This window comes from Eschscholzia californica, unplaced genomic scaffold, assembly GCF_041429995.1.
Source record: "Eschscholzia californica isolate CP2 unplaced genomic scaffold, dmEscCali1.0.p SCAF_5, whole genome shotgun sequence".
Taxonomy (NCBI): Eukaryota; Viridiplantae; Streptophyta; class Magnoliopsida; order Ranunculales; family Papaveraceae; genus Eschscholzia; species Eschscholzia californica.
The window spans coordinates 49,674,200-49,783,557 of NW_028238472.1; the positions used below are offsets into that span (position 1 = coordinate 49,674,200).

The 109,358-nt window shown below is 35.6% G+C and overlaps 11 protein-coding genes across 22 annotated transcripts; 3 read left to right on the forward strand and 8 right to left on the reverse strand.

Annotated features, from left to right (window-relative positions):
• Positions 1-7,761: 7,761 nt before the first annotated feature.
• Positions 7,762-13,531, reverse strand: LOC147540146 (endoglucanase 14-like). The gene is made up of 7 exons (XM_086643405.1): positions 13,173-13,531; positions 10,297-10,710; positions 10,048-10,134; positions 9,766-9,918; positions 9,253-9,343; positions 8,317-8,507; positions 7,762-8,215 (listed from the first exon to the last, which is right to left on the reverse strand). Exons 1-7 carry the CDS (start codon positions 13,374-13,376, stop codon positions 7,898-7,900), a joined length of 1,458 nt encoding a protein of 485 aa, XP_086499531.1. The 5' UTR covers positions 13,377-13,531; the 3' UTR covers positions 7,762-7,897.
• A 7,178-nt stretch (positions 13,532-20,709) lies between these two features.
• On the reverse strand, positions 20,710-28,090 carry LOC147540147 (endoglucanase 13-like). The gene is made up of 7 exons (XM_086640412.1): positions 27,819-28,090; positions 24,720-25,133; positions 24,465-24,551; positions 24,193-24,348; positions 23,666-23,756; positions 21,329-21,519; positions 20,710-21,161 (listed from the first exon to the last, which is right to left on the reverse strand). Exons 1-7 carry the CDS (start codon positions 28,020-28,022, stop codon positions 20,844-20,846), a joined length of 1,461 nt encoding a protein of 486 aa, XP_086496538.1. The 5' UTR covers positions 28,023-28,090; the 3' UTR covers positions 20,710-20,843.
• Positions 28,091-31,610: 3,520 nt separating this feature from the next.
• LOC147540148 (E3 ubiquitin protein ligase RIN2-like) lies at positions 31,611-40,089 on the reverse strand. Of its 2 annotated transcripts, none has more exons than XM_086640410.1 (13): positions 39,656-40,089; positions 38,860-39,249; positions 38,200-38,277; positions 37,668-37,754; positions 37,453-37,574; positions 36,394-36,490; positions 36,195-36,300; positions 34,393-34,550; positions 34,151-34,288; positions 34,003-34,070; positions 33,013-33,243; positions 32,526-32,922; positions 31,611-31,986 (listed from the first exon to the last, which is right to left on the reverse strand). In XM_086640410.1, the coding sequence occupies exons 2-13, from the start codon at positions 39,094-39,096 to the stop codon at positions 31,930-31,932; spliced, it is 1,776 nt and encodes a 591-aa protein (XP_086496536.1). In that variant the 5' UTR covers positions 39,097-39,249; positions 39,656-40,089; the 3' UTR covers positions 31,611-31,929. The 2 variants fall into 2 exon arrangements, with proteins under 2 accessions (XP_086496536.1, XP_086496537.1); XM_086640411.1 differs by having other exon boundaries at positions 38,860-39,243; positions 39,656-40,014.
• Positions 40,090-46,025: 5,936 nt separating this feature from the next.
• Positions 46,026-49,712, forward strand: LOC147540149 (uncharacterized). Its single transcript, XM_086643494.1, has one exon. The coding sequence runs from the start codon at positions 46,636-46,638 to the stop codon at positions 49,231-49,233; it is 2,598 nt and encodes an 865-aa protein (XP_086499620.1). The 5' UTR covers positions 46,026-46,635; the 3' UTR covers positions 49,234-49,712.
• Positions 49,713-62,897: 13,185 nt separating this feature from the next.
• On the reverse strand, positions 62,898-70,238 carry LOC147540150 (phosphatidate cytidylyltransferase 4, chloroplastic-like). The gene is made up of 7 exons (XM_086643501.1): positions 69,694-70,238; positions 69,142-69,446; positions 67,544-67,734; positions 65,799-65,923; positions 64,482-64,615; positions 64,129-64,244; positions 62,898-63,221 (listed from the first exon to the last, which is right to left on the reverse strand). Exons 1-7 carry the CDS (start codon positions 69,970-69,972, stop codon positions 63,130-63,132), a joined length of 1,242 nt encoding a protein of 413 aa, XP_086499627.1. The 5' UTR covers positions 69,973-70,238; the 3' UTR covers positions 62,898-63,129.
• Positions 70,239-71,149: 911 nt separating this feature from the next.
• On the reverse strand, positions 71,150-77,284 carry LOC147540151 (RNA polymerase II subunit B1 CTD phosphatase RPAP2-like protein). 6 transcript variants are annotated; one of them, XM_086643495.1, is made up of 8 exons: positions 76,640-77,284; positions 75,200-75,925; positions 74,320-74,967; positions 74,005-74,201; positions 73,636-73,899; positions 73,147-73,302; positions 72,431-72,587; positions 71,150-71,401 (listed from the first exon to the last, which is right to left on the reverse strand). In XM_086643495.1, the coding sequence occupies exons 2-7, from the start codon at positions 75,783-75,785 to the stop codon at positions 72,483-72,485; spliced, it is 1,956 nt and encodes a 651-aa protein (XP_086499621.1). In that variant the 5' UTR covers positions 75,786-75,925; positions 76,640-77,284; the 3' UTR covers positions 71,150-71,401; positions 72,431-72,482. The 6 variants fall into 6 exon arrangements, with proteins under 6 accessions (XP_086499621.1, XP_086499624.1, XP_086499622.1 ...); XM_086643498.1 differs by having other exon boundaries at positions 71,150-71,410; XM_086643496.1 differs by having other exon boundaries at positions 71,150-71,435.
• A 3,375-nt stretch (positions 77,285-80,659) lies between these two features.
• LOC147540152 (uncharacterized) lies at positions 80,660-87,412 on the forward strand. 5 transcript variants are annotated; one of them, XR_015225563.1, is made up of 16 exons: positions 80,660-80,809; positions 80,919-81,117; positions 81,791-81,842; positions 81,964-82,006; positions 82,507-82,563; positions 83,011-83,123; positions 83,211-83,288; positions 83,377-83,519; positions 83,816-83,900; positions 84,021-84,082; positions 84,753-84,857; positions 84,963-85,038; positions 85,158-85,552; positions 86,546-86,605; positions 86,696-86,815; positions 86,938-87,412. XR_015225563.1 is itself a non-coding variant. In XM_086641602.1 (16 exons), exons 1-15 carry the CDS (start codon positions 80,722-80,724, stop codon positions 86,799-86,801), a joined length of 1,395 nt encoding a protein of 464 aa, XP_086497728.1. In that variant the 5' UTR covers positions 80,660-80,721; the 3' UTR covers positions 86,802-86,815; positions 86,938-87,412. The 5 variants fall into 5 exon arrangements, 4 of the variants coding, with proteins under 4 accessions (XP_086497728.1, XP_086497729.1, XP_086497730.1 ...); XM_086641602.1 differs by having other exon boundaries at positions 84,948-85,038; positions 85,440-85,552; XM_086641603.1 differs by having other exon boundaries at positions 84,948-85,038; positions 85,440-85,552; positions 86,941-87,412.
• Positions 87,413-88,604: 1,192 nt separating this feature from the next.
• HSP101 (heat shock protein 101) lies at positions 88,605-92,966 on the forward strand. Its single transcript, XM_086643502.1, has 6 exons — positions 88,605-88,926; positions 89,572-90,749; positions 90,892-91,073; positions 91,166-92,083; positions 92,173-92,370; positions 92,484-92,966. Exons 2-6 carry the CDS (start codon positions 89,597-89,599, stop codon positions 92,787-92,789), a joined length of 2,757 nt encoding a protein of 918 aa, XP_086499628.1. The 5' UTR covers positions 88,605-88,926; positions 89,572-89,596; the 3' UTR covers positions 92,790-92,966.
• Positions 92,967-93,200: 234 nt separating this feature from the next.
• LOC147540154 (putative glycerol-3-phosphate transporter 1) lies at positions 93,201-96,808 on the reverse strand. Of its 2 annotated transcripts, none has more exons than XM_086643503.1 (4): positions 96,663-96,808; positions 96,108-96,205; positions 94,327-95,431; positions 93,201-94,044 (listed from the first exon to the last, which is right to left on the reverse strand). In XM_086643503.1, the coding sequence occupies exons 3-4, from the start codon at positions 95,336-95,338 to the stop codon at positions 93,473-93,475; spliced, it is 1,584 nt and encodes a 527-aa protein (XP_086499629.1). In that variant the 5' UTR covers positions 95,339-95,431; positions 96,108-96,205; positions 96,663-96,808; the 3' UTR covers positions 93,201-93,472. The 2 variants fall into 2 exon arrangements, with proteins under 2 accessions (XP_086499629.1, XP_086499630.1); XM_086643504.1 differs by having other exon boundaries at positions 94,327-95,428; positions 96,663-96,790.
• A 3,229-nt stretch (positions 96,809-100,037) lies between these two features.
• Positions 100,038-100,829, reverse strand: LOC147540155 (uncharacterized). Its single transcript, XM_086643201.1, has one exon. The coding sequence runs from the start codon at positions 100,827-100,829 to the stop codon at positions 100,038-100,040; it is 792 nt and encodes a 263-aa protein (XP_086499327.1).
• A 2,278-nt stretch (positions 100,830-103,107) lies between these two features.
• Positions 103,108-104,142, reverse strand: LOC147540156 (uncharacterized). Its single transcript, XM_086643202.1, has one exon. It carries the CDS (start codon positions 104,140-104,142, stop codon positions 103,108-103,110), a length of 1,035 nt encoding a protein of 344 aa, XP_086499328.1.
• Between the last annotated feature and the right edge of the window lie 5,216 nt (positions 104,143-109,358).

Here is a 109,358-nt window from a genome sequence, read left to right on the forward strand (position 1 = left end):
TCTCTCTCTTTTTTTTTTTGTTGAACTAAAGTTTTTTCTCTCTCACTTCAAAAGTTGTATTTTCAATCTCTATCTTTTATTAATTAATCGGTTTGGACTAAAAAAATAAACATTAAAATCGTCATTCGTTTTAATTTCTCTTCTTTTTTCTTTTTTTGTTGAAAGTCGTTTTAATTTCTCTCCAACAACATATTTAAATCTCTTTATTTATTTACATCCCTATTCCATTTTTTTTTTATTAGGAAAAGAAGTTTAAATATATAATATAGTTTTCTTAATCTTGAAATTCAATAGTGATGGCTAAAACTGATAGTTCAGTTGTAAGTGCATATATTCCAAAACTCTGAAATTCACAGATTCGATTCCCAAGAGAGGTGAAGTTCATGTTTTACCGAACTTGGGTAATTAAAGTTATAAATAAAGTAGTTTAGGATGGACTTTAGGCCGGTTCTGTAGGAGTTTAAAGTTTAGTAGTTATCGTGTTTATCACATTATAATTGATGTATCAATGTCATTCTAATGACAATCGTAAGCAATTTGTAACAAATAAAAGAGATTTAATAGTTTTCTCTAATTTACAAACTCCTACATAGCCACTGTTAAATTATTTTGAATTTGTTTGTTATTTTGCTTTTGAAGTACATTTTTTATCTTTGATTAGATAAGGGCCCCAATTCCAATTTAGCACCGGGCCCCCGAATTCTCAGGCACGGCCCTGTATAAACTGTTGACAACATATATAAATATTTTGTTAACAAAACCGACTATGCTTACTGTTTTTACTGGATTTCGAACTATTAATCTTTACTTGTTATAAACTGTTGACAACATATATTATAAACTGTTGACAACATATATAATTATGCCCAGACTTGTTATAAAATGTTGATAACATATATACTTATGTTGTAAACAACATATATAATGCATTAGCCACAATATTATTTGTCTATGGGTTTGTCAAATACAAAGGATAATATGCATAACAAGTTAATTTTTGTAAAAGACAAGTAACAACATGCATTAGTCTAAATGTTTATGTTGTAAGCAAAACAAAAAAAATACGGAAATCATTTCTTTCAAGACAAATCGAAAAATACTTTAGGCAAAATGTTAATGTCAGTCAATGTGTTTGTCAAATACAAAAAACAAAATGCAAAACCTAATTGTTTTCAATAGTATCAGTTTTAGGGTAGTCATTGTTTCAAGTAGTTGTTCTCATAAACATGAAGACTCATTTATGTTGTTCTCTGGTTATTAATCGATAAGTCGATTTCTCTCTGTCTTGGCTTGATTCGGACAGAGTTTCCTTTCTCTAACTTTATAGAGAGATAAACTATTAAAGAATAAAGATAAGTCAATATTCCTTCTTTCGGGCTAACCGAGATAGGTGTTTAATGTAGTCGAGGCAAGAATAAATTCTCTTTCCTTAAGACATTTTACACCCCCGTAACAGTACCAAACGTTAGGGTGAATGCCTTCGGGATACAACGACTAACCTTTCAGAATTTTAAGATGGTACTTCTATATTCTGAAAGCGGGCGAACCTTTGTCAGTATTATGAGCTCTTTGACTGATGCGGATGATCTTCTAGATTCTTTGGAAATTCAGATTTCACTCGAGACTTCTTTCTTCCTTTTCCAGATATTCTAGTCTATCCAGAACCTCTAGAAAATACTTCTTTAATTAGATATTCTAGGCTAACCAGAACCTCTAATTGTTAGAAGGGAAGAGAAGAAGAGAATGAATTGAATTGATGTTCTAGACGACCTATGAAGAACTTCTTTCTTCCTTTTCTAGATATTCTAGTCTATCCAGAACCTCTAGAAAATACTTCTTTAATTAGATATTCTAGGCTAACCAGAACCTCTAATTGTTAGAAGGGAAGAGAAGAAGAGAAGAGAATGAAATTGATTGAAAATGAAGTGAGTTTGGGTGGTATTTATAGGAATTGAATGGTTATTAGTGACTTTTGGGGTTAAAAGGCACAACTGTTCGGAACCAGGGACTCTAACTGAATACGTTAGATTTGCTTGAAATCTCGGTCAAAACGCCCACCGTTGGATGGGATTTGATCTGTCCCGAAATGTGCCCACAGATTTGGATGCGCGTGGTATTCGCTCAAACGACCCCTGATCTAACTTGTCCCGTTTGACGTTTCAGACCCTGACTTAACCGTTTTTTCACCCAAACTTCAAACTCGAATTTCTCATTCATCCGGAATCGGATTTGAGTGATTCTTGGCTCTAAATTGTAGAGCTCGACGAGACGAACGCAATGGCGCGTTCCGTTTCTGAGTTTGACGAGTCGGCTCGAGCCAAAATAGGCTCCGATTCCAACAATCCCCCACATGAATGAAAATTTGAGGTTTTATGCTATGATATATGCAGACATACTATACTGACAGACTGACACTGACAGAGCTCATAAGCGGAACTTCGCTGCATCGGAAGAAGGTAGTCTTTCGACTTTGAACCTTTCCTAGTGAATAACTACAAGGTCTACAAGGACGGCAGTGAACTTATCGTCTTGAACTGAGTCCTGGAAATTGTAAACCTGAATAGCTATCACACAGCTAATCCCTTACCGACTTAGGTTCTCGGTTGTGTTCATTTCGGCCCTGAACAATCCCGAATTCATGTGTGCTTTAGAGAAGTCGGCCTAGACGACCTTCCCACGGAACCGGCATCAATTCACACACATATAGGTTATCCGTAATAAGGTATCCTGCTATACCTCACGTTAGAATCAAGTTCTAAGTTTTCGGATTCATTAAAAGCTTAATGCTTAGCCTCTCAATGCAGGCAACACTGTTATCATCCTAGGAATGGGTAAGAGATAGAAATCTCTTACAGTGTTACTGTCGAGTCAGGATATAGCTTCAGTTGCCCTTTGAACCTAGATCGTGGGATCTCCAGTCATCTAGGTAGGGTTTCACCATGCCTTTACTCATTTACTTTAGGCGTTTTTGCCACATTCCCCTTGATGATGCAATTTCAACTCTCTTGTTCACCCTTGTTCTTTACGGATCCGCCAGGTAACGTAGGATTGAGCATAATTTTAATTTATGCATTCCTTGAGAGCAATTGCTTTACGGTGCTAGTCTATTTTATTTTGAATTCTCTAGACTTACCGTATTAGTGCCTACGCAACAACTACTTATGTTTATTGCGTGCACTGGCTTCAATCACAAACAAATATCCTCCAGGAAGTTCACCTACTTCCTTTGCTTTCTCCAAAACAATGTATCCATCAAGGCCTTTAGGATTACATTGTTGATCCAGCTATGCACGTCTGCCTCTGAGGATTTTGTGATATCGTAGCCCTTAGTGGTTTGTCATATCCACTGTTTTGTATCTGGGATTCGAGTGTTGTCCACATATCTTCGTTTTCTTTATGATATGTACAACCAATTAATACGAGTCTGCTCAGATACTTAAGAACTATTTGTTACTATGATAACTCTTTCTTGAATTTGTTCAAATTCAAGTATTTATGCTTATCGTGGTTTTTGAGCGGTTATTCTACCATTCTCTGTCTAACCATGCACTTCAGATTATCAATCATGAGTAACGATTCAATCTGGAAAAGCATCGAATCATATCTTCTTTAAACACTTTCTTATTCCTAACTAGTATTGTCTGTTCTTTTGAACAGATGATTCACGGTTGAATCTCGTTACTTAGTTTAGGATTAGGAGGAGAAGTTCTTTCCATTTGTGTTTTTCCAGATTTGTTGAGTGAATTGGAAATTCACGTCATTACTTATATTCACACACTTGATTTCCAACTCTTGTCACAACTTAGTGAATATAACCATAGTTCTTAACTCAATGAAACCTTATTGACCAAACACTCTTATTGGTTAAATCTGGTTTCCGAGGTACTCTATAATTTCCCTCTTTTTACGTCATTATGACGTTATATCTTCAGGAGAATTTGGAGTTCTATATGCCATTTTATTTCTTTATACTTGGCTTTTCGGTTCCTTCTCGGGTCCCCCCACATTTCAAGAGTATTTTCTCTTATTCGTCAACTTGGGTGGAATCTAATACTATTCCATATAGGGTACCGTTCAGATATGTAATAACATCTGCCCCCACAGTTCTAGGGTAACCATTGGATTCTCCTTTTTGACAAAACTATTTTCGTACACAATTTCTTTAGTGTAGTGTGTTTAGTTTTGTTCTATAACATGATGATTTATGATCATTAGAACCTTGAGATATAATACAAGGTGAGTTTCTCTTTTAACTCTTTCTTAAGTTATATGTCTTAATCATATATATTCCCTTGATAGATTTAAACTATCACATGATCAACAAAGTTATCATTACCTATTTTGTCCTTTATCGTCTCTAGATTTCGTTCATACTCTTGAATCGAAAATCTTACCAAGACCCTTGAATTTATTATTCGAGTCACGTCTGGACCGAATGATGTAATATTCAACTTTACGTCTTATCAACCTTAATTCTCTTGTCTATCCAAGAAGATTAGGTTGCCATGAGGATTTATAAGGACTATTCTGTAATGATACAGAACTAGGGACCTCCTTACAAAGACTTAAGGATTTATTTGTAATAACTCCTGATTTCGAGATTTTTCAGCCAAGGTCCTTCCGTTTAACACATCTGAGGATTCCTTGTAATTCTTAGACAGGCCTCAGGACCTTCTAGAGAAGTATTTACCGCCTGAATATGTTATTCGAAATAACTTACTTTCTCGAAGACAAGTTTGATTTCAGAATTTTGCATTCTTCGTCAACTTTGTATTCGAGAATGTTTCACGGAATTTTCATTATCTCAGACCGATGATTTCTGTCGAACAGTTCATCGTTTCGTAACTATTTGTAATATTCTGTCGTTGACCTTGTCTAACCGTTTAGGTTTTGATCTTTGTCTTGACATACTTCTCCGCTAACTTATGCGGTTGTCATCTTCGATTCGTTATCGAGTTGAACTTTTAGGATCATGTATTCATCATTGATCGTTCTCTGTATTCTCGATATACGGTTTCACACCCAGTATTTATGTCGATAATTGGTGGTCAAGGTGTCGTTTAGTTTTTCGATGTCTCTGTTATCGAGAAGATATTTTAAGAGTCATCAACTAAATCAACATTCCTGGTCACCATGGGTTGAACCTTATTTCTGTTCTTGGCTAATAGTAGAATTTTAGTGAAATACTTCACAAAGTTCATCGAGATTAGATTGATCATCGATTTTAATCTCCACTGATCGAGTTTTATCCCTTCTAATGTTCTGTGCTTTCATTATACCAAAAGAGTCGCCGTTTGATGAACTATGCCATTCTTGGCATATATCTTGGCGAACGGAGATTCATACTCTCCATCTCAGTCGTTTCTCAAATCCTCAATCTTTTTATAAAGTTGAGTTTCTACTTTGATTTTATAAAGCTCGAACTTTTCGATTTCTTACACTTTAGTAAGTAATATAACAGAAACAAGTGGAGTCATCGATAAAGGTAATGAATTACCTTTTTCCACCTCATGTTTGAACCGTTTTTAGGTTACAGAGTTCATTGTGAATTCAGTCTAAAGACTTGAACAACGTTTTAGTCATTTTTGACTATATACATGTTTGACATGTACGTCTTTGAGTAAATTTCGAGTTTCGGAATTTAACTCCAAGCTCATTAATTTCTTTAATGACTTATTATTCACATGTCCTAATCTTTCGTGACAAATATTGGAGGACTCAATAATATACGCATAATTATTAATTTTATTAATAATAGGTGCCTTCGGCATTACATGGGTAACATTTAATTGAAATAACCCCCCACATAAGTGGCCCTTTCCAATATACATCATTTTCTTAAATATGATAACGATATCTGACAGAAAGATTAGTCTGAACCCGTTCTCACTTAAAAGAGAACCAGAAATCAAGTTCTTTTGATTGTCTGGAGCATGGAGTACATCGGTCAAAGTCACCTCTATTTCGGAAGTGAATTTTAACACGATCTTTCCCCTTCCTTTTACTTGGGTGATCGAGCCGTTTTCCTTGAATAAGGTCTCTCCTTCGGCTACCTCTATATAGGAAGAGAATAGGCTTTTGTCACTACAAACGTGATGATTTGTCTTAGAATCGACCCACCATCTCTGGTTGTTAACCAGGTTATCTTCATGTGCCTCTGCACAGAGGTTCATTTTATGAAGTAGATCAAACGCCTTTTCGAACTCAGTAATCATTAGACGGTGATTCCGATTTTCGGTGTCTTTTGCTAATAAAGCTTGGTTATCGGCTTTTTCCCTTTGACTGTCATATGTGGAGTGACAATCTTTGGCTAGGTGGCCTCGCTTTCTACATTTGTAGCATTCGACAGGCCTTTGCCTTTTCCTCGACTTGCCTCGCTTCTGCTTCAGAGCGAAGTCAGTTCCCTTGAACATCTCTGGGTTTTCCACGTATGTGGTGTTAGGCTGAAGAACCCGTAGGGTGGTTCTTGTTCGTGCCATTTCCTTTTCTGAAACACACAGAAAGTAAGCCAAATTAATATCTTATAACCAGAGAAATAATCGTTATATAAAATGTCTTAAGATTGTTGTTCTCTGGTTATTAATCGATAAGTCGATTTCTCTCTGTCTTGGCTTGATTCGGACAGAGTTTCCTTTCTCTAACTTTATAGAGAGATAAACTATTAAAGAATAAAGATAAGTCAATATTCCTTCTTTCGGGCTAACCGAGATAGGTGTTTAATGTAGTCGAGGCAAGAATAAATTCTCTTTCCTTAAGACATTTTACACCCCCGTAACAGTACCAAACGTTAGGGTGAATGCCTTCGGGATACAACGACTAACCTTTCAGAATTTTAAGATGGTACTTCTATATTCTGAAAGCGGGCGAACCTTTGTCAGTATTATGAGCTCTTTGACTGATGCGGATGATCTTCTAGATTCTTTGGAAATTCAGATTTCACTCGAGACTTCTTTCTTCCTTTTCCAGATATTCTAGTCTATCCAGAACCTCTAGAAAATACTTCTTTAATTAGATATTCTAGGCTAACCAGAACCTCTAATTGTTAGAAGGGAAGAGAAGAAGAGAATGAATTGAATTGATGTTCTAGACGACCTATGAAGAACTTCTTTCTTCCTTTTCTAGATATTCTAGTCTATCCAGAACCTCTAGAAAATACTTCTTTAATTAGATATTCTAGGCTAACCAGAACCTCTAATTGTTAGAAGGGAAGAGAAGAAGAGAAGAGAATGAAATTGATTGAAAATGAAGTGAGTTTGGGTGGTATTTATAGGAATTGAATGGTTATTAGTGACTTTTGGGGTTAAAAGGCACAACTGTTCGGAACCAGGGACTCTAACTGAATACGTTAGATTTGCTTGAAATCTCGGTCAAAACGCCCACCGTTGGATGGGATTTGATCTGTCCCGAAATGTGCCCACAGATTTGGATGCGCGTGGTATTCGCTCAAACGACCCCTGATCTAACTTGTCCCGTTTGACGTTTCAGACCCTGACTTAACCGTTTTTTCACCCAAACTTCAAACTCGAATTTCTCATTCATCCGGAATCGGATTTGAGTGATTCTTGGCTCTAAATTGTAGAGCTCGACGAGACGAACGCAATGGCGCGTTCCGTTTCTGAGTTTGACGAGTCGGCTCGAGCCAAAATAGGCTCCGATTCCAACACCATTATTTTGTCCAGGCATTCATTTTGTCCAAATCAAAGTTTGCCCCAATCAACATAAAACTAGCCCTTTTTGTTATATAAATTTGTAAATACCAACTTTCAAACCTCTCTTTCATTCTATTGAGAAACACTAAACATTTTTCATACCATCTCATTCAAAAATGAGTTGGTCTTAAGGCCTTAATCTACCCCACCAAAAAAGAACTAGTCATGACATTGATCCCTGGGCTAGATTAAGTAGAGAGTCTTGCCAAGACTCCGACCAACGGAGCAGTAGTAACGGTAGCAGCCTGAGCTTGTAGGAAATTAGATCTGGAGTCAGTGTAGGAATCGTCGAGGTCAGGGCCTCCGACGATGGCCCCATCTATTACATTAGGGTTTGGTGAGTCCTTGTTAAACCAATCGAACCCTCCTTTGCATGTAACGGTTGTAGGGTCGTTCTTGATGGACACAATTGAAGCTCCTCTATGATGAACTTTCTTTGGATAATTTGGTCCAAATCCCACCATGTAGCTCAGTGACTTCGGATTTGATCCTAAAATATAACCAGCCTGCACCATATATGTAAAGAAGTGTACAAATACGAAGATTTTTATATTTCGAACAGGTGATATTAGAAATATGAATTGTAGAATGTATGATTAAAAATTACCTGCGAATGGACAAAAACAATTAGGTCCTCATGCTCGACATTACCATTTGGGCATGAAAGATTTTTCTGAGAGGTCGTTAAATAAGCAGAATAAGCAGTCAAGATGAGCATGGCGGAAGTGGTGTATTGGAGATTGTTAAATGGTTGCCACCATTTTAAACCACCCGGCGTCTTTTTTCCTTGAGAAGCACCTATCAAAATGATTAATATAGTAAAGATCAAACTTAAAACATATACTCTGTATCATATATGAGATACATTTTACAAAAAATAATAATTGGTTCCTCTCTATGAAGAAACATTACATATAACATGTAGGAGGTACATTCTCTAACCAACAAGTCTACATGACCCGCTTCTTTCGACTCCCACTTGAACCGTCTGTGAAAGAAATGAGGATTTCTCTCTCCATGTGACTGAACATGTGAGAGGAGAGAGAAACTCTTATTTCTCTCACGGACGATTTAAATGGGAGTCCCAAGAGGTGGGTTGAGTATACTTTTTGTTTATTTAAACAAAAATGATATGATAGTTGAAAGTGAAAGGCGAAGCTAGTCTGAAATGGTCATGGACGACCAGGATGAGAAAGTCAACTTTCGTTCTCTAACATGGACTTTCTGTATCAGTGTGCAAAATCCTAACTGTCAATGACCATTTTTTTTTGTTGAATGTCCATGACCATTTTCAATCCATGTTCAACCAACATTTTCAGCTTTTGTATCATTTTTTGTTTTATGCAACCAGTAGATACATTTTGATGAAAAATTCTATATCTTCATATAGACATATTTCAGAGATAATATATAACTACTCAAAGAATAGTAGTAACACTAGAAATAAAATTTTATTGAAAATCGTAATTTGAAAACTTATTACTTATTTGAAAAACTATTTTCAACTTTATGAAAGTAATATGTTCGAATTAAGTTGGTGTACCTTTGTCGATGATTGTACATATAAAGGCTTCTGCCTGGCTCTTGTAGTCATTCCAAATACCAGAGCTTTCGACCTGTTGCTCCAGTACAAGCTGCATTTTCATTTATAAAATATTTCTTAATCATATATGTAAACTTAAAAGTTTAATCTTTCAAGCTGCATTATTCAAATACTTCCCCAAAGATTTAGTAGGAATCCCATATGAAAAGAAAGAAAAAAGATTCTGAGACTCAAATTTCTTCCCAAGATAATTTTAATGTTTGTCTTGTATGAAAGATCTTGACATTTTTGTATATGTATCACCTAATCAAATTCTATTTTGATCTATAAGTTTTGTTCATGTTTACATCTAAATTTTGGAACTTAACTTTTCCAAAACAATACTGAGAACGGCGTAAATTTATATAATAAAATACATATTTCTACTGTACAAAATTCTAAGAAATAACAGCATGTAATAATAAGATGTAAATATTTGTACAGATAGTGAGTCATGTCTATAAGTATACATACCCTTGCAACCAATGTCTGAGCACCAACAAACTTGTCGTCCCATGAAAACATGGTTCTTATGCCACCGGTATCAGGAGTCGATGCGAGGTAGTCCAAATAAATTTTATCGTTGGTGGCTAGATGAAGCCATGCGGCTGCCCACAATAATTCATCCTAAAAACAAGTAGTTAGTTGTATTGGTAGGTAGTAGAAGTCTTGCATTTCAACAAAAAAAAAAAAAGGTAATAGAAGTTTTTGCCTTAAATGAATTTATATTGGGGATATTGTATATTAAATTATTACCTGAAATCCGCTGCTACTATAATATTTTGCAACAACTGGTATGCTGGTTTGATAGAGACCTTGATAATTTTTTGCAAACTCAAATAACTGCAGTTGTAGTTATGAGAAAAATGTAAGCTACAGACTCTAACAGACCATAGTAATGCCCCACTGATAATACTTTTTTATTTTATGCCAAACAATGTCTATAATTATCCAAGTCTTAACAGTTATTGATATTGTAATCGCTTCAGACCCTATAATTAATACCTGTTTCGCATGAATTAGAAGTTGCTTGGAGTAGTTAGGATCAGTGTCGCCGAAAGCAATGGCAGCAGCAGCAAGAGCAGCAGCGGATTCACCGGCGAGGTCAGAACCAGGATGAGCTTCGTCGATTTTAAAGGAAGGCCTTGGTGTGGTCATATCTTCCGGCCTCTGCCAGCAATCGTGATCAGAATCGGCGTCTCCTACTTCGCCGTAAAAGACATTAGGCTGTGGATGAGCTTTCATTAAGTAGTCGGTTCCCCATTTAATGGCTTCTAAGGTATGAGAAAGCTCATTTTTCATCTCGAGGTTCTTATAGAAATCGGTAGCACTCCATGCAAGCATTGTTATTGTAAATGCCATTGGAAACCCATGTTTTACGTTGTCTCCAGCATCGTAATATCCTCCAACTAGGTCAACCTGTTTCATTTATGCATATACACTAATATTTTAGACAGACAATCAAGGATGAACAACTGCAATTTAGATACTGACTCAATATATCACCATAGTCAAGCTGACATCAAATATCATAGTTGTTTAAAAAGTTATATACGTATGTTCGATATTTTGATTGATGGATTTTAAGGAATCAAAGAAATGTAAAAGAAAATAAATAAGGTGACTAAGAGGATGACCCAGGTTACGAGTGTCAACAGGTTGGTTCCAGTTTGAGTATTTCACCACTCAAAATCGAAACCCATTAAAAATTATAGTCTCGACTTCGAGTCTGATCACCTATTAAAGTCGGGTATCTGTCTATCTGATATACCCAATAAGTTGTGAAGTCTTATCAGATATAATCGGGTGATAACCGTCGGTTATTTAATCCTTATCAGATATGAAAATAATAACCCAGAACCTACATAATTTTAGTTTGCCTCTAGATAAACGGGTATTCGTTGTCATCTCTACTCTCTCTCTCTCTCTAGGTTTGGCACAATAGTTATATCTTGTTCGATTGGACCATACTTTTCTTCTCTTTCTCCCTCCGTAAATGATGAAATTTGAAAAATGAACCCCCATTAATGAAGGAAACTGAAGAAATATAGAAAGACTGGGAAAACGATATGACCGAGAGAGATGTAAGTACTTTATTTATTTTTCGTGGGTTCTCTAATATAATTGTGAATCTTTTTCTTGTTATTATTTAAACGTCTATATCGTGTAGATCATTTGGGGCCCATATCCTCCCTTATTCTCTGACGTTGCACTACCACTTCCGGAATACTCGTTTTATTCCAGATGCGTCGTGGTGAACGATATTGCGGAGCCCAATCACCCTGATATGGTGTTAAGGCAGCTTTGGTTGGTTCAAGTCATCCCTAAAGAATCCATTCAATCAAAGAAGGTGTTTAAGGGCGGAGATTTCAAAAACTCCGGTGATGCGGCTTCTTATTAGCGGTGTTGTGAAGGTCACCTACTCCACGTCAATGATAGACCGAAGGAGGTATCTTAGGCTCAGTAGGAGGCTGGCGCTATTACAACGATTGGTTCAAGAGAGTATATCTCCCACTAGTAAAAAATCCAGCTCTGTACAAATCTAACAGACCGAACCAGTACTTAGTTTCAGTGTCGTACTACGTGAGTATTTGACTTTTCATTCTTTTGTTTTCTTTTGAATTTGTAGCTATAAGTTGGCTTTATTCATTGTTGTTATTTTCAAAGAGATGGAATTGATCGTGTCATTAATTACTTCAATTCACGCGTCAGACGTTGCGTTAGGGGTTTGAAATCCTTCATAAGACGAGGGTTGAAATGTCGCTTCCAAAATGTCCTCATGAATCTCAATCAGAGCCCGACTCAATAAGATCGTCTAGAAAAGCTACAGTGAAGAAAACTAGGACATCGCAAAGGCAATGAAGTTTAAGCATTGATCATAATTTTTGAATTTCTTTTGTACAGATGGTTAGTGTACATTTTTTTAATTCATTGTTGGATCGATGTTTGAATATTGTTACTCTTGATTGAACAAGTTTTAATATATTAATTAAGAGTTTTTTAATTTGAGCGCCAAAGAGTACATTTTTTTAATTAATATTTAAAAAAGAAATTTGAAAAAAAAAAAAAATTTGGGACCCGACGGACCGAACGGATCAGGTGATCCGTCGTTCGATCCTCTATGGGTCGTGGATCCCTGAATGTTATCAGACCTACACAGATTCAGAGATCTGTGGCTTCTAACAGATGTTCTGTTAGAAAGCCAGAAATCTCTGGATCCGTGTATGGAGGCCCAGACGGATCATGAGACCCGTCCAGGCAGGCCCACATGCATTTATATTTTCCAACAAATTTTGAAACATGGCAACTTAATAGATTGAATTTTTCTGGGCAAGCGTGGAAAGTTTTATAAGACATACAATCGAAACATATTAAGATTGCTTGTTTTTCTTTTATTATCTGGACTTAATTCAAATTAATCGAAAATTAGTTCCAACCAGATATTCGGTCGAATAAGACAAAAACAAACGTTCTGAAATTTGTTTCGAATTAATTCAGAGATCTCTTTTTACATATGAGAGAGACAAAACATAACTTTGTCTATGTTTCTTATTGATGATGTTTTCAGAAGAAAGAAAAAACTATAAACTCAATTACAAAATTTGTACAAGATTCTTCTTTTATGGACACAATTTCTTTTCACCTCCTATATATTTATTGTTTTGTAATTTCCAAATTTGTAAATCTGAAGCACACAAAATGAAACACTTTATGTGGTTCTGATTGCTTTCAAAAAGTTTTGGAATTACAAAATATATCTATAAAAAAAAAAGGAATTGTTATACAACTGATGTTATTTAATTGTATGGATATTTTATTTTATTTTTATGCAGAGTGGTTCTATTGATACAACCAAGCAAATGATTAATGAGATTAATTACCTCAGCGTCGCCTCCGTCTTTTAGACCAGAGTCACCTCGCCATTGTACTCTCTGATTAGCCGGTAATTTCCCAGACCTTTGAGCTTCGAAATAGAGTAAAGACTTGGTGAGAGCATCTCCATAGTTTATTGATGAAGAAACCCCATTAAGCAAAAGTAAGAGAGAAACCCCTAGAAATAACAGAAGATGATTTCCACAAGACATGGATAAAAATGACAGAGAAAGTATTGAGCTAAGAATTGAACTAAAAATGTGAATAATATTGTAAACAATAGCAGACTTTTATAGAGTGAAAATGAGACTTAATAAGGAAATCATTACTTCTTTCTTTTCTTACAAATGGGTGGTTCAACTCTCTCAAGTGAAAATGAGACTTTATAAGTAAATCATTAATATTTCATCAAAAAAGAAAGTAAATCATTAATTCTTTCTTTTCTTCAAAAAAACAAAACGCTCCCAAGTGATTGTATTGATTTGAATTAATAAATTATGTCTTTATATGCTTAAGCCACCTGTTAGGAAATCTCACATTAATTCATTAACTTTTTATTTTCTTAGCAATTAATGGCTCAATTAATTGAATGGTTATTTAAAGTAAAAAAAAAAAAATCTTTACATGCTTCATTAGATCACATATTTGGAAAATCTCAAGTTCCACCATTCAAGAAATCAAGTCTAAAGTTAAAGACAAAATACTTTTTCCAATTATTAACAACGTTTTTGCAAGTAATTGCAATCTTTTTCCAAACCAAGTGTAACCGTTTTAGTCTCTTAGAAGCAGTTGTCAAACTCTTGCAATCAGTTACAAATTAAAAAAATATCTAGGGTGCTAAGGATCGGAAAAAATTGAGTGATTCTTTCTCACTAAAACAAAATAATATAAGAAATTTTGACCAAATGCCCACTCCAAATAAGGATTTCCCTAATATGTGTATACTAACATACTCTATATAAGGATTTTTCAAACTTTTCATATTATTTCCTAACTTTTTAATAAAGATTTCTCAAAAATTTATTTTAATCTTGCATATCTAAACATAAATGTTTTGTTTTATCCGGTTTTTCTATCATGTTTAAGGAACATATTAAGAAATATATTTCGTCTACAGTATAAATAATTATTTTAATTTGTTAGAAATAAAAAGTATTAATGACTTACTGTCTTACCATACGTCTTAGGGTAAAAAAAAATCTTCTTTTTTGACATAAAAATGTTGAGATCGGTGCATTACCCACTCTACCCCATTGAGTAACCAAAATTAAAATTCCATATTTTAATTGTGAGATTGCATCTCTAATTTTAGTGCTTAAAAAATGATAGAGGTCGCGGCGTTAGGGAATAAAGAATAATCTTCCGGAAATAAATTCTCTAGAGAATCTTTATTTCTTTGTACATTCTAGGGGACATACTTTATTTTAAGCTAAAAACTGACTTGATCAAACATTGCCCCATAGTCTTCATCTTCTTTATCACCTTCACCACCACGACTTCACACCACCACCATTGCCACCTCTTCTCTTTCCTATCTTCTCCTCTCTAACTCACGGTTACCCTTCCCTCTCTCTTGTTGCTTTCGCTTTCACTTTTTCTTCCGTTCTCATTGACTAAGTCAATTTTTAGATAAAAAAAAAACATATAATTCCTTTTGTTTCTCTTTGTCCACCTCACATCAACAATTTCCACACCACCTGCTTTCACATCAGAGTTTGCTGGAAAATGTCGCCGTAGAAGGTCATTGTCCGGCGACTTTTTTCCCCAACCTTTAAAAATAAATCATCTTCTTCCCCAACCTCCTTTCTCTCTCTATCATCTTTTTCTTCCCTTCCATCTCTTTCATCTCTCTCTCACTCTCTTCTCTTCTCTCTCACTTTTCCTCTTTCAGTGAGATTATGAGATTGAGAAATCAATTTAAGATCTTTTTCTAAATCTTCTTTGCAAAGGGGAGACACTTCTCATTCTCACACTAAAAGGGTAGATAATTATCTTATACAAAAAAAAAAAAAAAAAAAACTCTACTAATTTCAAACTCGATCGTTGTTGTTATTCCTTTCCAAGAAACCCTCTATTATTACTTTCTTCTGCCTCTCTTTTGACTGTATTTTTCTTCTTTAGGAAAATTCATCACTGTCTTCAATTCTTCTTCTTTTTCTTGAACACTACCTCGATCAGAAGTAGAAACAAAGTAAAACCAAGTAGATGTACAAACAATTGAACATAATTTCCCCCAAATATAATTATAATTTGATGATTTTGATTCGGTGTTGTTGCACTGTTTTTTATCATGATCTAATGAATTTTGATTCGGTGTTGTTGCACTGTTTTTTATCATGATGAACACGATGACGAAGATGAAGTTAAAGATGAATAGGAAGATGAAGAAGATGATGATAAAGTCAAAGTTTTTTTTTTGGATGAGATTGATAAAGTCAAAGTTGAAGATTAAAAGAGATGTGAACTTAAAATTGTTGGTTTTATCATCTTCAATTTATTTTCTTCATCTTCTTAGTTCTTTCATATTTCATTTCACCTCCATTAAATTGGAAGTCTTCTCAGTTTCTGCTGAAATATTACTATCCGAGGATCTTGACCCACTTTTCCGTTTCGTCCCTTCTTCCTAAATGAATCGATAAATAAGATGGATGTCGTCATATTTTTCAGAACACGACAAGCAGATTTCGTTCCACCAGTTTCTGTTGAAGAACAGACCAGATCACAGACCGGAACTGGTCTGTTCTTCAACAGACCAGTTCCGATCTGCTCTTCAACAGACCAGTTCCGATCTGTTCTTCAACAGACCAGTTTCGGTCTGTTGAAGAACAGACCGGAACTCCGGCGAAGGGAAACCCCTTCGCCGGAGTTTCTAGAGAGAGAGAGTGAAAAATAAAAATTCATGGTCGTCGGCAGGAAAATTTTCCGGCCGGCGACCTAATCGGAGAAGACAAAGAGGTGAGGTGGAGAGAAAGTGAGGTGAGGTGGAGAGAAAGTGAGGTGAGGTGGAGAGAGAGTGAGGTGAGGTGGAGTGTTTTTTTTATTTCCCCTTAAAATTTATTTCTCCGGAAAATTTCTAAAAGGCCAGCGCTTTGGGGAAAGCTAAATAGTTTCCGGGGTGTGAAGACTTGGTCAAAAAGTGGTCAATTTTGTTTGACAATTTTATTTAGGAGGAAAGCAAAATAGCTTCTCCACCTCAGCTCTCTCTCTCTCCACCTCACTTCTCTCCCTCCACCTCATCTTCTCTCTCTCTTCTCCGATTAGGTCGCCGGCCGGAAAATTTTCCGGCCGGCGACCATGAGCAAAAAAAAAAAATTTTTTGCTCACTCTCTCTCTCTCTCTAGAAACTCCGGCGAAGGGGTTTCCCTTCGCCGGAGTTCCGGTCTGTTGAAGAACAGACCGGATAGTGAGTAAAAAAAAAATTTTTTTTGTTCATGGTCGCCGGCCGGGAAATTTTCCGGCCGGCGACCAAATCGGAGGAGAGAGAGAGAAGATGAGGTGGAGGGAGGTGAGGGAGAGAGTTTTTTATTTTGAACCATATTCCCCATAAAATATGTTTCCCCGGAAACTTTTCAAAATTTTGCATATTCCCTTTAAAATTTCACACCCCGGAAACTATTTAGCTTTCCTCAAAGCGCTGGCCTTCAATTTCGAAAACCGATCACAGGAAGAAACTTTCTTCAATTTTGTAAAACAGTTTTCTTGTATTTCTACCGGGAAATGATAGAGTGACTCAGAAATTGGTACTTAGAGGGTGACATGTTTCCTCATTTGAAAACCAAAGTGGTTCCCACCGTAGTCAAACTTTGAAAAAATCTTATCTTTTAGTGAATTATACGTCATTATGTCACCCTTTTGGTCACCCTGTAAGTCACTTTAGCATCTCCCATTTCTACCACAACAAAATTATCATCAGTAAAATTGCCTTTCAAACCTTTCAAGAACACAAAACTATCATGAGAAATTACAGATTTCACATCATTTTGTGTCTCTGTGATGTTTAAGGAGAAAATTTCTTGCTTTTCTTGTACATTTGAGTCATGGATTCTAGTGATATCTGAATTCGTCTTGGCCCCATTTTTTGAATCACAAGAGAAAGAAATCTTACCTTTTTTAGCGATTTTTGGCTTCAAAGCATCTTATTTGTCTGGAAATCCCACACGAAGAGGACTTTGTATCTAGGATTTTCCAAACCCCAGATCTAGACGAGTTTCTGGCGAAGGAAACCCCTTCGTCGGAACTCAAAAGAAAGAAGGAGGAGAGGGGAGGGAGAGAGAAAAGGGGAGTGAGTGTGAGAGAGATGAAAGAGGTGGAAGAGAAGAGAGATGGAAGGGAAGATAGATGGAAGGGAAGAGAGAGAAGAAAGAGGTGACCTTATCCGACAACATTTTCTGGCGAAATCTGATGGAAGAAGGTGATGTGGAAATTGTTGAGGTGAAGTGGATAAAGAGAAAAAAAAGGAAGTAATTTACAAAATGACCATGAGGGTAGAATTGGGAAGTTTAGAAAATGTTTGGGGGCCAAACAGGAAGTTGGAGGCCAAATCGAACTGCCGAAAACTTATTGAGGCCAAAACGGTGAGTCGGTCACAAATTGAGGGCCAAAACGGAATTAACCTAAAAAAGTTGTCCATGAATCAATGTTTATTGACCGAACTTTTATCCCCGGAAGAATTTTCTTTATTCTTCAAAGTCGGAACCATAATAAAAGGTGGCAGCTTCAGAGAAATAAAAAGAAGAATATTTCCTTTTTGACCCCCTATTTTGTGATCAGTTTCCTTCTTGGCCCTTTTTTTAAAAAATATTGAAATATGATCCCCTTTTTTATGTAAATGCTATAACTGTCCTTCCTATAAATATTTTTTCAAAAGGAAATTAATTAAAAGAAATCTCTTTCCACCTCGCCTCTTCTCCACCTCGCCTCTTCTCCACCTCACATCTCTCTCCACCTCACCTCTCTCTTCTACGACGAAGGTCGCCGACCGAAAAATTTTCCGGCCGACGACCTTCAAACTTAAAAATATAATAATAAAAGGGTTATTTCCCTAATGGCCCCCTACTTTGTGACCAGCTTCCCGCCTGGCCCCCTACTTTACAAGAAATACCCATATGGCCCCCTTCCGTTATAACACCGTCACTTTCTCTCCTCCGTCATGTTTTCTCTCTCTGCCAACTCACGCCACATCATCTGTTACGCCACCTCATCACCTTCTCCGGCAGAGGTCGCCGGCCGGCGACTTTCAATTTTTTTTTTCTCTCTCTAAAAAAATTTTTTTTTTTTTTTTCTTCTCACATCTCTCTCTCTCTAAACTCCGGCGAAGGGGGTTTCCCTTCGTCGGAGCTGTTCGTGATGAAGAGAGAGTTTAGAGAGAGAGAGAGATGTGAGAAGAAATTAAAAAAAATAAAATAAAATTTTTTTTTTTAGAGAGAGAAAAAAAAATTGAAGGTCGCCGGCCGGAAATTTGGCCGGCCGGCGACCTCTGCCGGAGAAGGTGATGAGGTGGCGTAACAGATGATGTGGCGTGAGTTGGCAGAGAGAGAAAACATGACGGAGGAGAGAGAGTGACGGTGTTATAACGGAAGGGGGCCATATGGGTATTTCTTGTAAAGTAGGGGGCCAGGCGGGAAGCTGGTCACAAAGTAGGGGGCCATTAGGGAAATAACCCAATAATAAATGTATCTCTCTCTAAACACTCCGACGAAGGGAAACTCCGTCGTCGGAGTGTTTAGAGAGAGAGATGTGAGGTGGAGAGAGAGGTGAGGTGGAGAGAGATTTCTTTTAATTAATTTCATTTTGAAAAAATATTTGTAGGAAGGGTACTCATGCCATTTACGTTAAAAAAAAGATGTCATTGAAAAATAGAGAGCGGAGAAGAAAGTTGGTCACAAAGTAGGGGTCAAAAACAAAATAACTCGTGAAAGAATTATGGGCGGAAAAAGAACTTATTTCTCTTTTGTTTTCCTCACGCCCCATCTTCACTCAAATTTCACATCATGGGAATCTGAATAAATTTTAAATTGTAAACCCCAAACTAGTTCTGCAAGTATATATCTTAAATAACTGTTATACAATGACTGTTATACAGTAACTGTCATCTATTTGTGTGTTAATACATTTTTTTTTCGTTTACCTTGTCGTTGTGATTGTCACATGGAGTATTATCTTCAACATCTATCCATGTTTCTATGGTACATAACCAAATTTTATTTGAAAATTGGAGAAGTTACTAATGTAGTTTCAGTAACCATTGATCTTTTCTGCCCCGTATCACCGTTACATTTCTGTTATTTTTCAACATTTGATTAAGTTGTGGAGACGTGCTTTGATAAAAGTGAATAATTGCCTCTCAAAATAAATGCTCTTTCGATAATCACTAAATATCTAGAGCAAAATTTCAATCCTTAAACAATATATTTGATCTATAAAGATTTTAGAAGTGTATGGAAATTTTTATTGAATATAATTTCAAGTAATATTTTCTTTACATAGACTACAAGAAGCATTACAATGCATAGGTAGATCATGAACATACAGTACAAAGATTCATCAAGATTCATAAATATAATAAACACTATAACTGTGAAAGTCTGAAGGATTGGAAATTGCTCGAAATTGGATTTCCAATTTTGGACTCAAAATTGGCAACTATTCAAAATTGGAAGTTTCTCAAAATTGGATTGGAATCTCAAATTGAAGCCGTTGGATTGGAGTCGGTGGTGACTTTTCAATTAGAGTCGGTGAAAATACTATATATATATATATATATATATATATATATATATATATATATATATATAGGAGCTTTGGGTATTGGTAACAACACAACAACACAAACACAACAACTATTCAACATAGAGTGTGAGCAAGTGAGAGAGAAATTTTATTCATTGTTTTGGGCGGTGTTTAATTTTTCGGTCGTCGAAGATCTAGTATAGAAGGTTATTTTTTATACGGTACCAGCTTGGGACGAACTTGTGGGTTGTGTGAGTCGTCTTCATCTATCCTTCAATAAAGTTTTCTTGTTCGCCCGAGGACGTAGGCTTTAAGCCGAACCTCGTTAAATTCTGTTTACATATTTAGTTTCTTGGCTTAGCTTTTCGATTAATTTTCATAGTCGGATCAATTTCGAGGTTAGGTTCGATAGCTTCCGCGAACTTTTAATACTAACAATAACAACTTAACTTTAAGACATCATGGTCCTTTAAAAGCCATATATCAGTCCTTAAAGGTCATCCTAAGGAGTTTAAAGGCCATATAATCACCTTTATTTTGTTTGTACCCACGTTCAATAAATTGTGGATTTCCATTTTTACGGGGTTGAATCTGGGACCTCCGATTGCAGAATGGGTGTCTCCTACCACTACACTAAGAGGTGGTTGACATTTTTCAAGTAGTTGTTCTAGTAAGCTTAAAGAGTCATTTATTTTTGTCCTATAAGCATAGAGGATGACTTATTTTAGTTTGTCCCTATCAGTATGGAAGTATGGAAGTATGGAACTAACCCTTCTTAACATTTTATGTAAATATAAATTTGAGGAATACCAACTTTGAAATCTCTCTTTCATTAAATTGAGAAACACTTAACATTTTTCATACCCTCTATTTCAATAGTTAGTTGTCTTAAGGCCTTAATCTACCCCCACAAAAAGGAACTAGTAAATGACATTGATCACTAGGCTAGGTTAAGTAGAGATTCTTGCCAAGACTCCGACCAACGGAGCGGTAGTAACAGTAGCAGCCTGAGCTTGTAGGAAATTAGATCTGGAGTCAGTGTAGGAATCGTCGAGGGCTGGTCCTCCAACAACGGCCCCTTCGATTACATTAGGGTTTGGTGTGTCCTTGTTAAACCAGTCGAACCCTCCTTTGCATGTAACGGGTGTAGAGTCTTTCTTGATGGACACAATTGAAGCTCCTCTATGATGAACTTTCTTTGGATAGTTTGGTCCAAATCCCACCATGTAGCTCAGTGACTTTGGATTTGACCCTAAAATATAATCAACCTGCACCCAAATGAAAAAGATTCCCTTAAAAATTTCTAGAATTAAACTTAAACTCCAAAGTTGGTGGCTAATGTTACATGTGAAGAAGTGTACAAAATACAAAGATTTTTACATTTGAAGGAGCGATGTTGGAAATATGAAGCGTAGAAGAGATGATTAAAAATTACCTGTGAATGGACAAAAACAATTAGGTCCTCATGCTCGACATTACCATTTGGGCATGCAATATTTTTCTCAGCCTTCGCTAAAGAAGCAGAATAAGCAGTTAAGATGAACATGGCGGAGGTGGTGTATTGGAGATTGTTAAATGGTTCCCACCATTTTAAACCACCGGGCGTCTTTTTTACTTGAGAAACACCTATCAAAATGATTAAAATATAGAAAAGATCAGAAACTTAAAACATAGGGGAATTTGGCCAAAACTCCCTAAGAAATTATGTTTTTGGTTAAAAAGGATTCATCAAAGTTTTTTAGGCTTCACCTCCCTGATGGCAATTGTGTAATTTTCAATTTCAGTAAAAAGACCAACCTGACCCTAGTCTAAGAAAATACCTTGCAAACACCTTGCACTGCCTTGCAAACACTTTGCACTGCCTTGCAAAGCCTTGCAAACACCTTGCAGAGCCTTGCAAACACCTTGCAGAGCCTTGCAAACACCTTGCAGAGCCTTGCAAACACCTTGCATGGTTTTTGCAAACACCTTGGATAGCCTTGCAAACAAATTGCAGAGCCTTGCGAACACCTTGCAGAACCTTGCAAAACCTTTGCAGAGCCTTGCGAACACCTTGCATGACTTTTGCAAATACCTTGCACAACATTGCGAACACCTTGCAGAGCCTTGCAAAGCTTTGCAAATACCTTGCAGAGCCTTGCAAACACCTTGCAGAGCCTTGCAAAGCCTTGCAAACACCTTGCGGAGCCTTGCAAACACCTTGTAATGCCATGCAAATGGTTTGCAAATTAGTTTTGAATTGATTTAACATGAAATTTGTTACAAATTATTATATTTTTTCTAATATAATGTTGTATCGAAAAACTATCTAAAAACCCTACAAATTCATAATAGTAATTTTATAAGCTCTAGCACCATCATTTTACTTTTCTTCGAAAAACTTCCAAAGCTTTCATGAAATTCTCAATTTGAACATAAGTACCAATCATGATTGTCCAAGAAAAAAATATTTCTCACAAGCATTTCATCTAACAACTTTATAGCTATTTCAACCAACCTATGTCTTGTATAACCAACTAACGTTGCATTCCAAGCAACAACATCTCTTTCAAGCATTTTATCAAACACATTGCTTGCATCAACTATACTTTCACAACTTTCATATAAATCCAACAAATAAGTTTGAACATAAACATCAAAACTAACAAATTGTTATCCATCATTCACAACTCAATGAAAATAACGCAATGAAGAAGTTGGATTATACCTTGAAACACTATCAAATTCTCCTTCCATTGAAAGTATATAAAACTTTCTCTCTCTAGAATTTAGAACCAAAAACTAAATCAAACCCCTTAAAAGCCTCTTCAAACAACAAACAAATAGATTAAATCACCAAAACCTAAAAAGATCGACCTATCTTACTGCCAAAATTGAATCAAACCCTAGAAAATCTGCTCGGCTTGGACTACCCAACATTCTCGGTTCGTTGGTGAAGAAAATTGAAGTTTCAGGTATATTAGATAGGTTAATAGGTATTTCTAATTTAAGAAAGGGTATTTTTGACTTGTAAAAAGTGGGTGCCTTCAAAAATGTCCTTCAAGACTATTTTTAAAAGTTACTTGGAGCCTAGCTAGTTAAAAAGATGGGTTGTCTTTTTAACAAAAAAAAATCAAGAAATTGGGCCTTCGGCCCAATTTCCTGTAAAACATATATCATACATGAGATGCATTTTATATGAAGATTACATATAACGTGTAAAAGATACATTTTTTGTTTGTTGGAAGGTCAAAGGCGAACATAGACTGAAATGGTCATGGACGACCAGGATGAGAGTCAACTTTCTTTCTCTAACATGGACTTTCTATGCCAAAGTGTGTAAAATCCGGGGTTTATTGAAACGGCTCGGAAACGTATCTTAAAGGCTTAAAGCCGTTATAAATACTATGTATTTCTGTAGTGGACGTTGACATTTTTAATTTTTTCAGAGATAATATATAGCAAATGCTAAGATTACAACAAAAATTTTGCCGAAATGTGGCCAAGTCTCTTTCAAAGTTTGACTCAATCCTGACTATTAAAACAAAATTCGCTCATAAAGAGAACGGTTCAGATTCAGTCAAAGTTTGAAAAGAATCTTGCCACGTCATTTCAACAAAAAATTTGTCAAATTTTTTTTTTAAATCTAGCATCTCCCTAATATATAATTACTCAAAAAATAATAGTAAAACTAGAAATAAAATTTTAATGAAAATAATAATTTGAAAACATATAATTATTTTAAAACTATTTTCAATTTTGAAAATAACATGTTCAAAATAAGTTGGTGTACCTTTGTCGATGACGTTACATATAAACTCTTCCGCTAGGCTCTTGTAGTTGTTCCAAACATCCGAGCTATCGACCTTTTGCTCCAGTACAAACTGCATTTCATTTATAAAATATTTCTTAATTATATATGTAAACTACAAGTTTAATCTTTCAAGCTGCATATTACTCAATACATTCCCAAATATTTCTTAATTATCTATGTAAAACTACAAGTTCAATCTTTCAAGTTTAATCTTTCAAGCTGCATATGAAAAGGAAAAAAAAAATTGAGAATTAAATTTCTTCCCAAGATATTTTTTTGTCTTTCTTATATGAAAGATCTTGACATTTTCTTAATGTATCACCTAATCAAATTCTATTTTGTAACGTAAATTTGTAAATGGAGACATCTTAATTTTGGAACTTAACTTTTGCAAAGACAATACTGAGAATGCAGACATCTAGAGAAATGACTGCATGTAATAAATAAGATGTAAATATTTGTGCAGATATACTTTAGTGTATATGTCAAGTCGATAGTATACATACCCTTGCCACCAATGTCTGCACACCAACAAACTTGTTGTCCCATGAAAACATTGTGTTTATGCCTTCACCGGTCTCAAGAGCTGTTTCGAGGTACTCTAAATAAGTTAGATCATCGGTGGCTCGATAAAGCCATGCGGCTGCCCACGACAATTCATCCTTAAAACAAGTAATTAGTATTATTATTTTGTAGTAGAAGTTTTGCATTTCAACAAAAAAAAAAGTAATAGAAGTCTTCGAATTGAATGAAATTATATTGTATATTAAATTATTACCTCGTATCCGCTGCTACTATAATATTTTGCAACAACTGGGATGCTTGTTTGATATAGACCTTCATTATTCTTTGCAAACTCAAATAACTGCAGTTGTAGTTATGAGAAAAATGTAAGTTGTAGACTCTAACAGACCATAGTATGCCCTACTGGTAATATTTAATTTATTTTATTTTAACAATGTCTATAATCATCCAAGTCTTAGCAGTTATTGATATTGTAATTGCTTCAGACCCTCATACCAGTAATTCATACCTCTTCAGCATGAGCTAGAAGTTGCTTGGAGTAGTTAGGATCACTGTAGGCAAAAGCAATGGAAGCAGCAGCAAGAGCAGCAGCGGCTTCCCCGGCGAGGTCAGAACCAGGATGAGCTTCGTCGATTTTAAAGGAAGTCCTCGGTGTGGTCATATCTTCCGGCCTCTGCCAGCAATCATGATCGGAATCGCCATCTCCTACTTCGGCGTAAAAGACATTAGGCTCAGGATGAGCTTTCATTAAGTAGTCGGTTCCCCATTTAATGGCTTCTAAGGTATGAGAAATCTCATTTTTCATCTCGAGGTTCCTATAGAAATCGGCAGCACTCCATGCAAGCATTGTTATTGTAAATGCCATTGGAAACCCATGTTTTACGTTGTCTCCAGCATCGTAATATCCTCCAACTAGGTTAACCTGTTTCATTTATGCATATATACTAATATTTTAGATAGACGGTCAAGGATGAACAACCGCAATTTAGATACAGACTCAATATATCAGCATAAAGTCAAGCTGGCAGTCGGACAGAATATCATAGTTGTTTAAAATTTTATCTACGTTTTTTCGTTGTTTTAATTGATGGATTTTAAGGAATCGGAGTAATGTAAGAGAAAACAAATAAGGTGACTAAGAGGATAACCCAGGTTACCAGTATTGGGTAAGTGTTAATTATAATATGGTTCCCTTGCTTTTAGAGTGCCAACGGGTTGGTTCCAGTTCGAGTATTTCACTACTCACAATGGGAACCTATTAAAAATTATAGTCTCGATTTCCAGTCTAGTCACCTATTAAAGTCGGGTATCTGGTATACCCAATATCTTGTGAAGTCGTATCAGATATAATCGGGTAATAACCATCGGGTATCGGATATGAAGATGATAACCCAGAACCTACATAATTTTAGTTTGGCTCCGGATAAACGGGTATCCATTGTCATCTCTACCCACACTCTCTCTCTCTCTTTAGGTTTGGCAAAATAGTTAGATCTTGTTCGACTGGACCATATTTTTCTTCTCTCTCCCTCTGTGAATGATGAAATTTGAAAAATGAACCCCCATTAATGAAGGAAATTGAAGGAATATAGAAAGACTGTGGAAACGATATTGCCGAGAGAGAGATATTTGAGTACTTTATTTATTTTTCGTGTGTTCTCTCATATAATTTTGAATAATTTCTTGTTATTTGTTAAACGTCTATATCATGTAGATCCTTTGGGACTCACGTTGCAATATCACTTCCGGAATACTAGTTCTACATTGGATGTGTCGTGGTGAACGATATATTGTCGAGCCCAATCACCTTGATATGGTGTTAAGGCATCTTTAGTTGGTTCAAGTCATCCGTAAAGAATACATTCAACCAAAGAAGGTGTCGAAGGACGAAGATTCCAAAAACTTCGGTGATGCGGCTTCTTATTGACGGTGTTGGGAAGATCACCTACTCCACGGCAATGATAGACCGAATGAGGTATCTTTAGCTCAATGGGAGGCTAGTGTTTATTACAACGATTGGTTCAAGAGAGAATCTCACCAACTAGTAGACAACCCACTCTGTACAAATCCAACAAACCGGATCAGTACTTGGGTTCAATGTCGTACTATGTGAGTATTTGATTTATCATTCTTTTTTGCCTTTTGAATTTGTAGTTATAAGTTGGTTTTAATTCATTGTTGTTCTTTTTAGAGAGATGGAAATGATTGTGACATTGCTTCAATTCAAGTATCGAACGTTCCGTTAGGGTTTGAAAGCCTTCATAAAACGAGGGTTGAAATGCCGCTTCCAGAATGTCCTCATGAATCTCAACCAGAGTCCGACTTAAGAAGATCGTCTAGAAAAGCTACGGTGAAGAAAACTAGGACATCGCAAAGGCAATGAAGTTGAAACTCATAGGTTCTGAATTTCTTTTGTATAGATGGTTAAAGTACATTTGGATCGATGTTTGAACATTGTTACTCTTGTTTGAACAAGTTTTAATATATTAATTGGAAGTTTTTTGATTTGAACGCCAAATCTTACTTTTTTTTAATTAATATATTTAAAAAGAAATTTGAAAAAAAAAGTAAGAAATTTTGAGACCCGAATGACCGAATGGATCAGGTCATCCGTTCGACCCTCTATAGGGTTGTGGATCCCTGAATCCGTGTTATCAGACCTACACGGATCTGGTGTTCTGTTAGAAAACCACAAATCTTTGGATCCGTGTATGGAGGCCCAGACGAATCAAGAGACCCATTCAGGCAGACCCACACGGATCCAGATATTTGTGGCTTTCTAACAGAACACCTGTTAGAAGCCACGGATCTGTGAATCCTTGTAAGCCTGATAACACGGATCCGAAGTTTTCAACAAATTTTGAAACATTGGCAACTTAAAAGATTGAATTTTTCGGGGCAAGCATGGAAAGTTTTATAAGACATACAATCGAAATAGATTAAGATTGTTTGTTTTTCTTCTATTGTCTGAATTTAATTCAAATTGATCGAAAATTAATTTCAATCTTATATTCAGACGAATCAGACAAAAACAAACATTCTGAAATCTCATTCGAATTAATTTAGAAATCTGGTTTTACATTTGAGTTAGAGAAAACATACAATCGAAATAGATTAAGATTGTTTGTTTTTCTTCTATTGTCTGAATTTAATTCAAATTGATCGAAAATTAATTTCAATCTGATATTCAGACGAATCAGACAAAAACAAACATTCTGAAATCTCATTCGAATTAATTTAGAAAACTGGTTTTACATTTGAGTTAGAGAAAACATAATTTTGTCTATGTTTTTTTATTGATCATGTTTCCATAAGAAAGAAAAAACTATTCCAACTCGATTACAAAATTTGTATAACAAAATTCTTCTTTTATGGACACAATTTCTTTTCACATCCTATATATTAATTGTTTTGTAATTCCCAAATTTGTTAATCTCAACCACACAAAATGAAACACTTTATGTGGTCCAGATTGTTTTCAAAAAGTTTTGGAATCACAAAACATATCTATAAAAAAAGGAATTGTTATACATATTTTATTTTAATTTTTATTCAAAAGAGTAGTTCTATTGATGCAACCCAACAAATGATTAATGAGACTAATTACCTCAGCATCGCCTCCGTCTTTTAGACCAGAGTCACCTCGCCATTGTACTCTCTGATTAGCGGGTAATTTCCCCGACCTTTGAGCTTCGAAATAGAGTAAAGACTTGGTGAGAGCATCTCCATAGTTTATTGATGAAGAAACCCCATTAAGAAAAAGTAAGAGAGAAACCCCTAAAAATAACAGAAGATGATTTCCAGAAGACATGGATAAAAATGACAGAGAAAGTATTGAGCTAAGAATTGAACTAAAAATGTGAATAATATTGTAAACAATAGCAGACTTTTATAGAGTGAAAATGAGACTTAATAAGGAAATCATTAATTCTTTCTTTTCTTACAAAAAAAACTCTGTCAAGGGACAGTATTGATTTGAAATAATAAATTGCTCCTTGTCTTTTTAAAGCTTTAGGAAAACTCACATTAATTCATTAAGTTTTTATTTTATTTTCCTTCATCAAAAAAAAAGTTTTTATTTTATTTTCTTTGCTATTAATGGCTCAATTCATTGAATGGCTATTTTGAAGTAAAAAAAATGTGTACATGTTTCATTAGATCACATGTTGAAAAATCTCAAGTTCTACTGATTCAAGAAATCAAGTCTTTTTGGGTGCTTCTAAAGGCACCGGGCCAAAAGGCTGTTAGCATCCATCTCTGTTAGCACCATGCCCAACCGCTCTTTTCTCTAATAGCACCAACCAACTATGTAAGCACCGGTCTTTTCTCTGTTAACCCTAACCCTATCTATTACCTTCTTCAGAACAAACCCAATGTTATCACCATTTTCTTCAAATCTCTCGCCAAAATTATCCTTTACTACCTTTTTCCTAGGGTAAGGAGATTCAACTTGATGATCCACCACAATACTCAACCGTTTTTTACCCCCAATAAAACTTTTCTTAGAACCAGCTTCCTTCTCTTCCTCTATAAAACTCCCATCGGTCTTATCTCCTTCTTTCTCTCATCAACTGCTTTTGCCCTCTCCCTCCCTCTCCCTCCCTCCCTCCCTCCCTCACACAAAGAGAAAAATCAATCTTGGAAAAAGAAGAATGGCATCAAGTTAGAGTAATGGGATGTTTCAGTTGGATGGTGGGGTTGCTGTATTAGACCTTTTTTTTCATCAACTTCATCAGATGATACCTAAACAGAGAAACAACTCTAGAATGTCTGACTACTGTGAAGAAGTTGCCATTTTTTATGATGTCTCTACTAATTTTCAAGATCATCAACCCCAAATTCATCATAGGCCTAGACAGAGAAACTTGAAGTCTTACCCAAGAAGGTACTTTTATACTGAAGATGTTGCTATTATTGAAGGATTTAGGAATTTCCAACATCATCAATCCCAAATCCATCATCAGCAAAATCTTCAGAGAATCAATGGAAGAAGATAGGTAAAAACCATCAACATTAAGAAAATTATATGGCAGGGAATGTGTTTCAAGTTTTAGGTCATATGACTTCAATTATATTGGTTGGTGATGATATCAATGTATAGTGAAAGAATTAGTTCCTATTGGTCGGTGATGATATCGATTTCAGTAGTAAAAACGATTTTGGAAGGAACGAGTAGGATATGAATCACTGAAGGAGAAGGATGTCTAGTTGTAGAAGTCAAATCTCAAGAATAGATGAGATGCGTTTTGATTTGGTACAATATCCAAATCAATATGTCCGATTTTGAAGTTGGACGAACTGGTAATGTCGGTGTTATATCCTTTGGTTTCTCATCTCTCTGTCTTAATGAATCTAACACCTCTTCCAGTGAACTAGGAGAAACAGTACTGGTAGTTATCGACGGAGCCATCGTCATAATCCAAAATCAAACTCTTCTTTCTTTACAATCTTTCATTTTCCTCACTTTAAAACCTCAAAATCGTGAACTCGAACTTATTTTAGAGTTCTTCCTTGAATTCAGTTACTTGAACCTAAAAATCTAAATTTTATGAAATCTTCAAACTAGGCGAAGGAAGAAACTAGAGAGAGAAAGAGAGATGGAAGAAGGAAACGAAGGTGAACGTCACCCACATTAAAATCAGGTGCTTATAGAGACCTCGGGTCAATGGTCATTGACCCAAGTCAATAAAATTTCCGGATGCTAACAGCCTTTTGGCCCGGTGCCTTTAGAAGTACCCTAAAGTTAAATATTAGAAAAAAAATCAAATTGAAAAGACAAATTATAATTTATTTAATTAAAAATTTATTATTTTAATTTTGTATCGTTAAAAAAACCAATACCTTTTGCAATTATTAGGAACCGTTTTGCCGGTAATTGCAATTTTTTTATAAACCTATTGAAACTGTTTTAGAAGCAGTTACAAAACTCTTGCAATCAATCGCAAATTACAAAAATAATGGAAAAAATTGAATGATTTTGTTTGACTAAAACAAAATAGTATAGGAAATTTTGACCAAATGTCCCTTCCAAATAAGGATTTTCCTAATGTATGCCTATATTATCATACTCTACCTAAGATTTTTCAAACTTTCTAAATTTCCTAACTTCAACAAAAAAAGAAAAGCTTTTAATAAAGATTTCTTAAAAAATTTATTTTAATAGTGCATATCTAAACATAAATTTTTGTTTTGTTGCCTTTTTCATGTTTAAGGCAATATATTAAGAAATATATTTCTTCTATAAAATATTATTTTAATTTTTTAAAAATGAAAAGTATTTATGACTTGCAAATATATCTTAAGGTGAGATTATTTTTTTCTTTTTTTGACATAAAGATGTTGAGATTATTATTACCCACCCTACCCCATTGAGTAACCAAAACTAAAAACTCCTAGTTTTAATTATGAAGTTGCATCTCTAATCTTATATTTTTAGTGCTTAAAAAAATAATAAAAAGGTTGGAGCTTTAGAGAAATAAAAGGAATTATGAGTGGAAAAAGATTTTGCTTCTCTTTTGTTTTTCTCACACCCCATCTTCACTCAAATTTCAGGTCATCTATTTTCTCGCCCTTTTTGTTTCGGGAAATATTTTCATTTCCCCACATTCCCTACCTATGAAATGGAAACATATACGAAGGGATTTTCACTTGGGGTTGTTCTTTTGGTGAAAAGTCAAAGACTCATTTGGTAATTAGTAATTAAAAAGAGATTTTTTGAATGGGAAGTTTCTGCACATGGGCCTATAGCTCAAGTAGTTCTACATTCATCTTAGATACCGCGATAGCCAAGATTCGAGTCTCACGAGCCGTAGCTTACCTCCTTAGTCTTCCGATGTAATTTATAGAGTTCTCCGTTGCCTTGAAGCTTATATATAACAAAGTGTCGTCGCCACCACTACAACCGAGGAACACTACCCGAACCCGAATGAAGCTCTATTTGAACAACTTTTGTAAGCCGAAGCTCGATTTATGGAACTCCAAAATTGTTTTTCAACTAATTAAATATATATGGATCCACAATCTTCATAAAAAACAACTCATACGACTTGAACGATAACAACTATAACAAGTCCACCACCCATCAGTGTAGTGGTAAGACATCCCTCTTAAGTCCATGAGGTCTTAGGATCGAGTTTCAGTGGAAGCGGGCTTTAACCTCTTTGTTGTCAAACTTTAAGCCTCTTTCATTATTGGTTTAAGTTAGGCGGTTATCATGCTCATCATATCTTGATATGTATCAATGCCTTGTAACAACTAACATAGATCGTAGTCGATTTCTCAAAAAAAAAAGAACTACTAATAAAACATCAAGTCATTCGGTTTTATAATTCTTTGTATAAGAATGAAATTAAATCGAACTTTCAGACTCTGATGCTGAATGCAAATGGAAGAACAGGAAGGTCAAAATCAACTCTTTTTACGACAGTGAATATAAGAGAGTAATTTACACAAGTTTTTCTTTATTTTCAAACATTCTCTTCATAAATATGCTTCTTTATATACAAATTTAAGAGTGTCACTAATGTTTAGTACTGTGAATTTCAACGAAACAAGGTAACGATGATATAAAGGAGATGAGACATTATTTTGTGGCGTAACTCAAAAGCCTCCTTGACATATCCCTGTAGAGAATATACAGGGCTTCTCGTCTCGTCTTGTCTCCTTAGGTTTCTTAGACAAAAAAGGGAATAAGTGAAAAAGATGTATAATTATAGTACTCACATCTGTAGAAGATTATTCACAGTAGCAGCTACTGAGTTTGTACGCTGCAAATCCTGCAACATTTGGAATAAGTGTCAAATGAATTTACGTAATCTTTAATTCTTAGAATCTGAGTTTCAACTTTCACGAAACAATCCAAATAAAGATCGGAAAAAACAGATATTTGTAGCAGACTGATTTTCGACAAAAGACGGAAAGAGTATCTGGTAACATTCGTTCAGGATGTCGTCAACTGGTGACTTGGGCTCAATATAACTGTTTATAATCAGAGCAGGAGAACAATATGTAACTGAGCACCTTGCGTAATGCACAGTTTTAGTCCACACCCCAAAATTGAGCTTGATGTAAAACTCATAGTGGTTCCCGACTTCCAGTTTATTCCTAATCCAATTCAGTACTAAAATATGCGGAACCAAAACCGGCAAGATTTGTTTCAGTCCAGTTAATCATAGGGAAACCTTTCTGGCTTAGAAACTTAAGTTGTCAAACACGGTGTCTGGACCATTTACTAAAATAAAAGATGCTGATTAATACCAATTCCGGAAACTCGTCCGTGCATGAACACAACTCTGAAACTAAAACAGAATAATACCTGAAAAATTAGTTCATCCGGAATGTGTGGAAGAACTTCCCGTACAGTCTCTGCCATAGCAAGTAAACTTGCTATATTATCATTCCCAGAATGCAAAGGATTTCGGAAACGTAAGCCTCCTGTATTTCCATTGGATCTCGTAGAGGTAGATCCAGCAGCAGCTGGAGGAGGAACATTAGAACCAGAGGCAGCATGCTGATGTGTCATAGGCCAAAGTCCCCAAGCGTCATCTTCAAGGGCATTTTGGGCATAAGTTTCGCCCACAGATGTAAGATGTCTCATCATCATCTGGACCCGTCCCAATCCAATTGACCTCATTGTAGTAGCAGATGGACCAGCACCGTCAAAACCCTGACTTGGCCAAGGTTGTCCCCAATTTGAATCGAAACCACCCACTCTAAAGGAAAAAAAAATATAAAACAAAGGGGTTAATAAGAGGACTCCGTAAATAGAGAAGCTCACGACAACAAGGATAAGGTAGTAGAACCTCCACGGAATGCCATCTCTAGGAGCCTGTGTCTGGTTAGGAAGTGTGCCTATAGGCAGGCCATGGACAGGTGCATTTTGCTGATTCAGTCCGGCACTTATTTGGCGGGCAAGTTGTTCATCATTCAAGAGTTCTGCAGTTTGGGATTGAGTATTGCTTTCGCGCTGGCTCGCAAATAGTGGTCTTCGACAAGTGGGGCATGAATACATGTCACTTAGACCTTGATCTAACCTGATGCAATTAGGCTATTTTCATCATAACGTAGTAGATATCTTACATAAAATAAAATAACTCGAAGAGCAGTAACAATGCCTGCACAAATAACAAAGAGACATAATTCGTACAAAACAAAGAAACCTTGCAAGTGGGTCTCGAAACAGGTTTTGGCAAACTGTAAAACCAGATACGTGTAGCAGAAAAGGAAAGGAAGTAGCAAATATGTACAAATTAAGGTGTCTGAGCATAATACCAGGTCTGTTGCAACATTTGGTTGATCTGATGTTTAGCATCAACCCCTCAAATACACTATGGCTACTCTTGGTATTCCGTGAATTTTTTTAAATATTCAGTCTAAATCCTGCTCTAGTGTTCTCTTTTCAAGTTTGAAGACCAAATACTTAGTTCACATGAGTTTGGAAAAAAAATTGGTGCAAGGATGTGTAGCCATGTTAAAACTACAAGGAATCGCAACTTATATGCCAAATTTATCTGGCAAACTAACAATTGGTTCAGATGTTAACACTTGAATAAACACTTCGGGTAACCATGAATTGGTTCAAATGATAACAGTTACAGAAACACCAGGAAAGCACAATTCAGGATGTGAATATTTGCAAAAAATTACAGGATACAAGTCGGGAACTATGTATCAAATAATCGGCAGAACCCTTCATCCTGATGCAAGCTCTTCTGTTGGGGACTTGAAGAACACCAAAATAGCAAACTTTACATTGCAGCAAAAACATCACTAATAGAACTGAAAAAACATACCATGACCTCAGGCAGGCGAGATGGAAAAGATGATTACAGGATAGCTTTTTCGCCTTGGCCATTGGCTCCTGTTATTTTGAAATCTGTAACCTCTAGAGAACCCTTCAAAATTATACATAACAAAAGTAAATGGGAAAATCAAGCTTACCCTACAAATGGCACATTCGTCATTATAGGCTTGCAATTCTTCAGATGTCGCATCAGGAAGTGCCCCATGTAAACTACTAAGAGCTAATCTCAACTTCATGAATCCTTTGGTCCTTTTTATAACCGCACTTATTAAAGCCTATCGACGTGTACAATAAAAAAAGTTAGTAGAAATGGAACGAATGAAGATGTCATCAGTGTGCAATTTAAAGTAGACAAAAGCTGCCTGATTCAAAGATTTACGCGTATGTTAAGAAAAATGATTGCATCCACAAGATGGAACGCCATGCCATGAAGCCACCAGATATGCAAGTAATGACCAAGTGCCATCAATAAGGTCATAATGTCTAGAAAAAACCCACAATTTCGAACAAGAATGCCCTTCCACTCCAATAAAGAACCTGGAATGAGGATAATTAAAAGAAAAACAAAGTAAGCGTAGAACATAAAAGTATTTGGTAACGATCACCTCAAAAATACATCGAACCCAATACTAGAAAGATGTACAGTCAATTCCACTTTAAGCTAAAATATGAGAATTACGATGATAAAACAACACCACCGATGTCCATGCGTGACTACGGAGAGAATGAACATTCATTAGAACTCAGCAGTCTTCACTACGATGATTCCAAGATGAAAGCGATCGATTTGATTTTCTAAGCAAAACAGCTTTCATGGTTCAAATGGGATTACCCGGCCACTAGTCTAAGCCATCAAGCTCTGACCTCGATCATATGGATGGCTATCGGACCAGGCCTGGCAGTCATGAGTGCTTTGAACCTCGGTACAGCATGCAAAAATAGTATGCGCACTGAACATATCAGGTCGGTCGTGCTGGATAGTTTAAAAAGTGCTTATGGGGCTGTCCAAGCCCTTAAATTATGTCAGCCGAAATGGTCTGAGGTAGGCAGGTAGCAGGTTAGAAATACATGTTAACAATAAACATATTAAACATCTAGCAAACCGAGCATGAAAAGATTACAGATGATATCTTCAGATCAATTGCACAAGAAGATCAAATAAATTGAACTTCAAATAGATAACCTTCTAGTGGATAAAAAATCCTTACAGTGAGGATCTACAGGTCTGTTACATTGAGATTGCTTTCTTCTAAAAGGAAATCAAAATGCGACTGCCTTCTATAGATCGATATTGCAATTATCATGTGATGTAAACGCATTGGTGAAGGCTACAGAGAAGGTTTACGATCTCTAAAGTAAAGATAATTTACATTTTCTAAACTCATATTCAAACGCATAACTCTTCAAGCAAACTTACACAAAATATATATTCAAAGACACTACATTTTAGGAGGCTCCTTATAATAGATTAGGTAACTTCATCCAAAAGACTCCAAATATACTAAGACTAAAAAAACTTGTTATCTAGGATACTGGGATACCTAATACCTTAGAGCGCTTCTCAGAGTTAAATGTACCCAAAATAACAAGTTTATAAGTTATAACCCTTTACGAAACCTCATAACAGCAACTACAGAAAAACAAAAAAAAATCCAAATCTAATATGGGAACAAGTAAATACATATAAGAAAAAGCCCTCGTTCAAAAGAAATACATAAAGAAAAAGTAAATCAAGATAAAATAGGAAAATAGTCATTATTGTGGTTGAGTCCCATATACATCATCTGGTCCGTTGCATGAAGCAATTACAAAAACAAGATATTATCTACTTTTTTCTTGATCATTGAGATGGAGATGGGTTGCAACTTCATCAGCAGAAAAGCATTCTGGTTTCTGGTCTTGATAATAACAACTTCATTTTATGTTTTTAATGTTTTATTGATGTGATCAAAGACATGAATAGCCAAAGCAAGCCGCGCGAGCATATGTAAATGACATGAAAACCTTTTCGATTTCGCAATAAAACCAATCCACATCCAAACCATCTAAGTTACTAGTTAACAATATTATATAATGAAAACCACTGAGGCATGCAATGCCCCGAAAAGTAGCAACCCAACAGATGAGATACATGCACAGTGCATTCTGCAACCAATCAAAACAACGGAATTTGAAGAATACCTGCAGCTGATCTATCAAATATTTGAGATCTTTCGCAATTTGAGTTGCTCTGTTCTGTATGACGGTACCACAGCTCAAGTAGCTGAAACCCATGGACCATGATAGCCTGAAGAAAAAATACATAAGCGAAAAAGTAGCCATTAGATAAGTTTTATGCTATCAAATGTCGCAAGGAACTTTATTGTATTGATATAATTACCTGCAGAGTCTCGAAAGCAATACTGAGAGGCTCAAAGAATAGCAGCAGAAACATATTTGAGCCCAGGGATCTGTAAATGATCACACATAGCCTTATCCTGTGCGCCACCAAGCACCAGCACAAAAGAAACAGTTCAAAGTCTATATAAATTCAGTTATATGTGGATGTAACTCATATTTTGAAGATCTTTTGAGTTTTGAGTATGCAAGGCTAAAGAATACATAAATGGAGAAAAACAAATAATGGAAACCGTACTGCACCCGAGTGTAATTTTCTGTCAAAATTAAACAAGCATGCAATGATGCAAATGAATAATATAATTGGTTCTTAGGCATTTCAATGCATCCACATCATAATAATGAGTCATTATTCGAACCCACAATGGGAAATTGTAGAATTATGCTATTATTAACACTGACTCACAAGAACTTACCAACTAAATGGAAAGATTTCACTCTCTGGCCATGACATAAATGAGTCAAATGTGTCGCGAAACTGTTAACTATCGATTGACATTCTTCAAAAAATAGCCACAAATTCAACTAATGGTGTAGTCTATCTAAACCCAGAATAGTGAAACCATTCGTGCCAGATCTATCCATCATAGTTTGAGAAAGAAACAGAAATGGCATCAATAGGAATAATATATGATCTTTATAGGTACCCAGTTTTTTTATTTTTAAACAAGGACACATAGTTAAACTGATTTTTAACAGCCTCTTACATATGACATTAGACGTTTGTGGCCTATCCATGTGGGGTATATGTCGCGACCTCCTTTCTTTTTCCATTGATGACAATCTACATATGAACCTACATTACAAGGACATGACTATGATTGCTGGTTTCCAACACAGGTATGAGCCCTGAGGAGCCCGGCACAATGACTGAAACATACTCAAAACAGAGATACAACCATCTAGTTTTTAATTTGGAATTACCTACCAAGAAATTGTAGTTTGAATAAGAAAAAGTATTTGTCACATAGGGCAAACAAGACAATAAATTCCTAAAAACAACTATAAATTAAAGTTAGGCCAAGAATAAATTAAAAGATACCAGAAGATGTCGACTGATAGCACTAGAAGTAACACAGAAAAGACACGAAAATACGTCCACGGAGTTGCAGAAGGTGATGCATTCAGACGTTCAAGACGATCTCTACTCAGTGCTTGAAACATCTGTGAATCAAGTGCAGCATGTATAGGAAACAGTCACATCTTCCTAAACGGAAGTATAAACAAAGATTTGGCACATAATTATATAGTAGATACCTTTAAGGTACAAAGAACTGCTAACCAAGTTAACCACAGAGTAGCTTGAATCAATGTAGGTGGAACGATTAACGGAAGAAATGCCCCCTGTTCACATGCAGTTACATACATATATTAACAACTATTGGTGGCAGCTGAAGCAACCAAAAAATTGAAATTATATTTAGCTAGTGAAATGATTCAACTAAGCAAAATCTAGAAACATAAACTATGTGACTTGCACCCAGTCCGGATAGCGGGGAACGTACATATAACTGCACAAACAAGTAATCTCCTAATGATCCATGAAATTTGTTAGAATTAGAATATCTAAAACTACCACACTTCAGCCTCAAGCTTCTCACTTTAAGAACATTACAAGCTATGTATCAATCTACCATTACATCCATCCCACCATTGTCCCTGGTTTAGGCACCACAAAGGCAGTCTGCCTAGTTCCATATGGTACAGGTTTTATGCTTAACATGGGCCTTCTCACGTCTAGAAAAATATTGGATTGTCTGCAAAGGAATATACACGACAAAAACATTACCTTGTAAACAACATAATTAACAAGACGTTCCACCACTTTCCTTGTCTCAGATGCATGTAGCTGCACAAAAAAAATAGCCTGCATATTTGAAAGAAATATTCATTACAGCACGTTCAAGGTGTTCAGACAATTTTTTGTCACAAGACCGTGGCAGTGTTTCTGACTTCCTTCAACCATGACTACTCGGACTAATTACAATAGCTACTGCCTACTCAACCCCACTGGCTTAGCGCTAACCACGTAGAGCCTTCAGTTGCAATTAAGGAGGACCATAAATTTCTGTCACGTCAGGTTTTTATGAGAGTAATTGTACTTTTGGTAAAGAAGAAGCAATAACGCTAAATATGCTTCATTAAATAAGAGTACGCAGACAAAAGAGCAATCAAAAAGTGCGGCAGAGACATCTAAGAAATGGAACCATCAGATGAGCACATACTACCCTAGAAGGAAGACAAACCAAAATCTATTCCAAGATAGAAAATAGTTGATCCCCTCCCAAGCATGAGAAATATAAACGAAAAAAAATAGAGATCTCCTCTATGCATCTCTAGTCCAAATCTACGTATTTACGGACGTGATCCTTTTTGTGACAACTAATAAACAATAATAAGAATTCACTGAAATTCTCTAATCAGGCTGCAGATTAACTAAACTCTTTACCTTAAGACATAAAATGACTAGCACAAATACGTTGAATGCAAAATTTGCCAGCAGTGCAATTGTAACATTAGAACCCAAAATCGTTTCTAGTGCATGACCAGCATTCTCCAAATGGACAACATTCTCGTCAATTCCATCGGACTTTAGTTTCTGGAGTGAGAATTCAGTCCACCATTGTAGCCCAATTAGGCTTCCAACTGTACAGAGTGCCGAAACAGCTACGAGACTGACACCCATTCTCGATCAACAGAACCTCTTCAAGCTGCAATAGTATCCCCAAAGTCTCATAGCCAATAAGTTTGCCTATTATGCAAAGAAACTACCCATGAATTTAGAAACAATGCAAGTTGGAAATTTGGGTAGGTGTGACCATCAAAAATAAACCTGAAACTGAAAAAAGTTTCATAAATCAATCAGAGCTACCAGAAACTAGAAATTGAAAGAAGTTCTAAAATCAAGTTCATGATATCAAAGAAAACAACTTAAGGTGCCACCTAATAAAAAAAACACAGAATTATACAACTCTTACCCTAAATTAAGTTCAAACAATGAGAAATTCACTTTCTTTATGAACTTAAGATCATATACTTGTTAAAAGCGTGATCAACAATTACTAATTTCTCATTAATCACAAAATCCAATAGCAACATGATATTATCAGATTAAGAACTCAAAATTTCAGAAACTACTAAATGGATCCTCCGTTAGTTTTGATTGAATTGACTGATTTCTTCGTCAAATAACTCGAAAAAATGGAGGAACCAAAACAAAACAAAACAAAATCAAATTTGTATACCTCTTTTTGACCTCAAAAGAAGAAGCTTTAATGGATGTCGGTGAGTGTGTGTGTGTGTTTATCTGTGCTTCATCGTCTTGCAGAAGAGAGAGAGAGAGAGAGAGAGAATTAGGTCAGATTTGCGGGAACGAAGAATAATAAGAGAAGGAAAAAAAACAAGGGATGGTTATAAAGGCGCCAGATATAACTGATTTTGGCGCCCCAGTTACAGAAAAAGGATCTTCAGTTTTTTGCTTTTGAAAGAGCGCGAAATGCAATAACGAGAGGCGTATATAGAACTACCCTGGAGATGGGTACGAGAGAAAATAAATGCAGGAGAGTAACATTTCAGCTGTCTATTTTTTATCTCATTATTTGTCTCTCTCTCTCTCTTGGCAGCTTTACTCATAATATATCAGCCCATACAGATGTAGCGGTGTGGATCGAGTCGGGCTATCTCTACTCAGTACGTTAATCTGGTTTAGATAGGGCGTTATCTCTACTCAGTACGTTAATCTTGTTTAGATAGGGTGTTATCTCTACTCAGTACGTTAACCTGGTTTAGATAGGGCGTCTGGAGTTACTAATAACAATTTCATTAAATAAATGTTTACGATTATCAGTATTAGGGTTTTCTTTTGTGAGTCGCTAAAATAAAAGAGTATGTAAGAGAAACATACATCGACAAATGATAGAATTCAGGTTAAATTTTAATCATGGAATCTCTCTACTATACCTCTTTAGTGAGTTGCCAAGAAATTACATAGTTGAGATTAGACAGAAAGGAGATATCGTTATTTTCGATTTGTCGATTTGATTGTTTCGTTTGAGTCTTGCACACCCTAGTAAAACCTTATGCATCACCCACAACCTCTAGTATTCATCTCTTTTTGCCTTCGAGTCTTTTACCAATCCGAAAGAACCTATTGAGCACAACTCTAATATGTAAGATAAATTGCAATGTCTCGAAATAGCTAATTTAGATTGCTGGTGTAGAGTGCTCGTACATTCAAAAGTTGAAGGATGTGGAATGGTTGAAGGATGAGGGACGGCATTTGTAAACAACTGTGCTCACTTTTACGGTCAAATGTGGCACTTTTATGGTCAAGTGTGGCGAGGACAGTCCCAAGGCCCGACTCAGTTGACACCACAACCAACACCTCTTCTCTCATAAATGATAATTAAAACAAACACATGTGTCAATATCATATGTCCCAAACACATGGTATGTGCATTAATTTTTGTTTCCAAAGCAAACTAAATAAATGTCCTTTTATTCATTAAAGATTGTGTATGTATGTACATCAGGCCTTACCAAAGAATGCCCATGGAATGAAAAGGGGCATTTTGAATTTGCTGTTAGTTTCTTACAAAAATTTTGCTATTAGGGGAAATAGGTAACTGAAATTACCTTTTTGCTATAATTAGACATGGTCCACTAACCGTCACAAATAAATTGTAAATTTTCACTTAACTACAAATTTTTATGTCTAATTGAACTTGCTTCATTCATAATCATATTGTCATGTGCCCTTTCCTCTTTTCATACGTCATCTTTTTCGCTCTTTCCTCTTTCCATACGTCATCTTCTTCGCTCTCTCATTTAATTTATTTTATTTTTTCATTTATAGTGATGACTTACACTAATGGAGGTTATAAAGAAATTCATTCGTGTTTAGGTTCCAAAGGAAAAAAGATCCCTTCATCTGGAAACCTTAGACAAGGGGGATTCCTTCGTCTTGGGTTTCTAGATGAAGGAAACTGTTAATCTGGTCGGTGAGAGAGAGGATTGGCGGTGGTGATGATCGGTCAATCGTGGTGGTGGGAGGAGAGGACGTGGGTCGGAGTATCCAACTATTCCCCCCAAGTCTTAGGTGCCTCGGGACCATTTGTGGTTTCCCTAAGACCACCGAGTTAAATTACTAATTGCAAATGAGGGTTACTGTTACACGAAACAAGATTTTTATCCAAATCAATGGACCAAGTCAAGTGCTTAGGTTGCAACAAAAAAAATGTCAGTGTTTTGGAGTTGATTCTAAAAAGGGGGTTGCCCATATCATTTCTCTTTGGAAAAAGTTATATACACCTAAGCTAAGTCCATGACTCCATTCTCATGTTATGAAGCCCAAGTCCAAACCCACTTAGATTGTGTAGTATTTTGACATTTTCTAATTTCTATGACTGTGATGTCCATATTTATGCTAGAATTTGTACAGACTCCATTATCAACATGACCCTTTCTTCTAGGGTTAGTCATGCTCAAGCCAGATCCATAATCATGCATCTAGCATGTGAATCCATTCTAATTGATAACTCAAACATCGGATTCAATTTTTCAATTCAAAACTCATATCTTCTGCACCGGCGGAGGTTTAAATCTCTCTTTAGTACATAAAAAAACATTGAAGTTGCAAGTCTTATCCACAATTAAAAGAATGAAAACCAAAATGTATTCAATGTATATGACATTCTATACTACTACTACAACAAAATCCCATATAAGCAAAATGTAATATCGTTGTTGTTTCTGTATATGGTTTCTCAAAACATTTTTCTTATGTTATAATCAAACCAAAATCTCAAGTTTGTTATCATTGTGTCGTTGGGTAAGCTAGGCGGTAATTAATTAAACTTTAATATACATGTTCCATGTGATATCATATGAAGTATATGTATTTATTGTAATTATTTAAACATGGGTTGTCTCAATTAAACTACACAAGTACATTAATAAATTGTCAAGTAGAAGTCTCTTGTCTTAAAAATTCTTTCCTTATTTAGAGAAGTTAGAGAGAGAAAGTAATTGAAGTTTTTAGTATTGTATATGTTGCTTGAGGTGTAGGAAGTCTTGAGATAAGAGGAAAGAACATGCTAAAATCATCTTTAAGCAACAAGAGTGAATGAAAAAACAACAAAAACAAATAAAGAAAGTGAGAAGAAGAAACAAGAGGAACATAAAATAGTGTTTTTGAAAACAAAACTTAGAGAGAGAAAGTAGAAAAAATAATAAAGGAGGTTGAGTTGGACAACTTTACACTTCATATATACAATGGATGAATGGAAGGAAGTTTTGCTAGATTTAAGCCCTTTGATCACATGGGTTATGTTATAAACTAAGCTTACTTCTCTGACATGTCTAAATCATTGTTTTCATAAATTAACAAATAGTAACAAATTAAACAAGGAGGTTTAAAATTGTCTCCTTCCTCACTTACCCTTTCTCACACACTTGTCATGGCCCTACAAACTTAGTCATTTAGGGTCCAGTTGAACATTTTTCAACCCTAATTTGATTGTTTCATTCACCTTTTTTGTAGATATACTCATTAAAAGTCAAAATCAGTTCCATTAATGCATTCTAAAAGTTAGGCTTCATGCATTTTTATACTATGTGTCAAGTACAAAGCTGATACGACCCATTTTCTGTATACATGAGAGCTACTAGCACTTCTTTGTCGCAATCGTGTTCATATTATAAATCTGAAGCGAAAGTTTGACTATTGGTACTTCCACTTCTATTTCAAAATTGAAAACAAAAGTTCTAACATATCAAGCATGCGTATGCCCTCAGATGAAAATGAAAATTGTAATTTGGCTAGCTATTTGAAAGACCGACCATAAAAAAATAATTTATTTAGATAAATCACTACTATCCTGGTTTCCTAATTTGGTCGATAATGTATTGTGATTTTTTTTATCAAACGAAACGTAACTGGAGATAAGTTACCCCTTTGAAACTCTAACATCAACAATCTCTTTATTTGGAAGGATTTACAACCATGAATGAGCTACAAGCTTCTCTAGTGATGGATTAAGGAAGTAAAAGTGTAAAACTATAGTGGGATAGTTGGGTTTAGATGTGCTAGGGTTGGGTAGTAGGTAATTGTATTAAATGTACAAAGGTCATGACACCTTTGTCCTTTCATTTATATCTAAGAAAAAGACACAACAGACATCCCTTTGAAAATACAATAGTGTATGTGTTTTTCTTCAACTATGATGTGTATAAATTTATTATTATAAATGGCTATAATAACATAGAGAGAAGAACAGAGAGATATAGGTTTGATAGTGCCCACTGTCCTACCTATAATTGAAGGACTACTTGTTTGATCTTGAGGTCCACCTAAGATCTCATCCAATGGGCAGCTAGAAATACTAGTGATAATGCCCTAGTTTACTATTAGTGGAACCCTTACAAACTAACCTTTGTTAATTTAGGTTCATTTTAACATCACTACCATGTCCAATGTTGGAACCATGTTAAAATTTAAGAGAGCCTTTCATGTAGTGAGACAAGGAGATACCACTAATAGGTACAAAATACCTTGAAGACTAAAAGAGACCTAGAGTGTGTCTCACCCAAACTAAAGTGTAGATGTTAAAATTTCACCCCATTTATTGAATTGATTGATAGAAACATAAAGCCCAAAGATTTACAACTCACTTCCATTGTGTTCTTGTTATTAATTATTTGATTTCTTGTTGATTTTGTATTTTCTTGTTCTTCATTTATTCACAAAATCTAATTTTGATATTTAATTCTTGTCTCCATTTGATTTAAGGACAATAAAAATGTGAAACAGTCATTCACCACTCTTTAAGTGCATCGTGAAAAATTGTATAAGAAGGTCGTTCAGGTAATAGCGAAAAAAGTGCAAGGAGTCACCCACAAAGTAGAAGAAAGAAATCAATTTGAAGACCTTGAAATCAAATCTGACTTCGCGTATGAAATGAGAATAAGAGAAAAGCAATCACTACGTACCTTAAATTGTGGGGAAGAAGAACAACAAACATGAGATAAATATTACGCACATTTCAACTCCAATCTCTCTAATTATGTATGAAAAAGTTACAATTACGAAGCTTTAAAACCTTCATCGTTATATTTTAATACATTTGTCATCTGGGATATTGAAATAATAAGCTCTCAAAATGTTTCACTAGAAGGCCAAATATTTGTAAATCTTAAAATATCTCAATTCAATAATTCAAATATAACAATCACTCATGTTTTGTCCGATCGAGTTCCGTCCGGAGTACATGGCAGGGCCAAATCAATATCTAGTCATAAAAGTCCAACAATCCACTAACCCTCTTCAAGACCAGCTTTAATTCTTTCTCTTTGACTGAGTATTTCTAGTTTAATAGGGTTGCTAACTTTACAATACTTTTTCGGTACCTTCTCAATTATGTCTTTGAAGTTATATTGCACACGGAGAGGTGAACTAACATTTATTTCACGCTCCCAATCAAATAAATAGTCATTTTCTCCGGGCAGATAACAAATGATAAATTTTTTTTGTAAGTAACACTTCAAAATAGAGTTGGGAGGATGATTTCATGGCTCTTCGATACCCTTTATGTCCGAGTCTGTTGCAGCTCATGGACACCTAAGATTCGAATTGTACTTATTTGAGTGGCTCAACCGCTCAAGCAAAATTAATGAGCGGATCTAAGGTTTCATCATTTATACGGAGTCGACTCGAGTATACCTAGCTCATTTATACGGAGTCAACCCGAGTATACCTAGCTCTCCCACTAATATCGAGCTCTCTCAAGATATGATAACTAATGACCAAAATAGATAATTTATAACCGTTAGATCTACTGATCATTAAATTAGTGCTTTGGAAGATCCCCATCATCGAGACTCATATCGGACGGTCCTGCTTCATTTCGTACATCCTTCTGCATGCATGCCACCTGACCTATTGTACTGTACGCTTGGGAACATACAGTATCGCAGATTTTTTGTTTTCCATATTTATCCCAAAACAATTTTCAAAATGTCGAACAAGTCCTAACATATTGAAATGACAATACTAACCCTTTGATATCTTTAACTCCTTACTGTCTTTTGCTGCTTTATTGTTTAACTTTTCAGGTCAGAAACGTCAGTCAAGAAAACTTAGCCGTCATTGGTTGAGAAGACTCAAAAATCAGGAAATGGTCCCCACTTAAACATTTAACTTTCAATCTCAACCGTTGATTTTAGATCTCTTCCTTTTCTACTTTTTTTCAACTTTCCCTCTTTCACACACTTCCCAATATAATTTTCATCTCTTTTTAGATTTAGTCTCGAAATTCAGGAAAATAAAAGGTTAAAATCTGTATATTCCATTTATATCCCTCAGTAATATATAACTTGAGTAAGAGTTATGAAGTAATTATGAAGATACATTAAGGGTATTTTTGGAATTTTAAGATATAAAGGTCGGTCCACCTTTTTTAATTTATGACGTTATTTATTTATTAAATATTTAATTTTAAATTAAATATAAAAAATAATAGCTGACAGAAACTGAGCAATTAAGTCTAAAAACGACCACAAAAAATAAAAAATAAAATTTTTTAAAAATAAAAAAATAATGGGGAGTAATTTGTAGAGAGAGAAAGAAGTGGTAATTGTAGAGAGAGAAAGAGAAAGGGATAGAGAGAGAAAGAAGAGAGGGGGATGGGCACTTTATTGCCTTTTTTATGTTCCACGCATCCATGGCAGAACAGAGAAGGGGTACAGACCTCCAGGGGTACTACTACTACTAGGACGACGACGACGACAAAATAGAGAAAAAGAAAAAAAAAGAAAGAAAATAGGAAGAAGAACGAAATAAGGGTTTTTGAAAGAAAGAAAAGAGTGTTTGAGGGCAAGAGAAGTTTTTCTTCTAGAGAGAGAAAGTTGAAGAAGAAGAAGATATCAAGAAAAAAAGAAATTTGGGTTCTTGAGATGGAGAAGAGATAGAGAGATTATTATTATTATGATGATAGTGAAGAAGAAGAGGCTAGTGAGTTTGAGTTTTCTACTTTTGAAAGTGCATGCTAATATTAGTGAGTGGTGGTAGTAAAATCTTCCAAGATCTGATTTTACTTTTTTTTCTTTGTCATTTGTAAAACAAATCAAAACCCATTTTTGATTTCAGATTTCTTGAAGTGGGTTTTGATTTTTGTTGTTGTTAGGGAAGAAATTTTCTTTGGGTTTGTGATTTAAGAGAGAGAAAGGGATGCCCTTTACTTTGCAGGGGAATAAGGGGGGTTTTGAGTTATCATCAGAGATTTCAATAATTTCTTCAAAAACAAGATCAGTTGTTAATAATAATAAGTGGAAGAAACAAGAAAATAGTTTTTGTAATCTGGGTAGTGAACCAACTTCTGTTCTGGATTCAAGGAGGAGTCCAAGTACTCCAACATCAACATCAACACTGTCTTCATCCTTCACCGGCGGAGGTTGTGGTTCAACAGATACGGCCAGTGTGGCGGCTGTTTCCGATAATAATCACCCACTTCATCAGAAATGGCCGCCTACCCAAGAGGATACATCAGCCACTGTGGCCACCACTGCAGCTGAACATCCTAGTTCTGGTAGCTCCGGCGGTGGTGGTGGTGGTGGGAACAGGAGAGATGAATGGGGTTCTGAACTTCAACAAATTCCAGCTGGACTTGAGATCTCTCATGCTGGTGGTGGTGGTGTGTGTGTTACTGGTGGTGGTGGAGGAACAGAGAAATATGGAGGATTAAGTATGGAAGATTGGGATAATATGTTAACAGAACAAGCAACATCTCCTTCACTTTTAAGATGGATGATTGATGATGTTGAAGACCCATCTTCTGGTTTATTACAAGGAGTTAATCCTACTGAGTTTGAAGGCAATGCTGGTTTTGGAATGGTTGATCCTGGTTTTGGGTTTGAATCAGCCATGGCTGGAGCTGGAGGAGGTGGAGGAACTACTACTGCTCATCCTGGTCATCCTGGTTCAGCCATGAATATGAACTTGGGTGTTGGTGGTGGTGGTTCTTCATTAGGAGGAGGTAACCCTAGTTCTGCGTTGTTTCCTTCTTCAAACAACAACAACAATGGAGGAGGAAGATTCAGTTTAAATTCAATGCAAACTCAATCTTCATCTTCTCTATCTAACTTCACCAAATTACCAACTCATCATATCTTTAACCAATCTACTACTACTAACCCATCTTCTAATCAAGTTTTTTCTCCACCACCATCACAACCACAACCAAATCATCTTCTTCCTCTATCTTTACCACATGGTGTGGTTTTCCCTAACCAACAACAACAACAGTTTGAAGTTGGAGATGAAAAACCCCAACTTTTTAATCCTCAACTTCTATTAAACCAAAACAATCAACCAAAAAACTCACCTTTCTATCTTCCATTAACTTTCCCTCCTCATCAACAAGATCAAAATCTCTTTCAGCCTCAACTTAAACGCCATCAAGTTGACCCAAGTTGTCAGATCCAGAAACCACCTTTCATGGATTCAGGTCAAGAACTATTCTTGAGAAGACAACAACAACAACAATCACAACATGGGTTTTCTCCTCATCCACTTCAATTGCTACCAAATCATCTTCAACAACAAAGACCTTCACCACCATTAATGGCTGCAACAAAGTCAAAGGTAGATGAAATTTCTACCCAAACAAACCACCATCATCAACAACAACAACAACAACAACAGAACCAGCATCAGCAGCAACAAGCATTGATAGATCAACTCTTTAAGGCTGCCGAGTTGATCGAAACGGGAAGTTCTGTACTCGCGCAAGGGATATTGGCGCGGCTCAATCACCAGCTATCTCAACCAGTTGGAAACCCACTTCATAGAGTAGCTTTCTACTTCAAGGAAGCCCTCTTACAACTACTCATCAATGGCAGCTCAAATTCGCCTACCCATTCTCAAAAAACTCCATCTCCATTTGATGTTGTTCTCAAAATAGGTGCTTACAAATCTTTCTCTGAGATTTCACCTCTTTTACAATTCTCTAATTTCACTTGCAACCAAGCTCTTCTTGAAGCTCTAGATGGATTTGATCATATTCATATTATTGATTTTGATATCGGTATTGGTGGACAATGGGCTTCTTTCATGCAAGAAATTGCCATGAAAATGGGTGGTTCACCTTCTTTAAAGATCACAGCTTTTACTTCTCAGTCTTCGAACGAAAACTCACTTGAGCTTGTTCTTACTAAAGAACATTTAATCCATTTTGCTAGTGATTTGGGCATCTCATTTGAGATTGATATCGTGAATCTTGATTCATTAGACCCATCTTCTTGGTCTCTTCCAGTACATGTCACTGAAACTGAAGCTGTAGCTGTGAATCTTCCTGTTGGGTCTTCATCCATTAATCCTTCTTCAATTCCTTCCCTACTTCGCTTTATCAAGCAACTTTCACCCAAAATCGTTGTCTCCATTGATAGAGGTTGTGATCGAATCGACTTGCCTTTCGCACATCATTTCGTGCAAGCTCTTCAAAGTTACTCAATCTTGTTAGATTCAATTGATTCCACAAATACAAATTCGGACTCCATTAACAAGATTGAGAGGTTCTTGCTTCAACCTAGGATCGAAAGCTCAGTTCTTCAACGCCATCGTTCTCACGAGAAATTACCACCATGGAGAGCTCTTTTCGCTTCTTCTGGGTTATCCCCATTAACTTTCAGTAATTTCACAGAGACCCAAGCTGAATGCTTAGTAAAAAGGCTTCAAGGTAGAGGGTTTCACGTCGAAAAACGTCAAGCTTCACTCGTGCTCTGTTGGCAGCGAAGGGAGCTCGTTTCAGCGTCCGCTTGGGTGTTCTAAGACAAGGGTTTTTTTCGCAGGCAGGAAGGGAGGTTCTCCGAACTAATTCACACAATCGAATTTCTCCATTAAGGTCCACAAAATCTACTACATTTATTACTCTTATAATCTTTAACAGAGCTTAAATTATGTTTTGTGGCAACTACTTCATCAATGGGGGGGTTTCATATGTTTGTTTGTGTGAATTATATCTTATCTTGTCTGTGATTTTCACCTCTTTGTCATTGTCTATGTGGGTTTTTAGATACTGTTTCTTATGAGTAGCTAAAAAACAATTTGAGAAACTGGAAGGTTTAGTACAGTTTCCTTTCCATTTTTCTCTCTCTATTTTGGAACAAGGGTATTACTTATATGATGTTTTTAATGTTGTAGTAGTTGAATTCTAGTTAAGATGGTGATGGTGGTGGTTTTGTTGTATACTTGACAACAATGGAAAAAAGAAACAGAAAATTGAAAAGACAAGAAATTAACACCCCTCATATTATCTTACTTTCTCTTTCTTGTTGGTGTTCTTGATATATATATCTATATATATTATATAATTGATTTGGTCATATCAAATTACAAGTTTTTATGGTTTCTTCCATTCCGGACTACTGTTCATGACTATATAAATTTGCCTTGGATGAATAGTATATCTGATATCGACATCGAATAATTTATGAATCTTGGTTTCTTATTCATTACCTTATTTTTACTCTGGATTGGGCGGAGTTTGCAAATTTTCGTATGAATATCTGATCAATCATGGGTAATTGCCACAATTAGTGTACTCATTTACCTTAGCTCACTAGACTTCTTCATTAGGCTAGAGTTGAAATTAGCCTTCCTCGAATTTTAGAATATTTAGCTTGCTGAGTTAGAAGTTATTAGAGATCTGGTTGATTGAAATAGACCTAAAATCAGTTTGATTCAGCTATGGCAAACAACATACTAAGGTCTATTCTTGTCGATTCGGAACTTGAGTCAGATTTAAAAATGAAAGAAAGGAAAGCATAGATCTTTATTTCAGTCCTTCATATGTAGTAATATTGAATCTTAAGATGTGAATATATATGGAATTTAATGAATACCCACTTCTCCTTTTTGTTTTTTTTTTATTTTGATTTCTGATTCAAATTCAGATCATTCTAATTCTTCTTAAAATCTAACTAAACATTTTATGTCTCAAATAATATTCTGTTTATAATACTCTTTTATTAAGGAATTTAAGTAGCATTGGTATTACTAATCTTAAATCTTTGACAATGACTTATCGATCTTAATTAGATGATTAAGATCAATAAACATGGTATTAAACAATAATAATAGGGCGTGTCGGATGTTGATTGTCGTCTTAAGAACGTAAGCAATAATTTTCTTAATTTTATAGTTAAACATACAATTAGGTGGGGTAGCATTAAGAAGTTAAATACTATTAATCCAAATTTTGTATTATAATAGTTCTACCCTAAATTGTACTTTTAGTTATACACATTGAATTTTGCCTTTACTTTTGGATTAATTTTATACCTCTCTTAATCAAACTCACATGGCTCATGTTTAGTTGGGCCATAAGATAATAACTCTTTTCTATAAACCATTTTCTTCTAAACTTAAGTATATTTTATTTATATAGTTCAACAAAAAAAAAGTATATTTTATTTATTTTAATAATAAATTATTATAGTAAGTAAGACCAAGGAAAGTTATTTTTTAATCCTTTCAACCATGGAAGTTTACATTGACAACATTGTTATCATTATCTCTAATTATTAGTTAGTTTAGCTCTTGAAATTAGGAGAATTAACATGGAATCTTATCTTATTCATGGGACGATTTTGCTTTCTTTAACTAATTTTTGTGGATTTTAACTATCTAAACCATCGCTTTGAATGGTTCGAGATTCATTTGGTAAACTATTTTTGTTATGGATAATAATTTTATCTGTAGAATTGTGACATTTTATGTTTTAATAGTAGAAATTAAAGTCGGCAAAATTTCTGTCAATTATGGTATTTTAATTTGTTTTCATATTATATAATAAAGTCGGTTGGTTTAAAAATAAAAAAAATATCTTAAAATTTAAAATTGCAATACTTGGTTATGAAAAAAATTAAGACTTCATTATACAATATTTTCTCTCTCTAATTTGTGGCTAATGTTGAGAGCTTGTAAGAAAAGTGGTATTTATTTAATTAATTAAGATTGTTTGTTGGTAGAGCTCTACAACTTAATTAGCAATCATGTAAGATGGTGACATCTGATTTTTCAGTTTTCTCTATTTCTCTCTCCACTTCCTTTTCTCAAATATTGGTTTCATCTCCTTATTTCATGATTGTGTTAATTTGAACTTTTCTTACAATTTGTGACTCATTAGAAATTATGGTCTCCATATTTACCCATTGATAGCTTTTAAAACCATATTTTCGTTAGAAAATTTGATGTGGAATTTTTTTCTTGATATTTTTGGGTATCGTTTGTTTTTTTATGTCTAAATCTAAAATCTTAACCAAACATTATGTAAATTAAAAAAGACTTATTTTTTGATGATCGTCAAAGATGGCCGCTTGCTAACAACCGATTTCTTAGGAGCAAGGAAGAAGAAAATAACCAAATTTTTATATTGGCTAACAAAATTGTGATATATGAAAAAATTGAAATATTACACAAAATAATACAAAACATATTTTATTCTTTTTGTTTCTTTTTTTGTTGAAAATTTTATTCTTTTTGTTGAAAGAAAATCTTTTTTATTTGGTCACGCACTAATTACCTCACCCCCATCTCTTCTCTATTGTAGCTCTCATTTGTGGTCCTGATTTTTTCTCAATCTCTGTCCTCGCTTTTTTTTGCCTTTTATCAATTCAATTTGAGCCGTTGGATCAGCTGTGGTCCTTATCTTATCAAGCTATAGATTTACGAATCAGGTCAACAGGATTACGCTTTTCTATACATTGAGTTTTGATGATGGTCTAAGTTCATTTGTTTTAAATTAATTTTGTTTTGGCTTCCAATTTCTGACCAACTCGACGTTTGGAAATCTATTAGTGTCTAGCAGTTCGTTTTGACTCGAAAAACAAATCTTTTTGCCTTTTTTCCAGAATTATCTTTAGAGAGTAAAATGAAATTAATTTTCAACAAACTTAAAACATTTAAATTCACCTCATCTCTTCCTCCCTCTTCCATCTCATCACTTCTCTCATCCACTTCGTATCTCTATCTCAGCAATTCACCATCTTCTCTTACGAAGGTCGCCGACCGACCAATTTGTTCGACGACTTTCAAACTTTATTTTTAAAATTTCTTTTTCTTATTTGTCTCTTATTCTTTAAAAGGGGAAAAAAAATTAAGAAGAAGAGATAAGGAGGAAGAAGAAACAACAAAAAAAAAAATTAAATTTGAAGATTGCCGAAAAAAATAGTTGGTTGACAACCTTCGTCGAAGAAGATAGTGAGTGATGGAGACCATCAAGATGGGTCTCACGGCCGAACTAGTTAGAGGGCCTCGTGACCGAGTCCATTAGGGTAAGAATTTAGGAGTTTCCATGTTTTAGTATTTCCTACTAAGTCTAGGTTTAGAAGTTTCTATATTTGAGTATCTTTGATATTTAGGAATCCTAATTTGAGTCTATCTAGAAGTTTCTAAGTTCCTATAAAAGGAATTCAGGTCTGTCCTTGTTATTCAGATCAGAGAATATTATCAATCGAGTTTATTATTAATCAGGTTTATCGTTTTGTTCTTTACTTTATCAGTTTATTTACGTATTTTATCAGTTTATTTACGTATTTTATCATTGTTATAATGGTGGATTCCATTACTTTTACGCTTCCGCAACAATCTACATCAGCTGGTATTCAGAGCTTTAAGAATCTGGGAACAGATAATTTTTTTTTAAATACTTCTCATCTTGAATGTTGGAATAATCTTCCGCGTTTAGGTTGGGATCCTTTAAGAGATGCACAACAACTCTATGTTGATCGAAAAGATCAAAACAAAATTAATGTCGATTCCAAAATTCCTATGTTTGATTATCAATATCATATAGATTTTTGGATTCAACAGATGGAAGATTGGTTTATAAACCAAGAAGTCCATGACGAAGATAAGGTTTTTGTCATCGAACAACACTTGTCTAAAAGAGTCTATGAAAAATTCAACGAGATGCAATGGAGACTCATTGATCAAGGAAAAAAATTCGTCGACGATTGGACTACATTGAAAAGTATCTTTAGGTATGTTTTTCTTCCTTTAGATGAATATTTTTCATATGTGGAGACAAAGATTGAATCCAGTAGACAGTTCTCGAATGTTACTTCGGTCACCGTGTTCGATGGTATTGAAGAAGTTTTTGACAAAAAAAATAAAATTTTCTCAATGACGGAGGAACAAGAAGAACAAAGTGAATTATCATCTTTTAGCTTGAAAAGGTCAGTTCATTCTAGTTTAGATTTGATTAAGCCATATTCGAGTTTGGAACACGAAGATGAACGTGGGAAGATCGTTCAAGTGAAGAAATTCAAGGTTGATTTTTCCATAAAATATTATGTGGTGTTTGTGGTCTTCTTCATCAAATTAAAAGATGACGGGAGATGTTGCAATTTGTTGGAAGTTTCTTTCCTACATTTATTTTTGCAAGATTCTTTGCACTATGAGATTGAAGCTAGTGATATCGTCCAAGTGGGTGTCCTTCGACCCCAATGCACCGTTCGCTCGAAGTGGGAACTAAGGATTGCATTGTTGAGTCTCACTTGAGGGCAAGTTAGTTCTCGGTCGGGGAGTATGATGGAGACCATCAAGATGGGCCTCACGACCGAACTAGTTAGAGGGCCTCGTGGCCGAGTCCATTAGGGTAAGAATTTAGGAGTTTCCATGTTTTAATATTTCCTACTAAGTCTAGGTTTAGAAGTTTCTATATTTGAGTATCTTTGATATTTAGGAATCCTAATTTGAGTCTATCTAGAAGTTTCTAAGTTCCTATAAAAGGAAGTCAGGTCTGTCCTTGTTATTCAGATCAGAGAATATTATCAATCGAGTTTATTATTAATCAGGTTTATCGTTTTGTTCTTTACTTTATCAGTTTATTTACGTATTTTATCAGTTTATTTACGTATTTTATCATTGTTATAATGGTGGATTCCATTACTTTTACGCTTCCGCAACAATCTACATCAGTGAGGTTGCGAGAGAGAGATGAAGTGGATGAGAGAAAAGATGGGGAGAGAGAGGGAGATATGAGGTGGAATTTTAAAGTTTTAAAATTTTTTATAATTAATTCCATTTTGGCCCCTAAGTGTATTTCCCGGAAAAAGTTGAAATTGTTTTACCCTTATGAGCTAAAACGAATTGCCAAACAAATATAGGGGCTAAAAAGGCGATTTTGTCACAAATTGGGGCGAAAACAATATTAACCCTCAATTTTTTCCTATTAGATTGAAAAATAACGGGTAAAAGAAAACACATATACTACTTTGGTCTATTTGACTGATAAAATACTGTTAGAAAGACTCGATGCAGAAGTTCTACTTTTTCTGAAAGGAAACATTACTGTAATAGGTAAGACTAAGAAAATGGATACATTAGATACAAAAGACCATCAGAACAACGTATGGAGGAAATATTTGTACGAGGTCCTTTAGTGACCGACGTTAAACAAGCAATTCATCTAATTCTAAGTACTTTAATGTGGCGAGTGATTTGGGGAAATAAGAAAACTAGAAAACTGGACGAGTTTCTGGCGAATGTGAAAGCTCCTTCGTCGAAACTTATAAACGACTAACAGAAAAAAAAAAAAAAAAAAAAAAAAAAAAAGAGAGAGAGAGAGAGAGAAAGAAAGAGAAGAGAAAATGAAGAGGGAAGAAAAGATAGAAGAAAAAGATACGAACTTGGTGGTGACCGACTTTAATGGTGGATGTCGCTGGAATATGGCGGGAGTCGCCGGAATTTCGATTGAGGACGAAGAAGTTGAAGTGTTTGGAAGAAACAAATGTTTCAAAAGATTTTTGTTTCCACCAAAAACTTTGTACACTGGGTAATTTTTTTATTTCTCCTAATCACCCACCTTTAGTATTCATGTCTGTCTAGCTTCACAATCTCCGCCACTTTCAGAGGAAAACGTAAAAAGTTATCTAAACGATTGATGCAACGTCTCTTGAAACATAACCTAAGAAAAACCAAAGTCCACCATTAGTTATTTCGACTGAGTAAGGACTAAGGACAGATCGGCTGGACCAACCTTGAACAGACTAAAAAGATCATCATTAGTTTCGCAAATTTTACGTACAGTTTTGTGAAAAATAGAGATTAACGGAACGCCTGATTTATTGATTGTATTAAACTCTCGTGTGTGTGTGTATATATATATATATAGGGAGAATTTGACATACACCCCCACTATTATATGAATATTAGGACTACACCCCCACTTTTTGAAAACTTTTGATATACATCCCCACCTGGACGGAAACCGTCAACTCAGAGTTAAGTTGGGTGTGTGTGAAACACACGCGCCAACCATGACGATTTTACCCTTTTGTAGATGTTGAAATATTTTGAGCGATTTTGACATACACCCCCACTATTATATGAATTTTTGGACTACACCCCCATTTTTTGAAAAAACAAAAATTTTCAATTTGCCCTCCAACGATCATCTTTTACCTTTTTTCTTATAAACTTATTTATCTTAGAGAAGCTAAAAGATCAAAGCGAAAGAACTTATTTATCTTATATGTCAAATAAGATAAATAAGTTCCTCCCATATAAGATAAATAAATTCTTTCGCTTGATATCCCAAATAGTTCCTCCCATCTTTTCTATAGTTTGATATCTCAAATAGTTCTTTCGCTTTGACCTTTTAGCTTGTCTAAAATAAATAAATTTATAAGGCAAAAGGTAAAAGATGATCGTTGGAGGGCAAATTGAAAAATTTTGTTTTTCTCAAAAAATGGGGGTGTAGTCCAAAAATTCATATAAAAGTGGGGGTGTATGTCAAAATCGCTCAAAATATTTCAACAACTACAAAAGGGTAAAATCGTCATGGTTGGCGCGTGTGTTTCGCACACACCCAACTTAACTCTGAGTTGACGGTTTCCGTCCAAGTGGGGGTGTATATCAAAAGTTTTCAAAAAGTGGGGGTGTAGTCCTAATATTCATATAATAGTGGGGGTGTATGTCAAATTCTCCCATATATATATTCTATTTTACTCTAAAATATCTATTTATTTCCAATAAAAAATGAATGGAAGTCATCAAAACAATACAATAAAATGGAAAAAACAAGTAAAATACAAATTGTGGACAAGATCACTCACTCATCAAGAGAGAAAACAAAAATGACAGTGATCTATCCATTTTTTCCACTATAAAAGCCCTAATTTTGTCACTTTTGGTACTTTTACCTTCAAAACCTATCTATATACAACAGGATAACTCTCTGTCTCTCTTCTCTAGTTAGGGCATTCTTTCATTCTTGGCCGGCTCAAGGTCCTGTTTGGCAGCTGCTCCAAGCAAACTCGAGAAACGTGTGAGACCAAAAAAAAAAAGGTGAAATCTTTTTCTCATGTCTTATGACAAAAAAGTAGAATTTATGTGCGGCTCAAAAAATCTCTTTTATGCCCTAACTACGCTCAGCTTTCTTGGTTTCTTTATCTCAGTTTTCATTTTGTAATGAGCTTGGGAGATGGGAGCAATTTAAACAAAAATGAATAGTTAATTAGAGAATGCCAAACAACAACTAAAGTTGTTGTTTTCTTTCAATACATGCACCAATTGCCATTGATTTCTAAACTGAGAGACTTACTCAGAGTTTAATTCAGTATCTAATATTCTAATGTGGTATTTTCTTGTAAGTGTACTCTATCATTGTCTTTCTCGGAAATCTTAAGGAAACTACTATTTGGCTCGAGATTCTTGCTTGAACATGACCCGAAGGATGGTGTGGCATCTCCAGATTTGAAAATGAGCAGCGACATCGACTTTAAGGGTCATTCTCGCGCAAGAAAGTATGTTAAACTTTCAAAAAAGTAATTCTGCTTCAAACATCGTAGCAATATTTTTTTCGAATAAAAACACATCTATAAACTTGTATAAGCAAATGAAGTAAAAACATTTTTTTTTGAATTGTTAGCGTGCCTCGAATCCTTGACCTTTAAAGCGGAAGACTGAACTTCTAATCACGAAAGGTTTTAGGCAGGTACAAACATGATATAGACATTATAACAAATCAATTTTACTATCTAACCTAAAAGAAACTTACTTTTCAAACCAAGATTAGTAGCTAGATCCTTTATATACTAGGGTTTGTTAATCAAATCAAGATGGATTTCCTAAAGTTATTGATATAAACTTTTCTTTAAATGATTTCTCCCTAAACATATTAGTTAATTAATAATTTCTTAAGGATGAAGTATGAATAAAGTCCCTTTTACTTGTTTCAAAGTTTTAGTTTTTTACATGGAAAGAATAAAAATAATAAAGAGACAAGTTTAGATCTCCCTCTCTCTCTCTCTCTCTCTCTCTCCTTAATTTTCTTCAAGGTTGATTTGATTCTTACTTTCTCCAAATGGTTTCTTTCTGCCCATTTTTAAGAGTAAGGAGAAAATCTGCTTTGGGTTACTATCAACTTAGGGCTCACCTTTTTCTCTTTGAGGGTAACAACCAAACATTGGTTTAGTTTCTAGAGGTAGTTAGTTGGTTCCTTGTGATCCATTTCAGGGTTTTATGTTTCCCTTTTTACCCAATCTGATAGAAAAGCAGATTTATATGGGTCGGATTCATAGAGATCAAGAATCCGATTCTCATTGAACTGGTCAACTAAAGACCCAATTTTGTCTTCCAATTGGGCTTGCCCTAAAGTCCAACTAATGACATCAGCAGATTTCTTGAAAGGGGAGTGTTTGGATATAAGATTTGATGGATCCATAGACTTCCTAGTAGGGCAACTTTTTCGCGCTATCGAAATCGATATGCAGGCGAGACAACTTAGCCAACTGAAACATCTTACCAACCTTGGGGAAAAACAAAAGCAATTCTCGTGGTACCAATGAGAAAAATGAAAGGCAACCAACTCGCCCAAACTGAAACAGTTAGTTGGATAAAGTTTAAGCGAACACAGTTCTTACAATACCACAAAAACATAATTACGTAGGGATTCTAACTTTCTTAGATTTATTTTTACTAGGATTTTGGATCAAGAGACTTTCTTTTACAACCAATGCTTGGTCTGTAATAGTCTCACATCACTTAGGAGAGCGTCTTAAGTCTGGGCTATAGGTGCATTCTCAAGTTTAAAACAAAATCGTTTTTGAGTTTTGACTATAGTCTCACATCACATGACACATGGTGTCTCTTCTCATTATATATGCTCATTATATATGTAGTTTGTGTGATTTTTTTTTTGGGTATAATGGCTAACTTTTACTTAGTAAAGCTATACTACAAGAAAAGGAGGAAATTTATAGGTTTGGATCTTATATTCTAACCAACTCCAAGTAACATTACTTGATTAAATACTAAAGTAAACTTTTTAAATTGGTAAGAGCTTTAAACTTTAGTTAAAAACCATTATCAAAAGTGATGCATGCATGCATGCATATTATGATTATTGAGTTTGAATTTAGGTTTAAACTACCAATCCAAGTGAACCAAGAAAAAAGAGGTAAGAAGATTAAATTGATAAAAAGGAAATCTAGTTAACATGAATATGGCAAAAAGCGGGTTCTCCTTATCTCACAGTATCACTCAAACCAATTCATCTTTCTATCTCTGTTGAGTCTGCCATTGTTTTTTCTTACCTTTAGTCACTTCAATAGTTGAAAGGAGATTCCAAATGTAGAGAGAGGAAGAGAGTCTATTTGTGTGTGTCATGGCACCACCTTATCAAGTAGAAGAAATATCAACTCTTCTAGATATAGAAAAACCCTAAAGTTACAAACTTTTAAAGCTCTAAAATCCACCCATTGGAAAGTATAATGATATAAAAACTTTAGATTAAGGAATTAATATTTGGTGGAAGTTGCTTTTGTCATGAAGAAGTCTCCTCCTAGGAGTGAGGGGATTCTATTTTTTGTACATATATTTAGCAGATGCTCTCATGATCAGACATAAGCCAGCTTTTAGAGCCCTCAAGCTGGTTGTTTGTTTGTAAGGTTAGTGGGTCACCAATCAAACCTGCCTACTTCTACCCTTAACCCACATGCACTTACTCATTATTATACCTTTGTTTTATCTTATTCTAATTCAATTATTATTATAATAATCTTCTTTTAATCCTAAAGATATTTTCAAATAAAAAGTGGGTCCATTTCTCAATAATATTTCATGATGTTATATGTTACTTGTAAGTTGTAACCTACATGTTTATATATACACATTGTTGGATCTATGTGCGCAAAACTTAATTTTATCTGTTATGTGTGTATGAGACGCTTTCTCAACACAGAAGATGTTTGTAATGTTAATATATTTTATTTCATGACCATGTTACGTCTCAATAGGTCTTAGAAATTTTGTTAGTAGACATTGAACCTATGCTCACACGACTTTACCCCAGAATTGACCTAAATAAGTTTATTAATAATAGGTTTTTTTGAATTTGTCTAAACTACCACTACAAATAATTACATTTAAATACCAACTACCATATCATGTTTCTGAACAAAAAAAAAGAAAAAACTACCATATCATGTGGCATAATATTATACTTAAAGAAACAAATTTGGATTTATCCTAAATACAAACCTACAAGGTATTATAATCACATGGATGAAAATAAATAATTAAGGGTTTAATGGGTTATATATACATGATCACTTGTAAGAGATAGTACATAGTAGTATATGATCTCCACCTCAAAAAGATGAATTTTCAAATCAATTTAACAGATTGGTTAAGATAATATATTATTGAAATAAAGAGCAAAGACAGGCAAATCATGTGGGTATCCAAGGCAATGGTAGAGAGAGAGAGAGAGAGGAAAAAGGAGAAGTGGTGGTGTAGGAGGTGGGGTGGCTAATAAGATTAGGGGTAAAGAAAGAAAGATGATGAGAAATGTTATTTGACCCGAAAACAAAGACTAATTTCAGCTCAAAAATTGATATGATCGATTTTCATTGGTCTGAACGTTTTTTCTCTATATGTCCGGACTAATAGGAACTGACCACATCACTTTTTGAGTCGAAATGACTCACCACTTTCGAACCAACACAACATTTTTGAAAGATGAATGGGTGTTTTCTGAATTGTTAGTGTAAAATAGAAAAGTTAAGAGGGAGAAGAGAGATGAAGGAGAAGGAAGGGCATTATGATAAAAGATGCTTTGCCACCATATCTCTCCAACCTTCCCTTTATGTTTTCTTCTTTGGTTAGTTTTCATATGTTTTTTTTTTCCAACAAATCTCTGCTTAGAAACAACGCATTGCCTTACCTTCACATACAATTTCTTTTTCTTTTTCTTATACCAAAACCCAAAAGTAAGCACTCATTCATCTTAAAAGACAATTCAATTGTAGGTCCCATTTTTAATCCCTAATCTCTACCTTCAACACACCTTATCTACCCTCTCTTTCTCTCTCTCTCTCTCTCTCTCTATCTCTCATGGGGTGGTCCTATCATATCATTTTGGTCTTCATCAATCAAATGGTGTATTATTTACTTTTATAGGTTTTTTTTGTCTTTCCCCTTTTTGGACCATATTTACTACTAAGTGGAAGTATGGCTCCACATGGACAACTTGGGTACCTTAGTAAACAATAATGTCGTTACGACAAATTGAATCTGGACTTGCGACCGATCCAGATTCAAACAAAAATCTTTGCTTTTAGTGTATGTTAGTAACATACTACATTGTGCATTAAATGTAGAATAACTTTTATTGGTTAAAAGCCATTTGCGTCTACATTTTATCGCCAAAATTTGTAGTGTTCTAAGTTTGTTTTACGTAGTTTTTCCTATATTTACTAGTTATGTCACTTTCTTAGGTTTTCTCTATTTCCTTGTAATAAAAAGCTAACATGTTATTTTGTTTTTTTGTCTTTTATTCTTTTTCTTTTAATCAATGTGTTCTTCCAATAGTCCAATATAACAATCACATGTCATACTAGCATTTAATTGTATATACAAACTTGTTTTACACATGCAATGAAATAATTCAAAGTTTTATTTGCTTATGGAAATGACCATATATACATCTAATTTGCATACTAAATGAAATTTAGTGTGTTTTTCGGGCTACAATTTTTAAAAAGGTCTCGTTTAGATCTAAATCACCTATTTGTTGACTTGATGCATTCAGGTATGCACGTAACAGAAAGACCTAAATGAAAGTTTCTACCTAGATACTATCTTAACACTTGGGTTAATTCTTCGACCCATTTCTAACGTTCCCTATAATCTATAGGGTTCTTGTCTGCAACTCCGCATATATGTGTGTCATATGAGTATTATTTTCGTAGTTAACATTTAGTTGCCTAAGTGGTCGTTAATGTTGACATAAACTACAAAACCCTAGAATACACAGGTTCGATGGATTCCGTGATTTATTAAACTTGAATTATGAAGGTATAATAACGTAATTGAACTTTAAGACATGATTTAGTTTAAATCTAGGGTTGTTATCGCGTTCATCACATCTTTGATGTATGAATACAATTGTAATGACTATTGTATTAGTTTCTAAAATAAATAAAAGAACAAGTAATACTCTAATTTTAGGAAAACTTCTACGACAATAATGTCCTAGAATTGACACATGCATTTAGGCAAAACATAATAGAAAAATGGGATAAGGGTGGTTGGTGGGGGTTCATTTCAATTTCATCATCCTATATTGGCTTGGAATTCTGTCTTGTATGATGTTTTATTTTTGCTCTTCACTTTGACATACCCATTAATAATTGGTGATTTTCCCAACCCTCCTCTTTTTCTTTCTTTGTTTTTCTTCCTTCCTTTCGGTTATAAGATAACTAGATAAGAAAGAAAAAGCTTTTTTCTTTATAGCTTCAAAACAAGAAAGAAGCTCCAAGTTTTATGTGTTTCTTTCTTCTTAGTGAAAACTACTTGTTATAAATCATTGTTTTCTTTCTTTTTACATTTTGTGCCGTCTTTTTTGTGTCATTTTCTCTCTCTCTAATCTCTCTCTTTCTCTTTCTTGTGTGTGTGACGGAGATGATGGTCAACTCAAATGGTTGACTTGGTAAACAAACAATAATTTAGAACTTCCTAATCTCTTTTTCTATAGTATGATTGGGACAACCAATTATTAAAGTTTGCTAGTCAAAGTTATGACTCTTAAGAGCTCATATTGCTCATATATAATCAAGTAGCTCCCATTTGACCTATTTCATTATCTTCTATATATTTGATTAACTTGTTAATAAAACACATTGAAGTAAATTATAAGAGCATTCATTGGTATATTGCTTGCTTGGTAGAAAGACAAATCATTTATGGACGGACGAAATAAATTCTAGATGAAATGGTGGAATTCGATTGCATATGCATTATTAATCTGCTGTTTTTTTTCTCTAAAATCTACAAGCTCTCTCGCTCTTTACTTCTTTGGATGTCATGGGGGACTGCCTGCCTTTAAAGAGAATCAGGCAATGATATTTTGGGTGGTGCCTTTAAAAATTCCAATTGAAGGTGAGCATTTAGATTAAAAAACGAGGTGCATTTGAAGATGAGCATTTAGATTACAAAAACGAGGTGCATTTATCATTAGAATATTAGAATATGTAAATAAAATAGCATAAGAATATAAAACTGACATGATTTCCTTCTTTGAAAGGATCCGTATACGATGGATTTTACACTTCAGTCGCCCTCGTCTTTAACCCTCTACTCCTCAACCGATATTCCCAACATTGAAGAACGACAAACTTGACCCCCGGGTTGTTTTATGTTCAAGATTTTTATAATTTAAACGCCGTAAAGAGGTAAGAAGGTCTTAATGAATGAGTAGACAAGGGCACCAGTGAATATGTAGCTATCCACTCTATCCAGTATTCCACCTGCAACACAAGACTTGGTTCACTCTCCCATGAAAAGAAAAAAAAAATCTATTTTGTACATAAAACAAAACAGTGTGTAGTTCAACAAAAAAAAAAAAAAAAACAGTGTGTGTGTATGTGTTATATATACTTGTCATGTAGACTTCAATTGGGCTCTTATTGGCTATCTTATGGTTCAGGCTTAGACCCGGAGAAGTTTTGGTTGCTAAGTTGGTCTAGTTGCATTTCGAATGGACATACGTTTTTTTTACAGGTTATACAAGTGTGGCCGGTCCAATCATAAGAGGAGACTGCCAGATTTTAGTCTCGTAGTGAATTGTTGGACGTCTCTTATGCACATAATTTGGGCCTCAGGCATTACAGTGATTGGAGTTTGATCCAAGTGATGTTTAAAACAAAAAAGGGTTCTTTACTTTGAGCTAAGATTCGTAACAGTTCTATCTCAAATATATGGATGTTGCAGTGGTCGGAGTTTGATCCAAGTGATGTGTAAAACAAAAAAGGGTTCTCTTCTTTGAGCTAAGGGTCGGAACAGTTCTATCTCAAATTTATGGCTGTTGCAGTGATTGGAGTTTGACCCAAGTGATGCGTAAAACAAAAAAGGGTTCTCTACTTTGAGCTAAGATTCGTAACAGTTATATCTCAAATTTATGGCTGTTATGCTTCTATGAGAGTCTACAAGTTGTTTTCGTGCAATTGAAATATCAATAATAAATTAAAGTTTTCATCAATTCCAAACAATGCGACCACACCAAAAGGTATATACTGGAATTTGTGCTGATGTTAGGGCGCCTAACACTGGTCAAGCTATATAGACCAGCATTGGACTCCTAGATGAGGTAGGCGCACCCGCGCAGCAGGATTGGAAAAGTAAATATTAACCTTTGAGTAGAATAAGAGCATTTACCATGTCCAGGGATGAGTGACCCAGAGTCTTTGACACCAGCATCACGTTTAATCATTGACTCAATAAGGTCACCAAATAGAGATCCGACGAAATTTAAAAATCCAAATGCTGCAGCACTAGTATTCACCAAGCAAATGGATTAGAAACATTATAAGCAAATGATCTAGAAAATATTATAAGCATATCAAAAGGTGCATCTTATTTGAAATGGGGAACTATGAGAGAACTGGCGCATGTAAATATAACTAGTAATAAAAAAGAGGAAGAGAGATTGTACATTATGGAAAACTGTGTACTAAGCATACATCTTTCACAATATCTGCGATCAGAAAATGTACCAAAAACATATTTACCTTAGTAAAGATGTTGGCCAGCAAAAAACTTTTGATAACATGAGCGTAGTGGCTATACAACCACTTAATCCTGCAATTGCTCCTTCCCAAGTCTTCTTCGGACTAACATTCGTAAGTGGAGTACGGCCAAATGCCTACACAGGGAAAAACAAAAGTATAAGATGCTTGTAGGGTCTGGCCTAATGAAGGTTGTCATCAGCAAAAGAGGAGCTCCGGAGGAGTCAAAATAAGTGAGGCACCCACATTGAATAGATTTAAATAGTTATAGTACATCTCAATACGGCTTGTCATAGACATTATATCTATACATAAATAGGTCAGCCAATTAAACACAAAGAGAAATTACGTAGTACAAAATATATTTATTTGAAGGAAAAAAGCAAAGCAAAATACAAATAGACCTGCTGTGCTGTGTGGCTTTAACAACATTGGAACAACTAAACATAAAAGCAGTTATAAACAATGACCAAAGCCAAGTTAAGATAGCGTGTTGAGATGCTGATGTTTTCCCATGAATAAAGGAAATTACGTACAAGCATCACAAGCAAACAAAGAGCACGATATGTTCGAACTGGATGAGCAGAGGATTTTCGATGATATACAGTAACAACAGATCCATGCATTCAGAAAGTGAATCAAATTATGCTGACCTGGAATCCCATTCTAAATTTTCTTGGGTTCTGGAATCTGGAGAACCAGGAAGGGAGAGCTTTCCTCGCTTTCTCACCTGTCCTTTTTGGTCTTAAAAGTGCTTTTGTTACCCTTCTCTCAACCCTTACGGCAAAATCTTAGAGATGGCAGCTAAGAGTGTTCGACTTATTGAAAACGGTGTGATGGTCGGCCAGTGACTACTCTATGCTTATAGCATCCTCGGAGTGATCTTATAGTTCCTACGGGTGGAGAGAATAGGGCCGGTTAGGATTGGCAATTCACCCATTCAGTGACTTTGGCACTAGATATTCCAAAAATGGGTAATCTCGGGTCGTCCGCGTTGGGTGATATTATCAAATAAAAACTGCATTTACAACGGTAAGGAATACATATTCGAACACCTGGTCACCTTCTCAAGGGTAAATTTTCTCGCTGGAGCAACGTAAAAGATTCACGTTCCACTAACAAGTCTACTTTCTACGTGGGAGCCATGCTTTATTCACAGTAATCTTATCTTGGATCCATAAGTTCCTCCCAACTATTAATGAACTTATTTTTTCAGTCAGAAAAAATTATCCCCAAAGAAACTTGTTGATAAGGGATGCATTATTTAACTACAACTACTCATAGGAAATTGAACTAACGAAACTTACGAGAAAGAAGTACCTTTCCTCCTAGAAAAGCATAAGTATCAGCTGCAATGATGCTGCTAAAAGAAATTAAGGTTGCCACAAGGCCCACAGTCCAATGAGCTCGGCCACCAAGTAAAAGTGGCCATCCTGCTCCTACTTCTGGCAAACATAAACTGATTAAGAATCACAATTTTAGTAATATGCACAACCATAAGCACATTTATGTAATAAGGAAGACAAGATGACATTTTAACAAAAATATGACTAACACAACAACGAATGGAAATGAAATAAACGTGATATTTTTATTTGAAATAGTGGGTCAATAAGACACACACACACACACACACACACACACACACACACACACACACACACACACACACACACACACACACACACACACACACACACACACACACACACACACACACACACACACACACACACACACACACACACACACACACACACACACACACACACACACACACACACACACATATATATATTACGCTATTTGGAGTACATCAGATGCCTCAATGACTTGGATGCTGTATGTGATATCCACGTGGAAAATAAAAGAAGCACAAGGAGACATCTATTTACCCAGACAAAATGTTAAAAGGTCCAAAAAAGAGAGAGATGTGGAACAGATAAGTACTCTCCAGTGTAAACGTAAATAAGGAACTTGACCTTATATCCTCAACTAAAATAAAATAGGATCTCATATATACTTCGTTGTGCAGCGAAAGTTAATCTTATGTAAGGATCCCAATGTCTAGACAAAATACCTATAAAATCCATCAAAACGAAGACAGGAAAAGTGAGATGCAACGACAGTTGGTGGAAACTAGATCACATGCCGAAACATTTCGGGTCATTTGGGGCGAACACAACCTCGATACTAATTGATAAACGGAAGTGCCCATTATCCACTCAAGAAGAAGTCTGAGATGGAAAAGTCAGTCAAGTCACATACCCGAGGCACTCGAAGCCAAATTCAAGAACCACGGTAGGTCCAATAGAGAAGGATGGAATACGTCTTCTTATAGGAAATATGTGGGGAACGGGGTGAACATAATAAGCCTCATATATTGTAGACTCAAAAGGTGAACTGGGCATATTACTAATGTGCTGAAGAATATGTGTTGCTCAACCAATGACAATAGACCATGGCAATTGTTGACGAAAAAACCGCAACAGCTAACTTCATTAATGAGGATTTCTCCCCATGGTTCATATTTCTGTAAATGTCCATAACCAATGAATGGATTACATGATACGCTGATCGGTCCAGTACGTGGTACAAGTACCAGCACGCGGTACTCTACCATCGCAGCATCGGGTGCGCGATACGTGAGGGAGGATCAAGTATCTGGTAACATTGGAATGGATCCTAAGGAGATCGCACTGAAGCCATGCCTTAATATGGTCATGCAGTAATAAGTGTTCGTTGGTCATCAAAAGGTGGTACTACAATAATAAGTTAATAACCCAAATCAACATTCCTATAATCCATCCCGAAATTGTTCGTTCTCCTGAGCTTTTTTCAGTAGATGCGATTTTTTAGACGGAATAACCCTAAAAATAGGGACATAAGCCAAATAATACTCATCTATGGTCACCAAACAACGTGATCATGTAGAGTACTTAAATTAATTTGTAAATAATCAAAATTGGTAGTAGCCTGTTTTTGTGACCGCGCTTCCATCTATCTACGTCTCAAATACAAAATTTAGCTTGCTCGAAAAAGAAATAAAGAAGATGACAACTTACGAGTATTTAAAGCTGGAGCAGCCAAACCACATCGAAGTTTAACCCAGAAGCAAGGAAGGTAACCACAATAAAATAATCCAAACACAGCACTACTCAGCTGAGAAAACCGAGGATTTCCTTTTTGTAAAAGTAAAGCTGTTGCAACAACGAAAGCTGCTGATGTCACAGAAACATCAATGTGACCATGGTACCTAACCATTCATTTACCAGAAATCAGCAGAGAAGCAAAAGTAGCTCGTAGAAAGCAATTACATATAAGTCATGTACATTTTATGATGATAATATAATTCTTATAGTTTAAGAAAAAACTGTCTAAAGGATCTAGTTTAGGACACTATCTTAGTCAAACGCATACAACATAAAAGATTTTATAGACAAGCAACAATAAGAAAGAGGTGTACCCAAGAGTGTGTATTTTCCAATCGACAAATATAAGAAAGAATAAGAGAGGCCCTTTTATATAGGGTTTGGCTAAGGCATAAACAGGACAACTCTAATGTTGACCAAATACTCCTTAATTTGTTCTAATTCTTAATCTTTAGGAACTAAACATCTTTAGTACTACTATTAGATGTACTGACTCGTTATATTTTATAAATCATACTATTAGGGCACATAGTCCGAGTCCGCTCTTCTAAAGTAGTTGTCCGCTACATCAGTGGCCCCCCATGTGTGAAGGACTCATGGATAGCATCCAACTTAGCTGCTCCACTAGGGAGTAGGGACGGGTTGGAAGGTGATCCTCTTGTCTCTCCAAATAAACTCATACGTGCTAGCACGGTCAAGGTAATTAGCATTGGTACCGTACTTCCACGGAGGCAAGGACTTCCCGTAACCAGGAGGCATCCATATGAGTAACATTAGATGGAAAGATATCGAATTGAACCCAACTGATAGTGATATGTGACAAATTATGACAGGTCATGTGACGGGTTGATCAAACAAGTTCGGTAAGATCAGCGATTTCACTCCATTTTCAAACCCAAGTGTGTTAAATAAAAAGAGATAAGATTCGGGATACAGTCATTGTCAATAATGATAGACTGGACTTTTTTGTTAATGGTGCCTTGAACAACGAGAAGATTATTTTGCTGGCTGACATCCTGAATTACCGTGGCTAGAAAATCTTGGGTGCTCGTTATAACACGTGGCACCCCAACGTCGTGATTATGACCCCTGACGTCCTAATCTCCATCTCTGAGAAGGAATGTTTTCTTTCTGTTATGGAAGTTATTTGAAAGTTGCTCTTGTTATCTTTAACGGAAGCGTTTCTAATAGATGGTGAATAATTGGGGACTCTCAATATGGATGTCTTAATGCTAGCTTGAGCAATGTGTAACTCACTAACTCGTTCACCTATGCTAATGAACCTCATCCAATAATTCCATTTTACGCTCGGTTACTCCCGTTTAGTACATGCTATAGTGATAGTGACATGCAAAATGGACTAGTATTTTCGTGTAATTTACTCATTGAAAAAACATATTATTGCAACTCAGCAGTTTCATAATCGCAAGTTCATTGATTGAAACAAGAAGTAATACTATTAGAGAAGCTTCTTGAAATTTCATTAAGACAACGAGTATGAGATATCTTACATTGTTAGTAATGGCATAAGTGCACATATCACAGAGCAAATACGTGACAAATACCGCGGAGGTGGTGTCATCCCTGCAGCAATACCACGACTTCTAACCAGCTCAAAATACTCACGAGAACCAATAAATACCGCAGCAGCTAATGAAACTGTGAAAACCCATCCTCCAGCTATTACAACCCCTGCAACACCCGCCCCAATTGCAAGCCCGAAAACAACCCGTTTCTTCAATTGACTCCCTTGTCGAAGCTGTGACCCAGAATCTAAACCATCCTTGGTTTCTGCATTATGGACTTCACTCACTTCCTGAACCCATTAAAATCTCTTAAGCAACAAACACAAACAAGGGGTTTAAATTGTAACAGATAAATGAAAAACACAAAATCTACTAAAAGGTAATATAAAGATGCTAAATTTTTAGTTTTTCCAATTCTAATAAATACAGTTGAAGATACAAAATCGTAATACATAAGAAAATAGCACAGTAAAAACAATTAGTAGGTCAATTAAAACACAAATTCTTAGTATTTCGATTCAGATTTTGAAAATTTACCTCTTTGAGTTCTCCATCGTCATCGAGATGATTAGGTTTAGCTGTAGTGACAACTTTAAGTATTCTACCATTAGTTGGAATGCAAAATTTCTTATACAATCGAGCATTTCTGAAGTTTCTAGATCCATCAAAAACCAATTTTGGATTGAGATTGAGATTGGAGGAGGGGCGTGTAAGAATTAGGGTTTTAGTTGAAGATGGACGACGATGGCATTGGCAAGTAGGAAGAGATTTAAAAGTAAGTGGATTGCAACGATCGATTTCAAGATAAAACGCCATTGAAGTATTCAATTACTCAATTGTAAGACCTAACAAATCCTCTTATTCGACTTGTTCATGACTGCTCTCGCCATTGTTGCAAGTATTTTAGAGAGAGAAAGAGAGAGAGAGAAAGAGAATTTTAGAGAGAGAAAGAGAGTGGTGAATGATGGGGTGGGGGGGAGTGTGAGCCGTGAGGTGTTGATAATCACAGAATTCCTCTGCTTCGAGTTTTCAAACAAAATGAAGGCGTTTTTACCGAGAATGAATTTCTCATTTTTGGTCATGTAAGATTCTTTTTCGGAGGGGCTAAAGGCCCCCCCTCAAAGTGTTGTAGGTATCTGGATTGCACACGAGGGCGGCATCTCACTATTTGGGCTGTTTGTAGATATCAGTTTGGTGTACGATTAAAAAATCAAGATATAATTCGAGTTGTTTTTGACAAGTTGATGTTGAAGATTTGATTAAAGTTTCCTTTCAAGTTTAATTCGTATTTCTTTGTTGGATTTGATAATTTAAACTTGATAGGTAAGATCTTCAATGAATGAGACAACAAAAAAAGACTGAGGAGAAAAGAAATATATCCTCAAGCAATGAAAGATATCGTAATAAACATCTTTGCATTTGTAAATTGCAAATATAATTTAAGAAAAAAAAATATTGGAAAAAGCTTTTCCAAGGAAGATCATGAATGCACAACAAACGGGTACTCATTGCCACTCCAAAAAAACACTCGCGCGACGAGAGGACATAACTTTAGGATTTATTTCACGGTTTGTTATTTAATCTTATAGAAAGGGAGAGGTTAAGTTTGGGGTTTTATGTTTTATCTTATATTAAAGGAAGCCTCTCAATGTAGTTAACAGCTGTAGAGTTATTCATCCAGAAGTGCTACCCTTGGGTCTTGGCACGCCAGAGTCCAGACTACTTGTTCATAGAAGACTAACAGCCTTATTTCTCTCTTCTCCCTTTGTTGCTTTCTTATCTACATTAGCCTTTTTAGGGTTTTGTGGAACATCATCATTAACAACGGTTCACCTGTGCCCCTAAGTGCAAATTTTAAATTTCGTGCTCCCAGTCCATTGGGACTCTTTCTTTTGCCCTGTTTCCCATACATAGTTTCCTATTTCCACTACACAAGCCCTAAAACATAGTGTTGGTTGAACAAACAAGATCGTAAATTTCACAGAGCAAGACATTGTTAATAACAGAAATTGATACACTTAAAACCATTTAAACAACTAATATGTTCAATTTAAGGCATTAGATGAGATAGTATTAGTCGTACATGTAGATTAGCATATATTTTTTAAACTAAACTCCATCATCCAGTGTGTTTAAAATGAAAGGATAAAAAAACCCTGAAGTCTGTATTTCTTCTCAACAACCGAAGTTCTCACCTATCGACATTGTACTAAAATGCAAGCTTTCAGAGTTGATTCTTGAGAATCTGAAACAACTATAGAAGTCATTATCTGCATACACTATATACACAGAAGAAAATAAATGTACTATCGCTGGAATAGAGCAATCATCATGTATTCTAGAATAGGATATTAAACTACACTCTAGTTGAAGTTTGCCGACAAATCAAGGTGGTGATTCTGTTTTTTCATTGTTCCTCCAATGGACCCAAATTAGCCATCCAGACGAGTCAGGTTTCATATCCTCTGACTTGGGGGAAAAAGAATACTCAGGACTCTTCCTGACAAGATTTTTGGGTCTCATCTAACAAGACAGCCTGTTGCACTTCTTTTTTCTCCAACGCCGTAATAATAATGATTGCAAAGGTGAAGTTTGATGCATTGTTTCTCATGTAAAAGGGATTGTAGTAGCCAGTACGTGTTACAGGTTTTCATTTTTGCACAAGACCTAGATGCTAAAAGATACTTATTCTGTTGTCTGATCCATGTAACTACTCAAAGTCTAAATTTCACACCTTCGCTCTTAGATTTTGCTTCTATATCCCTACATAGAATTTTAATTTTGACATGCTTGGGGGAAAAAGAATACTCAGGACTTGGGGGAAAAAAATACTCAGGACTCTTCCTCACAAGATTTGTGGGTCTCATCTAACAAGACAGCCTGTTGCACTTCTGTTTTCTCCAACGCCGTAATTATAATGATTGCAAAGGTGAAGTTTGATGCATTGTTTGTCATGTACAAGGGATCATAGTAGCCAGTACGTGTCATAGGTTTTCATTTTTGCACAAGACCTAGATGCTAAAAGATATACTTATTCTGTTGTCTGATCCATGTATCTACTCAAAGTCTAAATTTCACACTTTCGCTCTTAGATTTTGCTTCTATATCCCTACATAGAATTTTAATTTTGACATGCTTGCTATCAGTTTGTTCACGATCGAAATTTCAATTAACTAATGCAAATACAGGGGGGATTAGTGTAAGCCTGTAAGGCTCTCTTTGTCACTAAAAACATGATGAGATGCAGTACTTTAAGATTGACATGAGACTATACCTGGTGAAGTGATGTCCAGTGGGGACCTGTCTTTCTTCCCATATGGAATTTGTTAACCTCCGCTCTGAGCTGAAAACTGGGGTACCCTTCCGAGTGGAATAATAAGATCTTTCATAACCTCGTACTCTTCACGAGTTACTTTAGCACCATCAAGAACCTATAACCAAGACAAGGTAGGCAAATTATGGGACATGCTGTTTGTTTGCATTAATATAAACGTTACGATCTATGCAGGTGTTTGACATTAAATCCCATGTAAACTGAAATTTTATCCAAAATTTGGTGTTCTGGCAGATGACGCCTAAAAATAAAAGCCTTAGTGGGGCCACATGAAGATGATCCATGGATATGAAGATGACACCACCATAAATGTCACCTTCACATATCACGTCAAATTGAAACTCTGATGCCATCGAAGAATGGTTTGAAATAAACATATTTATGGATGACTCACTAACAAAAGTTCTGATGAAGATAAAAGCTATATATGCAGTTGTTTTTGCATCTCACGAACAACAGAAGTGTATCTACAGGGTAGTGAGAATCCCGAGATTCTTTTGATAGGAATTTTTACAAGTTCAATAAACTTCATTTGTAGAGATTCATGTACAAAGGTTATCAACTTCTGGATTTTATGCAACATCGAACGAGACAAACGATCATAGTATGAGTCTTAGTTTAATAATAAAAAGGTCTTACTACATAGTGCAACTGACCTTTTTTAGAAGTATCCTCGTGATTGTCATGTCGTGAAGCCCAGGAACTCTGCAGACTGAAAGAGCATCAAGAAATAAAAGAACAACCACGTGCCATTGTTTCATATTGAAAGCTGGAAGGGTATCAATAAATGACATTGTACCCAATAAGCGCCCCTGCATTACCCAATTTTTTTAGTTAGAATAATTTTACAAAGCAAATAATGCGCCAAGTGATACTCCACTAAGGTGGTGTTAGTTTTTATATAATCTGATGAAATCTGACTACAATTTGTGAGTAGTCTATTGTTTTGCCTGCTTTTGCCATTCCAGTGGACTTATATGTTAAAAAGAAGCCTTTGTATCTAATGCATGTGTTTTCAGCAAACAAACTAAACCTAAATTTGAGAAAATACTTGTTTTGAGATCAGATTTTACTAGAAAAGTAAATGTATAGAACTCAAATTATACAAGTAAATTACACATGATATAGAGAACAAGAATAAATACCGTTTCTTTTTCCAGAACTGATATTGGAGTTGGCAGTCTAAGACCATTAACAAGAGCACGAAGAGATGTAGCAACATAATGCTCTAGAGTTTGCCTTATTTCAGAAGACCGGCCGTCGCTCAAGACAATTTTGTGAGGATACTCCCTACCATTAACCACTAAAAACTCATCTTGAGAACTTTCTTCTTTTCCATATATATAAGCCACAGAAGATGATGTTATCCAACCAAAAAGTGTCATCCACATCGTCGCAAATGTTGATAACTATAAACATTAAAGTTAACTGTAAATATGACACAACTTCCTTGAGAGGATGGAAGTCAAAGAAAATAGATATTATAATTTCATATTTGAGAATAGAAAACTTACAGTTAAATTGAAACCCTCTGGCGGTGTATCATACCAGGAATCTTCAGGACCAAATAACTCGGAATATAGATTCTCTGGCTTCATTGGCCATTTTAAAGGAACTGGCTCTGATTCTAGCGCACGCTCGTCATTTTCTGAGACGCTTTCATCTACTAGATGCTGTGGCGTTGGCAAGATAATAATCCCAGCTTCAGATACTACGCAACAGGAGAAAATGGAAGATAAATATGTAGAAGTAACCAAGTGCCCCAACTGGGAAAAAAAAATATTTATCCATTTATTAGACCAACTAAATACTTAGAATAACAATTTTACCAGCGTTGTTGACTTCAGATTCACCCAAAGCAACAGATTTTGCAGCCTCCATCAGAGCAATAGCACATGCCTCCGCTGATGCAAAACGTACAGAATCATCACCTTCTTTTGCAGTCGAACTACCTGAGCATTCAGCATTTTCTGCTGCATCACATGTCTCTTGAACGTTAGGTAAGTTGTCTTCGATCAGAGTGGAACTTTTCTTTTCATCTGCCCATGTGACGCTGCGAGTTTGTTTTTTCGCACCCAAAGATTTCAGGGAAGATTTTGAAGTGGTTTCATTCAATTGGGTTGTTTCTCGAAGACAAGATTTCCTATTAGGTTCTGCAGCCCTTGTATCTAAACCATCTTGGAAAGTAGCCAACAACCTATCAGGAAACTGATCTTTGGCGACTGAATAACTGACTTCCCATTTTGACCCATCAAGTTCAGATTCGTTCTGCACATGAGCTGAAGAAGCATCAAGAATATCAAACGAATTGCCCTTAGAATCCTTCAGTTTTGTCTCCGAACTCCGCCCAGTAGAAGAAGATGGTTTTGGAATGTTGAATCCATCTCCCATGATTATAGTACTTGTGAAATCCATCTCACTCACTACCTTGCTCTTGCCTTTTCCTTTCTTCGGCCTTGCAGCTTTAGGCTTAGATCCTGCAACAAGCAAAGCAGACTCACTCCTCTATCTCGTAGACAAAGGGTAGGACTGCAATATGTATGGACTCACAAAAATGATTGCAGGAACTATGAATTGAAACCACAAAACATTTCAAAATGCCTACAGAAAATTATTCAACTAAGCAAATTCCCCTCTTTACTTCAGACTTCAGATAAATGAAATCAACAAACAGAAAGGAGGGAAAGAAAAGCCAGTTTTTACATTTACCTTCCTTCTGATTTTCCAAATGTGAAACCTCTGACCTACCATCTCTCTGAGGAACATACCCCTCAATTGCATTTGATGGACCAACCCAATCATCAAATGATACCTCCCCAACCTTTACATCCACTTTCTCCTTGATCTTCAAATCAGATAAGCCTAAATCCCCTTTCTTCCCCTTATCCTCCTCTGTCAAACCCAATTTCCCAAACAACTTCAAAACCTCATCCATCTTGGCAGAGTTCACTACAGTACACATCTCATCTCGCAAGCTACCAGCAAAAGCTCGACTATTGACCAGACAACCAGAAGAACAATACATGTAGGTCTCTTGGAGATCATAAACCTTATGCTCTTTCAAGGAGATACGGTACCGCCCCTTTTGAGGCCGCTCGGATGGTAACGGGTTCTTGCACAAAGGATAACCACAGATATTGGCGATTGATCGCTCGATCACGACATCATTATAGTCACTTTGAGATATTAGAGATCCAGCTGCAAAAAGCTGGTCTTCCTTAGAAATTCCTTCCAGGAGAGCAAGCTGGAGCTTATGAATCGCATTTCTTGTATAGATTAACTGATCTTCATCCATTATATAAGATCTCGTATTCTGTTGATCCGACCGGTTCAACCAAGCAAAACTTAAAATCCTAGATAAAATCTTAAAGAATAACCCAAGTAGATGGTGTTCCTTAGAATGCAGAAATTTGAGCAAGTTTCTAAGTTAAGTATCTGCAAGTATTATTAACCATATATAATAATTCATTCAGTATCATTTTTAGATGAATAAAATCAAACTAATTACAAAAATGGATAAATAAAATAATCAGTTGACATACATTGAATCCTTAGCAAGTAATATAACAATTGGGTCCTAAAATCTAGGGTTTCGGCATGAAAATTAACCTTACTCAACATTACAGTTCCATATATTAAAGTGACAGCCACCAATATTATTAATAAAGAATTTACAGCTAAAGAAAGGGAAACTACGATTTGGTTCAAAATCAATTCACTTCCGAGGTGAATTTTATTATAATCGAAACATCTCATCTCAAGAGCATATCCTCAAACAGTTCTTATTCAGTTTCCACACTTTTTCAAACCCTAGATAGTTTTCAGGAAGATTAGATTACGTTCTGGCAAATCCCGAGTGGAAGCAAGAGCAAAGAACTCAAGCGTTTGGGCAACAGTGGTGAGTTAGGGGTTTGGTAAACTAGGGTTTTCCATCGAACTGAGAATCGAACTGGAAATTACTATACATTAAGCTTCTATCATGTGATGCGTATTTCCTCATAAACCTATAATGTAGGCGAACTCATTACTCATAAACCTAATCCAATTTCAATGAAACTGAACAATTATAAGAATTGTAAAATAAGCCCTAGCGAGAGAAACTAAAATAAACCCTAACCCTAGTCTGATTTTTTTTATTCTAAAACTTACTCTGAGTTTGATTTCAATCCAACCCCCATAACACTTCGATCAGAAGGTAGACAAATTCATAAACCCTATTTTGAAGTTTTAAACCCTAGAGAGAGAAAATTGGGAACAAACTCGCGGTTGAAGTTGAACACTTCCCAAATTTCCCTCTCCAAAAATCGACCCAATTACTTAAATAGAACATGTAAAAGACCAAATTACCCCTAACTTTCTAAAAAATTACAAAATTGTTGCCATTTTCACAGTAGAACCGTCTAGACTTTGATGTGTTTAATTATTCTCCAAGAAAGCGTGGTAATTGGTGACCCTCAAAACCCTAATTTTATAAATTGAATCACAAGATGAGTTCAATTTCGTTGTATCAATTTCTGATCTGGAAACCCTAGCTAGCTTCATGATATTTTCAGTGGGGATTTACGCAGATATTGGGATAATCAAGAATAGTTTCTCATTCTTGCTTGGAACTGTATGTGGAGCTTATATAACTCAGAATTATAATGTTCCTGACATCAATGAAGTTGCTAATAAAGGGTTATCGAAGTTGAAGGAAATTGAACAGAGTTATAGAAACCCTAAGAAGAGAAACGATGATGAATGAAATCATTAATGGAGTTATTAACTGTACAAATCAAATCAGGTTCTTAATTCTTGTTTTTTAGTTCTTGTTTTATGAGGTAATGATGATAATTGAAACTCAAGATTAGTAGTATTGTTTAGATATTAATGGTAGTGAAATTCTGTCTGATTATTTTAGTGAATTTAAATTATTTGATCATGGGTATATATTTATCTTTAATTTTGTTCATTAGAAAGTTGTTTATAATCATTAATCACCATGATTATAAGTGAAAAGTTAACATTATGAATTTGCTTGATTACTCTATCTCTATTTTATCAATTCTTCACCCAAGTATTTGAAGAATCAATGGATGAGTTGTGGTCAGGGGTGAAGTGCAAGCCACTCGAACCTAGAGCTAATTGGTTCTCCATGAAATGGGTCGAGGCATAGATTGACTGGACATCTATGGGTCGAGGAGGCCTTATCACCTTATGTAATTATGACAAACCTCTCTGCATTTTATCCTTTTCAGTATCCGAGCTTATTTTAGTCATTTTGATGCATGTATCTGTGTTCAAGCGAAAAAAGATGGAATTCGGTAGCTCTATATAGGATGTTGACCGCGTAAATATGGTTCGTGTTAAGAGTTAATTTAAAAAAAATCATAATCACTTAACCTTGATCAGTTGGCATCTGAAGTATATTGTTGGTGCTGGGGAACGTTCAGGCTGAAAGTATTAGAACCGCACCGCCTCAAGAGTAAAGATATAACCATATCAACATCAATCTTTCGATTTGGAATCATGACTGATCAGCTTCGAAGTTTCTTTACCGTGCACCAAAGAGTAAAGAAAGCAAGGAAAGATGGACATAATATTATATGATAATAGATGATTCACCCTCCCGCTTCGCTTGGAAGGAGACTTTACTTTTGTGTGTCCTTTTCCTTGTTGTTTGTTTTCCTTTTAACAAAGAGGAGAAAGAGAGAGGACAATGTAGACAACATATTAAGGTGTCATTTGGCAACATTAAAATAAATTAGTAGAAAATAATGTTAGTTTGGTAATGCAAAACTTTTCGACTTCACTCCAGTTAAAATTTGTTTTTTTTTTCTTTTAAGTTTAGATTTCTAACTTTAAAGCTAAGTAACTTATGTTCGAAGATATGCACAAATTTTATTTTACTAATTTTTTTCTTTGTCTACCTTCACTCCACCACCACAACTAAACTTCAACCGTACCATTGTATTTCCGCCAATCACCACAACAACCACTGCACCATCACCATACCTCGACCACCACCTTTGTACTTTTACCACCACCTTTGTACCTTTACCACCACCATCACCACCATGCCTCCATCACTACTACCACCATCACAATTATACCACCACCACCACTGTACCTCACACACCACCACCACTGTACCTCACCCACCACCACCACTGTACCACCACTTCACTTTCATCACCACCACTACACTGTCGCGTCCACCATCATGTTTCACCACGATTGTGTTCCCATCACAACTAGACCTCAATCACATCCCAACCACAACCACACCACCATCGCCGTACCTTGACGAGAAAAATTAAAATAGAAAGTAAAATATATTACCAAACAAATATTTTGGTTTTTACCTTTATCTATGCCAAATTTACTTTGGATAACTTTTTTATTTTGTTGAAGTAATAATACTTCTGCTACAAGAAAAAAATACTTATATCTTTAGTTACCAAAGACACCCAAGGGCTACCAAAGACACCGAAGGGCGTTGACATTTACAGAGCATTGAAGTACAATTTACTGCATATTTGAAGATGAGTGTGCTTTATATTTATAGACAGTTTTTTGGATAATATTCTAAAGTTATTGTTTAGTTACAAATAAGGACTTCATTCTTATTGCATTAAAATATAACTCACAAGTCATAAAAATTTCGCACAGAAAAAACCCTAGAAACTACATCTCTTTAACACTGACACGGTCACCTTCTTTAGTCACATTTTAGGTCACCATCTTCAGGGAAGTCTTTTATATTTTCTCTCATTTTCTCCTTCTCTCGTCCCTTTTGTTGTTCCACTTGTATACTGGTTTATCGTTCTATTTTAAACAACGATATTTCCCTTCTGAAAACCAATTCAGAGATAGACAACTATAAAATTCTTTATGTAAAACAGAGCGAGGGATCTCTTTCCTTAAGACAATAATTCGCCTTGTTTAATGTACCAACAGTATAGGCGATTTGTCTCCCAGGATACAACGGATTACCTTTTCGGATCGGAGGTACTTGGATCTGAAAATCTTTCGAACGTCAGTAAGTATTGAAAACTCTTAAATGCCTTAAACTCTCTTAATTCGAAGTGAAGTTTTAAGTATGATTTCATGGCTTATTTAAAGGTGAGAGGTGACTGTTTGTTAACAGTCACATTTGGAGGGAATAGTCACACCCTTCTTGAAAGAGGAGGTACTGATTCACGGGTTTAATCTGACCCGTCGGATCTAGATTAATTTTATCCGTCAGATGGCCTTTGGTATAAAAATAAAACAAAGGCTTCTATGCTCTTGGCGACACGTGCAAAGTGCGGGTGCCTCTAAAGCGCCCTAAACGCCCATGTGCGTGCGCGGTGCAAACCACGCAAAGCGTTGGACCTTTATTTCATTCATACTATAGTATGAGAGAGCAGCTTATTATAAACCCTTCATCTTCCTTTTACTTACCCAATATGGGACTTTCTTAAATATTTCACATTTTTCCATATTTAAACTCATACTTTGAAAATTAATATTTTATTCATAGAGAATCGATTTTGAGCAAACCAAAGTTTGAAATTCAAGCCCTCGACGAGATGAACGCAGCGGTACGTTATTTAAGTTGTTTCGACAATGGAAACCTTATCGAAAAGGCAAAAAACACTCCTGCTGGGGTGTCGATTCCAACACCATTTGTCAAGAACAAAAGATAAGGGGTTCAGACAAGGTTTCGTCTAGTTTTCCAGTCAAGGACTTTAGGGGTTTCGTCGTCACGTGTATTGTAGACGAAGAAAGAGGGAGAAAGAGTGGGAGGAATAGGGAAAAGAAAAAAGATGACAAGAAAGAGAGAAGAACTCCGACTGCAACTCTCTTGTCGGACGATTACTGGCGTCTAAGAAAAAAGAAAGGCGAGTTGTTGGTTTTCAATCTCGATTTTGATCCCTACATAACTTCTCGTTAGATTACTAAATTTGTGGCTCTAAAGAAGATAGTCAAACTTTTGTTTTTTTGATGAGGTATGAAGATAGTCAAACTTGAAAATAAAACCAAGTTAACTTCTAATCAACAAACCTGTCAAGTTAAGGGGTCAAAAAGTAAATGTTGGGGGTCTCGAAGGACGAGTTGGACAACATACTCATTTAGGTACTAAAATTGTTAATTAGTCATATCTGGGGGCCATTCAAGAATTACGCCTACAAAGAATCACCAACTAATAATCAGTTGTTTGATTCTCTCCTAATCTCAACTAAAACTATTAGGGAGGAAGAGAAAAAATGGGGACGAGAACCAACTTCTACAAAAACCCTTCTTCCTCTTACAACAAAGATTTCAGTCTCTCTTCTGTTCTTCAAAATCTCAAAGGTATTTTATTTATATTCATCTTCATCACATTTTCTTCTGCTTTTCCTCTGACCTAATTATGTTTTTTTTTTTCCCTTAATTATCTCTCTTTCCTTGTTTTGTTTCTCAGCATACAACCTTGCAACTGGAAACCCTCCTCCTCCTCCTCAAATCGAACCCATTGATTTAGAACCCGTTGATTCTGATCAGAAGAAGAAAATCAGTAAAGGAAGGCGTGATAAAAGACCAAAGCTTGATGAAGATGAGAGAAGATTTGTAGATGAAAATGATGGACCTCTCACTCATGAGAGTTATATCTCTAAGAGAAGGTAAATATCTTAATTGTGTTTTATTTCAGTCAAGAATTCAGGAATTGTTCACCTTGATTCAATTGCTTGACGCTTGTTATAATATTTCCAATTTTAGTATGGTGGTGTTTTATTATTTGAATCTGACTCGTCTGATTATGACTGTCTTAGTTATGGGTTGATAATCATTTCAGGATATATGTGACAGAGGACTCTAAAATAGACTCAAAATCAGTCCAAGTCAGTTACTCAGACGAGTCAGACACATAACTCAGTGAGACACTAAACAAACATTTTGAAATCAACTTGAGTTATCCACTCAGACGAGTGAGACAAAAAAGAAATATTTTGATATCAACCCGAGTCTGAACATTCCGACACACAAGTAAGAGAAAAACAGCATTCTGAAATCAACTTGAGTCAGCCACTCAGATGAGTCAGACAGTCGACACCTAGTGAGGCAAAAACAACAACGTTCTGAAATTTACTCGAATCAGCCATTCACACAAGAAACGAAAAACATTTTGAACTTTACTCAAGTCTGCCCGTTCAGACGAGCCAAATCAACATTTAAACAAACAAACACTGTCTACGTCTCTAATCACAGTATCTGCTCGTAATGTATTCATATCTTAAGTTGTGTAGATTGATTTGATTGTGTTATATGCTTAATTTGGTTTCTCGTTTGCTATAGGAAAGAAATTGGCTTCTCTCAGGTTTATCAGGAATTGACTCCAGATGTATTGGTATGTCGGTTTTCTGCTGTTGCTTTTGATTTTATTTTAACCTTTGGTGATATATTTGTGTTCGTGTTCTGTAAATTATACGTGTTAGTTTTGATGAGTTACTAGTTCAATTTTTATGCAGGAAAATTCAGATGCCACTGTTAAACCATTAGTAGAATACGAAAGTAAGTATAAGTAAAAACAATTTCCTTTTGATTGTTTTTCTGGTAGGTCTTTATCTTCTGAAGTTATTGGACGTACGATTCTAAAGAAGGGATACTGCGACAGGGATCCGTTGGAATTTTAGTACCCTAGAACCTTTTGTTGATCTAAACCAAGAACTAGTTCCTAATTCTAGTTTTCATGGAAACTAAAATTCCAAGAAGTATCCTAGTAGGAATTGTGTGAATCTGGGAGAGTTAATATTGGTATTTATACGCTATAAATGCCTGTTTTCTGGGCAGCCAAACAACATGAGGGAGTTTAGGTACATGATTTATGGTAACTCGTTTAAATGTTACCAAGCACAACAAATATTTGTAAGAATCACAGTGTTCTCTTATCCGTTTCAAAAAGGTCTGCACGTCTCTTATATAGACACCACCGGAGTTGCATCTATTTTTCCTTTTGCTTAATATTATTGTCGGTTGTTAATATCTGGATGTGTTGTTTGATGAAACTTCAGGTGATGAAAACACTTCTTCTGGAAAACATGAAGAGAAAGAGGATGCACCAAATTCTGGTAAGTTCCCTATTGTAGTTAATGCTTTCTTATTGGTCACTGTAGCTGTATCGTGATAGGTATTAAAAGAGTAAGTTAATCTGTACTGTGGACAAGTTCTTCAGATCCAACTCTGAGTACTCAAGTGTCAATCTGGAGCTTCCAGGAGTTCAATAACATAGATGAAACAGAACATTTGATGGTATTGTTATTTTTGTATAGTCTCACTATATTGAGGACATCACTAAAGAAATTCAGATTACTATGATAGATTTCACAAGGTAATTAGTTTTTGCAAGGATGGTTCGACCACTGCAAACGAGTTAGGGTTCATGAAATTCATGCTGCTTACCATTAAGCATGTTTTATATAATTAATTTACCGTTTCTTATTGCTAGTAGCTGAAAATTTTCGACCATTTGCTTGTACGCGTTGCTGTTATATATTGCTTATTAACAATGCTTACAGATTATGTTGATGAAGTTGATCGTGTTAAGAAAAGAGTGGAACAACGATTTGCTGTCCCAGGGGAACCTGCATGTGTTTTATGTGGAAGATATGGAGAATACATTTGCGATGAGGTTTGTAAATTGACATAAAATATTATTACTTTTTTTGCTGTTATTTTGCACTTCAGGAGTTTGTGGATGATATGGCTTTCTTTACAGACTGGCGATGATATCTGCAGTGCTGATTGCAAAGCCGAGCTTCTAAAAGCTAAAAGTTTTGATTTGCCGGAGCCTGAGGTTTCTTGTCCACGACTTATTGCATTACTCGTGCCCTTGGCAAATAAAGGATTCAATTTTTGAGCTGGTGATTTTATACACATTTCAGGGAGCCGTTTGTGGCCAAGATTTTTGTCTTAGTTTACCTGGTCATGAAAGCAAGTTACAAGTCCCTGCATTTAGCGAGGATGCTTGGGATTTTAGTCGGAACCAATGGACCAGTAAAATAACTAGTCTATGCTCATATCAGTGGTACACCTTTGTCTATTTTGTTTATGTTTTACTATGATATATTCATACTCTTGCTTTTTGGAAAGTTAATAATCTTGTAGTCTTGTGTAGAGTTCCTATCATACATTCCTTTTTTAAGCTCTATAGATTTCTAATCTTGATAGAGATTATCTGTGAAGATTTGTATTCTCAAAGTACTAGCTTATTCTATTCTTTTATATTAAAAAGTGCCATCACAAGTCACTGCTTTATTCAATGCCATTGTTCGTTCATGTTGGATTTATGCTTATTTTTAATTGTTTAATTTGTCATTTTAGTTGGAAGTGTCGTAAGCCAGGGCACCTTGCAGAGGATTGTCTGGTGACGACAAGCGTTGGCCCTTCTACTTCGAGATTCACCGAGGTTGTTGATCTGCTTCTTCCATTTTCGGTTAAAAGCTCTCGTTGGTTTCTATTGGCAGCATAATTTCCTCCTTATCTTGACTTTTCATTTGTTGTGTTATGTTCCTTGACTTCCACCTAGGTTGCAACGGGAGCTCGCAACTCTACGTCCATACCAAGAAATCTTCTTGCGTTGTACAAAAGGTCTGCATATTTCTTACTAAGCTTTGATAACAGTAACACAATGCGGTAACTGCTGCGGGCAGTCACGGTTGTAGCAATTTCTCGTTGAGTCGTTGTATCGTTTACTGCACAACTGCCAAAATATGGAAAAGACAGTTATAAACGTAATAATGTAAAGTTGGAAACTGGCGTCCTTTATAACAGTTCTTTTGTAATATAATTTTAAAAAATAAAGCAGTTGTCTAATGTCCAAAGAACGGTAATAACAGTATGAATTGGCCTTTAAAGTGTTATATTCACGTGGCAAAAACATGATTTTTCAAATAACTGAAAATAAGGTGAGGGATTTCTCAGAAAAATCACCATTTTAAAAACTGATTTCAAGTTCAATAAAAACTTCGCTTAGTTGTGCTTGAAGCTGAACTTTCCGAAAACATAATATAAGCATATGGTTTATTACTTGATTTGTCAAGTGGGCATCTTATTTTATATGAGTTTGGCACCTTTCCAAATGGTCTTTGATTGCTTGTTAATCCTCCAATGAATTCGTTTGGAGCTCTGTTAGCATTATAGCACATTTTGAAGTTCACACCCATGCCTAACAAACTTAAAACATGGATATTGATAATTTTATTATTCCGTGTTCTAAATCCTAAGTTTACCTACTGTGCTGTCTTTTTCATATTTATAGATGCCATCAAATAGGAAAAAGTGCAAAAACAGCAATATGCAATACATGTCGTTCCTCATCAAGTTTGGCGATGTGCGTTGATTGTAGCACCATTCTCTGTGATAGGTTTGAGCACCTAATCATCTGTTTTATATTCTACTTCTGGTGATTTTTTATTTAAATGTTAGTAACTGCAAAGATATTCATAAACTTCAGGGTTTTACTCCACAGTGCAGGTCATCTGAACGAGCATATTGTGTCGCGTCCTTCTCACCGACAATTTTACTCTTACAAGCTCCAGCGGTTGGTGAGTATTCTCATATTATAATAGAAGACAACCAAATTCTCGTCATTTGTTTTGTTTGTTTATAAAACCCTGATGTTCCTTAATGATGAATTCCTTTCGTCTTATGGTGCCGATTTTAGGAAAACCCCAAGCATTGTTTTACAGTAGGTAACTATTGACAGCGGTTGACTGAAGTGACGGGTAATGACATTTGACTCATGTCGAGATAAACTTACCCGTACCTTAAAGTTGCAAACAAACGAAGGAACCGTGGTTGGAGTTCTGAAATAGGATAATTAGAAATTAGAAATTGAATTAGAATGCGAAGGTGATGGGTTTGGTACAAATGTCGAGAAATAGAATATGCCTCTGAGTTGTCCACAGTTTTAGTATTTACGTACTAAATCGTTCTTAATGTATAGGTTAAATGCTGCAAATCGACATGCAATGTGACTGACATCAAGGATCTACTAGTCTGCCACTACTGCCTCGATAAAGCATTTGACAAGTTCTATGATATGTTCACTGCGACATGGTATGTAGTCTCCACTTCTTCATTTGTAGGTTTCCACTAAAAGAGTTTGCTCTGCTCCCCTTCTATGTTCTTGAAATATTAGGAGGGAGGGGTTATGTCTAGTTTCTGAATACCAGAAAATTTGTTCTCATCGAAAAATAAAGAACAGATGTCTTGACGGCGTAATGGGGTTACACTCTCGGGATTTGAATTTGGAACTAGTAGTACTTTTCATGTTTCTTTCTTTCTTTCTATATCCAGGTCACAGTTAGAATATGTTTATAGGACATCTACATGACTATTGATACTAGTCTAATGTAGGGCTTCGTCTCCCAATTTGGGAGCTCCTGAATTCTAAGAGCCCCTGAACTTTTTCTACTCCAATGTCGGGCTCCCAACAGGGTCTCCCTAATCCAAATTATGTACGTGTGTTTGATTTTGATTTCAAATTTTAACTATAAATTATTAGTTCCAAATATAAAATTTAAATTTGGTATTATTCTAGAGAGAGAAAGAGAATTTTAAAAAGATTAAAAAAGTAATTAGAGAAAGAATCCAAAAAAACAAAAGATTTAAAACTATAAAAGGTCAGATTAATTTTTTTTAAATTAAATAAAAAAAGAAACAAAATGGGGTGGACGTGGGCCTCCCAGCCCCTGGGCTCCTCGGTTGGAGAGCAATGGGTTGGGGCTCCCAAATTTGAATTTGGGAGCCCCAGCCCCAACACATTGGACTTGCTCTTAGGTCAACGAAAAAGTAGTGTAGAATTTTTAACAAGGGTATGCCAAGTATTGTTAACGTGTCTTGTTTAGAAGAAATCGATCGTTTTTCTTGATTTATTCCGTCGGTGTGGAACTAGGAATTACTTAGATTTAGCGGAATTGACCCAGTTTAGAGTATCGCTTGGGCACTATTCTATGACTAACATATATGTGTCAAATCACTAGCACTTTTTCTGCTTTGCCAATGATATGCAGCTGAACTGAATTTAATCATTTCCGGTTGCTTAATTAGGAAAGGAGCTGGACTTGCAATCATATGGGGTTCCATTTGCTGTGATGAACACTTCACTTGGTAAGTTGATCTTTCTTTTCATTTCCTTTCTTTGTTTTGGGCCGAAATATCTTTAAAAAGTTTTAATTTGAACTTCAATCTTGAATACAGGCACAGGATGAATTGCACAAATGCAGATGTAGAAGGTAGTGCGTACATTATCAGAAGTGGTGCAAATCGGAACAAATCGTCTCAGCTCAGTGATTTCATTTTCTGACTTCACGTATCGAAGTACTCAAACTTGCATCTAATCCATAGTTTTTTGCTCCTCTTTCCATCTAATAGTTCTTCCACTCTCTGCAATTATGTTCCGTGGTTCTCAAAGTGTTGATTTGTTATACTTTGTTATGCAGTAGTTTTGATCCATCGAGTGCGTAGACGAATGGAGATCTTGATGTTCGAAAGGATGAAGGCAAGAATTAATACTACATCAAATGGAAAGTTGTGCAATTTTCTCAATCTCGATAATCTTTTTTCCTATCACCGTGATGAGAGGTGAAAATCATATAGAAAGAGCGGAAGATCATTGAAATCTTTGAAGGAGTGATCTTCGCGAGGGACTTAGGGTTAGTTTCTTGAAAAGTGCTACGGAACAAGAAAAACCAGACAGAAATCTTATGTGCCTCGCCGCAATTCGTGGTTCCGATGATTTTGATCCACTTGACCGCAATTAATAAGTTACATACGATTTCTACCCAAAGTCTGTCCAATTTTTCTTGTTCTCTAGCATTACTCTAGTTTTTATGGAAATCTTAAGTATTGGATGTGTTTGCAGTTTGACTTGAAAAAACTTTTATATAAATTGTGACTTATACTATTGGAGCTCAAGAATGTCTTATGGTCCAAGCGAGGTCTTAATATGTTAAAAAGTAAGGAGAAGACAATCTTTAGAGATCATATCAAATAACTAAATAGTAATTTTGTAAATTCTATTCCATAGTTTGTACCGAGTAAAGTTTGCAAAAGGTTAACAAGTTTGTATAACTACGCTCCCAAGTACAACATCTTGATTACCTTTATTTATCTATACCTACAAATTATACTGGGCAATTCTTGACAACCTCTTGACATTATAGATGAAGAACTAAATAGGCAACAATTATTTGCAAATAGATAAACAAGTCAAAATTCTCAGTCGAAATTGGACTACAGTCTGCCAATGTTCAAGATTTTTCGACATATATAGTTCTATATGAGGGAGCAAAAGAACACGATAGACACTAAAACGTCGAAAATTCTAATATTTTCTACTAGAATTTATGGATCTTAATTTAAACGAGGTTCTTGTAATACTTCTAAAACTCTCTATGCATCGTTCAACACTTCTTAGTAACATTGTACAAAAAATTTCTGAGTCGTCCAATTAATGTGATCCAAACAAATTTTTGCCGTTCGGTGACCGCAAACACATTATCGAATGTTAGTTATCGAACTGTTGTAAACTCTTTCTCTTGATACAGTGGTTAGACATCTACTTCGAAACGTAGATGTCTCCAATGTCAGACCCCCGAAATAAGCTCCCAAAATCTAAATTATGTATATTTGTGATGTACGTGTGTGTAATTTTGACTTCCATTTTTAACCATAAATCATTAGTTCCAAATATGAAATTTAAAATTGATATTATAGTATTATTATTATTATAATAGAAAGAAAGAACTTTAAAAAGATACAAAAAATCTAAAACAAATAAAAAGGCTAAAAAGAAAATCAGATTCAATTTTTTTCCAAAAATAAATAAATAAATAAAATGGGGTTGCTTCCTTAAACCATTTTTTGTAACAAATATGACCGGGCTTGGGAGCACGCCTCAGCCCGGGCTCCTAGCCCCTGGACTCCTTGGTTGGAGCATGTACAAGTGTGGTTCTGGCTCCCAAATTCTACACATGGAATGAGACATGATCTAACCCAAGATGTCTTTTCTAGGGGTAGATAATTTTGGTGGGAGATGTTCGACCCGTTTACCCGGATTGAAAAGTAAAAAATGGTTATATAGATCCATCTCATCCATCCACGTATCACCCCTCTCCTTACACGTATCCGAAATTTCTGTCGGACTCAAAATTCAATAATTAAAAAAACGGTTCAGAGGCCCACCCCGTTATATCGTTTCTGGAGACATCTAGTAAGTTCGAGTTCTCTCTCGCTCATCTTCCTTCCATTCCATTCCTTCCAGACACATCTTCTCTCTTAACAAAAAGGCTAACCCTTCCTCTCTCTTCTCCTCACTCAAAAACCTAAATTCACAAAGAGAAACAATCAACAAAGAATCAACCAATCGTTCTTGATATTCTGTTTCATCGCCTTCTTGACGTTTAGTTTTCTGTTTCAATCACTACAAGGTTAGTACATTCATTCTTCACGTACCCATTGTTTCTTACCCTAATTACTTATCTGGGTATCTTCTTGTTCTTCAAACCCTAGTTGTTGATAATGAACATGTTTGTGATCATACACTTTGTTGAATAAAAACCAGTATATTGGGTTGGTTTATTTTGTTTGATCTTTATGGGTATCTGACACAATTAATGGTATTCTGGGTTATGTTTTGGTTCATTAATGGAATAACAACATTGACATTCTGATTTGTGTTCTCTATATGATTTGTTGGATTCCTCTGTTTTGATGAAAATTGGTTTCAAAATCCATAAATGGCGCTTTCTGTGTGTTCTTACAGTCCTTTGAGTTTCTATATGTGATTTATTGGTCCTCTGTTTGTATGGGATTTGATTTCAGAATCCGTTACTGCGACATGTTTGTGTTTTCCCAGTCCTTTGAGTTTTCTTGATAGGATTTGTTAGTTCCTCTGTTTTGATGAAATTTAGTTGCAGAATCTGTTAATGGGGACATGGTCCTTCTGTGTTTTTTGTATACCCTTTTTGCTCATTAGAACAATTCATCAATACCCATGTTTGATTTGCTCTTAAGAAATTCAAAATTTGATTGTTTTTCTGATTCTCTAATAGGTTGTTTTTCTTGGTTTTTAGGTATAAGAAGAAGTAATTAATCATCATGAATCCAGACAAATTCACTCACAAAACCAATGAAGCTCTAGCAGGAGCTCATGAACTAGCCCTAGAAGCTGGACATGTTCAATTCACACCAATCCATATAGCTCTTGCCCTAATTTCAGATCCAAATGGTATCCTTCATCAAGCAATCTCCAATGCTGCTGGAGGAGATGAAGCTGCTAAATCATTTGAACGTGTTCTTAATCAAACAATGAAAAAAATCCCATCTCAAAATCCACCACCAGATCAAGTTCCTGCTAGTACTTCACTAATCAAAGTCATTAGAAGAGCTCAATCTGCTCAAAAATCAAGAGGAGATACCCATTTAGCTGTTGATCAATTAATCTTGGGTCTTCTTGAAGATTCTCAAATTGGGGATATTTTGAAAGAATCAGGTGTTAGTACATCAAGGGTAAGATCAGAAGTCGAAAAATTAAGAGGAAGTAAAGAGAAGAAAGTTGAAAGTGCTTCGGGTGATACGAATTTCGAAGCTTTGAAGACTTATGGTCGTGATCTTGTTGAACAAGCAGGAAAACTTGATCCAGTTATTGGAAGAGATGAAGAAATTAGAAGGGTAGTTAGAATTTTATCAAGAAGAACAAAGAACAATCCAGTTTTGATTGGTGAACCAGGTGTGGGTAAAACAGCTGTTGTTGAAGGATTAGCTCAAAGAATTGTTAGAGGTGATATACCAAGTAATCTTTCTGATGTTAGATTGATTGCTTTAGATATGGGTGCTTTAGTTGCTGGTGCGAAATATCGAGGCGAATTCGAAGAAAGAATTAAAGCTGTATTGAAAGAAGTTGAAGAAGCTGAAGGAAAAGTTATATTGTTTATTGATGAAATTCATCTTGTTCTTGGAGCTGGTAAAACTGAAGGATCAATGGATGCTGCTAATTTGTTTAAACCAATGCTTGCTAGGGGACAATTGAGGTGTATTGGTGCTACTACACTTGAAGAATACCGAAAATATGTTGAAAAAGATGCAGCATTTGAGAGAAGGTTTCAACAAGTTTATGTTGCAGAACCTAGTGTCCCTGATACCATAAGTATCCTTAGAGGATTGAAAGAAAGATATGAAGGACATCATGGAGTTCGAATTCAAGATCGAGCTCTTGTCATTGCTGCTCAGTTGTCGAGTCGATACATTACTGGTAAGTTCTTCATTCTTGGGTTTTGATTGTCTTTATTATATAGTTTGATGCTGGATATAAAGTTGTGGTATAGATATGTTTTTTGTTAAATTGGGTTACCTTCCTACTAGTTATTAATGGGTGTTTTTGTTGATTGTTTCAGGTCGTCACTTACCCGATAAGGCCATTGATTTGGTTGACGAAGCTTGCGCAAATGTGAGAGTTCAGCTAGATAGTCAGCCTGAGGAGATCGATAACCTTGAGAGGAAACGAATCCAATTAGAAGTTGAACTCCATGCTCTTGAGAAAGAGAAGGACAAAGCAAGCAAAGCTCGTCTCGTTGAAGTAAGCATCTGTACACAAGTATATACGTAATGTGGGTGTTTGTTAGATTGTGTATCTTATACTAAAATATTGGTTTGTTGTCTTTGTTTTAGGTTCGGAAAGAGTTGGATGATTTAAGGGATAAGTTGCAGCCACTAATGATGAAGTACAGGAAGGAGAAAGAGAGGATTGATGAAATCCGAAGATTGAAACAGAGGCGAGAAGAGCTCTTGATTACTTTACAAGAAGCTGAAAGAAGAATGGATTTGGCTAGAGTTGCAGATCTTCGATATGGAGCTATACAAGAGATCGAAGCTGCAATAGCGAAACTTGAAGGGAACCCAGATGACAAGAACATAGATGAAAACTTAATGCTTACAGAAACTGTAGGACCTGACCAGATTGCAGAAGTGGTGAGCCGTTGGACTGGTATTCCAGTGACCAGACTCGGACAAAACGATAAAGAAAGGTTAATCGGACTTGGAGAGAGGTTGCATAAACGAGTAGTTGGACAAGATCAGGCAGTTAATGCGGTGGCTGAAGCTGTTCTGAGGTCTAGGGCTGGATTAGGCAGGCCACAACAGCCAACCGGCTCATTCCTCTTCTTGGGTCCGACTGGTGTTGGTAAAACCGAGCTTGCTAAGGCTCTAGCGGAGCAACTCTTCGATGATGAAAACCTTCTTGTGCGGATTGACATGTCTGAGTACATGGAGCAGCATTCGGTTTCAAGACTTATAGGGGCTCCCCCTGGGTATGTAGGCCATGAAGAAGGTGGCCAGCTTACCGAGTCGGTGAGGAGGCGTCCTTATAGTGTTATATTGTTCGATGAAGTTGAGAAAGCTCACATTTCAGTCTTCAATACTCTCCTTCAAGTTCTTGATGATGGGAGACTGACGGATGGTCAAGGTCGCACAGTGGACTTCACAAACACTGTAATCATCATGACTTCCAATCTTGGAGCTGAGCATCTTCTTGCTGGACTAATGGGTAAGAGCTCAATGGAGAGTGCAAGAGACAGAGTAATGCAAGAGGTAATTTTACAAACCCCTGATGTTTTATCTCTCTAATTTCTCTCTCTGTTTGGTGAACATGGGTAGTCTAAATACTTGTGCATTTACAGGTAAAGAGGCACTTCAGGCCAGAGTTGCTTAACCGGCTAGATGAAATTGTGGTGTTTGATCCTTTGTCACATGACCAACTGAGGAAGGTGGCTAGGTTGCAGATGAAAGATGTAGCTTCTCGGTTGGCTGAGAGAGGCATTGCTTTGGCCGTGTCTGATGCGGCACTAGATGTGGTTCTTGCTGAAAGTTATGATCCGGTATGTATTCTTTGTCAATGTGAATGTGGGTTTATTCTTCTTTGTCGGCTCTGAAATGTGTGGCAGTGTGGGAATGATGTCAGAGTACTGATGTGGTGTTTGTGTGGTTGCAGGTATATGGTGCAAGACCAATAAGAAGATGGTTAGAGAAGAAGGTGGTAACCCAACTATCTAAGATGCTAGTAAGGGAGGAAATCGACGAGAACTCAACTGTGTTCATCGATGGTGGAGCCAGTGGTAAAGAACTTGTTTACCGAGTAGAGAAAAACGGAGGACTAGTGAATGCAAGTACTGGGAAGAAGTCCGACATACTGATAGAGATTCCAAATGGACCGAGGGATAATGGATCAGCTGCATCACAAGCTGTGAAGAAGATGAAGATAGAAGAGATTGATGAAGACGAGGACATGGAAGGCTAAAGTAGTTGTTAATAGATGATGTCTTAGTTGGGCAAATTTCCTCTTGTTTGTGTTTTGGTTTTCTTGTTTTGATTTTGTGTTTTGTTGCTCTAATCGGATCAATATGACTTCGATCTGTCTGAAGGTGGTGTTTTGTTAAGGAAGTTGTATAAATAAAATTTGGTTGTATTTCTTCTGTAATTGAGTTCTAAAGTGCTTTCTGTGTCTCACCTTTCTTGTTAAGACCTCACCACTTTCCTACTGAGCCATAGGGTTTCGGGGAATCGGAGTCTCGGGGATGGACGGGACGTGGATTTAGTTACCGAGTCCAGCGGCCTGCATCCGTCCTAGACCAAACCTTACCCTACCTAGTCACAAGATATATGTACACCTAGTCACAAGACATGTACTCAACACGACAACACCATAAAACCCTTCAAGAGCCAAAACTATTTTATAAATTTTCCAATATTTACAACACAATGATCAATACTCTACCAAGACACAAAATGATCAATACTACAACATTTACTTTTCATGGTGAGGATTCGAAGGAATTGACTCTCTCTCTCTCTCTCCATGCTTCTTGCTTCATGCTTCTGAACATATAAATAACTGATCAGATACATATCATCCACCTCTTTATCTTCACCTTTAGAGGCCTTAAAGGTACAAACTAACAATCTTGGAAGAAAAGAACAATACTAAACTTCACATCCTCCTACTATTGAGCAAGATCTTGACGACGAAGATCCTCCTGATCTTGATACCTCAATTTTTGCAGTCACTTCTGCAACTACAAGTCGGGTAAGTAACAAACCTGCAACTAAAGCTGCAACCATTAACATGATAAAGACTCCATTCCAACTCCTCGTTGATATATAACCTGTAAGTAACGGGCCAAGGGCAGCTCCGATTGAGCCCGTCCCATCGATGATTGCTGTAACTGTAGCCAATGCACGTGAGTTCCCATTTAACGAACTATGTGTGCCTAAGTCGGCTGATACGGCTGTCGTTATAAGGGCATACGGACCATTTACAAACATTCCAGTGATAAACATGAGAATGATGTTCACATATAATGAAACGTGACCATAACTTCTATAGAGAAATAAAGCGGGAATTGCACAATACATAAAACTTGCTGCTGTTATGGCTCTGGCATTGAGACGATCTGATATATGACCTGCTAGTATTCCTCCTAATACTCCTCCGACGTCGAACATTGTGGATAGGTTTCCAGACGTTTCGTTAGATAAATATTTACCATCGATAGCTGCACGAGTCAATGTTACAAAGTTAATAATTAAGTTCATAAGTTTCTTGTCACGATAACTAAAAGATTGTTGAAGTTATCCCAAATTGGCTGGGCAGGGGCGGTGTTCACTTTGTAATTGTGAGGGAAAGCCTGGCCCTTGAGCTGGCTTATGGGGTCAGATACGCCGAAGATCACTTCGGGGCAAAGAGAGCCCAATAACAGACCACATTATATGAAATGCACCCATAAAGAAATGTAGATTCAATAACAACTAATTTAATATTTGAGAAAGATTGTTACCTGTCCGACTAATGTAGAAAGGAAGCCAATATAAGAAAGTATAAGCCACCAATTTGGAGAAGAAGAGGCATAGAGCAAAAGGAGCAACACCCGGAATCCTCCATGCTTCTAAAAACCCCACGGGTTTGTCTTTCGTGACTGTCGTTTCTTCATATCCAAGTAGAGGCTCTTTAAATCCCTCACTACTTTTTACCGGAGATTCCAGAGTTTCTTCTTCTCCATCAACACCCACGGACTCAGGAGTAACAGGCAAAAACAAAAGCACCATCAATCCAAAGAAGACAATAAGAAGACCAGGAACGAAAAACGACCAACCCCAACCATAATTCAGAAAAGCCGAAGCAATCAAAGAACCTGTTATATTCCCCACAGATGTGTGTGCATTCCATATACCCATAATCAAACCTCTTTTTCTCTTACCACACCAATTTCCAACTACTGCAACAACTGAAGGCCATCCAGTCGATTGAAACAAACCCGCTAACATTTGAATTATCAAGAAGTAACTAAAGTTATGGATATTTAACCAGTACCCCAATCCGAAAAGCGAAGTAAAAACACCCGTTCCAATCATACCAACTGTTAAAAATATCCTTAAATCCAATCTATCTCCTAGATGTCCAGCAAAGTACATACCCAGAGAATAAGTAGATAAGAAAGCTAGATCAATATCACCTAACTTTGCTGTTCCATCTGGTCCATTAAATGGCGCCCAACCATTTCCAACATCGTTCGCCATGTTTGTATGATCCGTAGACCTAAGAAAATGACTTTTTGGCCACAAACTAAAGCCTAATCCAAGAGATGCCTTGTCAGGATCAAGAGCACTTTTTACAATACTTGTAGTTTTTCGAGTGGCATGGTAACTGGCATATGCTAAAAATGTTACAATTAGAACAATAGCTTGGTATGTTCTATAAGAGATTGAAGAATTCTTCGTGTACTCCAAGAATCGAATTCCGAGAGGTTTAGGACTAGTTGTTTCTGGATCTTGTTCTGCTAATGAACCCATCGATCAAAATCTACTTTTCAGCTACGAAAGATCGAGAATTGAAGAAGAAAATGTAAAATAGTATTCTTTCTCTTATAGGATCAAGGATGTCTTCTGAAACAAAACAAGAAAAAGAGAGAAAGAAGTTCAAGGTTATGATAATGGAGAGAATTCTAGAAAAATGATTAGAATTTATAACAAACACTTTCTTGCTAGTACTTGAAAGAAGTGATTTTAAACATAGAAAGTATATAGTTTCAGTGCCATTCCAACACGTGCAATCATATGTTCTTTCCAATTTTAACAAGTTAAAGTTTAAGTCTGTAACCGATTGTACAGATTCCAATGTTTTTCTGACAAGAAAGGAAATAACACAAACCCCTAGTTTCCAACAAAGAAAATGCTACTGGTCCCAAGATGGAAAAGGCCAAACTTCAATTGGAGCGCTGGCGTAAAAATCAAAGTTTGGGCTTTTGGGGCCATGTTGGAGGCCCATAGTCAGGCCAAGTAGCATCGTTACAACAATGATAGTATGCCAGAAAAAGTAGACCCTATTCAATGGCAGACGGTCGGATTCTATGGCAGACGGACGGATTCTACGGCAGACAGGCCAGATTCTATGGCAGACCACCAGATTCTATTGGCAGACCTCCGGATTTCGCCCAACCCATCAAGAGAGAAAAAAAAAGTTGGCCGTCCACCTCGGATTTCGGCCCATTTTTTCGGGCACAGTAGCATTTTTGACACTTGAACTTTTTGAGAACATAAAGTGAGTTGTTAGTATGGGTACCTTAAATTCTTCAAAATTGGATTCCTAGAATTCAATTCTCAGATTTGTAATTCTCAAGGAAACTTTCTATCAAACAATCCAAGAATCCCAAATTGTAACTGCAAATAAGATCATACAATCTTAATTTGATTAGCTCTTTCTCAAGAAATGAAAAAAAAAAATTCAACATTAAGCTTCAAAAACAGAGCAATCACCTTGAAATCTAAACAAAATAATTCACTAGATTTGAATAAAATTTATCTTAATTCCAGAACAAGCAGAAAAATTTTGATAATTTCAGGTAAATTAATTAGTACTTAAAACTGAACTATATTAAATGGAGAAAAAAAAAATCGAACAGTTAAAATTAATGAAAACAAATGAGAAATCTAACATAAACCCATTACTCAAAACCCAAAATTAATTGTTTTAAAGAAATACCCATTAATCAAATTAGTTTGAATTAATCATTTTGGATTGAATCACATATTCACATTCACTAGTGTTCTTCCCGCAAACTTGAGAAACCAAGTATGAGAATTAAAGAGAAATAATTTAGCAATGAAGTGAACATACCTTTACTTAAGACTGAACTGAGAGAAGATCTTTAACTTTCTCTCTCTAAATTTCTCACTTTCTCTCTCTAAATTTCTCTCTCTCTCTCTCTCTGTTCTTTGATGGCTTTACGAAAGATAGGCAGCAACGAGACGGTTCTTATTTCCAAAGACGAGTGTAGAGTATGCTACTTGAAATGACTGAAAAGCCCTTACTTTATTATTTAAATAACGAGATAGTACAATTGTATTATATACTATAATATAATATTTACAATTACATTATTATTGTATCTAGTATTATGATGTCACTAAAAAGTTTTACCAAACTACCCCACAAAACTTGTAATATTTACTTAAATAGAAAAGGCTAAAAAATTCATTTTCAAGTATTCATGGGTTGAATAAATGAGGAGATAGATTAAACATTCATCTATTATGAAATTATGAAAAATATAGGGTGGGTGATACATCAAAATGATAGCATAAATGAAGTAAATAATCACAGTATATTTTGAGGTTTAGTTTTAATGACTTTGAGAGGTAGTTTTACATGACAGTTTATATGTTAATTCTATCTGTCTATCTTTTTATTAATTTGCATATCTATGTCATAATTTATCGTTATTTTATATGATATTGTAAATCTTCAGAACAAAATTTATAGATATTCTGAAGTCTATGAGATAAACTCTTTATAGTCAATAGTGTGACAATATATTCATTGGTGGAGTACTGTGTTGCTTAAATTTTTTTTTTTCTTTTCAATTTTCCCATCTACTTTCCTCTTTGTTGTTTAATGTTTTTTAGTAACAAGTCAATGAAGAGAAACTCACAAAGTATATCGGAATATTTCACGTTATTATGTTAAATCTATTGCTCTATGGCTATTAGCTAGCTATGAGCTCAATGTCACAAAATCATTTCCTCTTTTTCTCTATATAATCAAAGAGAAAAAGAGTTTGTTTAGAAATGACCTTTTGACATCAAGAGGTTTCTTAAACCAATTGTATATTTGTATGAGTATAGCTTGGGACATTGGTTGTGCATCACCTTATGATATTCCCAAAATATAGGGTTGTAATCCTTCTTGACGATAAGGAGTTGGCCTACCAAGAAATTGATAGCTACTACTATTTTTTAATTATAATCTTTTTTAGGGTGGACCGTGGATGAAGATTGCCATAATTAACAACTTAGGGGGAGCTTTCATTTTAAAGCTTAATTTCATGAAAGATATCACATCAAAAAGAAAGTAGGTATAGAGCCTCATTTGTCAACAATGTTAGAAAACTTGCACTCACAGTCTTCCTCCATAGAGAAAATTATCCAGACAAAGAAATCGAGGCGTATTTAAGAGAGAATCTTTAGATTTCCAACCTAAATCGACTTCAATTTCCCCGACTTTATCACTATTGTTCCTAAAATAAGGGTCTTCTTTGTTAATAGTGAAGTAAAAATATTGAATTTCTCGTCTAGAACATTTTCAATTACTATTAGTCATGATTTTAAGTGCTCTCATTTCCAATTACTAATGGTCATGATTTGAGTGCTTTCATTTTCGACTACTAATGGTCATGATCTAAGTGCTTTCATTTCGTCTTTTGTGACTAATTTTTATATAAAAATATTACAGACGGTAATATGAATCACATAAAAATATTTGAAGGCAAATAGTAAACTTGTATTCTAACATAGTTCACAAACTAACGGTAATAAGAAGAAGAAAAAAATTTGCTCAACATTAAACAATATGGGGATGACATCAAGACACAAGCCAAGTCATCTTCTCACTAAGATGGTAATTAATTATTGTGACGGTTCACCCAATTGTAATTTATTAATATTCTTGTGTGGTTCTGGTCGAATATGAATTATAATTGTAATTTATTACTATTCTTGTGTGGTTCTGGTCGAGTATGAAATATAATTCGTCTAATAAATTTTCTTACCTCATTGTATTAGAGTGGATGTCAATTGTTATTGCATCTATGAGTACGTGTCTATATGGCTATTACTTTACAAAGACTACTTAACTTAAATTTTAACATAAACGGTGATGTTTTTTTTTTTTCAGTTCAACATTATATTGAATAATTTAGTTGTTAGTTTTTTGCATTTGTCGGTAATATATGTTTCTCACGAAATATTATGAACACAAATATTAGTTTAATATATTTATTTTTTTGACGCATTTACAAATTTAGCTAAAAAACTTGCGAATAATAAAAATAAATAAAATGTTGGTGATAAAATTAGAAAGCTTAGATTTGTTGTTGATTTCGTTTCCAATTTGACGTCACTAAACAGATAAACGGGGATGAAATAATTTAATGCAAAAATTAATACACCTTATGACAATAAACCCCAAACACATCCACATAATTGTTAAAGGAGATTCAAAGTCAATTAAGAAATGCACTATCACATACTTTAAATTATAAAAATCACAACACTATTAAAAGTTAGAAAATTATTAATTTAGGCCAACAAAATGAAAATTACAATAATGGCTTATCATGTAATTTGGATGTTAATCTTGCCCATTTTGGTAATATTCAATAATAGGAGACCAAAGAAAGAGTATATTCGCATAAAAATAGATTATTCTCATTTTGGATATCCTTAAGAATATTACTTCTTCCCACGCCGCATATTCTTCCAATCTAAAATTATAGACCAGTCAATTGATTGATGACTTCACTTTTTTCCCCATGCACCAAGCACATTTGTTCATGGCTCTCTCTTGTTTGCTTGTTCATATCAATTGACCAGACCATAATATATACACCAAGATAAGAAGGTTCGTCTCCCTTTCGTACTATGTCTGATAGTAGATGGATTTTTGTCAATTTGTCCAAGACCCTAACGTCAAGGTTGCATGCTGCGATCATTTCGTCTAGTCTCACTTAATGTATAAATGATACTGTTTGTAACTTCGATTCTAAATATGAGAATATAAATGTGGTGAGGAAGATGTCACATTAACTGACGAGTCAAACTATAACTAAGTCCGAGAAAAAGTGTATCTCTCATTTGGCATAGACTATTCAATTTTCAAGATCACAAATATTTAGTTAACTAATGGAATTTTTATTTAGTTAACTAATGGATTTTCTTTTCAGAGTTGTGATGTAAAGGCTAAGTTCGAGGCCTGTCTCAAACAGAAAAACAAGATGAGCGGGCTCTAGAAGGATAAAATGCATTTAACAAATAGAGAGAGTTGAGTAGTTGACCTTAAAATCGTGATCGTCTATTTTGTTTCGTTGAGAGCATAGAGAGTAGAGAATAGAGTGGGTAGCTTTTCAAGACGCTAAATTATTTTTTATTTTAATCAATAACTTTTTAGAGTTTTTTTTTTCTGATGAAAATAGGCTCAGTCTAACTTTATTTAATCTCAAATCATAGAAATGTTGGATTTATCTGTCTCCAACTGACTTACAATACTCTCAGGAACCGTAATCAATACACTTGGTGTGTCAGAATTGTTCCTAGTATAAGAATTAGCTAGCAAATGTGCGACTTTATTCACATTTCTCGGGCAATAAGCAAAACTACACGTATTGAGAAGTGCAATATTATTTTTAATATCAAGCACAATAGATCGAATCTTCCATGGTATATCGTCTTCTAGGTTTGAGCAAGCCGTTACCACATTCAAGGCGTCCCCTTCGATAATAAAATCATATTGAGGTAAGTCTGCAGCTAACATTGAGGCTAAAAGTGCTGCTTTAGCTTCAGCTTCAAGTGCCGATGTAGCGCTTGTTTCGTGTGCCAAGGCCATCACAAAGTCACCGGTTGAGGTTCTGCAAACAGCTGCAAGCTTTGCTTGCCCTTCCTTATAACCCGCATCAAAGTTTACTTTAAGTTCCTCCGTCAAAGGGGGCTTCCAAACCTCTGAATTAATGAACATATTCTCCTCACTTGAAGCACCTAATGAGTGCCCTGAATTCATAAACTCATCATTCAATTTCATTGTTGCATTTATAATTTGTCTCCCTCCTTGCAAGAATTTATCGAAAACCAATTTATTTCTCGCTTTCCATAGATACCAAGCAACACAAAACCGTAATGTAACTATCTTCTCTTCTTCTTCCCCTGCTATCCAATCACATAAAATATCATGAAATCTTCTTTGTCCTTCCAATCTCAGGTTAAGTGGCGGACAAATCCATGTTTCTCTTGCCATGCGGCAATTTTTGAATATATGATCTATGTCCTCCACTTCTTCCCTACAAAACTCACACAATTGAGATATTGTAGTATTAAACCGTAGTGCTCTTTTCTTTGTTGGCAATGCATCATTCAATATTCTCCAAATGAAGGTTCTCACTCTTGGTGCAAGATTGAACTTTGACCATACTTTTTTTCCATTTCAACTCATTCGGCAGTTCTAAAGTCTTGGATGTTGATGGTTTCGCCTTTATAATCGATGTGTATAATGATTTTGTCGTAAAGACTCCCTTCTCGGTTTGAATCCATACCATCTTATCACTTGTATCTCTTCTCGGTAATTTGATTTTAAGAATCTCTTTTGCAGCAAGAGAGTCGAATAACTGCTCAATTATCGATTTCTTCCATAATCCCTGCCCATCTATTAAATCATGGACGAAGATCGGTGACGGTAGGGCCTCTCTATCACTTCGTTTACCTGGAATAAATCCCCTCAATGTCGGTACCCAAGGGTCTTTCCATATTCTGATATTTTTCCCGTTCCCTACAAGAAAACACATCCCTTCTTTTACTCGTTCTCGCATTTTCAGAATACCTTGCCATGTAGCAGTCGATAAAGCGGACTGTTTAGGCTTGAACTGCCAAAAATCCAAATGTTTTAGGTATTTAGCTTTGAGAAGCCGCACCCATAAAGCATTTGGTTCATTCACAAATCTCCAAACTAATTTTCCGATCAATGCTTGATTAACAAGACCCATGTTTCTTATACCAAGCCCTCCATTCTTCTGATTCTCTTGTAACCTATCCCAATTTATATAGTGCATCTTCGACACTTCTGAATTATGTCCCCACCAAAAGTTCCTTTGACATTTCTCAATTTTATCAATAACTCCTTTCGGTACTAAATTTGTCGACAAAAAATATATTGGGATTGATGAAAGCTCACTCTTCAGTAAAGTGGTCCTTCCCGCATGGGAAAGAGTGTTTCTTCTCCACCCCATAAGCTTTTTTTCCACTTTCTGGACAATATAATCATACGATGAGATTTTGTATTTTGGCTTCAATAAGAAATTCCCCAAATATACATCTTCAGAATCCATCTCCTTAACCCCCATAACGTTTAAGATCCCTTCCTTCTTTTCAATAGCGCAATTTGCGCTTAAGTGTAAGGATGATTTTGTGTAATTTATTTTCTGCCCTGAACAATTCGCATAACAATCTAATAATTTCTTCAATGCATTAATATTTTCATTCGAAGCTTTGCCGAAGAAAAACAAATCATCTGCAAACATGAGGTGACTAATACTAGGAGCATATCTGTTGATTTTCAGGCCATGATATAAACCGTTTGTTTCTGCTTGAACTATCAACTTTGTGAGAGTCTCCGAACATAAGATAAACAAATAAGGACTAAGAGGACAACCCTGTCGTAAACCTCTCTCACTATAAAAGAAGCCCTTTGGTCTGTCGTTCAATAGAATAGAGAATGAAGCAGTTGTAACACAATTCATAATGAGTCTTTGTGTGTTACCAATAATGCCAAACCTTTGTAGCACTTCTCGTAAAAAACCCCAATCGACCCGGTCATAGGCTTTTGCCATATCAACCTTCAAAGCAAATGCTCCTTCTTTCATTGATGTAGTAGAAAGTGAGTGAAATATTTCTTGGGCTATTATGATATTATCTGATATCTGTCGACCCGGAATGAACGCATTCTGCACATTTGAAATTAATTTACCAACAAACGGTCTGACTCTATTTGTAAGGATCTTGGTAATCACTCTATATAGGACATTGCATAAGGCAATCGGTCTATAATCAATCGGTCTTTCAGCGATTTTCCTTTTTGGAATTAAAGCAATGTTCGTATGGTTCAGATTACCTGGAAGTTGTCCTGAATCAAAAACAGTACGAATTTGAGAGGTAACTTCATCACCAATAACGTTCCAAACATCTTTTGTAAAAAATGGCGGAGAAACCATCTGGACCCGGAGCTTTACACGACTTCATCTCTTTAACTGTCTGCCAGATTCCTCCTTCGTTGGTGGGAGGCTAATTAGCTCGTTTTCACTTATTGATAGGGGACAGTCGGTAATCTTCAAATTCTCAGGAAATCCTGAAGTTGGTTCTGCTCTAGAAGCCCTGTAAGAGTGGTCAAGAAAAACATTAGTAATAATTGTCGGGTTGTTAGACCAGGAATGATCATCTAACCTAACCATAAGAATATTATTTTTCCTCCTTCTATTTAGAACGGAAAGGTGGAAAAATTTTGTATTTTTATCTACATCCTGTACTCAATGTTTTTTTGCCCTTTGCAGCCAAAAAATTTCTTCCATTCTCTTTAACTGTGTTAGTCTCATCACCACACGATTTTCTTCTTCAATGGCATCACTCGATGGTGGCCTATTTTGCGCCGAGAGCAGCGCTTGTTCGGCCTCTTTGATTTGATTAAAGAGTTGTCCCACTTTTTCATTACTCCACTTTTTTAATTTTCTTGCAAGTTGTGGCAGCTTCTGTATAAAAGCTCCTCTTATTGTTCCCCAATTTTCTATCATCATATCATCAAATTCACCATGAAGTGTCCAGTGAGCTTCGAATCTGAAGGGGATTTGCCCTTTAATTTTCGGTTTAACAGTGTTTAACATGATTAGAGCGTGGTCGCTATTGATTCGTGGAAGGTGTTTCACAATTGAGTCAGGAAACCGGAGTCTCCATTGTGTATTTGCAAGCACTCTATCCAATCTTTCTCTGATATGTGTGTTGATTTCTCTGCCATTTACCCATGTGTAAGCCGGACCTGAGTATCCAATATCTATTAAGTCACAATCTGAGATCATCGATCTGAATTGTTCAGCAGAACGTCTATTCAACCTTGTTCCTCCCCATTTCTTTACTTCCGTTGTAATAGCATTAAAATCCCCCATTGCACACCATGGTTCACTAATTTGGATGTTAAAATTTCTCATAAAATCCCAGAAGTCCCCTCTATCATTACTATTTGGTGGCCCATAAACTGTTAGTAGACTCCATTTCTCTGTAATTCCAACCTCCGAAATTCTAGAATGGATATGATTCGGAGAAGACGATACTATCTCGATGCTCACCTCGTCATCCCAAATGAGCCAAAGCCCCCCACTCAGTCCAATAGACGGCACAATATAATGATTCTTGTATATTAATTTCTGAATCCAAATTTCTGAAGAATGTTGTTGTAGCTTTGTCTCGGACAAGAACATAATTGAAGGTTTAGTTGCCCGGAGGAATGAATTCACGGACAGAATTGTCGGAGCATTCCCCACTCCCCGACAATTCCAGCTTTGTAGTATCATTGATCTTGCGGCCTTTGAGGGTTGGCCGCCTTAACCCCTACAGTTTCCTCATTAATGATCTCCTTCCTAGCTCTCTTAAGTTCATCTTCACTTTCACTCATCTCTATATCTGTTTCGGCCCATGTTCTCTTTTTCAACTTCTCCGGGTTTATGAATGTGTTGGGTATATTTGTCGTTAATTCACGAGCCATCTTCTTCCACGAACCCTGCTCATTTCTTTTATAAAAAATAATTTGTTCCTGATTTAGTACCTGTTGAGCTTTTGTTGCTTCCTGTATCTGAGGGCCAACTCCCTCAATCATTGCCTCTTTGTTCGAATTTTTGTTCTTTCCACCTTTAACATTTTTTATGGATCCAGCAACACATTTCTTTTTTAAACTTGGTAACTCAGACTGATTTTTACATTGTCCCTCTTGTTTTGAAAGCAGTAGCCTACTTGTTTGTTCCTGAATAAAGTTATCATCTGCTATCTTCTCAGTAGTTTTTCGGGAGATCTCCAACTTCTTTAGTTCCTCATCCACTTGTTTTGTTACAATGCCTTCTTTTGACGTATGTCTCTGAATTTTTTCATCCCTTACCTTGTCTCGCCCAATGTGCTTTGTTACGGTTATTTCAGCTATCATGTTGTCGTCCAATTGACTATTGTTCGAACTTGCGGCTCCATTCTGCGGTAAAAATTTGAATTTCTTGACAATTCCCATGTTCAGTGGTTGGCGTACCTCATGGGAATCTGTTTGGACTATTTGATCTTCTCCTATCAGTTGAGATGCCACCGGTTCCTCCATCGTTTTCCTATTAATATTTCGATCAGTTCTTCCTTCTCTGGTTTGTCTGTCATTCTCAATTCTGATTTTCTGCTTGAAGGTAGCTTTCATATCATCTGTGAACCTTGGTTGTAATAATGTCTTCGCCTGCTCTTGTTGTTCTACTGACCACTGATCTGATATTGCCTCTCTAACCTTCGCTCTAATTTCACAATCGATCATAACATGCCCAATTCTTCCACAGTAATAACAACATCGATTCAGTTTTTCATATTTTATTTGTAATGTGCATGATTTGTCATCGGAAAGCTCAACCTTGACCTCAGATTTTAGGGGTTTTGTTATATCGATGCATACCCGAGTTCTCGCATATCTCCCCCACTTACTTACTTCTTCAGTTGGTATTTCATATGGTTCCCCAATCAATCTTCCTATCTTCTTCACAGCTTCAATGGTTAGATATTCCACCGACAATCCATGTATTTGTATATTAAAATCGGCTTTCTTAAAAATATAATCTTTTGGAATTTTATTTTTATCACATCTTTCCATAACTAGCAAATCATCTTGGACATACCATGGTGCACCTTCTTCAACCTTCTCTTTATCTGCCATTAATTCAAAATTGATAAGATATGAATTTGCATAAAACTCGTTTAGTCACATACGCCCAATAGGCTTCCAAGCTCTCAACAGTATCTCCTTCAACACCTTCAAGTTAATTGTTCTTCCTGAGATTAGCTTGATTGCTAAACTCTTCCTCCCATCATCTTCATGCTTTGAGTCCTCTTTCTCTAATCTTACTGTGTCAGTCTCATCACCTCCCATTAGGTTTCCCATAAGGGAGATAATATCATTGAAGTCTTTGTCCATTGCTACCATTAATTGATCAAAGAATCACTAGCAGGTTCAGTTTTACCGATCACCTACCCCTTACAAGTAGATTCCGGCGAGAAGCTGAGTCTTCTCAGAAAATACGCCCTTCCGGCGAAGAAACACTAGAGAAATATGAAGTCTCTCACAAGCAAAACAACAAACAGTTGAAGTGCTTGTTTAACACTCCCTAGTGAAAAAATCGCTCCTCCCTCTGAAAAGAAGTTTTTGCTGTATATTAGAATAACTTTTTTGAGTTTAATTTAAGAACAAAACTTCTTCACATTAAATTGGGGCTTGATTTTAGAAATAGAGGTGATTTTTACAAGACATGAAAAAAATAGATTCCACAAAATGATATCTGTGAGAATAGTCTCACATTGGAGAATGGGTAACTAGCAACCAAGAATATAAAGTATAGGTCCTCTCTAATAAGGGTAAAGTGGTACTCAAGTCAACAATTCCTACCCAAGATATAAATCAGGAAAATATTCTCATATATATCTTAAAGATATAGATACACTAGAATTAGGATTATTTCTATGTTTACATTATTTATTTCCAACCATTGTAATTCTCTTCTATTATAAATAAACATGGAGGTATATGATTTTCCTCATCCAAAACCTAAATCTTTCATGCTTTCAGAGCTACAAAACTCTAAAGAGTACAATTTAGATCCTATTTTGCTTCCGCTTAAACGGCGGCGGTAGCCTCTTCCATGACTACCGTCCGCCGGAATCATAGTTTTTTTTCTCTTTTATTTTCTTCTCTAGTTTTTTAATTAGTTTAGTTTATACTTCACAATAAATTTAGTGAAGGTTTACAATTGAAATTTTTCTTTTTATGTTTTTTTTCAATAAGGTTTCAATGGTGGAGATTCTAGTTATCAAAAGTATCGGTTATGGGTTTGGGAGGTTTTGTTATCAATGATGGACGAATTATTTATAAAGGAAAGGGGATCTTCAATCTTAATGAGCTTTGTGGATGGACTTAAATGGGTGTTCAAGAAAGTTTAGGGTTAATTCATTATTGGTGCAAGACGGTAAGAAAAACAAAGTGGTGGTTTTCTTTTTTGCCGATCGATAATATCGACCGTCGTGATTTGTCGTCATTTGGAGTGCAAGGTTGATGCCTCCTCGTCGGTGTTTTGTCAGTTTGTCTTCACAAGGCAGACGTCTTATGTTGTTGCCATGAGCCTCTGAACCTAGAATGGTTATGCTCACTAAGTGCAACCTTTCTCGTTGTTACTATGTCATGTTTGTTCGTTATTACTGCCGTAATATTTCTATCGATCTTCACCAAAAATAAAAGTTTCTTCATCAACCAATTCCATTATTGCCTTAATGAAGAATGTGTCAAGGAATCGTCTCATCAAGTTATTTCCCAAATTGAACTTCCGGTTTGATCCTCCGTTCAATTTGCGGGAGGGTAATAAGGGTAAAAGTGGTACTCAAGTCAACAATTCCTACCCAAGATATAAATCAGGAAAATATTCTCATATATATCTTAAAGATATAGATACACTAGAATTAGGATTATTTCTTTGTTTACATTATTTATTTCCAACCATTGTAATTCTCTTCTATTATAAATAAACATGGAGGTATATGGTTTTCCTCATTCAAAACCTAAATCTTTCACTCTCCACTCATTGCCAATTGGTTTTGAGTTGGATGGCCACAAACTTAACATGGTATCAGAGCTAGGCCCACACATGATAGGCTTAAAAGTCACACGTGCTCCACGTCTCCCGTAAAGAAAAGAAACACACGTGTTAGGCTCAAAGAACGCCACAGTGAGGGGGCGTGTGAAAATAGTCCCACATTGGAGAATGGGTAACTAGCAACCAAGAATATAAAGTATAGGTCCTCTCCACTCATTGCCAATTGGTTTTGAGTTGGATGGCCACAAACTTAACAATATCTATTGTCCAATATAATACATTCTACCTCAATCAGTACTTAAATATAGAGAGCTAGAGCTTGTGACGGAGGGAGGAGTAAACTATTTGATCTATAATTAAGCTAGTAATGGTCAATTATTGAATAGGATATTTATGTGTTAATGCATTGGTACTTAATTAAAAACTTATTTTAAGGGGTTTGAGGAATCAACCAAATTATTGGTTGCAACCTAAATGAGATAAATGCATTAATATCTTAGCAAAAGGCTCTTTTATTGATTTCTTTCTTAGTTTTATTACTTTTATGCCTAACAATAAGGTACTATTAGGTTGGAATATTCCGCTTTAAATGTGGAGTTGTTTGTTTGTATATGTACAGATGATTATAAGTTAGAGGGTTACACATTAAACATATTTATGACGAACAACTCAAACACAAATAATTTAGCTAGTTCATAATCTATATTTTATTAGTGAATTAGCTCGTGATTCAATTTGACATGATCGAAGAAGATGGTATTTTAATAACAAAATGACTAGAGCTTATTCAAGTTATATAATCTTATTTTTGTACAGTATTAACTATCACTTGTAGGCATAAAATATCCAAAACTTAAAATGTAATAAGTCGTACATCAAGAAAGAAATCAACTTCATCAAAAGAACATGACAGCCAGAATCGATAATATGCATTCTTAAGGAGTCTATCATATCATAATAAAAACCACATACTTTATCGGGCCATAAAAAAAGAGTATAAGTTGTTGTGTAAATTTGATGTTACTTGTATCAGTGTTGTTTTTTCTTTGTTGAAATTATCAGTGTTGGTCATGTCTAGCGAAAAGATATATAATAATTTTCTTTTAATCATTTAGTGAGCATATTCGCATCTTATTAAATAATTGAGCCAATGAGTGTAATTTTGTTATCATAAGGAATATCACTTGCTCCCAGCATATTCTCTCTATTTAATTAAGGAATTTTTCGTACACCATATTCCACGTATCAACTTACATAAAAATGATTGACATTTCTAAAATCAAATTAAGTTTATTTTGGATTGAATCATTGAAGTCGGGACTTTTTTTGGATATGGGAATACCTACCAGCTGATTCAACTCGTTTGGAAGGCAATTTCCTAAACTCCAAGAGGTGTTTCATATAAGTTTGAAATCATTGTGCTAGTCACTGAATGGAATCCAAATTCGAAAGTAGACAGGCCAGGCCGTTGGAAGGGGCGTCTTCTTTTTTTTTGAATTGGTAAGCGTGTGCCTCGAACCCTTGACCTCTAAGTTGGAAGACTTCACTTTCGGCTTAGAATCTTATTACGGCTTCTTGGCATTGGAGGAGACCAATCACTTGTATGTGACACTCGCATGGAGAGCTTTCTCAAGGCTGCTTCCAAGAATTATTACATGCCACAAATACACGATGAATATATAAAATAATTAAATAAATATATATCATGATTGACTAACCCTTGTAATTTGGGTTCTTTTGAAATGAGAGTCTAAGAGTCATTACTTTTTGTAAGTTGCATGAATACATCCTGTATTCAATAGACCCCTATAATTGTCATAGTTACAAATATCTTCAGACCATATAATTGACCCTTACCGTCATCCTCTATATAAAGCTAAAAACTAACACACAAGTCATAAATGGACTTCGTG

Bases quoted from the DNA above. Each gene is read 5' to 3' on its own strand.
- LOC147540155 (XM_086643201.1), bottom strand. From the start codon at position 100,829: ATGGCAAGAGAAACATGGATTTGTCCGCCACTTAACCTGAGATTGGAA.
- LOC147540149 (XM_086643494.1), top strand. From the start codon at position 46,636: ATGCCCTTTACTTTGCAGGGGAATAAGGGGGGTTTTGAGTTATCATCA.
- LOC147540148 (XM_086640410.1), bottom strand. From the start codon at position 39,096: ATGGGTGTCAGTCTCGTAGCTGTTTCGGCACTCTGTACAGTTGGAAGC. The intron at 37,575-37,667 runs GTATCTACTATA...CTTGATTCACAG, and splicing joins CAGTTCTTTGTACCTTAAAG to ATGTTTCAAGCACTGAGTAG. The intron at 32,923-33,012 runs GTTCTACTACCT...TTTTTCCTTTAG, and splicing joins AGAGATGGCATTCCGTGGAG to AGTGGGTGGTTTCGATTCAA.
- LOC147540154 (XM_086643503.1), bottom strand. From the start codon at position 95,338: ATGGGTTCATTAGCAGAACAAGATCCAGAAACAACTAGTCCTAAACCT. The intron at 94,045-94,326 runs GTAACAATCTTT...TGACTCGTGCAG, and splicing joins TTTCTACATTAGTCGGACAG to CTATCGATGGTAAATATTTA.
- LOC147540147 (XM_086640412.1), bottom strand. From the start codon at position 28,022: ATGTCTTCTGGAAATCATCTTCTGTTATTTTTAGGGGTTTCTCTCTTA. The intron at 24,552-24,719 runs GTATGAATTACT...CTACAACTGCAG, and splicing joins TTCTAGCTCATGCTGAAGAG to TTATTTGAGTTTGCAAAGAA. The intron at 21,162-21,328 runs GTAATTTTTAAT...ATTTGGGTGCAG, and splicing joins TTGTTTTTGTCCATTCACAG to GTTGATTATATTTTAGGGTC.
- LOC147540156 (XM_086643202.1), bottom strand. From the start codon at position 104,142: ATGATACTACAAAGCTGGAATTGTCGGGGAGTGGGGAATGCTCCGACA.
- LOC147540146 (XM_086643405.1), bottom strand. From the start codon at position 13,376: ATGTCTTGTGGAAATCATCTTCTGTTATTTCTAGGGGTTTCTCTCTTA. The intron at 8,508-9,252 runs GTACACCAACTT...TCATTTTGATAG, and splicing joins ATGTACAATCATCGACAAAG to GTGCTTCTCAAGGAAAAAAG. The intron at 8,216-8,316 runs GTAATTTTTAAT...TATATGGTGCAG, and splicing joins TTGTTTTTGTCCATTCGCAG to GCTGGTTATATTTTAGGATC.
- LOC147540150 (XM_086643501.1), bottom strand. From the start codon at position 69,972: ATGGCGTTTTATCTTGAAATCGATCGTTGCAATCCACTTACTTTTAAA. The intron at 65,924-67,543 runs GTAAGTTGTCAT...TATGTTTGCCAG, and splicing joins TGCTCCAGCTTTAAATACTC to AAGTAGGAGCAGGATGGCCA. The intron at 64,245-64,481 runs GTAAATATGTTT...GGTGAATACTAG, and splicing joins TGGCCAACATCTTTACTAAG to TGCTGCAGCATTTGGATTTT.
- HSP101 (XM_086643502.1), top strand. From the start codon at position 89,597: ATGAATCCAGACAAATTCACTCACAAAACCAATGAAGCTCTAGCAGGA. The intron at 92,084-92,172 runs GTAATTTTACAA...GTGCATTTACAG, and splicing joins GAGACAGAGTAATGCAAGAG to GTAAAGAGGCACTTCAGGCC. The intron at 92,371-92,483 runs GTATGTATTCTT...GTGTGGTTGCAG, and splicing joins TTGCTGAAAGTTATGATCCG to GTATATGGTGCAAGACCAAT.
- LOC147540151 (XM_086643495.1), bottom strand. From the start codon at position 75,785: ATGGATGAAGATCAGTTAATCTATACAAGAAATGCGATTCATAAGCTC. The intron at 73,303-73,635 runs GTATTTATTCTT...TGGGTAATGCAG, and splicing joins CAGTTCTGGAAAAAGAAACG to GGGCGCTTATTGGGTACAAT. The intron at 72,588-73,146 runs GTCAGTTGCACT...TCTTGGTTATAG, and splicing joins CGAGGATACTTCTAAAAAAG to GTTCTTGATGGTGCTAAAGT.
- LOC147540152 (XM_086641602.1), top strand. From the start codon at position 80,722: ATGGGGACGAGAACCAACTTCTACAAAAACCCTTCTTCCTCTTACAAC. The intron at 82,564-83,010 runs GTAAGTTCCCTA...CAATGCTTACAG, and splicing joins AGAGGATGCACCAAATTCTG to ATTATGTTGATGAAGTTGAT. The intron at 86,606-86,695 runs GTAAGTTGATCT...TCTTGAATACAG, and splicing joins TGTGATGAACACTTCACTTG to GCACAGGATGAATTGCACAA.